Source organism: Abramis brama, assembly GCF_963993115.1.
Source record: "Abramis brama genome assembly, chromosome: 5".
Taxonomy (NCBI): Eukaryota; Metazoa; Chordata; class Actinopteri; order Cypriniformes; family Leuciscidae; genus Abramis; species Abramis brama.
Window position 1 is genome coordinate 28893963 of NC_139967.1, and position 121896 is coordinate 29015858.

Sequence of the window (121896 nt, forward strand, 5' to 3'; positions counted from 1 at the left end):
AACTAATAATGTACCTCTACCTTTTGGTTTTATTGGACCATTACAGGTCTGGGATAGGAATTGTTGATCTATACTATAGATTAAGTCCTTTCCATGGTGTGGCTTAGAATCTCTGCAGCCATAGTTACGAAGAAATGGATCTTCAGCGGTAAGCAGCACGAAGGTAGTTGGGGTCATTTGAGTAAAATTGAAATAGTCTGCCGAAAGGATCATTCTATTTCAGAAAGATGGAGAGAGGATTTAATATAATGGGTAAGTGTGAAAAATCCTGAGGTTGAAACCTCGGCAGAAGGTGCTAAATAAAATGATCGGCCCTAAAAATAAATGTGCTGCTTAAGTTGAAACAAACTTTAGTTTCTGAAAATGGAAAAATCATGAATTAAGCTCTCTGTTTCTCAAAGTCATGTACGTATAATTTAATCTACAAATTTTGGCTTCAGTATTGAAATTACTGGCCGCAATTGTTATGCTTACACTGAGTCTTGGGCAGCAAAATTCTTAGTTAGGAAAGCAGGAAAGATTATCTTGTAGTGAGTGTTATTTTTAACCTGTTAGTCTGCAACCCCGCTTTTGAAAAAATCCCAAGAAATGGCATACCCAAACTAAAACAGATACAGTTCATGAACCCTTTGCACTAAAAGCAAAGATTTGGTCTCATCTGAAAGCAGACACTTGGCAGTTTATTGTAAAGTCAGAATTAATGATAACACTTTCTATGAAGACCATGCTTATAATAAATTATAGCAATTAATCAATTATAGAATAATTGATTAAATTATATTTGTTAATTCTCCCTGCCCTCGTTTCCTTACAGGTGGGGATACACACGATATATGTGTGATTTGTGCACTTCTGATGCCACTGCCGAATGCGGTTTACAGGTTTCATAGAAAGAGAATGATGTAAGCGGCAATGAGCCTAATCAGTCGCGGTAGGAATACTGTCATGTTTGATTAAGTAGTGGAATAAATAATGGATAATGAGCACAGAACGGTAACAAAACTCTGACGACGGGAAAAATGGCGCGCTATTCTCTTAATGAGTAATGAGTGTGTTTTGGCCGTAACGTGCAATAAACCAATCAGAGTCTCATCTCCCATTCCCTTTAAAAGCCAGTTGCTTTTGCACCATGGCGGATTGCTATTTACATGGCGGAATTTGCAAGTGGATCGACTGAACGTATCTCCAGAGAGGAAACGGATTTGCTCGTGCGCGAGGTTAAAGCACACAAGCAGACCATCTACGGGACAAGCTGGATTCCACCATATCTTTATGTACACTATATTAATCTTTTACATTGTAATCCGTTTATTTTTAATATTTGGCTAGTTTGTGTGCTGCTGCGCATCCCTGTGTGTGTAATAAACACAGTGTACACACATTCTGCCCTACAAAGGCAAAATACCTTAACTCGCTAGAGTGTGGAACTGAGAAAAATAACTTTAAAGATTTTTAGTTGTCCCGCCAAATTAATTATAGGTAGGACACTGGAAATCTGGCAAAGTAATGTTTTAGTAATGAAAATTATATACATAAAAAAATCTTGAGCTTACTGTACTCTCCCTTTATATTGTCAGCAAAAAGTGAGAAGTCATGCCAAGGCAAAAGGCAGTAACTTCCACATTATCAATTTGGTTGCTGATCACCATTAACAAAATCATTATAGTAACACCTGTATAAAATCTAGTGATCATGGCATTTATTTTGTATGATTTACAATTATTTATAGCCATCTACTTATTGCTATCCTGTGCTTTGGTTGTATTCTGATGGCATTATTAATACATTTGACATGACAAAATACCTCCATAGATATATTAGTCCAGCGCTGGCTCGACCGTGTTTAGGGCACTCTGCCAGCTGGATGCATGAGTGTTTCAACCAGGTCCGGTACCCGAACTGGGTGACGCGGGGCTTTAGTTCATTGTTGTATTCATCTGTTACGGCATGTGTAACATTTTTCTGTCAACGCTGCATAATCCTTCGCGATCGATATTGCACGTTTGTCGATGGAACGGTTTCAGACCATACTAAATGTTCTGACCGCATTTGTGCAGGACAAAGCTCTGAGGACATCAGAAGTTAGAGGGACTGGTGGCAGCTGTACAAAGTACACAGGCTACACCGTCATTTTAATTTTAATGGACAGTAAAACAAAGGCAGATAACCGTACAATCTGGTAGATAGCATTATTTGATAGAACACCGGCACAGTAACTTCATATTGACGCGCGGCTAAACAAAGGCAGAGTACCGTAACTCAATTTGAGCGTTCCAAAACAAAGCCAAAGAGCGGTAATTGATGTTACGGTGTTCTGCCTTGGTTTCTCATGGGCTTTTGGAAGTTACTGTTAAGACAGCTCATTATTTTCTCGAAAAACAACGGAATTGATTCAAGATACTCATCCACATGATAAAGGAGGTCTTGAATGTGCCAAAAATATAAATAACTCATTTTCGACCAAAAACGAAGTTACGGTCTTTTGCCTTTGCACGGCAGCGTTATGGACCCGCCTATAGGCGCATATTACTAATGCGCCCTTTAAATAACAAAAAAATATATATACTCAATGGCGCAGTCTATTTCAGTTGCCTCAAAATAGCAACGCGCCAACAATGCGCCCGAACACACCTCATTTTCAGACCAGCACGCCCATGGGTACACAAATGGGCCCAAATGCATTTGCTATTTAAACAACAGGTAGGACGTGAAAAAGATAACTGCATCGGGCTGAAACTAGAAAAAAGCACTTGCGTCGTGCCTGGTACTGCATTGCACCGGGTGTGTGATAGGGCCCATAATGTCACAAGGGGATTGTTTAGGGCTCCTTGCCATTAAAAAGTTTGAAACCCCCTGATATAGAAAATCTTGGAAATTCATAAGCAATAAACATGCTGCCTGTAGCCAATTGTTGACTGTACAAAAACACATTATGGTTGTTATCTCAGTGTAAATGCTTAATTTTTTTTCATACTATATTATATTATAGTAAACAATTGAACTGTCCTGCGGGAGATTTTTAAGCAATTTTTTTATTTATTTAATTTCTTTGTAAAGACTATTACAGTTAACACAGCACTGTAAATAAAAAAAAAAATCTGGTCTGGTATAAAGAATGTTTTTGCTCACGTGGCCAAAATGTCCACCCAATAGAGAAAAGTTTTGCTCAGCAAGAAAAAAAATTTGAGGGAACATTGCTAGTCACATCTTTTCAGTCCTCAAGAACACATCTATTAGGGGGCTGAAAGAGTGTGGGTATGGGGCGATGCCTAAGATGGAACAGACAAGCTATCTGTCCCCAAGCACGGCATCGTCCCTGAAGGCCCCAACACTACCCACCAAACCACTCAAAACCTATTCAGCTTTGGTGGGTAAAGCGTACACAAAAAGAGAGTGTCGCTTCTTGTGCCCCTCCTCAAAAATAATGTGGAGTGGTGTACACCTCATTATACGGTGCCCATTCCTCCTCAATGTCCTCAGAAGGCCGTTCTGCCAAACCCGCCACCCTCTGTGCCTTGAGGTCCAGCAGCATCCAGCTAGTGTATTTTTCAGTGTCTGACAGAAGACGTTGTGTCACTGGAATGCTTGCACCCTATGAGGAAGTTATTAGAGCAGTCAAGTCAGTTGTTCCCTGTCAATTTGCTTCAGGGCACCAAAGTGGTTACTCTGAGTACATCAGAGGATGAGAGACTGGTACACCTCCGAGAGACTGGTTCCCTTAGTAGATTAACTGGTAGCATGGAAGCTTCTGTCAAACGTAACATAAGGACATGGTGTCAATGTCAACGACTGACACTAGGGTTCCCCCAGAGAAAGCACCAGAACAGCTGAACTGTGTTACGAGGTTTTGGTGGTGCATATGTTGGCAAGCCCTGCGTGTCGTGTAACAAACGCATGCGCAACATCGGAACCTATCCAACGTCCATGTAGTCCTCCGTACCATACGGGGACAGATAGGACAGTACTACATGTAGGAAAAGACAGAACTTAGCAGAAAGAACACAACGGAGACCACATTCTGCCCTAAGGGAGGTTAATATGTGGAGAATACATCACATGGACTTACCAACTGGGAAGTACCACACATGGAAAGTGATCCCTGCGGTAGGTCCAACCTAAAAAGGGAGGAACTACTACAAACGCAGTGACTGGCGGTAGAGACGGAGTTCTGCCTAGGGGAAGACAAGGGTTTACAGGTAGGGAACCGTATCGTGGACAATGCATCAATATAGGATTACCATCAGGGAATTACTACATATGGAGCACCTAGCCCTGAACTGAACCACATCTGCTCTGAACTGAAAAAGGCATGCATCATGAGTACTAGGCCTAGCATCGAATTCCTCCACCCAATTCGACTGTCAAGGGTGCTGGGGAAAAACTTACGTCCAGGGTTCGCTGGTCTAGGGAACTCACATGGATAAAAAAAAGCACACGTTATCATCTTAGGGAGGGGAAAGGTGCTGTGTGCAAGCAGTCCACCCAGCTCATTGTCTGCAACTTACCTGTTTGTACCCAGTAACACATGGGATAAAACTGGCTCAACCCGGAGATTATAATCATGCAAAGGTATTGTATATCGCCCAAGCTGCTACTTTACAGATGTCTATTAGAGAGGCGCCGTTTGCTAGAGCCTAGGAGGATGCAACACTTGTCTTGGAGTGTTCTCGCATTCCTAAGAGGCAAGCCAAGGCAATGGCATCCACAATCCAATGAGCCATATTTTGTTTGGAGACAGCCTTCCCTTTCTGCTGTCCACCAAAACAGACAAAGAGCTGCTCAGAGCTTCTGAAGCTCTGCTTGCAGTCCAAGTAAACACACAGGGCGCATACTGGGCACAGCAACGACAAGGCTGGGTCTGCCTCATCCCGAGGATCACGTGAGAGTATGCTGGACCAAACTCAAGGCACATTTCACTGGCCAGATTGCCTGTAGGTCCCCAACCCTCTTGATTGAAGTGAGCACGGTCAGAAGGGCTGAATTCAAAGAGAAAGCACTTAGCTCTATATGGCCAGCAGCCATATCACCCTGTAGCCCAAGGCTGGTTGCCCACTGAAGCTAAGCAGGGCTGAGCCTGGTTAGTACCTGGATGGGAGACTCCTGGAAAAAACAGGTTGCTGCTGGAAGAGGTGTTAGTGAGGCCAGCAGGGGGCGCTCACCCTGTGGTCTGTGTGGGTCCTAATGCCCCAGTGTAGATGAGACGTTAAACCGAGGTCCTGACTCTCTGTGGTCATTAAAAATCCCAGGATGTCCTTCGAAAAAGAGTAGGGGTGTAACCCCGGCATCCTGGCCAAATTTGCCCCTTGGCCTCTGTCTATCATGGCCTCCTAATCATCCTCATATAATGATTGGCTTCATCGCTCGGTCTCCTCTCCACCAGTAAGCTGGTGTGTGGTGGGCGTTCTGGCACAATATGGCTGCCGTCGCATCATCCAAGTGGATGCTGCACATTGGTGGTGGTTGAGGAGATTCCCCCCTTCTATGTAAAGCGCTTTGAGGTCTCAGAAAAAGCGCTATATAAATGTAACAAATTATTATTATTATTATTACTCCAAAGGCTCAAAATGAGGTCTCTGTAGGCTCAGCAAGACTACAGAGAAATCCCATGAGGAAATAAGGTATGGCCTAGGAGGATTTAACATACTGGCACCTCTGAGGAACCTGACTATCAGGTAATGCTTCCCTAAAGACTTACCATCCACTGCATTGTGATGTGCCGCTATAGCAGCCACATACACTTTCAAGGTGGAAGGGGACAGCCGGCCCTCCAACTTCTCCTGCAGGAAGGAAAGCACTAACCCAACTGCACATCTCTGTGGGTCTTTCCCTTGGGAAGCACACCAGTGCTCGGTGCTCAACAAAGCTTCAAGGGGCTCTATCCTGAGTGATTGTGTGTATCCATGTCTGATAGCCCACACAAGTCTTCCATGTCCTGTCCAGGGACCAGGCATGGATCACCAGGGAGGGGCTATGGCAAGGAGCATCGGCTCCGAGAACCAAGTCTGGGTGGGCCAGTACAGCACAAACATCAAGACTTGACTTCCGGTGAGCAGTGTAATGGAGTAGAAGTGTCTGTCTCTCTTCCCCATTCACTCTTATTTTATTTCTTTAACTACCCCACTGACTTTTCCTGACACTCTACAAAAACTAAGACAACTTTTGAATAACAGTATCTGTCTAAAATGGCAACTAAAACAGTGAAAACATCCAAGAAAGAAGCGAACATCAGAGCCAAGGTTAAATGTTCTAACTTCAATAGCAAACTTCAATTTATTTCAATAAATATAAAAAATCTAAAAGGTGCGCATTATGCCTGACACCTACATGAACACTTTACAGTTGGTTTTATGACTGTAAGTCATTCTCTTCAAATGTAATTGAAGTTAGAAATGTGTATACCAATGTCGTATGTAACTTTAGAGACGGTCCCTAAATGTGTGAATGCCCAATGTCAAGCCAACTTTATGCCAGTATATCACTGGGAAACGCTCAGCATTAATCTTTGCGCGTTAAGTTCATATTCTGAGTCCATCTGCTTGCCTTCGAGTTTGGTCTTTTATATCACTGTATTAGTCCATTAAGCTACGTTAAGCGTTTTAAATGTCCAGCAGGGAAATCCTGAAGTATTGAGGGAAACCCTTGTAGCCTACTGCATGCAGCACATCACCGCAATATAAAGTTAAGGCAACTAAACAACCAAGAGAAATATATGTCTACCTCAAATGTAACATTGGATCTGTACATCCGCATCGGGGGAATAACATTATAATCTTGTTTTTCGGTAGAGAAAGATGCATGTAGGCTACACAGGAAAAGTAACCGTGAAGACACTGAATTTAACATAAAACTTATGTTACTTACATTGCTGTAAATGTCATGATCCGGGTTCCTTCTTTCTCTGTCTCCCTCTTGTGGCCACATCTCACACTTTTTCACTACACCATCACCCTGGTCTCATCAGTACCAGCTGTTCCCATTTATCCTTAATCTCCGCTCATTCATCTCACCTGTTTCCCCTTTCCCCCTGATGTTTCCTGCTATTTCTAACACTCTCTTTCTCAGCCTCTTTGTCAGTTTATTCCAATCTATCTAATGCTGAAGACGCTTCTCTTACCTCTCTTGTCAACGAATCGAGTCCTGTCCTGTCCTGTCCTGTCCTGTCGTGTCGAGTCCTGTGTGGTTCGTGAGGAAGCTTGTCCTCGAGTCAGTGTTCTCATCCTTTCTCTTGCTGGCTCACTGTACTCTGCCCTGCCAATTCAGACGCTGAGTTCCTGATCAAGACGCGGTATCCAGCCTACGGTACCTTCTCTCTCGGCGGACTTCGCCTCTCACTACAGTCTCCACTCGGAGCTCTACTTCGCCTGACGCCTCGCTGCGCATCCTGAGTTCCAGTAATTTCTGCCACCAGCAGTTTATGTTGATTTCTACAAAGCGAAGTTTTCAGTTGACTGTTTCCTGAGAATCCTGAGAAGATTTATGTTCTTTACTGCTTCAGTGATTCGCTTCTCATTTCCATTAAAGACTGTATTATTGTCAATCTCGCTTTTTGGTCCTCTATCTCTCATTACAACAGAATAAACTGACCAGTTATGGACCAAGCGAGCAGCCATCCCTTTCAAGCGGCAGTCGAGCTTCAAGGTGCCATGTTGGGGAAACACGAGCAGGAGATATCCACCGCTCGCCAGGCTGTAGACTCCCTCGCTAGCCAGATGGCCGACCTCACACAGCGGGTTCATCAGATTCGGCACGAGCCGCCCGCCTCTGAGATCCGTGAAGTTTCCGAACTACGTGTCAACAATCCTCCTGTGTATTCCGGTGAGCCTACTCAGTGCCGTTCCTTCCTTACCCAGTGCGAGGTGGTTTTCTCGTTACAGCCTGCCACTTACGCTCGGGACCGAGCCAAGGTCGCCTACGTAATCTCCCTCCTTGCAGGACGAGCTCGGGAATGGGGAACGGCTCACTGGGAGGCAGAAGGTGAATGCGTCTTCGACTTCACAGTCTTCAAACAAGAGATGATCCGTGTCTTTGACCGGTCAGCCCACGGGGAGGAAGCTTCACGACTCCTTTCGTCTCTTCGCCAGGGAAGGCGTACTGTTACTGACTTTTCTATAGAGTTCCGCACCCTTTCCACGTCCTGCGGGTGGAACGAGCCGGCGCTGGTTGCGCACTTTCTAGAGGCGTTGAATCCTGATCTCAAGGACGAGATTTTCATGCGCGAGGTGCCTGCTCGACTCGATGCCCTCATCGATCTGGCGATCCGAATTGATAAGCGGTTTGACCTGCGCCACAGAGCACGTCGGACCGAAGCCTCTCGCTTTCCCACTTCTTCCTCTGCCGTTTCTCCTCATGCTTCTGACACGGACTCTGAGCCCATGCAACTTGGTGGTCTTCGAATTTCTCCCAAGGAATGCGAGCGACGCATCACCAACCGCCTCTGCATGTACTGCGCCTCAGCAAACCACTTTGTCACTCATTGTCCGGTAAAAGCCAGAGCTCGTCAGTAGGCGGAGGGTTACTGGCGAGCGCGATGTCAAGGAACTCTCCATCCAAGTCCTGTACAACCCTTCCTGCACTTCTTCGGTGGCCCGTCTCATCTGTCTCCTGCATGGCTCTGGTTGACTCGGGGGCGGAGGGGAATTTCCTCGATGAGTTGTGGGCTCGGAAGCAAGGTATTCCCCTCATAGACTTAAAAGACTCCACCCCTCTCTATGCCCTTGATGGTAGCGTCCTTCCTAGAATAAAGCAGAAGACTGTGCCTCTGACGCTTACCGTCTCAGGAAATCATAAAGAGACAATTTCTTTTTTTATTTTTCATTCCCCCTTTACCCCTGTGGTACTCGGTCATCCTTGGCTAGTACTACACAATCCCCAGATTAACTGGTCTGATGGTTCTATTTTGTCGTGGAAATTGTCTTATCATGTTGAGTGTTTAACCTCTGCTGTTCCACCTGTTTCCTCTGTATCTGTTTTTCAGGAAGAACCCGGTGATTTGTCTGGAGTCCCGGAGGTTTATCACGATCTGCGGGAGGTCTTTAGTCGAGCCCGGGCCACTTCTCTCCCCCCCCATCGTCCTTACGATTGTAGTATCGACCTTCTCCCGGGGACCACGCCCCCGCGCGGCAGATTATATTCTCTATCGTCTCCTGAACGGGAGGCGCTGGAGAATTATCTGTCAGATTCCCTCAACGCCGGTACCATTGTGCCCTCCTCGTCACCTGCCGGTGCAGGGTTCTTTTTTGTCAAAAAGAAAGACGGTTTGTTACGTCCCTGTATCGATTACCGAGGGCTGAACGAGATTACTGTCAAGAACCGTTATCCCTTGCCTTTAATGTCGTCAGCCTTTGAGATCCTACAGGGAGCTAAAGTCTTTACCAAACTCGATCTTCGTAACGCCTATCATTTAGTCCGCATCAAAGAGGGTGACGAATGGAAAACCGCCTTTAACACGCCCCTCGGTCACTTTGAATATAGGGTCCTCCCCTTCGGGCTGGTCAACGCCCCCGCCGTGTTCCAAGCTCTTATCAATGATGTCTTACGAGATATGCTAAATATTTTTGTCTTTGTCTATCTCGATGACATTCTCATTTTCTCTCCCTCACTCCAAGTCCATGTCCAACACGTTCGTCGTGTTCTCCAACGTCTGTTAGAAAATCGACTCTTTGTCAAAGCTGAGAAATGTTCGTTTCATGTTCCGTTGGTCACGTTTTTGGGCTCAGTCATTTCTGCAGAAGGAGTTAGTATGGACCCGGCTAAAGTCAGAGCGGTCACCGATTGGCCCGTTCCTGATTCTCGTGTTGCGCTTCAACGCTTTCTTGGCTTTGCCAACTTTTATCGTCATTTCATACGAAATTTTAGCCAAGTTGCCGCGCCCCTCACTGCACTGACATCTGTCAAGTCCCGCTTTAGATGGTCAGAGACAGCTCAAGCTGCTTTTGATCAGCTAAAGACTCTTTTCACTTCCGCTCCTGTCTTACTTTCTCCTGACGTCTCGAAACAATTTATTGTCGAAGTCGATGCCTCGGAGGTCGGGGTCGGGGCCGTACTTTCTCAACGCTCTTCTTCAGACGGAAAGGTACATCCCTGCGCCTTTTACTCTCTCTGTCTCGCGCCCGCCGAACGAAATTACGATGTAGGCAATCGTGAACTGCTCGCCATCCGGTTGGCGCTCGGCGAATGGAGACATTGGTTAGAAGGCGCTTCCGTTCCTTTTATCGCATGGACGGATCATCGAAATTTAAAATACATACGTTCGGCTAAAAGACTCAACGCCCGCCAAGCCCGTTGGGCTCTGTTTTTTTACACGTTTTGATTTTTCCATCTCTTTTCGCCCCGGTTCAAAGAATGTCAAGCCTGATGCTCTCTCTCGCCTCTTCGACTCCCCCACCACAGCCGTAACCCCTGAGGTTATTTTTCCTCCCGGTCGTGTTGTGGGTGCTACCGTGTGGGGAATCGAGAGGTTGGTCAGACGCGCATTATCTCAGGTTTCTGTGCCACGTAACTGCCCCAAGAGTCTCCTTTTTGTGCCCACGTCCGTTCGCCGCGCTGTCCTCCAGTGGGGACACTCGTCCAAATTGTCTGCCCATCCCGGCGTGCGGGGCTCTCTTGCTTTCATTCGTCAACGTTTCTGGTGGCCCACTATTGAGCGCGATACGCGTCGCTTTATCGCCTCGTGTGTTACTTGCGCACAAACCAAGACCGGCAACTCCCCTCCGGCTGGGTTGCTTCGACCATTGCCTGTGCCAGCTCGCCCCTGGTCTCATATCGCGCTTGATTTTATTACCGGGCTTCCTTCGTCGGCTGGCAATACGGTCATTCTAACAGTTGTCGATCATTTTTCTAAATCTGCTCGATTCATTCCTCTCACTAAACTTCCTTCTGCCAAAGAGACCGCCCAAATTATGGTAGATCATGTTTTTAAGATACATGGTCTTCCCACTGACGTGGTTTCTGATAGAGGTCCGCAATTCTCCGCCTTTTTTTGGAAAGAGTTTTGCCGTCTAATTGGAGCTACCGCCAGTCTCTCGTCGGGTTTTCACCCTCAAACCAACGGGCAAGCCGAGCGTGCCAATCAAATTGTCGCCCGCATTCTTCGCAGCCTTGCTCACCGTTGTCCCGCTTCGTGGTCTGAGCAACTGGCCTGGGCAGAGTATGCACACAATTCCCTCCCATCCTCTGCTACAGGTCTTTCGCCTTTCCACTGCTGTCTCGGCTATCAACCTCCTTTGTTTTCGTCTCAGGAGGCTGTATCAAATTCACCGTCAGTTCAAGCCTATATTGACCGTTGTAAGCGCACTTGGAGGAGGGTGAGAATTGCACTTCGCTGCTCGAACACTCGCATGAGCATCACTGCCAATAAGCGTCGAGTCAAGAGTCCGCGCTACCTTCGTGGGCAGCGCGTTTGGCTTTCCACCGCAAATTTACCCTTACATTCCGATTCCCGCAAGTTGGCACCTCGCTTTATCGGGCCATTTCGTATTATTAAGGTCATTAATCCTGTCGCGGTACGACTTTGCCTCCCATCCTATCTTCGTCGAGTCCATCCAGTTTTCCATGTTTCGCATATTAAGCCCGTCGTGCGTGCGCCTTCTCGTCCTGTCTGTCCGCCGGTTCGTGTTGATAATTCTTCTGTCTACAGGGTTCGTCGTATCCTTGACATGCGCCGCCGGGGTCGTGGTCACCAATACTTAGTCGATTGGGAGGGGTATGGGCCAGAGGAGAGAAGCTGGATTCCCTCCCGGGACGTCCTGGACCCCTCGCTCATTGATGATTTCCTCCGCTCTCGCCAGCTCTCCTCCTCGGGAGCACCAGGGGGCGCTCGTTGAGGGGGGGTACTGTCATGATCCGGGTTCTTTCTTTCTCTGTCTCCCTCTTGTGGCCACATCTCACACTTTTTCACTACACCATCACCCTGGTCTCATCAGTACCAGCTGTTCCCATTTATCCTTAATCTCCGCTCATTCATCTCACCTGTTTCCCCTTTCCCCCTGATGTTTCCTGCTATTTCTAACACTCTCTTTCTCTGCCTCTTTGTCAGTTTATTCCAATCTATCTAATGCTGAAGACGCTTCTCTTACCTCTCTTGTCAACGAATCGAGTCCTGTCCTGTCCTGTCCTGTGTGGTTCGTGAGGAAGCTTCTCCTCGAGTCAGTGTTCTCATCCTTTCTCTTGCTGGCTCACTGTACTCTGCCCTGCCAATTCAGACGCTGAGTTCCTGATCAAGACGCGGTATCCAGCCTATGGTACCTTCTCTCTCGGCGGACTTCGCCTCTCACTACAGTCTCCACTCGGAGCTCTACTTCGCCTGACGCCTCGCTGCGCATCCTGAGTTCCAGTAATTTCTGCCACCAGCAGTTTATGTTGATTTCTACAAAGCGAAGTTTTCAGTTGACTGTTTCCTGAGGATCCTGAGAAGATTTATGTTCTTTACTGCTTCAGTGATTCGCTTCTCATTTCCATTAAAGACTGTATTATTGTCAATCTCGCTTTTTGGTCCTCTATCTCTCATTACAACAGTAAATTAGTTTTTATGAATGAATGGCTTGCTCTAACTGTTGCTCTGGTCTTCGTCAACAACACATGCTTTTGCACCACCTGCTGGTGAGGTCGACTACAGCTCGGTAATCTACTGCTATTCCTACAGTTCCTGGATGTCAACGTTGAATTTATTCTTGAATTTGAACCACTGAATTTGTGGGAGAAAATTTGCAAAGCGAAATAAAATGGACCGAAAATTGCCTGTTGAAATATTATAGGTTGTATTTTTAAACGGTTTGAATATTTTGGAAGTGAAATATGAAAGGTGAATATGGATTATTGAATTTTTGATTATGAAAATGTGTTTTAAATGTTTTGAATTGAAATATTCACAGTTTAAATATTCAACCATGCTGAATTTCAGCCCATAAAAATTCAAGCCCTAAAAATACAATGCATTAAAATGCAAGTATGGTTAATGCAATCCATATTTTTTTCCAAGTAGTGCAATTCAACAGGCTTTTTTGTTTCAAAAACATTTGCCATTATTTTACTTCCATAGAAACTCATATTCGCACCTTGAATGTTTCTCGCATTAAGTGTACATGGGTTGGTCACTGTTTTCATTCCAAATTTTCTGTAAAGGCAAGAGGGACAGTTATTCTTATACAGAAGAACACTGCTTTTGAACCTGAAACAGTGGGCTCAGATCAAAACGGTTGTTATGTGATTGCATCTGGAATTTTACAAACCGTCCCAGTTGTTTTAGCATGCATATACTGTATGGTCCCAATTGGGACAACAGAACATATTTTGTTTTTCCATCACCAGCTGTAACACAGTAAATACTCTGGTTATCATTCTGTTCTCATTTTCATCTGTTAGATCAAATTGCTTATCTGTCTGTCCCGTTTCTACTACATTGCAAAATAAACCTGTTACTCTCACCATATTGCTGTCGTCATGCCTGGTCTTTCCTGACAACAATATTGGAAAGGTCTTCAAAACATACCACATTGCCCAACTCTGCCAGACTTTTAGAGTTCTATACTAAACAGATTGGCCTGTTAGATCCTTGGAGATCAAGGTTTCTAATTAGTAAAGTATTATTTCTTTTCACATGGTCATCGGTCATACTCGCAGATAGTTTATTTTATTTTTTTGGATAATAGAATGATGCAATCTGTCAATTCCTGTGACTATCATAGTAGTCATTTCCGATCATGCCCCCACCTCTTTGGATTTTTAGGTTTTCACAAGCCAAAACTTATTTAAAACAATGGACAGTTCACATTTACTTTCTGATAACATCTTCAAAGATTTCCTCACATCTCATAAATCTATATTTTAAAATAAATGACAATGTTTCTATTAGCAGCAACACACTGTGGGAGGCATTCAAAGCCTTCACGCGTAGACACATATTTGCATGTCTGTCAGTTACAGAGATTTGAGAATACCAGGATGGCAGAAATATCAGACCAACTTTCTAAACTGGACCTCCAATATTCTCTGACTCCTTCACCCACAACTTCATAAAATAAAAAATAAATAAAAAAATATATATATATATATTCTGAGTATAACTTACTTCTTACTCGCAAAGTTTAAAAGTTGAGTGCTGGGCAGCATTTACATTTTTTGAATTCGGGACAGTGAAAAAGTAAATGTTAAGCTTACTTGAATATCAAAGTGAAAACTAATATCTCTTTCCAAGAGATTTTTAGCCTACTTCTTAATGCCAAGCTCAAATCTGAAGTAAGATCTTGACTAATTTAGATTCGAATGTGAGGTTCTGAGTATAACCTTTAAAATGTTCACAAAAGCTGTTCCTGTAGATCACTGCAAGTTTGAATCACTGCTTTCAAAACTTTTTAGTGTTTTAGCTGTCAAGCTGTGTCATGGGGTCAAAGGGAAAGCCAGAGTCTTGTTTGCATTTAAACATTTACATAACTGTCTGTTTTTACTGAAGTTAATTTTTGACTATGCACACTTTTGTCTCTTGTAAATCTGCAATACAGAGGCAGTTCCTAATTTGATCTTGAAATTATCACATTATTACCTGTGGTAAAATATGAGGAACACAGCTCTCATTTTAATTATTGCTTTAATAGTTCCAGCTTTTCTTGCTGACAAAGGTAGGAAGATCAGACTTTATCTAATTTAAGGGTATTTTACATGCTGTATTTCCACAGTGGTAAAAGGTAAAATCATTTTTGGCTCATTGTCAATATATCTCAGTTTAAATGTTTAATATTGGCACTTACATGGTGAATTTGTGTTAATAATGTTAGATTAAATGTTAAAAGATTAAGTCAGCATATGCATTGAAATTATGTAATATCTGTTGTGTGCAGGAGGGGAGCTAGAGCTGATTAATAAATTAGCCATATAGGGACAATCAATAAATAGTAAATTATAGCTAATGACAGCTATGTTGATTAGTGCATTTGTCCTTATTTTTTATGCATTTATTCTTCATTGTATTTTTGTATCTCTACAGGGAAGAATTATACCAAAGAAAATGTTTGCCAAGAGCTCAAAGCCATTGGAATTGAAAAATTCAAAGAAATGCAAGTATAAAGTTATTTTAGGATTTACACAATTCTTAGTCTCAACCACAGTTTATGGACATATAAATTCACTGCTGCTTTATATGCTCAAAATATTTGGTTCTCACGTATAAGGTTATTAAAAAATAGTTTTAACAATTATTTCGTTAATTATAGCTTAATTCCATTCACTTTTGTCCGAATAGGCTATCCCTGCATTTCTGTTTGATGTAAAGAAAAAAGAAAAAAAGAGGAGATTCTTTGAACATGCTTGCATAAGTTATGTTTCTCGTCGATCCTTCTGCAGGTTCACTGTCCTCTACAGTCAAAAGTTCCCGAATGGCACATTCGAGGAGGTGAATTGTGTGGCAGATGAAATGACCAAGCTTGCAGAAAAATGCTGCAAAGATGATGCCAGTCCTGACTGCTATGATAAAGGAGTAAGTGGTTGTCCTTTACGATAATGACATATTTTGTGGCTAAATGCAATTTAGTGACAAACCAAACTCCATTCAAATGAGGTGTCAGGGAAAAGTTATGCAAATACAAATCTATTAGCCATTAGATAAAACACAAAAGAAGACTTTCATACTGTTCTCAACTTAACTGTGGGTTATCGTATTTTTATTAACCCCCAGTTAAGATCACATCTAAATCAAACATTTCACACTTGCCATTTTGAAAGAGCGGTTACCACTGCTTTCAATGAAAACCTGCTGGAGAGAGAAAGCAGTGCTAACCAGGTGTTGAGGAATTGGTTGATTAGCATCACCTCCTTATGCTAGTCAATGCTCCCAGCAGGCACAGGATGTAGACTCCAACGTCGGTCAGACGTTAGATTTTGGTTGAAAATGAAAATCGGGTTGACATCTAAATCAAACGTTTGTTTGTGAAGCTAGGTTGGGCAGACGTCGCATTTTGGTTGGAATAAAGACCCCAAAATAAAAACGGCAATGCATAAAAAATATAAAAATATAAAAAATCTATATTTATTTTATATAAATAAAAAAGGTGAAATGCATAGCAGGACACTTACAGTATTACTAACCTTACCAGATTGACTTTTTTTCTGTCAGACGTCTACAGAAGTTCTTAGTGAGATATAAGGCCCTATTTTACCGATCTAAGCGCATGGCACAAGTGCAGTTAGGGCGTGTCTGAATCCACTTTTGCTAGTTTAATGATGGGAAAAATGGTCGGCGCGCCTAGCGCATGGTCTAAAAGGGTTGTCTCTATTGTCTTACTGAGTAATGGGTGTGTTTTGGGTGTAAAAAAAACTAATCAGAGTGTAATTTCCCATTCCCTTTGAAAGCCAGTTGTGTCTCCAGAAAACAGATCTGCTCGTGCGCAAGGTTAAGCCATCTACGGGACAAGCCGGTTTCCACCATATCTTTATGTACACAGTATTAATCTTTTACATTGTACTCCTTTTATTTTTAATATTTGGCTAGTTTGTGTGCTGCTGCGGATCCTTGTGTGTGTAATAATCAGAGAGTACGCGCGTTGTGGACCCGCCTATAGGTAGCCTACACATTACTTGCGTGCTCTTTAAATAACAAAAAAATACTGCACCATTGACTTTAGACTAGGTTTCAGTTGGTCAATGGCACTGTCTAATTCAGTTGCCTCAAAATAGCAACGTGCCAACAATGCGCTTAAACACACCTCATTTTCAGACCAGCACAACCATGGGCGCTTGCGAAAACACTTGCGTCTTGCCGGGTGTATGATAGGGCCCTTAGATATTAATGTCTGGTTGAAAATGTTTCGTTTGAAGTCACCATCATTGTAACTTTTTTTTACAGTCTATGGGACTGACTTAAAGTAATTGGAAGTTGAGAGGTTGATATTGATATAATAAAATAATCAGTTAAAATGCTAAACAAAAGTTACATAAAAACGTTTCCTTTCATAATTTATAACAAACAATTTTTTATTATTTATAAAGTTTTATTAAAAGAGATTTTCAAATAATTATTTTGCCACAATGGCGCCCCCTCCCATCCGGCGCCCTTATGCACTGCATAACACTTACCCCGTTTTTGTGCCACTGGGTATGAGCTGTTGGCAGTGATTGCATCGTGTTTTGTTTGTTGGGTTGTCTCACAGGGTTTTATGGGTTTATTTAGTTAAAGAGTGGAGTGAGGAGCATTAGTGATGACACACTGAAGGAAAGAGAAACACATTTTTGAAGTCACCAGTGTGGTGATAATAATAGTAATAATAATAATAATAATACATTTTATTTATAATGCGCTTTTCTAAACCCAAAGCGCTACAGACAGTAAAAGCAAATAAAATACAAAAGTACAAGAGTAATACAGAAATAGTCATTACAGTACAACACAGTAAAATACTAATCATGACAGTCTATAAGCAATTTTAAACTGGCTAATGTGGGAGCATCTCTAACAGTAGAGGAAGTGCATTCCATAACCTGGGTGCAGCAATAGAGAAAGCTCTCTCCCCCAGATTTTAATCTACAGGGAGGCTGCTGAAGACTAAGTCAGTCAGTAGACCGAAGGGAACGTGAAGGTGCAAGGGTGACTAGTCACAGATATAAGAAGGGGCTATTTCGTGCATAGCTTTGTATGTTAGTGTGAGAGTTCACGTGAGAGTTTATAAGAGTTTAAAAGCAATAGCCTACGCGACTGAACAGGAAGCCAATACAGAGCGACCGCAAAAACGGAAGTTAAAAGACAATATTCTAAAGATGGCGGCGCCCTCGTTTCTCTGGCGCATAAGGTCTATAAAGCACGCCTGTAATGTGCTGACGTGGTGAAGTGTACTGTATGTAAGCACACGTGCTGCTGAATTCTGGATGTACTGCAGCCGTTTTATAGATTTAGCAGGTAAACCAACAAATAGTGCATTACAATAATCAATCCTGGAAGTAACAAACGCATGAATAAGCCTTTCAGCGTCAGGTAGAGTAAGATAGGGCCTAATTCTTGCAATGTTTCTGAGATGATGGAATGCAGATTTTGTAATACTCTTAATATGTGAGTCTAGGTGAGCGTCAAAAATCACACCAAAGTTACGAGCATAAGAAGATAGAAATAAAACACTATCATCCATAATCAAATAAAAATTTCTCCCTTTGTGAGTAGCCACAGGTGTGCCAATGAGTAGAATCTCTGTCTTGGAAGAATTACATTTTTAAAAATTATGGTGCATCCACGTTTTTATTTCCTGCACACACTTTTAGAGGTGACAGTAGGATCAGATTTGGAGCTGATGTAAATTTGAGTATCATCAGCATAAAAGTGATACCCCAAACCATATTTCCTAATAATTTGCCCCAAAGGAAGCATATAAACAATATGGGACCCAGGACAGATCCCTGAGGAACACCATGGCGGACTTGTCCAATTTCAGATTTGTTGTTTCTCAAGACAACAAACTGGAAACGATCAGTGAGGTAAGAATTGAACCAGTTAAGCACAGTACCTTATTTAGCAGGATAGAATGGCACATTGTGTCAAAAGCTGCACTGAGATCTAACAAGACCAAGATGGTAGAGGCTCCAGAGTCAGCTGAGACAAGCAGGTAATTCATAACACAAACCAAGGCTGTCTCTGTACTGTGTCCCTTTCTAAACCCAGACTGAAAAATGTTTGAAAAGCTTGTTGGATGAGAGTGGAGTTGTGCCACAACAACACGTTCCAAAACCTTAGCAAAAAAGGGCAGATTTGAGATAGGCCTGTAATTTGATAGGTCTGACCACATCCAGATCACATCCAGGCTTTTTAAGGACTGGTGTAATAGCTGCAACCTATAGGGCTTTTGGAACAATACCAGTTATAAGAGAGGTGTTCACAATGCTACAAATGAGGGGACTAATTGAAGAGAGACACCCTTTAAGAACAGATGTTGGGATTGGATCGAGGGTACAAGTAGTTGTATGCATTGCCATCACTAATTTTGATATACAATCAGTAGTGACTATGTTAAAACTGGAGAATGCAGTTTCAGGAAAACTAACTGGATAGGTCTCAGGAATTGCAGAGCAAGGTACCAAACTGATAGACTTATAGATACTTAATTTTATCCATGAAAAAACTAAGAAATTTGTTAGACTCCTGCACAGAAGAACAAATTGATGGCTTTGTTGGGATTTGCAGCACCAATCACTAATGATAGACGAGTAGTACTTTGTTCTTGCTGTCTTAATAGTAATCTAACTGTTGAATTCATGGAGGTATTAGACTGTTTTAACATGACTCTGTATGTGCAATTTCCCAGTCATAATAAAGGTCATACACTTGAATTTGATCTGGTGTGTTCTGTTGGGGTGGACATGGACCAGCTAGACAGCAGTGACTTGTGTATTAGTGATCATAAGCAGGGGTCATTAGTTTTTTGAGGGTAATTAATTACCCTCAAAAAAGGGTCATTAGTTTTAGAAATGTCAAGAATATTAATTTCGACAGTCTTTCATGTATGATCTCAGAGCACTCTACAGTTGAACCTGTTGATCACTATAATTATTTTGTCATCTGTTTTGAACATGTTGGCCCCTAGGAGAGAATGTGTTGTTTCATTTGTTAAATCATCTCCTTGGTATACCACTGAGCTTAGGGCTCTTAAGGTGAAAAGCAGACAGCTTGAACGCCAATATAAGAAATCAGGTTTAACTGTCCATAAGCTAATGTATGATGAACTTTTGAGTCAATACGCTGAAGCACTTAAGGTTATCCACATTGATATTAATGTCTCCAGTGAGAATCAATGATGGACAGACAGAGCTAACAGATGTAAGTAGTTCTGTGAGTTAATTGAAAAACAAAGAATTAGGTTTTGGAGGTCGATAGATGGGTACAATAAGAACAGGAGAAGTACCGTTCATTTTGAAGGCAACACACTCAAATGATGATACGCAGGGAATGGTAATTTCCGTAATAGATATATCATCTCTGTAGATAACAGCAAGACCGCCACCTTTACCACTTAGACATGGCCTCTGGGTATATTCCGGTGGAATACTCACATTTAAGTTTATGAAGTCATTTGGTTGGTGCCAAGTCTCACAGATACAAAATAAATCCAGTCTTATTGTTCAAAGAACGAGCATTTAGATATGCAAATCGCGCAGTGTCAAGTCGCATTTTCGGATGAGTCAGTTGTTGATAACGCAAGTTTGCATGGCAGACACCACGTAAAGAATGCTTTTTTGTTTCTGAGTCCATAGACCGAGAGCATAAAACTTAATGCGAGTAGTGTGAACGTTCCGCGACCCTCTGTTAAAGTATTTTGGCTGACATAGAAGTCAAGACGATTTCAGGGTCTTTTGAACACAGACGTCAGGAAGTAAATGATGTTCCAATGAGAGAATAAGTTCAGAAAAAGAGTACCTTATCATGATGAAATCCAAATGTTGAAGGACCCGCTCTCCACGAAGCCTAGACAGGGTAAAAAATGATGATGACAATAGATAGCAGGGAAATCCACATGATAGGAACATAAATATCCAATTTGATTTACTTGAGAGAGAATCCAGACACGTTGTTGTCACACAGCAGCAGAGATAGCAGTCACGCACCCAGCAACGTTCCCAGTTGACAGGATCAGCGATCCCACGGTGTAAGACCCGATCAAACAATATGCACGCACAGAAAGACTCCACAATTTAACTCCAGTATTTAGAAGAAAAAAAAACACCAACTAATAAAATGAATAGGCAATAAAATTCTACTGTTTAAGAATAAATAAATTAAAATAAAGAAAGCCGGACGGAGAAGCGACAGCCAACATGCGCCAGCGTTCTCTCCACCAGAAGTGATGAAAACATCGTAAAGGACACCTGTTTGATCATTGTTTCCTGTGGAAATAATAATAATAATAATAAAATAAAATAAAAACTCTTGAAAAAAAGATCATTGTTTCCTGGAGTTGGGCTCTTGATTCTTAATATTTTTGTTAGTTTTCTCTGGCTGCTTCAAACAGGTGCCCGTTTCAAGCTCTGTTTGTCTAATAAATTGAATTGACCTTGTGAATATGCAAATAAGGATGTTACCCGACAGTGCTAATGATAGCTGTAAGATACCAGAAGTTACCATAGCTAATTGTATACACTTGTCCAGACTGCTTTCAAAGGCATGAACATCGAAGAAAAACTGGAGAAAGACAAAATCACATGCTAGATGTAGCACAACATATCTTAAGACTATCTAAAATAGATTTGTGACTACATTCTAATTACTGTGGAAGTTCTGGAGGTATTTAACTTAATTACATCTCTAACTAACACAGCCCATCTTGTTAGAAGTCTTTCACCCTTGATGGTCTTCACAGTGACAGGCAGGTTGTGCGTTTTTAGGCCTATATATGACTATATAAAGCACATCTTGCTAAATCTCTCTGGCTGGATCTTCCTTATAAACTCATCTGTTTTTATGTGTTCCTGTCATCAAGCTCGTTTTAATTCTGTAAGTACATCAGTGGTTTGTTAGCCAGACCATTGCAGTGGCTGTCAACTCCAATAAGATAGATTTGACTAGTGATGGGATAGAGGCATTTTAGCCATTATTCAGAGTCTGTGATTTAGAGCATTCTGTTTTCATTTAAAAAAAGCTAATTATATTTTTGGAGAAAAATGTAATTCTAGTTGTTTGAATATGAGCGGTGACATGGCTGCTAGCACACATTCTGACATGGTTGTGGTACTTATGCAGATGACATGCGTTTAAATCTGCCTCATAACATTTCCCAATCTAATTCCACCCGCTCGTCCCTATTGATTCTTACCCTTTATCTCCAGCAACATCAAATAAAATAAGACGTGCCAAAAGGCCACTTACTTGCAGGGTTTGTTTCCAAAATAGCCTCTTACATTTCACATGCAAATAAAACTGTCCTTCAATTTGTGCACGGAGATAATAACATGAGTCCTGACTGGAGGCAACTCCAGCTCGACTCTAGAAACATTCCTGCAATCCAGTCAGTTATACAGGCCCTATCCTCTGCACACTTTAATGCAAATTAATTACAGTGCATGTTAGTTGGTGTGGGTGCGCAGTTACTCGCTGCTCTATTCAATGTATCAGTGTCATTCCCTAGGGACAGCTTACATCCATGTCATTAAAAAATAATTACTTGAACAAATGTCCTCATATGAACTGGCTGATTGCTCACATTGCATTTGCAATTCTAAATTCAAGGACTGTTTTAATGGGCTTCAAACACTGCACATACGAAAACAATTTATGATGTATCCGATTGTCTCCATACCAATGAAAATAATGGGCCTAGTTTATGAAACGAAAGTACGACAGAAATTCGTTTCCATGCAAACCTTGGCATTTATCAATATGTACATGAGCGGTGGCTACGATCAACTCTCACGTCAGGTCTTAGCTCGTGTATGCAAGTTTTTGAGTTAGTCTGAACTTGCGTGCAGCATAGTAAATCTGGTGGAGAATTGTAATGAGAGCATTTTGTTTATTTATTTCCTGACTGAGTCCGAAGCTCATTAATCGATCATTAACCGTTATACGACTAGATTAGAATGTCAAATTTAAATTAAATTAGAGAACATGGGTGTCTGTGACCCATTACAAATACCACAAATGTTTGTTTGTTTTTTAGGCTTTTTTAGTTTTTTATGTAGCTTTAGGCTACATGTCCAAATAGCAGCATAAACAACAGAGGTTTCACTTTATTTTGATGGTCCCTTTAACACATTCTGATGTCTAGAAGTAACATTGCACCTACATGTCTATACTAACTCTCATTATAGTATTAGTAGAGTATTAGTAGACTGGTAGGGTTAGGGTTAGAATAAGTTGACATGTAGTTGCAAAGTTACTTATAGTCAGTAGAGTGTTTGTTGGAGGACCTTCACAATAAAGAGTTATCAGATATTAAGCAGACAGTCTACTAATACTCTAATGAGAGTTAGTTGACATGTAGTTGCAAAGTTACTTATAGTCAACAGAATGTTCAAAAGGGACCATCAATATAAAGTGTTACCACAACAGAATATGAGGATTAACACATCGTCACATCACCTGCAGTGCTTCTGTGAACCGAAATTAAGTATATAGCCTATAAAAGGAATAAAATAAATGACTACACAAAATATATTTAGCTAAATTAACAGATTAACAAAAAAGAAAAACTGTGCAGGTCTAAGGTACAAGTAGTAGGTATAAGCTACGCTGGTTTTTGTGACACTCTAATTTGTATTTGTTTTCTTTATATATCTATATTTTATTAAATACACCTGACCGCACAGGTGCCTCACACACACACACACACACACACACACACAACATATCACTTCTAGTGTTGCTAACTTGACATTTCAGCCATTCATCATCAAACTAAAATCAAGCAAAAAAACAAAAAAATTACACTGCTCTATTTAAATGGTCATGAGATTACTTCCTCTTCTTGGCCAGGTTACTTTCTCAGTTTCGTAAACTCTAGGGGCAAGGCTTCTAAACCGTGGATTTTAGGGGCATGATATTTAAATGACGGTTGTTTTCAGCCACTACATTTATCAACGTCAGATCATTCGTACGATGGATTGGCAGCATACAAATGTTTCATGAATCACACGTGAACCCTCTTGTAAGATGATTTCTACGCTCAAATCTGCGCTCTTTTCTACGATAAATTGATAAACGAGGCCCAATGTCTCCACCATAGAAACGATGATAAGTGAACTTGTATTGAAACATCATTAAAGACATATTTTCTAGACAAATTTACTGAACAAAAATGGTAATTTTGTCAGCACTTTACACACTTTACGTATGTTTTGCGTGCCTTTTTTGTGTGTTGTGTTGCTTGCTTTTTATTCACATAGTAATCTCTATCTAAGGCTACAGAGATCTCTGAGAAGTCATGCGGAAAGGACTCTCCATTCCCCAAACATCCAGGCATTAAGCAGTGCTGCACACTTCAGGGTCATGAGAGGAAACTTTGTCTGGCCTCACTACGGTACTCTGCAGATGAGCTGCCATCCCTAATAGAGCCCACAAATGAGGAGATCTGCACTGAATACACTCAATACAAGAAGAACTATTCTGTCAGGTAAGATTTGTCCCACTGGACTACTTATGAAGGCCACAGTGATTTAGGGTTCATCAGTGGAAATAAAAACAGAAGGGATCAATGCAACATTCTTGCTTAACCACTGGTCACTTTCATCTCTCATTCTCTTTAGCATATAGACTACTACGCAAATCATTAAGTCCTCAGAAATCCTCGAAAGGCATTGCCCAGATATAGACAAACTTGCAGCCCTTTGAAATAACCTTAGTTTAAAAGTACTAATTATTCTGACTAACTAATCACAACTTAACACTGACTTGAAACAGTAGCCTATGTCAGAATATATGCCCCAATTAAAAGTCACAATATCGAAACCATCTTCTGAATCTTTTTATATCAGCAAATTAAGCATTTCCTTCTGAATACATTCATTAGTATGAAGTATCCCAATTATATTACCTTAGACAAAATCATTGACTATTTAGTCTCTCTGAATAGCCATATCTCTCTCTTTTTTCCCAAACTATTCTCCCAGGTATAGCATGATTAGAGAAAGAAACTCATTTCCCTATCAGTCAGTCACGTCTCAACGTTACGTCGAAAGACAGTTGTTGTGGGATCTCACTTGGGTGAGATCAAGAACAAGCACAGGTGATGTTGCGCCTTTTTAAAGATGGTATTCCACCCATGTATTTCTGGATGCGGTCGTTTCCTGGCCCTGTAAGATAGCCACGATCACTGCCTCACGTGTCTGGGCCGTGACGTTGAAGGTGACTGACTGATTGGAAGCGTCTCGGTTACTGTACTGTTGTAACCCTCGTTCCCTGAAGGAGGGAGCAGAGACGTTATGCCCCGCCTGCCACAACACTGTACCACCGCTGAATGGCCGGGACATTGTCTCAGCTCCTCAGCACAAACCTGATTGAGTGAGTTTCTTATATACTTATATACCCGTATGTCCATTGGCTTGTTTTGTTACCACTTGAAGGTGATTGGGCTCCCAAGTGAGATCCCACTATGTCTCTGAAAAAAAAAAAAAACTGTCTCTGAAGAAAGGAAGCCACTGCTTCAAGAAACCCAAAATTTATTATTATTTATCCACTGTGTTCCCTTCCTTAGAACATTCTGAGACCTCTTTTTCATTTTTTATCAAAGGAAACATCATATTATCAAATATCTATGTATACAAATTATTTATTTATAACCTATTATCGACCTGTCATTTCTGATCTGATATTCTCAATGTCTTTTATAGATGTTTTGGAAATTAAACCGTTATGAGGATTAATGGACTTTTCTTAGATTAAGTTTTGCAGTGCACTGATGTTTTAATATACAAGGTGATGTACATTTTTACATGTGAGGAATGGTTTTAATATGGGCATGAATGGGTATGAAAAGCATTCGGACAGAATATAAAGAAAATGTGGAATATTTGCTAACTGAGACCTGTAAGTTTACACAAAATACACAATTTTGACATCCAAATGTCCAGCATGAATTCCTAATCCTGATGCCGCAAGAGCAGTTCTTAAACCTTCTACTGGTGCTTTTATTGCTGCATTTAAAAGAAAATTGGCACAGCCTTCGCTGGTCCGCAGTGACACAGTTGGCTTTCGAAGGATGCATGCAGCCTTTCAATTGGGACGCTGCAAGTATTACCTGATTTGTAGAACATGCTTTGGCAAATCTAATCTCATTTTTTTACTCAGGAAAGATAAATGGGCTTAATAGACAGGTGGTAGTGATAATTGCTTGTTGGGCTGGTTTGCCTCAGGGGAGGCCTCTTGGTCAGAACTTCTATTTAAAGTCAATTTTAGTAATAATAGAGAATTAATTTGGCTTTAATGGCACTTAGAAATCCTCGGTTCTGAAATAAATAAATACGTAAGTGTGTTGATTGCTTTTTTGGCCATTATAGTCTCTGATTGTGGTTGCATTAATAGTGAGGTGCCTGCTGTTAATGCATTGAAGCAGATTTTTATATAGCAAATAATTCTATACATCAAAAGGTGCTTAAGTAAATCTGGCTTAACCTGATCTCTGTTTTTTTTTTATGGCATAAAAATGCTATAGAATGGTGTTTTGTACCCACAGTCCCATTTATCAGGCTCAAATACCGCTTCATCGACACAAGATCAGTAAAATATAAAGATTAATCAATTGTTTATTTTATCCTAATCTTTCACAGCTATAATATTATAGACATCATTTGTGTTTTATAATTTTAACAAGGAAAATGTAAATCTTTCCTATCTTTTCCTATTTTTCCATCTAAATCACTTATACAATATCATTATTTTCTCTCCCTCAGGTATGTGTATGAGTTTGCCCGGAGGCACAGAAACATCCCAGCAGGCTTTGTTCTTAATGCTACTCAGCACCATGTGAGAATGGCAAAGCGATGTTGCCACCCTGCTGTCAAGATCTCTTGTTTTCTCGAAGAGGTAGTATAAACCACACATTTCAGATTACATTAATTGGAAACCTTGGGGTGACATAACCCCTGTGAGGGGTATCATGTTGGGTGAATATATCTAATGCTGATTATGGCCTACAGCATGTTTTTGCATGTGAAGTAACGTGCTGTCAGTAGTAATACATTTTTTAGCGTACTTGACAGCAATTAATAGTAAGCATTTCGCGCTTGACAAATTCAAATTGTCTGTTGCAAGTTACAAATAGGATTCCAAGATATTATTGTCAACACAAAACCTGCGCCAGCAGACTCACATCTGCTGTTCATGGAGCTAAAATCTGCTTTCTGCGGCCCACACTGCTTTAAACAGCTACTAATTAAATGTCTGTTTTACTTGCTGTGTAGGAGGGAACTGTGCTATTTGTCTAGTTGTGTGTAGAAATTTGTCTAGGGGAAGCACAAAAATGAAATGGAATAAAAGGATTATGAGGATAAGGATGATTAATATGATGATATCATTCAGTTCAAATCAGTTTAATTTATATAGGTTGAAACCCCAATAATGATCAAAATTATGATGATGATCATTATGATGAATGGTGGTGGTTGATGTGGAATTATTAGTAAAGTACCTCATATAAATCCTGTCTGTTTACAGAGACTCCAAATGGGAAGCACCAACATTTTTCTGAGGTTTCTATCCAATGTTTGCAACAACCAAGTGAATTTGAAATCCTACAAAATTGGGTAAAAAAAACAACAACAACAAAAACATGGCTTGTACCGCATCATCACACCATTAGAGGAAAAGTTATTTACGCATCCTCTTGTTGTTTCAGACTAGTTTTAAACTCTTGCCAGCTCACAGGTAGCTTTTTTTCCCTCTGGGCTAAAGTTTTGACATATTGCATAAATCATATTTGATTGAAACGCTTGTATTGAAATATTTTAGTCATTAACATTAACTGTCACTGAATGGAAAAGAGTTTTTATTATTATTATTTAGGTTTTTTTCACTTTTATTATATTTTTTTAAAGTCCTATTGTTATGGAAGAAACAACAGAATATTGGTTTGGAATGACATGAGGATGAGAAAACTAAACTTCTTCCTAAACTTAGTTGCTTCTCCTCTCTACTTTTTTTATATTAAGATGTGTGTTAGTTAACTGTTTAGTTGCCTACACAGTCTAACGTGTAAATTAAGTGTGTCTTGCTTTTTACACAACATAGGCTTACATTGCTTTACATATTTATAGGTTGTCTGCATATTATGGAAATCTCCTAGGACTGTCCTTTGAAGATGCATCAGCCATATCCAGTCGTTTCCAGTCTGGGCTTGAAAAATGCTGTTTACAGCCCCAACCTGAATGTATAATTGAAGAAGTGAGTAGAACGGTCAGGCCGCTCCGATTCCACTCGATGTTGCATTCAAAAAACCACAATGAGGAGCACAAAGGTTCAAATCTCTCTTGGGACAATTATTTTTATCAGATTTCCTTCTGGCAGTGAATTTTCCTCTTCCGCTTCATAAGACATTTGATGATATGACAAATAAGAATATTTTTTGGGGTGACTGATGAAAAACGTCATCTATTGGAAGACACAATACTCACTGCTTCCTAATTGATAGAGATTTTCTGAATCTGGGTTTATTTTAATGACCATACTTGGTGGTTATTATACAAATTTCCTGGAGTCCTTTGACTGGAAGCAATTGAAAAAAACAGCCTTTCTCTCTGTACTTCGCAACAATACCTGCTGTTGTATAATGTTGTTTATCACATCTGCTGCCCCTCTTCTATTCAATTTTATCATTATTATGTGTCATCTAATTTTAGACTAAATAATATATTTGTGCAGCAGTTCAAATCAAAATACCAGGACAGGGAAATGATCAGAAGAGATTATAATTTCTATTCAAGAGAAAGTGTACATGGAACCGATATAGAGAAATTTGACAGAACCCTCTGATATCATTTATTTTGTCATGAAATTCAGCAGGAGGGCCCTGATTTATTGTATTTTTCCCTTCATAATAGTTGACAAGCTTTCAGAAAGTTCTCTGCAGTGAATCCAAACTTAATGCCATGTCTGAGGATTTCCGGAAGTGCTGCAGGAAACCTGCCCTGGATACACTTCCTTGCGTGGACGACTTGGAAAGACAACCCCGTCAGCATCCACATGTAGCCGATCCTGTTTCATCCCAGCTCTGCGAGAAAGTTCAACCACATGGGATTGACAGGTGCTTATTTAATATTCATTAAATATTCGGTGGTAGGGAAACCATGCGTGTCTTAAAGGAAAGGTCATCCGGAAAAGATATTTCCGATGTTAGCCAGCTTATTTCATTATGATGTTCCAAAGTCTATGCTATTTTGTTGAAGGAAGAATGACATCACTCACTACACTATGTTTTGATCTGTCTTGCCAAATGTGCTAATATGCTAATGTAATGTTGAGTGATATAATGGGTATATTGTGCTTTTACCGTGACCCACTCAGATTTAATACAGGTTCTCTGGGAAAAGCCACCAGGTACCTTTTTCCCAAACACAATAGAGTGCATTCCTCTTGATTTTGATCTTTAGCTAGTCTATTAAAGGGCAAAAGTGCAACTAGTCATGAATTATTCATACTGTGACTCTGAATATGATCATATGATCAAAACAACTCTCTTCAGACTTTTGCGTAGTCACCATGAAATCAAAATGGACAATTCTGTTCTTTTAATGGAATATTACAATAATTTATTTTAAATGATTTCTCTGATTATTTTTAAATTCATGTGCCCTCATAATCTCCAGCCATATCCCCTCTAGCAAACCACATTCATCCAACAATCCAATCAATTCTTTCTTCCCAACATTCTTTCTTGTTCGAGAAGCCATTTTACTTGGATATATGTCACAATAGGGGGAAAAGGACTATCGCAACTTCCATTTCATCAGATACTGAAGCTCAGAATGCCTCTTGTGATAAATTTTCCAGAGATCAAACCAAAGATCTATTTGGGCTGCAAGAACCACCTGAAATTCAGTCCTAACTGTGCATGAAAAGGTTTCACAAGTTCCCCTTCTCGTCTAAAATGAAGTCATCCCGTTATCAGAATGAAGGTAAAACAGGTTTTGTACCAGGAGAATCTTAGCCACAGCTGGATGTTAAATTTTTCCTCTGAACATGAACAAGAACATTATAGATTATTGGAGTTGAGATGATGGAGTTATTCCTAAATATTCTTTTAAAAACTGATGGGATCAGATTAAGTACATAATGCAGAACAGACCCATTTATCTTCTGTGTAACATTTCAGACAATTTTTCCTTTGCAGACTGACGATCATTGTCATGCAAATGATGCTTGCCTGGAGCACCAAAAATTAGAACAGGATGCCCTTAAGCAAAGATTTTGACCTTTTTTTCTCTCGCATCATGGTCGCTTCATTTGTTATAGTATGTAATGGCTGTTCTCTGATCAGCACCTTATGCTTCTCTCATTTAAAGAGAATGTAGCCGGTATGCACTGCATGCTGCGATGAATGAAGCTTGTGAAGTCACTCGTGTTCCTGGGTGGACAAGAAAGAATGAATTCTTGCTGAGGGGCAGACAGCCGTGCACAGAAGTCTATGTTTAATTTATCTTGGACTGTAATTATGAGCCACTCACCGTTGGTTCTGAATGTGTGCTAGCAAGTTCTACTGAGTTTACCTTGCGGCCTAGTGTCATTAAAGGTGACATTTTCAGAGTGCCTCGGGGGGCTAATACTAGGTCATTTATTGTGGCTTCTGAGTGTATGCAAGTGAAATTAATGTGAGATGGGGTGTTCTGACAGAAATTAGAGTATGTAAGTTTTCATTAATATTTATTTAAAACTAATAATAATTAAAAGCATAATAATAGATTCTCCTTCTTCGGTTATACTCTGTCCAACTGTACCCCCTAGTGGTGTTCTTCATTTTTGTATGACCAGAAAAATCAGCCTTTAAATGTATAAATACATTATTTTGAGCTCCACAATGTATGACATGGACTCATGCCACCAAAATTTAGTTTGTATAAAGCAAAAAAAAAAAAAACTGTGTTGTAAACCTTTCATTATCCCTATTCCCAACCAGTATTATAAATAATTTTTGCTTTGTTAAACATACAAAACTAAAATTACAACAAAGTATTTTATATGTATGGTAGTAGACCGGATTCTTGCAGAGATGTTTCAGCTGCTGATTTTTGCATTATTAGTAAACTGTCCGCTTAATATCCATAACACTTTATTTTGACGGTCCCCCAACAGATATTTTACTGACTACAGTGTTACCTACATGTCAACTTATTCTAATGACCCTAACCCTACCAGTCTACTAATACTCTAGTGAGATTAGTTGACATGTACTTGCAAATTAATGAGATTAGTTGACATGTACTTGCAAATTAATGAGATTAGTTGACATGCAGTTGCAAAGTTATAGTTAAAGGGATGGTTCACCCAAAAAGGAAAATTAGCCCATGATTTACTAACCCTCAAGTCATCCTAAGTGTATATGCCATTCTTCTTTCAGACGAATACAATCGGAGTTATATTAAAAAAATTTCCTGGCTCTTCCAAGCTTTATAATGGCAGTGAATGGCCTTAAAAGTCCATAAAAATGCATATATCCCTCATGAAAGTGCTCCACATTAAACACATTTTTAATATAACTCCGACTGTATTCATCTGAAAGAAGAATGTCATATATACCTAGGATGACTTGAGGGTGAGTAAATCATGGGCTAATTTTCATTTTTGACTATCGAAATAGTTAACCATTATTTCACACTTGTTAAGCTTCTATAATAATTCAATTCTACAAGATGCCATGTGCTCCATGTATTTTTAGCAATTGTTTTTTTTTACTGACTACACTAATAATATACTGTGCTCTTAGTGTTAACTAAAGCTAAAACTATTCAAAATCATTTTCGTAATTTCGTAAATAAAATAAAATAAAATAAAATAAAATAAAATAAAATAAAATAAAGTACTTGAAGATAATCTTATTAAAAATAATAATAAAAAAAAAAAACTTAAAATTAAATTAAATGAAAAGTACAGTTGTTGCCTTGGAAAGTTACTGAAATAAATAAGTTGAAGTTGAAGTACTAATTTACTAAAACTAAAATTGGAATAATAATAAAAAAAAGTCCAAACTAAAATGAAATGAAAACGGAAAATATAACAATAAAAGCAAATTCTCTCTCTCTCTCTCTCTCTCTCTCTCTCTCTCTCTCTCTCTCTCTCTCTCTCTCTCTCTATATATATATATATATATATATATATAAAATGCCAAAACAACACTGCTAATATTATATTAATAATTATTCTAAATGATAGCCAGTATCAAATGCGAATTGGGTGAAATGTGTGGATTAAAGAGTAAGAGAGTGAGCCTTACTTACTGACATACTTATTGCAGTAATTACAATAAGGCACTAACCCTGAACCTAACCTTAACCCATAAAAAAAATAAAAATAATCATGTATAACTTTGATGAAAGGTTTTGATCCACTTCCAATGTTGACTACTGTAGTTACCTTATATTAACCAGTACTTTCTTAGGTGAGTACACTGTAAGTACACTACACGTGAGTGCATGTACTGTAAAATAAAGTGCAACCAGAAATGCCCCCTTCCTATAAAGACCCATTTAAACTGTACGAGAAATAGTATGAAATTAAGACAGCATGTTGTCTGCAAATGACTTAATGCTTTTTCCAATAAATATGGTTCCAGGGCTATTTTACAGTGACTTTTGACAGCCCTAAAATGAGTTATATAAATGTGTGTGTCCATGGAGAGATGTGCACTCTTATGGACCCCAGTTTGAAAACCCCCATTGTGTTACAACATAAACCTACGGTGAAGAAATCAGAGCCTCCTATGGAGAGCATTGAGGTCTTGCAGCCTCCTGCTGGTTGGCTAAAGATTTGTGCTCCTGTTCTGCCCTCAGAACATACTGTACATAGTAGTGGCCACTGAAAAGGAGAAATGTCATGTTGTATGAAGCAGCAGGGGAAGAATGTTTCCTAAAGTCAGCGTATGAATGAGATCAAAAGCATGTATGTGTGCATGTTTCCAGATACTTGTTCCTGATTGGAGTAAAACATTCCTCCATTTCTCTGCCTGTGCTGACAACCGTCCTCAATCGAATCAAGAACACGGTAACAGCCTGCTGCTCATCTGCTGACGTCACAGCGTGCTTAACAGAGGAGGTGAGACGATGTTCATCCTGAAACTGACATGATTTACCAGTCTCTGCTTTACAACAGTTTTGTATCATTGATTTATGTTTTGTGCTTAGCAGCAGGTTTTCATTTTCTTTTTTTGGATTACACAACCAAGCCTTTCTTCAGATTTCAAGGTTGTTGTTTTTTATTTTTTTTTAAGACTAAGATTGCTAAAAAACACGGGTAAGATTGTGAGAGGCTTCGATCTTTTTTGAAGCATGTCTAGATGATTTGCCAGCACAATGCCACTCTCTGACTTGACAATGAAGTCTCATCTTGGTTTTGAGATTGGAGCTCTCATCAGGGCTGAGATGTTATGTTGATGGATGGTTCTCTTGGCAGTAAGGTGAACTCACATGAAAAATTGTGTTGAGGCAGCAGGCACCATTTCATAAGGATGCTCAAGTAATATAACCTTGAATAAATCATATTATAATGCTATAATTGGACTGGAGCTCAATAAGCACTTCTTTTCATGCTTAACAATGATGTGTCAATGTTTGGTTAATTTAGCCTTTCAGTTTTCTCTTGCAGTTCCTCCAATTATCTGCTCGCTCGCTGCTTTTCTACAGTAGATGTGAAAAGAGTTTCTGGTGTGAACATCAAATTGAAAGGTTTAAACTGCATCTGTAACCAGGGAATGAACGCACATCATTAACATGCACAAATGAAGTTCACTCTTGAACTGAGAGAGTCTTGCGAGATTTCAATTAATTTCAAGTGACAGGGTGCTTTTTGTACTCGCTGGGTGCTAACAAAGCCCGAACTGTCAAACAACGACACGTCTCATCTTCTCTCCCGCTGCTCGACTTTGAACACTGACAAGGAAAAAAACATACTAATTTTTTATTTTAAGGGTTGTGTTACTGGCCAAACAGTTCTTTAATTTCTCTCTCTCTCTCTCTCTCTCTCTCTCTCTCTCTCTCTCTCTCTCTCTCTCTCTCTTTTATCGAACAGGAAAGTAAATTGAAAAAGACTACAGCACTTCTGTCCAAGTTGGATGACACTTGCTCGCAGTACTCCAAGCTGTAAGTTATAGTCAGACTAGAAAAGAACATTATCAGTTGATGTTATTTAACAACAGGGGATTTGAAACGAAGGAGCTGGTTGCAGATCAGTACAAAACTCTTCATTAATGCTTTATTTCCTGCAGGAAACAGACTGAGCGAGGTGAGACTCAGGCACAAGCATGGGTTCACTTGACCGCATCCTGCTGTTCCAAGCGTTCCCCGGCACAACTGTGTCAAAAGCTGGTGAGAGCACTGACGAACCACTGTCCTTTGAACAGTTTCAATTGTTGCAGTGTAATTGTTGTTTATTTATTTATATATGAAAAGGGTAAAACTTTACAATAAGGTTCCATTAGTTAAAGGAATAGTTCACTTCAAAATGAACATTCTGTCATCATTTACTCACCCTCAAGTTGTTTCAAACCTCTATGAATTTCCTTTCTTCTGCTGAACACAAAAGAAGATATTTTGAAGAATGTCGGTAACCAGACAGTTGATGAATCCCATTAAATTCCATAGTATTTTTTCCCTTACTAAGTCAATGGGGTACATCAACTACCCCCCCCACCCCCCCATCCCCCCATTTTTAGCATAAACCAAATTAAACTGTTAAATTTATGCTTATGTTAAAACACGATAAATCCAACAGTGGGAAATGAAAATAAACTTAACTAGGTAGTTCATCACCATGCAGGGCAAGCAGATCAAATCAGGATTTAGGGTGTCTGTATAATTTAATACAGTTATTAAACTAAGGTTTGATTAAAGCTCATATTTTCTTTTTCAGACAGAGGATGTCCTTAAGTATGACGACGGCATTGGCGTTTAAAGACTCGCTCTTTTCAAAGACTCTTTTGAGCGCCAGCAATTATATTGGATGAAGAGATCTTCTAAATTCCCTCTCCAATGGAAAATGTCATGTCTCTCGTCACCTCAGATGTTTTATTCTTTAAATAAACTTTCCACTTGCTTCAAAGATTGTTTGTTTGTTGGTTGTCTCCTGTTCCGTTTGCTCTTTTAGCCCATGAGGCTTGTGGCATTTGCAGTGTAAATGTATTAGGCTTCTGTATGAATAACCTTTACCGGGAGCATAATAACATCCACGATGATTTCTGTTGTTGCCATGGTGTTTCATCACACACTGGAAGACTTCACATTATCTTTCATAGCAAAGTGATTAACAAATTATTCTTGAGATGTAATTTTAACTTTACTTGATTTCAATATATTTTTTAGCTTATATTTATTTACATTTTTTATTTAAAGGTGACCTAAATGCACCCTGCTTCAATACAATTCACACTGATTAACCACACTGATTAAGTTTCCAAATCCATATCACACATTGTTCTTCTGAACACCCCCATTCAGACTTTGCATTTATGGAGGGCTTGGATATTGAATTTCACCCACACCATCACCATTAGAGAGACATTTTAACATTTGGTTTTCTCAACAGGATTCTTACATAATCCTCATTCAGAATGGATATGGTTTGTATTGGTCATGAGGTTCCTGGAGCAATATAGAACCCAAACAGAGCTTGAGAAAGAAGCAGTCCACAGTGAAGTGCATCTCTATCTCGCATTGCTGATGAAGACTTCTCCCATTTTAGTTTGAATCTGAAACTTTTTCTTATCAAGCTGCTCCATTGGTACAGGAGTGGACTTCAGCTTTCTTTGCCAATTCAAACTGTGTTCAACTCTTCATGGCTGTTTATGTGTTCTGTTCTGGTGATTTTAATGGAGTTTTGTATTCAAAAGTAGTTTTTAAATTGAGTCCAATGATGTTATGCCTCACTTGAAAATGTTTCTGATGGTGATGCACTGTAAGGAGTGTGAACCACATGAATTAACTATAATGCAAGATGTTTTTAGGCCCTCAAACATGTTCTTCCTGAACTAAGATGGCAACATGTATTAAGAACAGAACAGAGACTCATTTCTGCTACAGCTGTCTGGATCACATCTAATCTGGCAGCATAACAGAATGATGAAAAAATAAGAATATGTTCTGAACGTTTCCTTAAAGTCTTGTGGTCAGCTGGACAAAAACACTATAGCTCATAAATACATAGTGAAGACCAAAGTTTTGCTTAACATGAAAAGAACTGAAAATGCTATGATTTAGCATTGATGTTTACTGGCTGTATAAGCTAGCCTGGTTCTACCAGACTCTCGTACATTTCATTTGTACAGAGAGTCTGGCCTCTCTCCATTGACAAGCGTTAACTTCCTTGCAGGCGGGTACTCTGTTGAAGTTTAAAACTATTGGATCTGCCCAGAGCCACTCTGGATCCGCCATAACCAATCGCTAACCTTTGGTCGTGACGTAACCCTACAACTCAAACTAGCGCACAACCTCAAGCCACTCCCTCTGTTCGCTGATTGGACCGCCAAAAAAATGATCAGATAAAACCAAAGAATACACCACAATCCCAGACGTAGTACTGAAGGGAAATAAAATTGAGCGGAAGTACGCAGGAGGGCGGAGCCCGGCTATGTATAAGCTACAGTAGTACATCTCTCTCTCTCTCTCTCTCTCTCTCTCTCTCTCTCTCTCTCTCTCTCTCTCTCTCTCTCTCTCTCTCTCTCTCTCTCTCTCTCTCTCTCTATATATATATATATATATATATATATATATATATATATATATATATATAAACAGCATGTTTTAGTGTGTGCATTTGCTTTGGAATGACTAAATTCATTAAATACATTGGCATTAATTAGTTCAACGTTGCATCATGGTGACGCTGTGGGAAAACTCCGTGTGAACTTGTGTCTGAAGCAGGTGTGAATACACGCCAAGTTTGATGATGTCACAGATGCACCGACAGGCTATAAAAGGGCACATGAAGAACACGTCATCAGCTCTTTGGTCTTCAGGAAGCCGCTTTGTTTGAAGTTTGTGCATGTGAAATGTGGGTTTGTAAAGAAATCAAGCAGTATGGAAAGAAAGTGTGGGTTTAGAAAATGTATCTCGCCCTGTTCTGTGTTGAATTACGAGCAATGATACAAACAAAATGTGCGTCATCTGTCTTGGAGCGGAGCATGCGATCGTTTCACAGTCAAGAAGCTTCACTGCCACTTGGCTCTCTGTAAAGGAGATGTTTCTCGCGGGTCTTAATAGCTCCCCCTCTGTGAGACGACTCTCACCGGCTATCTCTGGAGATGATAGTGCAGACATAATGGTAGAACTATTTTAGAGAACCGTTTGAGAGGAGTAATGGAATGACAGACCATTAAAAAAGTGGACATCATCGCCATTCGCGGACAGATCTCCTGAAGGTTTCATATTTCTCCTTGAGGCACTTGAGGGTAGAGCAGACTGTTGAGAGAAAGCACTGCTCTCTCCTGATGTCTCTTGTAGTCCTTAAAGACTGGCCGCTTAATTATATGCTCCAGTCGGTTTACGTTGCACATTAAAGCTTTGGCCGAGGGATCGTTATGGTTGGATTAGCAGTAGGCCTAATTTCACACTTAATTTCACAGCACAGTGAGCAGGCATTTGTTCAGTATGCCACCGTGGGTTTTAACATTCAGAACCATGACGCAGCATTTAAGTTCCACTTCAAATGGGAATGTCTTAGGTTACTCATGAAACTCGGCTTCCTGAGAAGGAGACGCTATGTCTTGTTGCCATACTTCAGACAATCTGGCGCTGATGACGTGTTCTTCAAACTCTTGTCGGCGCGCTGTGACGTCATCTGTCTGCCGTAGCCAATCAAAATTGGCGTGTATTCACATGTGTTTTAGACAACGATTCACATGGAGTCTTCCCATAGTGTCAAGACCATGACGCACTGACGCAGCGTCTCATTGCCCTTCTCAGGGAAATGGGTTACATACGTAACCTTTTCTCCTATATTAAATTGAAAAGTAACTGGCAAACATCTAATTATTCTGCACTCTGTTGTCATGCTGGCGTAGGAGGGTTTTCATGTCACATTATGTACTAATAATGCTAATGATTCTGAAAAGGCTTGGGAAGGGATATTAGTTCAAATGAGCATTAAGGAAAATATTTTTGTGACTTAAATGGCATTATCATATTTAATTATTCAATTAATGAATCTTTATTTCTCTTCTCTCCAACACCCTTCATCCTCTGAACACTAGATGGTGACATTGTGTCATATTCAGTGTGAACAGCTAAGGCAAGTAATAATCAGGTTGACAATTATAATGCAAGATTGTAAATTACTTGACCTTCACTTTTTGCCCACCCTATGCCTGACCATATGATATGTTTAACCTTGAACATGAATTAAGGTAAACTGTATACATCACTTATTTGTAAATGTTATAAAAATAAATCAAGCAGGGCCATAAACCCACATTAAGATTGCTTTGGTCCCCAAATGTACTACAAATATAGATGTATAATACAATTTTATTTTATTGGATATTGATGGAGCAGCATAAGTTTGATTAAAATGGGTTTGATAGTCTAGTGTAGAAATAGGGGCAACTGATATATCAAACTTGTTATGCAAATACTTTATTTTTTTAGTAAAATTTTAATAAATGGTTTTGACATTGTATGTACCCTGTATGTAGCAGATACAATTATACTGATGGGAAAAAGCAAAAATATAAAAAAACACAATGCACAAAAAATAAATGGAGACCATTTAATAAATTCTGTTCATTTTTAATATTCATTTCCTTTGAAAAATATAAATTCTAAAATAATTTCAGCTGTTTTGTTCTAAAAAGTCACAAAACTTGATTAAAAAATTTGATCAGTTACACACTCTACAATTAATATTTAGCATTGCTTAAAACGTTCAAGAATTTCCCCAGACATGCTTTCACAATAATTTCGTGTTTTATGTACCCCCAAAAATATATAAGTTAAAAATCTTATACTTACAAGGTTAAAATAAGTTGATTTTGACATTTTTTTTGTATGTTTTTTGAAAGAAAGAGGAAAAGTGATGGAAAGATGGGAGAATAATGACAAATTGGCAGGAATCAATATAGTATTTTGGGTTCTTGAAGAATCGAGGCTCAAGGAAAAAATGTTTCAGACATGCACTGTATGACATATGTCCCCGTCCTCTGAAAATCTTCATTCAAATGCATATACCACTTTGTTGACATTTTGTGACTTATTTTAACAAATCACACAATTGACATTCAATGCTAGACATCATGTAAATAGTGCACAAATAATAATAATAAAAAACCTTAAACCTAAAGGAATTTCATGTATTATTGCAATTCAGGTTTAAGCCACTTAGGTAAATAATTTGCAGGATGACAGAGTACATGTAGGTTTACACATGTAGACTTTTTATCGTTTCCAAAACCAGGTGAGGAAGCAAATGTCTAACAAGACTTGAAAATCAAAATGAATTAGGCTATCTTAATTAATCAAGCTTATTAGAAAATGTTTGGATAATTAGGCATATCGTTTGTTAAAGGAAACAAATAAAATTTAATACCACATTATATTAAATGAAACTATGAAAAACAGCTGGTTCAGTGCCAATCAATAACATTAATCATCATTTAAAAGTTAAATCAACAGTTAAATATTACAATATATTATGTCACAGTTGTTCGCTCTCATCATAACAGAAATCATTTGCTGAATAGTTTGCTCAAGATATACACTAAAAAAAGATCAACATTAAAATCTCATGCTGTGCAAAAAAAAAAAAATGGAAAAGTTTTTTTTTTTTTTTTTTTTACATAATGCCTACCATGCAAAATAGAGGTAGAGCAGCAAAAAATAAAAGGAAAATATTGGCATGGTAAGTGAATTTGGTGGAAGGATTCATATTGTATTGGATGAATAATGGAGGAAGTAATTCTGGAATTGTGGGAAACAGCTACAGCATTTCTCTACAGCTCAGTACATACAGTAAGTGAAACAATGAACTGAATTGCATAGTAGTTTAGGGATTACAATTTGCAAACCATAATGATTAAGTGAGTGAAAGACAAGTGTTCCTCAAGCCGTTCTTAAGTCTTCACAGAAAGGATCCGTGATGGGGAAGAGTTTTTACAAAATATCCCATGGTAAATGGCTTTCAGCAAATTGGATGAGCTTAATCAAATCTATGCTGCAGATTGGCTGGAGGAGTTATATGGACGTCTCAGACCCTCGACTTCTCCAGTAGAAGGCATTGCTGTCATCTGGGTCCATGTCTATTTTAATCTGAGGCACATTTAATGGCAGTCTCTCTGAACTGAAAAATACAGATGAGTACAGTCAACTTCCTAATAGGTATTCAAAATATTTCCCAGTAACCACCAATAATTTCTTTGAAACAATTTAACTTGTGGTTCAAATACCTAAGTGCGTTATTTGAACAACTTAATAGAGGTGATATTATGTAATCAAGAAACCTTGACAAATTATGATGTTGCTAGAAATTGAAGTGGCTTTCATTGTCAGCATCCTTATTGAATTATAGTAATGAAAACCCTGTTTTTTTATGCAAAATCTGAACATGGATCTAATAATTTTAATTAGATGTTCTTAAGGGAAAATTTTTCACTTATATCTTATCATCTGTTGTTATCCATCCATCCATACTATAAATACATATTACTAATGCACACAGATGCATACCTTGACATCGGGCTGTTCTGAAAGTAGTGCCGCTTTTCAGCACGATGAATATCGGTCGAGGAATGAAGGGGACTTTTCTCCTGCAAGAGGGACACACAGTCCATTATTAGCACATGCATGACTTCACGTTCTGCTGAACACCAGCACTGTACACCAACATCATGCATTCACACCATACAGGATGAACGGCACCAGCACAGGTTTCACAGTGGATACAAGCAACAACAAAAAAAGAAGCAGATTCACTCAATTCTAAAGGTGTCTAAGGATTCTATATCGAGTGAGTGCTGGGATTTCATGGGATTATTTTTGATTAGCATTTCCATTAGATAATTATTAATTCTAATACAACTACAACGTTTTAGTAAAAAATAAATCACAGAGGACATCTTGTTACATGCTAAGTGACTAATTTTAATCTTGATCATCAGTTTCACTGATGTAACAAGACAGATGGATGGGCACAAAATATTCAAGAGGATATAAGTGTTAAAATGATCCCTGAATCCATGTTAGCAGGACACAAAATCACAGTAAATGCAAACAGAAATGCAAAAGTAAAGCAAAATGATCACGACAGGCAAGAAGTAATGAAGCTGTCATTTGCCATAGAGGACTGACATAGTCCACAGGTATTATGTGACAGAGGAGCAAGTGGTAGCGTGAACCGCATGCGAAAGGAAGAGAAAGCAAAACGTTCGAACTGAATCATTAAAGAGGTACAAGTTGAGTTGAGGCCCCGGGTCCGGTCTACTCACTGTCAGAGGCCTTATCTCCTAAAAAAGGCTCCTGCTCCATCATGTCCATTGGGATTTTAATGCTGGGGACATTCTCATTGTAAGGATAGTCAGACTGCACAGGGAGAAACGGTCAAAAAGTGTTTTAGGAGCTGAACCTACATGTACCAGAATGGTTCACACCTACTCTTTCATGACCGCCCAAATATTCATAGTATAAAACTGAACTAAAAAAAAAAAAAAAAAAAAAAGCCTTCATTGAAAATTCATAGCTTTCTGACAATCATACAAAATTTCTTGGTGTCACTGAGGTGCTTAGTACTTTTTTAATTTCCAATCTTTTTGCTTTGTCATTGGCGCTATTTCAAGTTTAAAAAAATAATAAATTAATAAATAAACATCCATCATCAATTACTCAACCGTTAGAACTTAATGTGTATCATGCACAGGTAATAAAGCAATCAATTAAAGCTAAACTTGTTTCTCGAAGTCTAAAGTGTTCATAATAGTAATATAAAAACAAAAGCTTGTGGCATTTTTCAGGACACTCACATCTTCCATGTCGCTGTCTATGCTCCCTTGTTTCTTCTTTTTCTTTTTCTTCTCATCCTCCTTCTTTTTCTTGTCCTTCTCAGGTATGACATCATCCAGGAAGCTGAGGTCATGCTGGGAGAAGACATAGTCCATGGCCTTCCTCACAGCAACCAGAGCCAAGATCTGACCAATGAGAATACAGCAAATGGTGCCTTTTCAGTTAGCGCAAACACTACAGATGATGAAACAGAAGTGTTTTGCACAAATATTGCACTTGAGTGTCTGTTTCTAGTGGGCTGAAATAATTGACGAGTAATTTTTAGCCACTCTTCAAAGCCCTGAAGCTCTCAGTTTTGCAGCCACGTCTGCTTCTAGTATTAATGCGTGTTAAATCACAAATAGGTGAAAGAGGTGACTAACCATGACGGGAAAGATGATGGCTGCCACAGTGGACTTGAGGACCCAGAGGAGCGCCAGGCAGAGCACCTGGACAAAGGTGAAGAGATGGACCTTCCTCAGTGGGACATGCCGCAGGTAGATCAGGTCTGGCTGGTGTTTGGCAGGCATGAGGAGCAGCTTGAGTCGGTCCATAAACTGTGAACCAAAGAGCAATACTCTTCAAAAAAGACAGTTTCCCCAACTAAGTTACTATCAACTAGAGTCCGGACGGGTGACCAGCAAATTTTGCTCAAACGGGTGAAAAATATCCAACCGTGTCGGATACGGGTGCGGGTCGGGTCGGACACGGGGAAAACACGGGTTTAAAACAATCACATGCAAACGTAAAAATAATATATGCATATTTTTAGGAACACATCTACAAAAATATGCCTGTATTTCAAGTTAATAAAATAATTTAAAATCCACATCAGTTTATTTGTGCCCACACCCTCCCAGGATCTATAACGTTACCTAGGCTACTTTCACTTTTAAAAAATCATTATAACCGCGCACGAGCGATCTGCTTGAAGTCGTCGAGATGGATGCTGAGGAGTTGAAGAAAAGAATAGCTAGTGGAGATTGTAAAGTTGTCGACAGTACGTCATCAAAAATCAAGTCCAGTGTGTGGGAAAAAATTTGGAGTTATCTGAAGAAAATATTGTGAAAGGCTTGCTGCATTTTCGTGTTGGATAGCCGCAAATGTGGAACTTCATCGCCGAGGAAACACACAGATAACTGTGGTAACCAAGCAGTTCTATCGAACAGTATTTTTCAGATTTAACACTGTTAAGTATGTGTGGTGTGCAGGGCGTGTTTGAACCCAAAATTGTCTGATGTAGGCTAGACGAAATTGCGTGGCATATAGTGTGGTAGCCGCGTCTGTTCGATTGGTAAAATGTGATAAGGCTACTCAGTTTTGTGGTAACGTTAGCCATGTTCTTCATGTACCGGCCTTTTGACAGCTTCGGCTGAAGTTGTCCTTGTGTTAATTGTCGTGTAATAACTTCTGTATGACCTGGCGACTAACATTTTTGTAAGTGTGTCTAATGTGATTGGCTAAACTGATTTTATTTCGGGTGCGGGTCGGGTGTCGGTTCTATTTTAAGCGGGTCGGGTCGGGTACGGATTTTAATTAGTGCTGCTGTCGGAAAACGGGTCGGATGCGGTTTTAAGCACTGCGGGTACGGGCGGGTGCGGATTTACAAAATCGGACCCGTGCAGGACTCTGCTATCAACCGATTTCAAATAATGATTATTTAAATGATTTCATGCTTTTGGAAATACCCCACATGATAATGTGTATGGGTTTAATTCTACTTTGTTAGATTCAAATTTGAATTATAATTCTACATCCCAGAAATTGAATGTCATAGGCTTTCCCAATTCAGTTTTTAATGAACTCACCAGTGTTGGGAAAGTTCACTTTCTACATGAACTAGTTCAAAGTTCAGTTCACAAATTTTAAAATGAACTAGTTCAGTTCATAGTTCATACTAAAATTTTGAACTAAGTTCACAGTTCCAAAAATGAACTAGTTCATAGTTCTTTTTTTTCCATGTTGCTGCGAGATATTATTTTTCAAAATGATTGCCACAGCCCATATAGAACCACAGACAATTATTTTATCAGTTTTAACACTGAAGCTATGCGTCAGATTTTTCCCATCCTCACCGACCTTGTCATAAAACTCGTTTAAATGATCATACGACGCCCCCTTGCTGCTTTTTGTTTTGATTTTTAACGTAAGTGATGAGTCGTTCATGAACGATCCATTCATTGCGTCTGTCACGTGACAAATGAACGAAAGACTCGGAAGGTAAAGTAATTATTTATGTTCCCTGTAAACGATTTTTGACTGCATTATAATGATTTCTTAATTCAGAATATGATCAAGATTGCGTAGGTGGATGTGTTCTGGGAATTTGCCAGTTAGTATAACATTTAAAGCCCCTTAAAGGCAGGGTAGGTAGGATTTATTAAAAATTAAAGATCCAAATTTGTTAAAACTTTCTATATATATCAATACATAATTAAAATGTAAGAACTCTGAAAAAAAGAGTATAAAAATCAAGTGACTCTAGACCGTTTAATCTGTATTAAACACAGCTCATTATTTCGATTCGGGACGAATCAAAGGATTGGCTTAGGCGACTGTCACTCTCTCGCAACCATGGCAACCACCCTTTTGCCACACAGCACCTGCCCACTTGCGCGCGACCGTTTGATTTGAGGAGTGCGAGAGGCACGGAACCTGATCACACCTCCGTCCAGTAGATGGCGGTAATGCACTATGTTTGCAAGCTGCCAATAAAATCTATCGAAGAAGAAGAAGAAGGCACTGAACCTAGGAATACCAAAACAATGGCAGAGAAAGAGCAATCTAAATTTACAGTACCGGCATATGCAGTTAGTGAAGGCAAACCAGGCAAAAAAATGCCCCTTCCCCTCCGCTTGTCTCAGGTAAATAATGCGTCCTCTAGCTCAGCGGTCGGAGTCACGCGTTCATGTGTTTTGGGGGCGTGGCTTTGGAAGAAGCACAGAAATGAGGGGTTGGAGTGAATGGAAATAATGAGATGTCTTTAAAACAGTCGTGAGAGGTCTACAGACACTCGATTTTGATACTTTCTTTTTCAGAGTACTTACATTTTAATTATGTATTGATATGTACATAAAGTTTAAACAAATTTGAAAAATAAAATTTTTAGACCATTTCTACCTACCCTGCCTTTAAATGAACGAAATGACTCGAAAAAAGATTTGTTCATTTTGATGAACAAGATCGAACAAGAGAGTCAGTGGACACTGGTGGCTGGTGTTGCCAGATTGGGTGTTTTTTCCGCTACATATTAAGGCCGGTTTACGGTGTGTTTTAGCCGGGTTTTCGCCTGGAAGGCTCTATAGAAATCTGGCACTCTATTGAACGAAATTAAACTGAGAGAGCGTGGCGTTCACAGACACCAGAATGAACGAGTTCACAGTAACGTTCATCAAGCAGTAAGACAGTACGTTCAGTTCACGTTCGCCCAAAATATGAACGAGTTCATGAACTTTCGTTCAATGAACGCGTTCAGGCACAACACTGGAACTCACCTGCACTCCGTTGAGTGAAGCAACACCCATGTAGAGGAAGACTCCATACAGCACTGGCATGGGTATGAACTATGGGAAATAATTATTCAATTATTCAAAGCCATTGTGGGTTTGAGAAAATTAAAAGAAAAGAAAAAAAATGTAAACACACACGCAGCGGTGTGTTTAACGCTACTGGATGCACTGTATCGTTACCTTGAGGATAGGGGACATGAAGACAGACAGACCGGTGAGAAGGAAAACAAAGACACCAGTGACTCTCTGTTCCCTGAAGAGGAGACAATTACAAAAATTCAAATATAAAATAAAAGAAAGAAATATTACAGAAAAAAAAAAAGAGTTTTGCAGTCTATGGTCATTTCAGCTGATGACATGGCCAAAAGTACAATACTGTTTTGCAAGATTTTTTAATGCTCTTTTTTTTTTTTTTGCTCAGCAAGGCTGCATTTATTTGATAAAAAAAATACAGTAAACATGTAGTGAAATATTATAACAATTAAAATTACTGTTTTGTACATTAATATATTTTAAAATGTAATTTATTCCTGTGATGACAAAGCTGAGTTTTCAGCATCATTACTCCAGTCTTCAGTGTCACATGATCCTTCAGAAATCATTCTAATATACTGCTCAATAAACATTTATTATTATTTTCAATGTTGAAAACAGTTGTGCTGCTTTTTCTTTCTTTCTTTTTTTACAACCCATAATATATTTTTATAGGATTCTTTGATGAATACAAAGTTGAAAAGAACATTTGTTTGAATTTTTTTTAACATGTTTACATTAATGTTTTTTTTACATTAATTATTTTTACAAAAAAAAAATTACATTAATGTTAAAAATGTAACATTATACATGTCCTTAGAGACTTTTAATAAATTTGATGCATTCTTGCAGAATAAAAGTCTTGCTGACCCCAAAATTTTGAACGGTACTGTACTGTATGTGGGCACCACCTTATAATTACAGGGTAGAATTTTTCAGCTGCACCCATTACTAGTGTATATATACAGCAATAATCTCATATAGCCATACTATCATCTTAGACAAACAAACATGTAGTGTATTATTGTTTTAATTATAGGAAAAACTCAACAGGCAGACACGTTTATCCACAGTGACTTGCAGTACACTTATAACAGTGACAGTCCCCCTGGAGCAACTTTAAGTTTAGTTCCTTGGTCAGGGGCATAAAGGTGATAGTTTACGAGTTTAAACCTGCGACCTTGCAGTTACCAGCACATTTCCTTAACCATCAGACCCAACCTCCCCAATTATGAATGATTACTTCTAATGGAAATATTGATTATCATTACTATTTGAAATACTTAACCGAATGGTTAACCAAACCAGAGAAGTGTTAAAAATACGACCTAAATACTGCTAGTGTGTTTTCAGCAGACCTAGGCCTGTTCACGTTTGTACAGCTTACAGCTGCATCAATAAAGCCCCCTAGAGTTCAGTCCAACATGCAGACTTTTAAAAGGCGCCCCACTGAGCCCAAAACTGTAGTCAACGAGTGACGCAAAAGCTGTTATAGTCAGATCTATGACACTGTACAAATACACAAGAAATCATCTCATCTTTACATGCTTTACAACATACCTGACACCCAAAAATTTAGGCTGTTCGCCAGGGGCAGACGTCTCAGTCTCCATCTTCAAGCTGTCAATGTGGGCGATGGAAATAACTGTCGCGGCTACATACCATGGCAGACCCATGAAAGAGCACACCGCTAACAGCACAGCCACCCAGAACAGGTCCAGATGATAGCCTGCACCTTTCTGATCGAGACAAAGATGAAGGATGGTCACAAAATGTTGTTAGAGGAATCAAAAACATTTGATGACTGATGTCATTGACAGTAGGCAGGAACAGTTTGCCCAGTAATGATTATTTTTAGCAGCCTCTTGTAGTACTAAACCTGTATGCTGTTATTTATTTTTTAACTGAACATAATTTAAAGAGCTCTTTTAGCTTTTTCCAATGTCTTGATCATGTCTGTCAAGGTCCAAAACAAACAAAGCGTCATAAAAATAGTGGACTGTTGTCTTGTTAAAACCAACAAAAACATGGCAATTTCGAATTTACAATTTAGTAAGCGAGACAGTGGTGTGGATAATATGGTAGATTCAGCTTTTGATGTGTTAGGTCTCAAGTTAAAATCCACCGTTTCCCAGACCTATTCTTCTCCCTATTCCCATCGTGTATCAGCTTGGAGAGAGGCGATTAGGGTGGGTTTTAAGGATTGGAACGAGTAAGGTCCCAATAGGCAGCATCCATTTATGATTTTATAAATATAATCATAGACACAATTATGTTTTTATTGCATAAAACTACACTACATCACACAAATGTACAGTAAAATATGTCTCCAGGGCAGTGTAATTCTCACAGAGATGACAATAGGAGTTCTTCCGTGGGGAGGCATTATAGTGAGAGGACACAGATTAGTCTCACATTACAGGCCACAAGAGAATAAATGGTTTGCTTTTGTCTGATTCACAATTCCTCTTTGTTCCACTACTCAGAATATGTTACAATGTGGACCTAAAGTGTGATGGTGGGGTGAAATCGCTTATATAATATTATATAACAATATTATTATAGGATTAAGATCCTATTATTGATTTTATTAATATTTTTAATTAGTTTTTATTTGTTCTGTTTTATTAAGTTTTAGTATTTTTTTTGTTGTTGTAATTTTGTTTTTCATTTTATACATTTTTATTAATATGTCTATCTAGTTTTTATTCATTCTTTTCAGTTTAGTTATTTCATTACATAGTACATTTTAGCAAATTAAAATAAAATAAAAGTTCCCCTTGGCAACTAGCTGAAATGAAATAAGTTTTATGGTTTTAGTTTAGTTTCAGTTAAATACTGTATAATAACCCTGTCTTATAATTCATACTTTAATTCATATTTCTTGATTATCAACAAAGCCTATCTAGCTATTAAAATTATTATATTACAAAATCTAACTTCTTTTCTTTCAGTTTTCCATTCAAATTAAGAATTTAACAAATATTAATTCCTGGATTATTTATGGCAGCTTTTCCCCCTTTGGCTTGTATCAGTTTCTCAGACCATCTGTTTGAATAACTCCAAGTGCTGATTCACATCCTCCAGACAAAAGATTAAAAGGCTATATTTGTAAGAGACTTTCTATAAATATCCTGATAAAGTCCCCCCCCTCCGGCACTGTGAGTGTTTCCTGTGGTCTTGGGTGGCTCAAAGTGAGCGTGATAAACCATCTGGCTTGGGAGAGATTCACACAGCAGACTCAAGGCAGGCCTACCTTAAGTTTGTGCTCCTTGCGATTGACAATGACAGCGGTGATCTGCTGATCCATGAAGAGCAGGATGGTGACCAGCAGGGCAGGCAGAGCTGCTGCCAGGTACACCCACCAGGGGTTCCCTCCGAACGGTGGCACAAACCAGCCACGGTTTGGGCTTGTTGGCTGAGGACATGAAAGGAGTGCAGTTTGAGGATCACAGAAGTGGCACTTGGCAAATATTTACAGGATACAAACGGTAATGTCCTGAGTGGATTGGCAAGTAGCGTGCCAGCACAATGTACACTCTGATATTTGTTCTTCCTGAACAAAATCCATTGCTATTAAGCAGACCCTCAGGTAACCTGGGTAGAAACACCCCACTGTCCCCAATATATCTGATACAAATAAATAACATCCAATGCAGAACAATTAATCTCTTGATTAGGCTATTTATTCACGCTATTCTATTTAGAGAGTGACTAAAACGTATTGCTTGTTCGCTACTGATTTCATTTAGTTTGTTTTTCCAGATAATCACAAAAAAATTCTAAATAACTAATTATGTCAAGATAAGTCAATGTCATAATGACTTCCATGTTTGGAAGCAGTTCATAATTCCATACGACTTTTGCAAGGACGCATGTGAATCATTACTTTTATTCAACAACGATGCATTAAAAGACATTTATAATGTATAAAGGCATTTGGAATGTTACAAAAGATTGCTATTTTGAATAAATGTTGTTCTTTTGATACTCAAAGAATCCTGAAAAATTTGATCACAGTTTCCATAAAAGCATTAAGCAGCACAATTGTTTTTTGACTTAACAGGAACAAATTATATTTACAAAAATATTCAAATAGAAATATTATTTTAAATGGTAATATTTCACAATATTTATATTCAACTGTATTTTAATCAAATAAATGCAGGCTTGGTGCGCACAAGATACTTCTTTCAAAACATTTTTTTTTTTAAAATGTACCGACCCAAAACATTTGAACAGTCTATCCTGTAGCAGTTTTAGAAGTGCACCTCAAAAGGAACATCACTTTACAGTAACAGACAGACAATATGAACAGAAAGTTTACCTTAAATTCACTTGGCACTATGAGCTTTGGCGTCTCTACCCCAACCAGAGCGTCGACACCACAGAAGATCAAAATTGCCAGGATAATGGCAAAGTCACTTATAAGCTTCCTCACCTAAGATGACAAGAACAAACAAAAAAGCTTTTTTAGGAGCTATGTAGTGTGCATCACACATCAGTAGTCTCTTGCCTCAACAACTGCAGTATTGATTAGGATCAGAAACTGAATTGTCAAAACAATTGTCTACCTGCCCACAGTATATGAATTAGAGGCAGGGCTTGGCTTAATATCAATTGCCTCTACACATGCAGTATGATTAGAGCCACATATTGACAAATCCATCACAAACACGCTACAGATTGAGAGTGTGGCTACTTACAGTAGTAGGAAAGAATGGACTGGTCTTAAATTTCTTCAGACACATGGAGCAGGTGTAGGTGCCAAAGAAAAGGATGAAGGACATGAGGGTGATGTCGGGCACAAAGTCACAGGCTTTGCCCACTAGCTCCCCTCCGTATTTCAGGCATTCCTTCTTTGACAGGGAGGACCAGCTGGCATTCAAGCGCTATACAAATTACACAAAAATACAAGATCAGAATATCAAACCTACAGATGTCGACTTTTAAAATAAAATTTCAGTTCATTCACAGACACTTATGTTATGAAAAAAGACTGTTACAGAACATCAAATGATCTCTAGTTTCTGTTTTGTTGTCTTCAACCTCTCTGAAGTTGGACAATGACTCTGTTACCGTTCAAGTTTACACAAAATGTGCGAAACATGAGCCATGGCTCATTCAGTCACAAAGATGTTGGCATGGATTTGGGCATTATGCTTCATTGATCTCAAACTGAGGACTCCATCTGAATGGAACCATTGTCATAGAAATCTTTCTCTATTATTTGCAGCTGGGAGATTGGTTTGGCTATAGAAGAGGACAAAACGTCAGCCATGTCTAGAGAAAATGTTTTAGGAAACAGCCAACAATTTTAAGGATTAAAAAGCACTATGCATTTTCTGAACAAAACCAGAACAAGGAAGTTTTCTCCAATGTGTTGTGTAAGTTCTATTGGGTGACCTCAATGAATCTAACAAGTCTTAAGACTGGAATACAGTACACTACCACAAGTTTTGCAGTCTGGAAGAGTCAACGCTAGTTGCTGAAAGTCAGAGCCAGTCTGCAGATTTTGGACAGTTTTCACAGAAAATCGCAATGAGGTGCATGTTTTGTGATCCTCAGTCGTTTTACTCTGTAACCATTTACAAAGTCGACAAGCGTATAATGCAGAGGAGTCTGTAAAATCTGAAAAAATGTTCTGTAAAAATCTGTAAAAAAAAAGTTATTCCAGCCTTTACACATATTTCAGTGATGTTTTAGGGAAACACTTACTGTATCGCTGTAATTTACAGTCCAGATAAATGTTGAACCAATTGGATCAGTGTACAAATCTGAAGAATTGACTGAAAAACACAAAATGTCAAAGGTTTCAAACGCGGCCTTCAGAAAGAACCAAAAACATACAGTGGGGCTCAAACATCTGAATCCACTACTAAAGAAATAAAAATCCTATTAAAACCTGGAAATAAACTTTAGAATAGGATAGAATAGGATTTAGAAAAAATCTGAATGTTATAAATGTAAAAAAAAAAAAAAAAATGCAAATAAAAATACATTTGAAAAATGCAAAAGGAAAAAAAAAAGTTTTTGCTAGTGGTCTTATTTTTTTGGACCCAATTTACCTGTAGTAAATTAATAATATTTTTCATTTGTACTATTTAGCATTTTTGACTCAAGACTCAGATGATCTCATTTATTTATTTTTATCCTATAGCCACATTTAGCCTCTGAGACAAGTGACTAAATACCTATGACTCATATCATCAGTAGGATCAGTAGATAATGCTTTAATGAGTTTAATGGCCACTTAAACTTTAAACACACATGACAGATTTCACAAGCAGACGTTCACACAAGAAAAAACATTTTATCATGGTTGCGGTTAAGTTAAATAAAGCATACGTGCTGAACATCCCCGCAATGGCCACTTTAAACATTCACCACTTCTCATCGACTCAATCTTTAAACAGTCTCTTTGCTGGTTTCCCCTAACTGGAACTAATTTCCACACAGCTGTTGTTCCCTCTGTGCCATTGAATTGAAGAGAAGTCGAGGGAGGGCGAAGAGGAGCAAACAGCGGTTTAGAGGAAAGCAGCGTGAGTGGAAGAGAAAACCACCCGCCAGCCGGTCTCTGTGCAGTCTTAATTCACCACACGCACGGAGGAGATTAACCCCAAACCGCATCACGTCCACATCCGCCCCTAGATCGCTCCTTCATTCCTACTGAGGCCACCACACACACACAACCACTAGCACAATAAACAGATCTATCATCTGTGAACAACAAGTGAATGTCAACACCAGTGCCACAAAATATCACACCAATACAAAGAAATGAATTAATTATTACTTCAGAACATCAAAAACAAAGTTTGTAATTGTTCAGTGGTATGCATATCAAACGGCCCCAGTGGAGACATTGTTTAGAAGTGTGATAATTGACTAACACATTCTTTCACACCAATATTAAACCTGCATTCAAAAACAAATACATGTAAAGTGACAGACGACAGCAAGTAGTGTCAGAGATGGAAAATCAAGTTGCACTTAACCCTTGTGCTGCATTATATATTTGACTACGTTGAGTGCATTAATGACCAAAAATGGTCACATATTAAACACTGCCTAAAATATTATATATTATTATTATTTTCCACTTTTACTAACTTAAATCTTTTAACCAGCATCAGTCCTCATCATAACTACCAAATATTTATTTAATTTCAGGATTTTAACCCTTTAAATTCCAGTTTTGGTGGCGATACCATCACTTTGTATAAGAGGAAAAAACACAAAAATGTAATTATTTTCCATACACTAAATGCAAAGAGAAAACTTTAGCTTTGGATTATCACAGTCTTGAATATGTCAAAGATTAGCGGCAACATTATTTCTGGTGCATTTAAAGATTTTGTGTTATGTCAGGTTTTTTTTTTTTTTTTAAATCACACATAGAGCATTAAAGGGACACTGTGGAGAAATTGTGTTTTTGTCAAACAGCGACCCCTAGAGTCGCTGTGGAATACTTGCACTGTCGTGTTTGTTGTCTGTTAACAGCTCTGATAATCGAAAGCTAGCTAGACATATGTGGAAATTATTGGACTGGTCTAATTATCAGCAATGGATGAATGAACAGCATGTAAAAAAAATGACATAGCCTACTACAAGCAAGCGCAACAACATACAACATAGAATGCAAACAAGTTTACAAATAAGAGATTTATTTACTGGCCACTTCGTGTGTTTTCTCAGATCGGATAGCTATCAGATTTATCAAAACGATTATATTTACACCTGGTCACATAAATGTGTTTTTGCGAAACGGATTTAAATCCGATCTTCAATTCTCGCGCTATATGCAGATTTAATGGAGTGCACGTCACTGAAAGCAACAGATATGAGCTGCATTTTATTGATCATCAGCTAAAATTTCAAAATCAAAGACCGCAATAAGAGAGAGCAGCAGCAACAGCCCTGGTAAGATCATTTTGTTTCTTTACTTTTAATGATGATTGTGTGTTAAGCATCTGCGACTTACTTTCACTTTGATTTGCGATAGTTTGCACGTTGGCTTGATGATCTGATGCTCAGCTTCTCATCTGCGGTGATGCGTGTTCCAGCGCGTCGTCATATCTGGCAATAACATATAGCCTATAACACGCTCTCACACGTTTTTTTATTATCTATTTTTTAGCATTTTTGGGAGGAGTACAATTTACATATGTGGTTTAAACAACCAGATGCATTTACACTTGTTCAGTTTCGTCTGGAATGCGTCTCAGACCTCCTCCTGAAGTGGTTTTCAGCTATCCGATCTGAGAAAACGCATGAAGTGGTCAGGTCTAAACACAACAGCCCCCATGACAAAAACATACGCACGAAAGCCGAAAACAAACGCTGGTTGGCATCTCACATCCATAGACAGTATATAAACGCTCACGTCCGAATTTGAGGAAGTGGTGGGGGAAGTGACGTATGCCGTAAAGCAGTCGAATTTTGTAGTTCTTTTTGTGCTCTGGTTACTACCCGAACCCCGAAGTTACATAGTGCCAGTAAAAGCGATACAGACCCCGTCAGGCTATGGCAGACGTGTCATTCAACCTATTGTAAGTCGATGTACCATCACAAGGGTCTTGGAAATATATTATGAAGGTTGAAAAGTTACACGGTGTGGCTTTAAGGACCAAAAATGGTCACATATTAAACACTGCCTAAAACATTATATATTATTATTATTTTCCACTTTTACTAAGTTAAATCTTTTAACCAGCATCAGTCCTCATCATAACTACCAAATATTTATTTAATTTCAGGATTTTAACCCTTTAAATTCCAGTTTTGGTGACGATACCATCAATTTGTATAAGAGGAAAAAACACATAAATGTAATTATTTTCCATATACTAAATGCAAAGTGAAAACCTTGGCTTTGGATTATCACAGTCTTGAATATGTCAATGATTAGCAGCAACATTATATTTGGTGCATTTTTATTTTTTGTGTTAAAATATTTTTTTTAAATATCAATTTTTGAACCCATTGTCATAATATCATAAAATCATAATTTCTATTCAAATACCCTGTCATTACCAAGCCTTGGGGTAAAATATTTACTTTTTACTGTTTTCCACCAGTTGGTACCATTTTTCATATAATTGACATATTGCAAACATCTGCAGTATTGCAAACATTTTCCTGATTTCTACTAGGTGACTATAACCTATGCCTGTCTCCCTATACATCAAAATTTGCTCTAGAAACAAAGCAAAACTACAAGATCACCATGAACATGAATTTTTATTTTTCAAAATTCTATAAACATATCAAACATATCAAAAACTTCAAAACAAACAATACGAAATTGGCTCGTATGCAAGCGCCTGGTGGTCGGGCCTCCCCCCATGGGGTCCGGCCGGGCTCAGCCTGAAGGAGCGACGCGGGGCCGCCCTCCCGTGGACCCACCACCTGCAGGAGAGACCGTAAGGGGCCAGTGCTTTTCTGGAACCACACTCCTTGAGAGAGGATGGACTCTTCACCACTCTGGAGTTGCCCATGGTGAGAGACGGCGGGCTGGTGTGGGTTTGCTTTTAGCCCCCCAGCTCAGCCACCATGTGTTGGAGTTCACTCCGGTGAACGAGAGGGTCGTTTCCCTGCGCCTACGGGTCGGGGATAGGTCTCTAACTGTTGTGTGCGCCTATGGGCTAAACGGCAGTGTAGAGTACCCGGCCTTCTTGGGGACTCTGGGAGGGGTGCTGGAAAGTGCTCCAACTGGTGACTCCGTCGTTCTACTGGGGGACTTCAATGCCCACGTGGGCAGCGACAGTGACACCTGGAGGGGCGTGATTGGGAGGAACGGCCCCCCTGATCTGAACCCGAGTGGTGTTCTGTTATTGGACTTCTGTGCTAGTTACAGCTTGTCCATAACGAACACCATGTTCAAGCATAAGGGTGTCCATCAGTGCACATGGCACCAGGACACCCTAGGCTGGAGGTCGATGATCGACTTTGTGGTCGTTTCATCTGACCTCTGGCCATATGTCTTGGACACTCGGGTGAAGACAGGGGCGGAGCTGTCAACTGATTACCACCTGGTGGTGAGTTGGATCCGATGGCGGGGGAGGAAGCTGGACAGACTCGGCAGACCCAAACGTACTGTGAGGGTCTGTTGGGAATGTTTGGCCGAATCCCCTGTCAGAGAGATCTTCAACTTCCACCTCCGGCAGAGCTTCGACCAGATCCCGAGGGAGTCTGGAGATATTGAGTCCGAGTGGACCATGTTCTCCACCTTCATTGTCAACACGGCCACTCGGAGCTGTGGCCATAAGGTCTCCGGTGCCTGTCGAGGCGGCAATCCCTGAACCCGGTGGTGGACACCGGAAGTAAGGGATGCCGTAAAGCTGAAGAAGGAGTCCTATCGGGCCTGGCTGGCTTGTGGGACTCCTGAGGCAGCTGACGGATACCGACAGGCCAAGCGGACTGCAGCCCGGGTGGTTGTGGAGGCAAAAAATCGGGCTTGGAAGGAGTTCGGTGAGGCCATGGAGAAGGACTACCGGTCGGCCTCGAAGAGATTCTGGCAAACCGTCCGGCGCGAGAGGGAGGAGACCCCGGGGAAGACCTAGGACACGCTGGAGGGACTATGTCTCCCGGCTGGCCTGGGAACGCCTCGGAGTCCCCCCGGAAGAGCTGGAGGAAGTGTCAAGGGAGAAGGAAGTTTGGGCATCCCTGCTTAGACTGCTCCCCCCCCCACGACCCGGCCTGGATGGATGGATGGATGGATGGATGGATATTATGATTTGTCACTCGCCTAAACACCATGTATTATATTTAGGCCCTACACACATACACACACACTTTTGTCAACGCAGACATACATTGCTCTCAGACATCCACACATACTCAGAAACATCATTTTTACATTTCCACCCATAGGGAATACCTATGTAGTGACGTCATCTGGTGGAATACACTATATAATGCAAATATAATGCTTTGACTTCAAAATGAAAGGATGTTTCAACATAAATCATGATTCATGTATTAATGACGGCCCCGGCTTTAAACGGCGTTTTAATGGGTTTCAATGGACCATTTTTGGTCATTATGGTGCTGAATGGTGCTATTTGTTCTACACCGTGTGTGTTATACATATTTTGCAAAATGAGATCAAATATTTTAAATTTATCCAAAAAGTCACAATTTTGCCAAATTACATACCATTGGCATTAAAACAGCTAAAATGGTCAAAGAAAATTAAACTGAAAATGACCAAAAATGGTCAAATGCAGCACAAGGGTTAAATCACTAAAAAACTGACTTGACTGGAGCTGCGGTAACACTAGAATTTGAGCAAGCAAAATTTCTATGGACACAGCAATGGCCGTAATGACATCACTCTGACATGACATCACTTTTCTAAAAACAAAAAATCAATATGTAATACACCCAAAACATAAAAGTATTCAATCTACTCCACTTGACTGCAACACTGCAATCCTGCAGATTTAAAGGTACACTATGTAACTGTTAAAAAAAAATAAAAAATAAAAAATAATAATAATAATAATAAATATATTATATATATATATTATATATTATATATATATATATATATATATATATATATATATATATATATATATATATATATATATATATATATATATATATATATACAGTGAGGAAAATAAGTATTTGAACACCCTGCTATTTTGCAAGTTCTCCCACTTGGAAATCATGGAGGGGTCTGAAATTGTCATCGTAGGTGCATGTCCACTGTGAGAGACATAATCTTTTAAAAAAAATCCAGAAATCACAATGTATGATTTTTTAACTATTTATTTGTATGATACAGCTGCAAATAAGTATTTGAACACCTGTCTATCAGCTAGAATTCTGACCCTCAAAGGCCTGTTAGTCTGCCTTTAAAATGTCCACCTCCACTCCATTTATTATCCTAAATTAGATGCACCTGTTTGAGGTCGTTAGCTGCATAAAGACACCTGTCCACCCCATACAATCAGTAAGAATCCAACTACTAACATGGCCAAGACCAAAGAGCTGTCCAAAGACACTAGAGACAAAATTGTACACCTCCACAAGGCTGGAAAGGGCTACGGGGAAATTGCCATGCAGCTTGGTGAAAAAAGGTCCACTGTTGGAGCAATCATTAGAAAATGGAAGAAGCTAAACATGACTGTCAATCTCCCTCGGACTGGGGCTCCATGCAAGATCTCACCTCGTGGGGTGTCAATGATCCTAAGAAAGGTGAGAAATCAGCCCAGAACTACACGGGAGGAGCTGGTCAATGACCTGAAAAGAGCTGGGACCACCGTTTCCAAGGTTACTGTTGGTAATACACTAAGACGTCATGGTTTGAAATCATGCATGGCACGGAAGGTTCCCCTGCTTAAACCAGCACATGTCAAGGCCCGTCTTAAGTTTGCCAATGACCATTTGGATGATCCAGAGGAGTCATGGGAGAAAGTCATGTGGTCAGATGAGACCAAAATAGAACTTTTTGGTCATAATTCCACTAAACGTGTTTGGAGGAAGAAGAATGATGAGTACCATCCCAAGAACACCATCCCTACTGTGAAGCATGGGGGTGGTAGCATCATGCTTTGGGGGTGTTTTTCTGCACATGGGACAGGGCGACTGCACTGTATTAAGGAGAGGATGACCGGGGCCATGTATTGCGAGATTTTGGGGAACAACCTCCTTCCCTCAGTTAGAGCATTGAAGATGGGTCGAGGCTGGGTCTTCCAACATGACAATGACCCGAAGCACACAGCCAGGATAACCAAGGAGTGGCTCTGTAAGAAGCATATCAAGGTTCTGGCGTGGCCTAGCCAGTCTCCAGACCTAAACCCAATAGAGAATCTTTGGAGGGAGCTCAAACTCCGTGTTTCTCAGCGACAGCCCAGAAACCTGACTGATCTAGAGAAGATCTGTGTGGAGGAGTGGGCCAAAATCCCTCCTGCAGTGTGTGCAAACCTGGTGAAAAACTACAGGAAACGTTTGACCTCTGTAATTGCAAACAAAGGCTACTGTACCAAATATTAACATTGATTTTCTCAGGTGTTCAAATACTTATTTGCAGCTGTATCATACAAATAAATAGTTAAAAAATCATACATTGTGATTTCTGGATTTTTTTTTTTAGATTATGTCTCTCACAGTGGACATGCACCTACGATGACAATTTAAGACCCCTCCATGATTTCTAAGTGGGAGAACTTGCAAAATAGCAGGGTGTTCAAATACTTATTTTCCTCACTGTATATATATATATATATATGCCAAACAACAATAAATGTGACTATACCTTTAGACGTAAAAAAGTGACTTGTATACAACTGACTTGAGATTTGTGACTTTAATCAAAAACAAGTAACATGAGACCTGGGACTTGGCTTGTAAACAGTCGATTTGAGACTTGACACTCATAAAAAACTGACTTGAGACCTGAATTAGACTGTCTTCAAGACTCCGATTTTGAGACAAACCTGTAGTGTTTAGAAACTATTACCAAAAGACTTGGATTTGTGACAAAAGACTTGCGACTTGACTTTATATTAGACACCTGTGATTGTGTTTGGGCAGTGGAGTTGCAAAATTAAACCAAATGAAGCACTACTGTGTCATTCAAATTAAATGAATAGCACCACTATAATTATATCCAGGAATTTTTTTTTAATGTTGTTTATATCCATCAGTCAAAACCATTGCTGAGTATTTTCTCCTCAAAACCGCAGTTTACCAAAGATATCTGTTATCTACGTCGCAAACATGTTGTAACCAATCCCGTCACATGCTGGTGGGCTTGAGCTGCGAAGCAGGGGAGTCTCAAGAGAAGCCAGGTTTTCCCATTATATTTTTCTGTTGATTTGAAAAATCTGGTACATTTAGTAAAATAGTGGGTGAATTTTGTATGTGATGTATATTACGATGTTATGATGAACTATATGCCTTTCTCCACTGACGTTCTAAGTTGTTCAAAGCGTTTCTAAGGATGCTGGTTTTTAGAAGGCAGCTGTCTGACTCTGAGACAGTGAGAGACATAGAGAGAACATAGAGAGAAATACATAAAATGCATTACCAATCTGATACATCGACTTGTAGACGAGCCTGTATAATTCACTCTTCCTCTTATTCAGTTTCTGGTTCAAACATATGGCTGAATTAAACCAGTATTTCCATATACTAAATGAACCAAGGGTGTAGAGTTACATTCAAGCTATTTTAAGGAATGAAGAAATGATTTTCAGTGGGAGAAAAAAAAACTTTTAAATATGTCATTTTGGGGATCAAAGATGAATTTAAGGGATAAAATGAGGGACTTTAAGGCTACGTCTACATTAATCCGGATACATTTGAAAACGGCGTTTTCGTTTATAAACGCTCTCGGTCCACACTAGCGTTTTCAGGCGTTTTCGGACGTTTCAGTGTGGATGAGAAACTTTTGAAAAACGCCTGAAAACACTAAATTCACCTTACTGCGCATGCGTAAAACCCCACAAAAGATCACTGAGATTCAGATGGAAAAATAAATAATGAAGTTATCGCGCAATTCTTCTGACAGGATAATTTTATTTACTAAAATATCTCACCATTCACTGATGCGGTCCAGGTCGCACGCAGTCACCATATGTTTGGTCTAAACACGCGACTGCACTCATGTATTGCCGCAGGACAGCAAATGTGAGTAAATTCTGTCATCTTTGCAGGACTGTGATATGAAGAGTGTGCTATGTAGAATATTTTTAGCAACAGTGTGAAAGTGAATAGCACATAACAGGCACAATACTGGTATAAACATGAATATCTATTGGTACAATATGTGTCACGACTAAATTTACGTCATCGTTTTTAAATACCACCGGTTTCACAGTCCACACTACAACGTGAAAACGGCGTTTTCAAATGTATCCACTTTGGAGTGAAAATTATACGTTTTCAAACGAAAACGTATTAGTGTGGACATGGCCTAAGACAAAAACAACCCTGTGGGTCTAAACTATCACTTGAAGACCAGAAATAGTACAACAAAAGGAAAAGTTAAATATTTATGCTGGCCATATTTATAAAACATTTGCCAGATGTAGACCTGGACACCTTTCAAAAACAGCTGTTTTCAAAAACAGCTGGATCATAAGCCGGACATAAACATCCATCCCCATCAAACTATTGTGCTTCCATTTGTGTATCAGTAAAGATTATGCAATCTTCAATAAAATTTAAATTCATACTCAGGCAAAATTGTTTTTCAACTACTAGGTAGCCAAGCAGGGGAATGAAAATATGGTCACTGCATTTGAGCTCAAAGTAGCACCTTTTGGATCCCAACCAAGGGGAAAAAAGGTCACTTTGTGCTACATAATATATGCTTCACTGAGCAAAATAATGTTACATATGCATCAGTAATCTTTTTTTTCTTTTCTGTTTGGTCAGCACTCATCGTTTTTTGCATCTGGTGTGGACATATGGAAGGCGATTAATAATTTAAAATGAAAAATGTAGGTAAGTTTACAAACTTGCAAATGAATACAGGTTTAGTTGGTTCAACTTGCATCTAAACATCGAAAGAAGAAAACATCAGATAAAGAGAAGTACCAGGTCTTACCATCAGTGGGCGCCATACACATGCAGTCATACTGCGTGACATAATCGATTTTATAGTCTGGGTTGATTGGGTAATAATGGGTAAACTTCAGCATCTTCTTGAAAGCGTCATAGATGAAGATGAAGCTGATGAGTGACGAGAAGCCCTCCTCTGTAAATCGGGTGAAATACTGCACCAGGAAGCTGGCATCAGTGGCCACCAGGACCAGACAGTAGAAGGCCGACCACAGGCCAATCCAAAGACGGAACTCTAGGTAGTCAAAGTCATTTTCCCTGCAGAAAAAAGTATGAATAGAAAATTAACTCATGTCCCCCCACTTTCAAATCATACAGCAATGAAAAGTACACTACCATTTGAAAGTTTAGGGTCGGTAAGTCCCTTACCAAGGCTCCAATTATTTGATCAAAAATACAGTAAAAACAATAATATTGTAAAATATAAATACAATTAAAAATAACTTTTATTCTTAAATATATTTTAAAATGTAATTTATGCCTTTGGTGGCAAAGCGAAATTTTCATCAGCCATTACTCTTCAGTCTTCAGTCACATGATCCTTCAGAAATCATTCTGATTTGCTCGAGAATAATTTCTTATTATCAATGTGGAAAACAGTTGTGTTGCTTAATATTGTTGTGCAAACTGATATTTTTTTCAGGATTCTTAAAAGTTATACAGCATTTATTTTAAATAAAAATCTTTTGGAACATGGTAAATGTCTTTACTGTGATTTATGATCAATTTAATGCATCCTTGATAAATACAAGTATGTATTTCTTTTCTTTTTTTTATTCTGAATGACCCAAAACTTTTAAACAGTAGTGTATCTATGACCAGCAATGGAAATCATGATGCATTGAACACTTCTGCTTTATTTACAGAATATTAGTTTCAGTTAATTACAAAATGGTCGGTTAGTTTGTTTACATTTACTCTTTTATAACATTTACAGACTCTTTTTTCATAGCGACTTACAAATGAGGAATACAAGCGATTAATCTTAAGAGAGCAATAAACACGAGAAGTGCTAGTAATTTAAAGTATCAGTCAGTGTTCAGAATAGTGCAAGCTACAACATGGAGGGATTAAGGAATAGTGATTTTTTTTCAGATGCAGTTAAATGCTCATGTACAAATTTTCAGCTGTTTCTTGAATTTTGTCAGGGATTTGGCTGCCCGTAAAGGTTTGTGATTCTACATTGTGAACAAAGATGATCAAGCACCTGCTAAAGTTGAAGAGCAGCCTTTCAAACACCAGCACTGGCCCCGTACTGCTGAGAATGATCAGTGGTTGCCCAGCCAGGAGACAGAAGATGGCTCCAGTGACTGCTGTACCCAGAAAGCTCTCCAGCACACCCTTCACCCAACACACAATGAAGAAGAGTCAAAGGGTTATGGAAAAACCCAACTGAAGCTCAGTCACAATCACGTTCCCTGCAAGGAAAGTCTGTTTAAGCATGTTTAAATCCATATTTGGATGGGACAAGCTATCCCTGAGGAGGTTAAAGGAAATTCATCATCGTTCACAGACATACTTTGTGATTTTTACAGGGGATGTGTGAGAAGAAACAAGCTGCACATATTTGCAAGGGATAATTTCACAAAGGAAATTGCCTACTGCTTTTCAGCTAACTCAAAGTTACTCACAGAAATGGCAACAGACAACAGACACTCCCTCCTCAATAATAACTAGCCATGTCCAAATTAGTAAATGAATTCACATACGTCCTGTTTTATAACTGAAATCCAAATATTGTTTGGAAGACTAATCCTGCTGAAATAGTGCTTATGAGAACTGTTGTGATGAACTGCCATTGAAGAGATGTGACTTCATGTTACAGTTTGCTCTGCAATTTAAATCCCATCTGAATCAGTCATGTTTGTGTTTTTCTCACACAATCTAAGTAAAAATTACCAGATAATGGCTAACTCAGGCACCGCCTGAGAAATCTAATCCCATCCAAATGAGAATGTCTGTGATTGTGTTATATTATTACCACTTCATCTGTCTTTTGACCTTTATCAAAAACTGTGACTAAAGCCTGCTACACCTTCATTAAGTATTTAAGCCTTTTGTTGAGTAAAATGACAAACAACAGTTGGTGGTTAAAATAGTCCTGTCAACTCATTTGACGTAAATGTAATCAATAAGGGGAGTCTGATCTACTCAGAACAGACTACTCAGAACAGACACTGTAGTCCTCATCTTAATTAATTTCCTCATTTAATGTTATAATGTATTTAAAAATAAATCGATCCATCTAAATTGGACCACTTTGCTAGCTGACTTGCTGAGGTGTTTCCCTGAGCTTAAATATTGACTAGCCAACGACATGTGCAGTAGATCTCAGCATTTTTCTTTAAAGGGGTCATGAACTGAGAATTCAAATATTCCTTGATCATTTGACAGGTAATAGGTCGGTATACTATAAAAATATCCTGTTTCAAAACTTCCTTGTTATTCCAAAAATAGCTTTTATTGAAACCAAGGCCAGAAAACGACAGGCTCCGAAAAGTGTGGAATTATGACATCATATGGCAGCGAAAGACCGTCTTTGCAGAAGAATATCAACGCCTACGTCTACATCACAGTAGGGGTGGGCGGTATGACCAAAATTCTGTTTCACGGTATGACTAATTTTATTTCACGGTAACGATATATTTCACGATATAGTTATTTATATCTATAGTTATTTATACCTGTAGTTATTCTCTAAAAATCGACAAAAAGGGCTTTGTATAATAAATAAACCCAAATACTTTAGAAATGAAAAGTACTTCACTTTGTTTGAATTTTCTTTTTCTTTTATTTGGTAAATTATTTCTTTGGTAAACTATTTTTAATAGCTAAATATAGTAAACAAAACACTCTCATCAACTTTTAGATGAACTGCCCCCAACTGATTGATATTAAATACAACTCATATGTGCAATTAAATTTTAAATTAAAGTGTTGCTGAATAATTTTTCAATCTCATGTTATTGCTTTACTTCATCAATTAGTTTATAATATCTAAATATTTTATATTGAACTATTCTATTCATAATAAATTAGTTACTTCCTTTTAATTTGGTAGGATATTAGTAGATAGGCTACTAGTTATGTTTAAATGTTTTCCCGGTACATTTTTGCCATGTCTGCTTTTAAAGGGCTTGTTTTGTTCTTTTTGTAATATCTGGCAACCCGTCACCTAAAGCTTTAATCAAGAGATGTTCAGAAGCATCAAGTTCATCAAGTTCAGAACAGAAGTGACTAGGAGAACAGCAGTATGAAAACGTCTCAGGTTACTCATGTAACCATGGTTCCCTGAGAAGGGAACGAGACGCTGCGTCGCTATGGCAACACTTTGGGGAATCCCTTCAGCGTCAGCGCTCCTGAAGTCACATGTACAACTTAGTCCAATCCTGATTGGTGCAACGTCATCCCGTGACGTGTGCTGGCGGAATGCGGAAGCTATAAAGGGAGCCGGCGTCACAACAGCTGTCAGCCTTCTGATGACTGAAGCAAGCCGCTCTCAGGTGTACGGAAGCATGGCAGAGGGACGCAGCGTCTCGTTCCCTTCTCAGGGAAACATGAGTAACCTGAGACGTTCCCTTCCGAGGGAACTCGCGCTGCGTTGCTATGGCAACACTTTGGGGAACGATATGCCCACTTCGCCATGCTGACGGAAGTCTGTCCCGGTGTGAAATGAGGCACATCTCAGGACATAATTGCTTGAGACCCCGGAGTCGCCGGAAGGTCCAAGCTGTAAAATCTTACAAAGGTGTGTGGTGAGAACCACCCCGCCGCATCACATACATCTTGGAGTGATGCCCCCGACCACAAAGCCTTTGAAGAAGCCATGCTTCGGGTGGAATGAGCTCTAACTGACAGAGGTGAGGGCAGCCCGCTCACCTCATAAGCCATAGAGATGGCCTCAACAACCCATCTGCTTACGGTCTGTTTAGTAGCCGGGCAGCCCTTCTTAGGGGGCCCGAAGCATGCCAAGAGCTGGTCAGTTTTTCTCCACTGAGATGTCTTCCTAACATACATCTCAAGGGCCCTGACCGGGCAAAGCAACCTGAGCTTCTCTTGTTCCGCTGACACTTGAGGAGGATGGAAGGCCTGAAGGGACAACTGGCCGGACCACGTTAGTGGGCACCTTAGGTATATACCCGGGTCTTGGGTGAAGAATAGCTTTTATTCCCCCCGGAGCAAATTCTAGCCAGGAGGGAGCCACCGACAAAGCCTGTAAATCTCCTACTCTTCTGAGAGATAAAATAGCCATCTGAAACGCCATCTTTAAGGCTAGGCACTTGCCTGATGCCGTGTCCAAAGGTTCGAAGGGTGCCAAGGATAACCCTTCTAAAACAACGGCTAGATCACACATGGGGATTCTAACCTGAGCTGGACCTAACCTCTAACCTCATCCTCTGAGTACCACGAAGGAAACGAGTAATAAGATGATGCCTTCCCAGTGATCTGCCATCCAGAGGAACATGGAAAGCAGCCACTGCCGCCACGTACACCTTTAGTGTAGAGGGGGAAAGGCCGGCCGAGAAACGACCCTGCAGGAACTCCAGCACTGAAGCCACCGGGCAGTTAACTGGGTCCAGTTGGTGTTCTGTACACCATAAAGTAAATATTCTCCACTTCAGAGCATATAGTTTCCTCGTGGAGGGAGCTCTAGAGTTTAAGATGGTCTCCACTACCTCAGTAGAGAGACCAGCATTCAGGAACTGATCCCCCTCAGGGGCCAGACCCACAATTTCCACATCTCTGGCCGGGGGTGAAATATTGTGCACCCGGCCTGGGTTAGAAGGTCCCTCCTGACGGGAATCTCCCAGGGGGGGGGGCGTCCAGGAGGGCTATCAGGTCCGAAAACCAAACTCGGGCCGGCCAGCACGGGGCTACCAACAAGACTTGGACCCCGCCTTGGCGAATCCTCTCTAGAACTCCCGGGAGCAGGGCGATCGGGGGAAATGCGTACAGCCGAAGCCTCGGCCACGGCTGTACCATAGCATCCAGTCCCAAAGGAGCTGGATGAGTGAGGGAAAACCAGAGGGGACAATGTGAGTTCTCTTGAGATGCAAACAGGTCCATGTCCGCCCGGCCGAACTTCCTCCAAATTAACTGCACCGTCTCGGGGTGCAGCCTCCATTCCCCGGGCCTCAGCCCCTGCCTCGACAGGACGTCTGCTCCCATATTTAGATGGCCCGGAATATAAATTGCTCTCAGCGAGAGAATCTTCCCTTGGGCCCATAAGAGAATCTGATGCGCCAGTCTGCACAGAGGGCGCGATCTCAGACCCCCTTGACGGTTTATATACGAGACCACCGACGTATTGCCTGTTCTCACCAGAACATGATGACCTCTGAGGTCTGGGAGAAAATGCCTTAAGGCTAGCAGTACTGCTAACATCTCCAGACAATTTATATGCCAGGTTAGATGATGTTCCTTCCACAGACCCTGGGTTGAACGGCCCTCCATTACCGCTCCCCACCCTGTGCAGGATGCATCTGTCGACAATATCTTGCGCTGACATGGTGCTCCTAGCACAGGGCCTTGGGCTAAGAACCAAGCCTTCTTCCACATGACCAAGGCACGAAGGCACCTGCGCGTAACCTTGATCATGCGAAAAGGGTTGCCCCTCGGGGAGAACCCCTTGGTTCTGAGCCACCACTGTAGTTGTCTCATGTGCAGCAGGCCAAAAGGTATCAAGTTGGACGCTGCCGCCATGAGCCCTAACAGTCTCTGGAACTGTTTCACAGTGATGCGTTGGCCTAGCTTTATTCTGGACACCACAGCCAGAATTGATTCGATACGTGCAGGAGACAATTGTGCCCGCATCGTGATCGAATCCCACACTACTCCTAAATATATCGTCTTTTGAACAGGAGTAAGTACGCTCTTTTTCGCGTTGAACCTCAGCCCCAAACACCTCATGTGGTCGAGCACGACATCTCGATGCCGTGCCGCCATTTCCTGAGACCGAGCTAGTATTAACCAGTCGTCTATATAATTGAGAACTCTTATGCCCTGCAATCTTAGTGGCGCCAGGGCTGCGTCCATGCATTTTGTGAAGGTGCGTGGGGATAGTGCTAGGCCAAATGGAAGGACCCGATACTGGTACGTTTTGCCCCCAAAAGCGAACCTTAGGAACTTCCTGTGTTCCGGTAGGATGGAGATATGGAAATACGCATCCTTTAGATCTATTGTGACAAACCAGTCCTCGGACTTGATTTGGCTCACGATAATGGGAATTGTTAGCATCTTGAACTTGAATCTCCTCAGAGATTGGTTCAAGTGACGAAGATCTATAATGGGACGTAATCCTCCATCCTTTTTTGGAACTATAAAATACCGGCTGTAGAACCCGGTGTTTCTCTCTGCGGGAGGAATGAGATCTATGGCCTCCTTCGCCAGAAGAGACTGAACTTCCTGCTCCATGATCTGCACGCGTTCGGGGGCTACCACTGTTTCGAGAATTCCCTTGAATTTCGGTGGTCGAGACCCGAACTGAAGTCTGTAACCTTTGTGAATGGTACGCACTACTCACTGGGATATATTGGGTAGCGCTTCCCAGGCGTGCAGGAAATTTGCTAGCGAAACCAGCCTCTCGGGACTGGAATTCGGGGTATCTTGAAGAGCAGCCTCGGTGTCCTGAAGCGGATTCCCGGCAGGAACTAACCGAACTAATTTTTCTACAGGCCTCTGTGTAGAGAACGAACTCCCCGCGACCGCTATTTTCTTCTTGGCGAGCGGAAGCCGAGGATTGTGTTCGTCGGAAACCGTTGCGCCCCGAAGCGCAGAAGGCGGCAGGGTTAGCAAATCGATTTCCTGAGGGCTCCGCGGAGGAGCGGGTGTAATTCGCTCCACCCCCGGAGGGGGCGCCCTCAGAGGCCTGATCTGACCATCAGGACCTCTTTCCCGAAGCCCGTTTCGTCAGAATAACAGTCCTCAGATCCGTTTTCTGACTCGCGGGCTTCGGTTGAGAGTATTGCCTCGAGCTCTGAGGTCGTTGTGGAGGGGCTCGATTAGCAACACTCTCTTTTTGCCTCTGTCTGTACGAGGAGCCGGACGTACATGGCTGGGGCTGTTCCTTGGCAGCAGCCCCATGAGATTTCTGGCGGCGGGGGATGAATTTCTGAAACGCTGCTGCTTGTTTCTTTGCCTCCTGAAATCTCTCGACGACAGAGCTAACGGCGTCGCCGAAGAGACCAGGAGGCGCAAGCGGAGCATCAAGAAGGAAGACTTTGTCTCTTTCTTTTATGCCAGAGAGATTTAACCATAAATGTCTCTCCGTCGCTGCCAGGGCTGCCATAGGGCGGCCGATTGTGCGGGCCGTCTCTTTGGTAGCACGGAGAGATAAATCAGTAGCTCTTCTCAGTTCTTTAATATCTTCAATATCGATATTCTCCCCCTTATCTAAATCACCTAGCAGGTCGGCCTGATAAGCTTGTAAAATGGCCATAGTATGTAAACAGGCACCTGCCTGACCTGCTGCCATGTACACTTTGCCCACCAACGATGATGTTAAACGGCATGGTTTGGAGGGCAATACCGGGGCTTTAAATGAGGATGTAGCATCTGGTACTAAATAAGCTGCCAAAGTTTCCTCCATCTTGGGCATAGCGCCATAACCGTTTTGTTTATGTCCTATTATGGAGGCATAATGGTGAACAGTAGGACTGGAAAGCCTAGCTGAATATGGCTTGTTCCAGGATCTCGACACCTCAGTATGGAGATCCTGAAAAAACGGTAAACCCCGGCGTGGAGGTTGCGCTGCAGACTGCAGAAATCGCTCATCTAATTTACTTTTTGCTTGCGATTCCTGCTTCTCGGCCGGCCATTCAACATTTAATCTGGCCACAGCACGAGTTATAACCTCCAATAGCTCCTCATACTGTGTTGATTGGGCTGGCGAATCACCCAAATCACCACCTTCGACGCTGAGCACATCAACTTCCTCAGAAGAAGATAAGCCCAACGTCAAGCCCTCGTTCGAGGCGGAAGAAGCCACGGAGCGGACTTCCGGATCCCGAACGTGAGCACTAGAACTAGGGGATAAGGGCTGAGAAAGGGCCGAAGCCGTCTCAGACCCATCCCCTAGATCCATCTGTGAGCCCCACGAGTGAAGCCGCCGGGTTGCCTCGGCACTGCGGGACCCGCACCGCGTGGGGCACAGAGCTGGCCGCTTGAATCAAACAGCGCCAGCCGGGAGCGAAGCGTTCTAAGAGGCAAACGCTCGCAATGCTCGCACTCAACCCCCTCGAGGGCTGAGCGGGCATGCTCTACTCCCAAACAACCAACGCACATATCGTGTGAATCCCCGTCCGTAATGTAGCGAGGACAGGGATGAACACACTTTCTGAAACTGCGTTGTTCACTCGCCATTTTTATATATATATATACTACGGGACAGACAACACCAAATAGGACTGACAAACACAGAGCGCTTGCTGAAGATCAGAAAGCTGACAGCTGTTGTGACGCCGGCTCCCTTTATAGCTTCCGCATTCTGCCGGCACACGTCACGGGATGACGTTGCACCAATCAGGATTGGACTAAGTTGTACATGTGACTTCAGGAGCGCTGACGCTGAAGGAATTCCCCAAAGTGTTGCCATAGCGACGCAGCGCGAGTTCCCTCGAAAGGGAACCGAACAGCAGCTACTGTTAGTGTTGACTAAGTAGTGTAAATTATACACACCTTGTAACTGCGTCATTATTTTACATAGCTCGGTGAACACCGACACACCCTGCTCCCTCTCAGTGCGTGTGCAAAGCGTCTTTTGCATCAGTAAAATGCGATCGGAATTTGAGTGACACGTTGTAATCACGCATTGAGTCGAAGCAAGATTTTATCAGCTGTTTCAGTGGCCAATTGTTTGGAGTTAGAAATATATAACTCACGCTGCATATTTAGTCATTTTGCCTCAGATACAGGATTATACATTCGCTTTAACAAGCAGGTTGTTCATTACCACGGCAACCGCTCGCGTGTCATACTGAATGCTTTCGTGTTTAAAAAGTAACTATACATAAGAGACAGAAAGATGCAGATAACTATACATCATTTAAGGTTATTTCTATTTGTTACGATATTGATATATGAACTGTTGTTGTCAAGTAAGCTTTATGCTTTCCCCGTTGCGATCGTGCACTCATCTAAACTGTAGCCTACGGGTGCCGCACTGCTCTAGTTGACTGCTGCGCCTTTCCCCCCGAAAATATCACGTTAACAACAACCCTTTAGAAAACGTAATTCCTTTGTGGATCCTCTTGATCTGCTTTGTCCATGTTTCTTTGACAAATCTCAGTGTCTCAGTCTCTCGCACGCTGCACGTGAGTTAACCACGCCCACTTATTTACATGTCGCGGTATCACGGAATAAAAAAATCTGTTACGGTTGACATTTTCTACCGCGGTAACGATATATACCGTCATACCACCCAGCCCTACATCACAGCATCTTTTGCCCCGCCCACTGGCGCATTAGTGAATAGTGACATGAGAACGAGAAAAGATCGAAACAGGATCAATAACATTACCATCCAAATGATCCTAATGCTAGGAAAGTGTTTTTTCTCAACTATGTGAAAGTCTCAGAAGTGCAATATTTGTTTGTATTCGGTACATTTCACTGTGGATTATTTGGTAATTCAGTCACAATTTTGGCGCAGGCTTTGCAAACAGACTTTTACGATATGGATCCGTCAGCAACGCCACAAACATGTAAGTAACCATGTTTATTCTAATGCATGATCTGTGATCAGTGATTTCTGATGTGTAATTATTCAAGTTCAGACCGATTTTCTTTGTCTCAAAATCGTTATTTAAATTGTTAAATTGTGATTAAATTATACACAGAAAGCGATCAAAGAACACTCCCCTTACAATCGCTGAAGCTGTCAATCACACAGCGTGAGTTTATCTGGACACTTGCCATAACTCCATGTATGTCATCAATGATGCGGTTACACTGCACAACGAAGCTCTTACAGTATTTACATTGTGATTGCATTGTTATTTATAGTGAAAGCATTCATGAGAGTGCAGAAATAGCGCTACAATGATGAGATCACTGCGTTCACGCGTTCAACAGACAGTCTGTCATCACTCATCACTGAAACCTTTCATGTGTTGGGAATAGATCTAAATATAATACTATAAGCATATTCGACAGCTGTAATAGTAAAAACGTAGTAAAAGGATTCGAGAGGGTTCCACATGCATTACTTATTTCATATGCAAAGATGTCAACCAATCACAGCAGTGAGCGTTTCCACTGAAGTCTCACAGCAGACACGCCCCTTCAAACAGAGCATTCAAATCAGAGGCCAAAATCAGGATAGGAAATAGCCATTTATTTCTAAATTGTGACAATTTTTTGATGTAAACATCATATTAACATTATAATTATACCTCAGGAAACATTATAAAATAATCCAAAAAATCCAGTTCATGACCCCTTTAAAACAGCTAAATATATGAACTGTGAGACTTTAACTTACTAACATGACCTTTGAACTAGAGGTAACATTTCAAAAAAGAGGGCAGAGAAAAAGGTGCCCCCAGTATGTGTCAGTTAAAGATTGACCCACACTGAATTACACTGTAATCTCTGGCAAGGTTGGACTGATTCTTATTTAGGAAGGCTCAGGCACAAAGAGCATATGGCACATCCATGGCACACAATAGGAAACTAAATTTCCTATGATTTGCAGTAGTATCTTTACCTGCATGTTCTCTGTGGCGTCACCCAGCAATCCTCCGAATGTGATGGCATTGGTTACTGTTCCCAGGTAGATGAAAAGAATGGCAGACAAAGACTGGATGTGTAGTGCATCGTAGAAATCACTGAAGAAAAAGGGGGCTTTTCTTTTGATATCAAGAATAAGGCCTCCACAAAACCTGAAGAACAAAATATGATATGAGTTAATTCTTATACTAAATATCTACAGGTTATCTTATTCTGCCTTCCTCTATTCAAATATGTTTTTTTTTTTCACTTTGAACAGTGGGATTCAAAAATCTGAAAATCTGGGATCCAATTGAAATAAATCAAAAATAAATAAAACATGCAATAAATCACAAAAATATAATATTATAACATGCAATGAAGAAGAAATAATATAATATACTATTTCAAGGTCAGTAATCAAAAGCAATAGGGGAATACACCAAATACTAAAACAGTTTGAAATTAATTTTATTAATTATTATTAAAATAATATTTATTTTTTACACTAATTTTAATGCTGACAATATAATTTGCAAAGAACAATGCTCAATTAAATTAGAAAAATGCAAAATAGAAACATTTTCACTAGTGGACATTTAGACCATATATTATATGAACAAAGTACTATTTTAATATGTTTATTGGTATTATGAATTGGTAACAGAAAAAAAAAAAAAAAAAAAATCTATTTTGCGCAAAAGCAGTACTAATAGTACGAGGCAGTTATTTGTCAAAGTTCAAGGTGTTTCCAAAACCAACAGTGGGAATGTACTGTACTAGAAAAAACATATCTAATATTAATAGTCTGTTTCTCATAAACAGAGCACATGCTGACTTCAGTGTTTGCCTAATATTAAGATCTAGTCTAGTCATTTAGAAAGGAGGAAAACAAACCTTTATCTGAACTAAACCATGGTGTTCAGAGAACATAATCTGTTCCTTGAGAAGAATTTATACAAACATTAACTCACTTCCCCGTCTTCTTTAGCTCATCGCCTACTGCGTGCCCCCCGCCCCCGTCTCCACCGCTGTGAGGCGTGTCTCCATTCATCTGTGTGCTGTCCCCTCCAGCATACATGTTCTTTCTGGACAACATAATAAACAAATGGAGATTGTTGAACAAGACACTTCAATGTCATTAATGTCCTGAAATAACTTATAGAGGAGGAAAGAAAACAGAGAAGGAAGAAAGATGACACAAGACACACTTGTGGCCTCTTTAGAAGTCATTTTAAGGCCCCCAGCCTGAAGTTAAGTTAACTAAACATCCTGCAAGCTTGTACCCTGGTAGCCCACACAACTGTGCAATATGAAATAAAAATACAAGATAGACATGTTAATACCATGGTATTCTTCAAATTACAATCTAAATGCCATGATAAATGAATATGGTACTCATCCAATCATCCATATGGTATGATAATCATTTAAACCAAGAAATGATAGTGAACGAAAGGTAAACTGATAAAATGCTCAAACAATAGATAGAATGATAAAACAACAGATAAAAACGAGATAAAGACAGAGAACGATTGAACAATAGATAAAATGGTTGATCAACAGATAAAACAAAAAACAGACAGAAAAAAAGATAAAACATGAAATAAAATAAAACAATTTACAACAGACAGATTGATGAAAACGATAAAATGAAATAAAAAAATAAGGACTGAGCAATACATAAAATGATAGATGATAGACAGAACAAACTAAAGTGATGGATGGATGGATGTTTTATGAATGACAGACAGACAGACAGACAGACAGACAGTAAGTGAAGCAGTTCAGACTTGTTTACATTCAACAACCCGTGAATGCATGTACGAGGACTGCTGTGTGTAATGTGTTGTGTACACTGTGTGTGATGCTGGTGCGACTGCATTCTGCGGGCACACAGCTCTGCTTTTGGTATTCAGGTGGCAGGATAAAATGGCGGCCTGCTGTCACTTCACCTGAAGCCAAAGAGAGGTCACGTACTTCATCTAATTAACTGCTGCTCTGCTCTTTCACACTGAATGAATGAATGGCCTTTGTTCGCACAGACCTGGCTGGCTGGCCTTTGAAACTATTTCCTGACCATGTGTGACACCATATATAGCTTAAAATATATATATATATATATATATATATATATATATATATATATATATATATATATATATATATATATATATATTTGACATATAAAGGGACAGGCTCAGAAATTATATCTGACCATCATTTGAGTCAAAATAGGAACATTGACAGAGTTTGATGTGAGATATTGGTGGGGCTTCAGCAAAAGTTATATGCTGATAAACATCAATTACCTTTTATCTGAGGATGGCAGGGATTTTGGAGGCTCTATCCTGATGGCAGGGTCCCACTCTCCAGGAGGGAGGACGATGACCTCATCCAAGAACTCGTCAATGCCAGCGAGGAGATCTTGTCTGTCCTTGGCTTTGTACGCAATTTCATGGAAGACCTTGATAAGAGAATGGTGATTACTCACTAACTTTCCCTACACAATCCAATCCAACAAATCCAAGCACAAACGTTTTTTTCTTTTTCAGGCACAGCTACACAGTATCAGAACATGTAGGCTACGTTTACACAGTCAGTGTTTGGGATTGACAAATGTATAGGTGTGACTATTGAATTGGCCTGTTCAAATCGCAGTTTACTGTGCAGGAGTGGCTCAAATGCTTTTTTTTGGAGATGAACAACCGCCCTGAGTAACGCATACAATCTGTGTACCAACCTCTAAAAATGTGAGAAAAATTAAATGTTTAAGTTGAAATACTAAATTATTAAGACTAAAGCTGAAACAAAAATAAATCAAAGCTAAATAGAAATTTAAAAAAATAATTTAAAAAAAATGACAAAAACAACATAATTACTAAAACTTAAACTAAAACAAAAACGTAAAATATAGCAAAAGTAAAATAACAATAGTTCTGTTACAGAATGCAGTTGTTCATTAACAAAAGAAAGAATGAACGCAACAATATTTAGCACTCTAAAACAGGACTGACAACAGTTTTCGGCTAAGATTAGTCTCTCCATGTACCTCATCAGACATCAGGGTAGCGATTGCTCTACCAATTTCATGGTATGACTTGGCTTTGCCTTTGGGTCCAAGCAGAATGAACAGAAATCTGGGGACAAGAAGACAACAACAAATATTAACACACTTGATGTAAAACATACACATTTAATGAAAGCTTCGTTTTTAACTGAGCACCCCTTCACCACTACTTTTACTTCCCTCCTTGGCCTTGTGGGATGAAAGCAGGTCATACCTGGTGGGCACAGGCACTTCAGTCAGCGCCCCCAACATGACTGCCTGCTGCAGCCTCACAAAGGCCACAAAAGGACTGTCCAGGAAGTCCACTTCTCCAACGAGAACATTGGAAGCTTCAGCATCTCTGGGCAGCTTCTTCATAAACTTGTTCTTCAGCTGGAAACATGCAGGATGGTATTTTAATGAAGCTCGATAAGAAAGAAGAAACGGATAAACAAAGTGCACAAATCAAGCCCTAACACATGACCTCATTAAACATATTGTCCGGCTGGCATTTTGTGCCAAGAGTTGCCTGAGGCGAGATGTGATGAATCCAACAGCCGCAACTGTCCAACTAATGGAAACTACAAAGATTGGTGGTTGTACGTAGGATGGTTCATTCTAGGGTTCAGCAAAGGCCCACTGTGACTCCTGCATTCTTTTGCTCTAAACTCAGAGGAACCAGTGGTAACCAGTATAAAAAACTGTTAAATTAATTTTATTTATATGGGCTGTTGTTGTTCCTACCAGTGATAAAATGAAGGCCAACTTCAAAGCAGTGGCATCTGCCAGCTCAGTCTTTGAGGTCATGCCAAATGTGAAATTTACAAGCCAAAGATAATTAGCACACCCTGCTCACATAGCCATAAATTGTTAAGCAACTGTAACTGGTGCCTCGAAGGTCGTTATTGACCTCTCTATTATTATTTTAATAGCTAAATGAGTTATTTAACAATTACTCAGGGTTATTGCGTATATAAAGAACTTTTATTTGTTCATTACTTATTTAATAGTAAGACTAGCGCACATGGCAGAAATCCATTGATGTTAATTAGGAAGCTCATAAATCAGATTTGACAGTTCTGCTGATAAACTGAAGATGGGGTTCCAGTGTCAGTCATTCATAAACCAGTTCCCCAGTATACTGCCAATACATAAAAATATTCTCTCCTGGAAGTTTTATTTAACAGGCAGAGTAAGCAGTTTAGTTAACAATTGACAGAACAACACTTCTAGCAAGCACAATGGAAAACCTGGAGCACCTGAGCACATGACAAGACTCTCAATCATCAGAAGCAGCATATGAACTACTTCATGGTACTTTTGAGTGATTTTAATGGCTCCTTCCTGTGTAACACTAAAGAAAGATAGTCATACATGTTTGGAACACGAGGGTAAGTAAAATAAGACATTTTGGGTGAACTATACCAGACAGAGAACTAGACAGAGTTTGCTTGGTTAAAGAAAGAAGACTGAGACGAAAGAGGCAGCCCAATATGATTATCCCTGCTTCATGGGAATTACCCTTGTAGAAACTCAATTCAACTCATGCTTAATCATCTGGGAATTTAGAAAGCAAAGCCACCATGGAGTAATAAAAATGATCTTAACCATGAATGAAACAAAAACAAGTGAGGAAGCGATGGCCATAGCTGGAGATGAGTGACGTCACTGATGTTAACTGGAGGCCAGATTGTAGACAACATTACCAGACGAGCGTAAAGGGATGATTAAGGTATTAGAAGGACACACCTTAAACAACCCAAAGTGTTTTTCTCAGACTTATATGAATGTTTACTTCTGAGCTTCATTCAGTGTAATATGTAGGAGTCAAAGAAGGGTCGGCAGATGGTCACTTCAGCAGCACATTATGCTGAATACAACGCCATACAAAGCGGTAACAAAGTCTTGTGCATTTTTTACATTGTATGTATCACGATTTTATTAAAGGTAACTTCTGACCTTTCAATACGTCACATACCCCAATCAATTTCTATTAAAATCAAATATTACATCTCTACCCTATAAAAAAACCTATACCAAAATGTATTTAAATAAAGCAGTAAGCCCCGCGAAGCTGTGTTTTATAGTGAATTTAGAACAGCTAAGGGCCGCTGTTAGGCGCGACGCAGAGCGGAGAACCCCTTAGCTGTTCTAAATTCACTATAAAACACGGCTTCAAGGGGCTTATTGCTTTTATAAAACGGTTACTCCATAAAAACATTCATTTTAATATTTATTTTATTCATAAAATAAACACCAGCAACAACAAAAAAAGTATAACGTTATAGTTGCGCAATAATACTAATGTAATGCGGTCACAGGTGTATATTTGTTGAGTAATTTACAACGGCTGCAAACGCGGCTCAACCAATCAGAATCAAGGACCGGAACTATCCGTTTTTATAAATATATTTATTTAATGTATATTGCTTGAGACATAAGACATAATGCTTGAGGGTTACTGATAGAAATATTATAATTAAACTTTATTTGGAGTACTTCTGTATTGCACAATGCACATTTCTTAATATTAAGCCTAAAATGTGTTTTAATATCACTCTTAGTAAGGATAGAATGATCTCTGTATAAGGTCAGTCTTTAAATTCAAGATATTTAAACAGACCTAAAGAATACTTGCAATAGTTCCACTTTAGCACAATCAAATATAATTAAATGTATCTTTAGTTGGACTTCAGCACTATTTCCGGATAATTAAAGTGCATTAAGTACAAAATTAGTTGTTCCAATTTAGCAGATTTGAAGTATTTCAGTTTAGTATACCAAAAGTATATAGGGTATTTATATTAAGTACATAATATGTAAATGTATTTGTAGTATACTTAGCATAAAATAAATGCATTTCAAATATATTTTGGTATATTTATTTTTCACTAGGGTACCAAAGCTGTCCAGCTCTCTGGCAGGTAGTATGCGGCGTGGAAAGGCTTAGCATCATCTCTGATACTGGATTACTTCCCCAGCTAGAGCAAGCAATGCTTTACTACATCAGTCTGTCAACACAGTCTGACAGCCTGCATTTTATGTAGTCAAGCCATGGAACTGATGACTTCCTGTTGAAGCTAACGTAAATGGATTGCTGCAACCAAAATCTCGGCAAATATGTTTAAATGAATGCTTTACCATTTAAAAAATGTTGCTATTTTTTCATACTGTATTTGTCTTATTCCCATCACTCTTAATAAAATGTAATAAAACAAGTTTTGTCAAGGTTTGAAAGACTAATAAATTCATGGTCCTTCCTTAGGGGGGCGCTCTCTCTGAGGAAAAAAGTCAAGGTACTCTTGTCCTACATTACAGAGAGAAGCCATGGGATATGGATATTAAGTTAGCCCAATTTAGAAAAGCAAAATGATTCATTATACAAAGGGAAAAATAATTCATCACTCTAAACCACCATTCCAAATCACTCAAAAATACTTAATTTTCTTCATTTCCAGATTCTGTGAATGTCTAATCTCAGAAAGCAGGAATGACGTCATCAAAAAAATAAAAAGAAGCTAAAGTGTGACAAGCCACAAGGCTTTCATAGTGCACAACACAAAGCCGAGCCACCCCTCAATCTGTGCTTACAATCGCAATCTGTCCATGTCTCTGGCCCCCCTCACGCAAGCAGCCTCTCAATCCCCTATTCTGTCACAAGGAGCAAGGGCCATCTCCTAAGAGTCTGTCAACAGCGGAGGCCTTCCAGTAATCACATTCGCACTAGTATATTCTGCCCGAAGCACAGAAACACTGTCAAAAATTTGTCAGCTATTTCACATAATGCTGCGTTCAGCAAGAAGGGATGGATTCCCAAGTAAAAAAAGGAAAGATTCTACAAATCCTCTAAGGTGAACTTCTGTGAAGTGAGTTAATTTTTACGGTTTGTCACAGATTGACACCACCCTTATGACCTCTTGATGCTCCCTCAATGAGAGACCAACTTCCCATTAGCAATGCAAGTCTGTAATTCCCACCAGCTATGTCCTTGCGTTACAAAGTCCACTGCTTTTGGTCTACTGTGCATGTAACCGCAATGTCCTATTTTATCATTAGGAAAACAATTATAATAATAAAAAAAAGACTGTGTTTATGTGCAAAGGTTTCTGGCAATCCAAATTACAGTCAATTACAGATACCATACATTCACTCTTTATTTTTATATTTGAGTATAAAAAATATTTATTTATGCCGTTTAATGTTTAAAAGAAAACTCTTATGCTCAAGGCTGCATTTATTTGATCAAAAATAGTCAAAACCGTAATATTGTTTGTTAGTTAACATTAGTTAACTTTAGTTATTACACAGCTCTGTGGAATACTTGATTCTGATTAGTCAATTGGTCATCCAGCTATATGTTATTCCCAAAATAACACAGGCTCATCCGGGTTACTGAAGTCAGCAGCGCTACACGCTTGCTTGGAACGTTTTTACTTCGTGGAAGTTTAGTGTTTGGTGAGCTAATAAAATATTAAAACTCAGTCAAATCAATATTTTGTGTACAGTTATTTAATTATGTGGACTCGATCTCATTTGTTTCATACAAACGCAGCTGCTGCCATCTTGCGACTATTGTTTTGTACACTGTTGGATTAAGTACAAACAGGTACGATTTTAAAACAATTTAATCTCAAATCAATATCTCTTATCCCCATAATTATTTATGTGATTAAATGCTGTGTAATAAGTGGTATGACTGTACCGTATTTCTTAAATGTCCGTCCAGTTAGAACTTGCCACGCTATAGCAACTGCTCTCTCCACGGAAGCTTTACGTTTAAAGACCTAATTAAATATTTCGACTCATATTAATATTTTGTGTCTAATTATTTACTTATGTGGCAAGTAGCTGTGTGGCTGATGCATCGGGGTCCTGATCTAACTAGATTCGGGCAGATGGCCATACGCAAGTCGACCCATGCCAGAAGAGTAACACTTGATGATGTATGGCGTAGGAGTAGCGTAAGCTTTGACGCCTCTCGCGGTTCAAATAAACAGGGCTGGGCAACTGTGTTTGTCATTATGTTGTGCGTCAAGTTCAAGGCTTACTCTTGGCGTAAGTCGACTTGCGTAAGGCCGCCTGCCGGAAGCTAGTTATTTTAGACGATAAAGTTTTAAATATGGATATTTTTCTTACACGAACGCATCGCTTAAATTCAGAAGGCCTTTATTAAAGGTACACTGAGTAGGAATTTCTTCCCATCTAGCGGTGAAATTGTATTTTGCATTCAAACGAATAGTGCTCTCTAGCGCCTCGCTTTTTCAAATGCTGAAATGTCATATACACCTAGGATGGCTTCAGGGTGAGTAAATCATGGGCTAATTTTCATTTTAGGGTGAACGATCCCTTTAAGGAATTTGGTATATAAATGGGACTCACCTGGTCTTTCTCTGGCTTGTCTGAGATATCGTTCAAGCTGCTTGATGTCAAGTTGCGATGTGTAGTGGTTGGGCTACCTGAGAAAGACAATGGTTCAATAAAAAAGCCCCAAATTAAAAGGGCACCGTTCCATTATTCTAAAAACAAACTTTAAAAGAGGTCAACAGAGAAACCCAAATGCAGAAAAAGCAAGAGCACTTTGCATGTCAGAATAAACTAATGGGGAACTAATGGACTGACAACACTTTACAGAATATGAATGTTTTATAGGTTCTGAATTCCTTGAGTCCATAGAATAAAATAAATTAGGAAAGGTGATGTGCCAGGAGAGAAAGGAATCTACTGAAAGGTTAACTATTAACCTTTCAGAGCCCAAGTCATTGTCATCATGCTATGAAAAGCATGTGCAGGAAAACAGGACGAGCACAGTGAAGCAAAGTATTTTAAAATGTCACTGAAACCCTGTCAGCACTATTACTGACCAGGATTCTTGTGCTATAATGAATAAGATGTCAGTTTGATGCAGCCAAAAGAAGAAGAAAAAAGTAGCCAAAAGATGAAAAAAAAGCTTTACTTATGAATCACTTACAAAGAAAAAAATTGTAATTTGAAAAAAAAAAAAGAGAGATTTCACATCCACCTTCATAAATCCTACATTATCTGATCAGAACTGTTAAATAATACGGTTATAGTCATAATGATATGATGATCTCCAGTGGAAAGTTCCACATAAATGATTCCAATGTGATTATTAAAAGACTTTGGCATTGCAATCTATTAAGGGTGAAGATCACCATAATGAGAAATTCTAGATATGGCAATCCATTACATAACAATGATCACAGGACTGACTAGTTAAACACAGATAGCCACAACAACAACATAAAAAAATTGGTAACATGGTAAAAACTTTAGAAGGGTCATTTCATACAATCTTAAAAATGAATGTTCTTTATTGGCATTAACAGTTCCTTTAACGTCCATGTAACCTTTCCATTGTACAATAGGTTATTTATAGTGGTGGTGGTTGAGGAGATTCCCCCTTCCATATGTAAAGCGCTTTGAGTACATAGAAAAGCGCTATATAAATGTAACAAATTATAATTTTTATAGTGGGAAAAGGTTATTCAGATGTTAATATTCTTTAGACTTAAAAGGGTTCTTTAAAGAACCGTTGACTGAAATGTTCTTTGAGGAACCAAAAATGAATAATCTATGGCATCGCTGAGAAAACCCACTGTTGAATGAAGAGTTCAATGAACTCTTCAAAAGATCTAAGAAGATCTGACCCTTTTAAATCTACCATGCTATGCTATTCTATCACATCAGTGTTAAGCCCAAAGTATACTCCAGTTTATTACTGTGAAGGCTAGTGTATGAGAGTACAGCCATAAATCCTGATGTACTCGTTACATCATAAGAAGAATGGCATCTACGCTAATTTTAGTGTTTTTGTTTATCCCGAGGTTTTCCCGCAGCCTGCCGGATCCAGGCTGTATCCAGATCTGATGAAGGACCTGCACCTGGACCCGATGTCATAGCGGGGTGCTAAAGTGCCAACTAGTTTCTCCTTATGGAGGATCCCTTTACCACTCTACAGATAAAGCATTGTCGGGAAAATTCGGTTCGCGTATCTACCCCGAAGTGATACAATTCTGTATCAAAATGTTAAGGCCAGACAAGTAGTTTTTTAAGGCTTGGTTTGTAGGGAATTACAAACCTGTGCACATATATTCAAACGTGCATACCAATAGACTGAACTCGTAATACGCATGTGCACGCCATCAGTGTTCTCACAGGTTTCTCATTTAAAGTCTCCTGTTTCCTGTTAAAACGGTGTTTCCTGTTAAAACGGTGTCGTGTTAGCGGCCCCTAAGTTAATAACTAATGATCGTTGCGACGGAAGTGAATCAATCAAATTAACTTTAGCTGGAAAATAACTTTATTCAAGAACTGCTATAAAGACAAAACAATCCCTGTTACTTTAAACTATCCTTGTATCTCTGTAAAGCCGCTTTGGAACAATCTACATTGTTAAAAGCGCTATATAAATGAAGATGACTTGACTTGACTTGAAGTATACTGCATTTAATAGTGTAAGCGAACACAGGCGGTCAAACTCATGCGCACTAGAAAGTTTAATCCTTGTCCGGTGTCCGATAAAATGACTTTGTACTCATTTAAACTAAAGTTGTGGGTTTCTTTTAACCCCTTCACACAAGCAATTGTCAACGCGGTCATCTATTGTTGTTGCCATCTTGAGTAGTTTGTTGTTGTTCCGTCTCAGCCATTTATTTTTCAACTGTGAAACAACGGGCCAGGGTAGAGTTGCCACCTTGTGGATCATTTGTACAATGCTAATGATGAAATTCACACTATGTGAACTGTACGCATACCCTACACATTCAAACTTAAGTATACTTTGGACTTAACACACCAAGTGGGGTGAGATACATTCACACATTGGCAACTGGTAAGTTGGAACTTACTAGGCCATCCCATGCTTGGACTTCCAGGGACTCGCAACACCTCCTCAGAGGTGCGAGTCATTAGACAAGGCACTGAAGTCTCAAGTGGATTACGTGCTTTTAGTGACAAGTGCAGCAGAGCATCCAGAGGATAGAAAATGGTAAGAAGGGTGAAAAGAAAGATTGTTAAGGTGATAGAGGTCATACCAGTGGTTATAGGTATAAAGTTTAGCTAGTTTTGTAAAAGATTATGTGAGACTGAAGTAAAATCTCACACATTGCTCAGAAAAAGAGAAGGTAGAAAATAAACATTTGTTAAGAAGGTAGGGAAGTTAAGGGAATATAAAGTTCTAGTGAATAACATTTGTCACATTCAAAAAGTCCATTGGTCAATGAATCACAGGATTCATGGCATAAAACCTGTGCATTTGTAGCCTATGACCATCAATCGAATCATGATGTTTGTGTACATTTTTATCAATGCACTATTTGTCTTAACTGAAGTAATGTGAATATTACTGCCAAAAATCTAATGATCCTCTTGACCTTTATTTGAAGTGTTGTATCATCTTATCTTTCTCAGATTAGTTAATTAGTTCACCAGTTCATAACGGTTTAGACTCTCAACAATGTAACGCAACAGCATATTGTGTGCATCACTGAAAAACATGGAGACAGGACAGACTAAGACCGGCTACACACTGGCTGCGTGGCGTGTCCGTTTTTATTTCGGCACGAATACATATTAATACATTTTGACACGAATACATATTAATAAATGACATTTTGATGTTTGAAATTCTCTAGGTTTTGACATAAATGCAGATATAAATGTAATTTTAAAAAATAATAATAAATAATTATCGATTTTCAAATATTGCACCTGTCAATACAGAACGAAATATTCTGTAGCCTATTTTGCCGTCAATACTGCCGACGTTGTCTTTGCTGTATCAGTAGGCTATATATTTATGTTTAACATGAAGTATAGGCCTTCCACAACCCTCTCCCCATATGTCGAACAAGGGTGATCCAATCACGTGAGCAGCGCCGCATCAGACACGTTTCTGGTGTGCAAAGACATAGAAAACGCCACGCAGCTGACACGCAACAGAAACGCCACGCTCACACCACGCAGCCAGTGTGTAGCCGGCCTAAACAATAGGACTGACAAGGAACGAGTTACTATTTAAAGACCCCATGAACTCTTTCCATGTCTACTGGCTTTGTCTATAAGCGTTTGTTAACAGATATTGATGACTCATCCTTACCTGCACAGTTTTTTGTCCAATAAAATACTCTCCAGAATGAGAATGCCCCTCCCCCTAATTCGACCTGTACCTGACTAGCAAGTGGCAAATCCTGTTAATAGCTGTGACAACTAAAGCCTACTGGTTATTAAAAAATACAATCCCTTTAATATGTCATACCCAAACCTACTGTTATAACAGAAAATATACTACTGTTCAAAAGTTTGGCGTTGGTAAGATTTTTTATGTTTATGAAAGAAATATATTTTGCTCACTAAGACTGCATTTATTTTACCAAAAAAAAAAAAAAAAAACAGTAATATTGTGAACTATTATTATAATTATACTATTATTTAAAATAATTTAAATATATCAGAATTTTCAGCAGCTATTACTATACAGTCTTCAGTGTCACAGGATCCTTCAGAAATCACTATCAGTGTTGAAAACAGTTGTGCTGATTTGTGATTTTGTGAAAAACGTGATACTTTTTTTCAGGATTCTTTGATGAATATATCAATATAAGTTCAAAAGAACAGAATTTACTCAAAATAGAAATGATTTGTATCTTAAATCCTCTTACTGCCACTTTGAATCATATAAATGCATCCCTGCTAAATGAAAGTGTTAATTTCTTTCAAAATACAAAAAAAATAAAAAAACTTTTGAATGGTAGCATATGTCATCATAATTGCAAGTGATTTCATGGAGTCTTTAAAACATGGAGACAGCTACTTAATCAAATCAGCAAATTAGTAAACATTCATTAGAAACACATTTTTAATATTCGAAAACTATGTGACAGATGCTATCAAATCTGTAAAAGGTTTTGATGTAAATCTTCAAAATAAAGTAAAAACAAATAAAACAAAAAAATATTTGGTTTTATGATTCTTCAGTTATCTTTGTGAATAACACAATAAAATTCAAAACACAAAATCAAAAAAGGCAAAAATACTTTTTTAAGTGTGAAGAAAACAATCCACAAAATATTACATAAAAAAAAAAGAAACAAAAGAATAAAAAATATATTAATAGCTTAAAAAGAAAAAGGAGGAATAACTGCACCAAACTGGCACCCATATTACCATTATCCGGGGTGGAAAACAGCCTACTTGCACTGGAGACCGTCTTGCCAATGTCAGCCAAAGAGCGAAGATTGGACTTCTTGGTCTGGTGACGATGCTTCCTCAGCAAGGTGTACATGACCTTATCTTTCAGGTCAGCTTTCAAGAGACCATTCTCAATCTGACTGTCAGTGATCATTTCTGAAAGAAACAGAGTGAAAAGCAAACAGAGACAGGTTGACCGTGAGAAAGCAAAATGAGGGTTAGAAGAGACCTGCCTAATGGTTATTTCACTTCTACAGATTTTGAGGAGCTAATTGCACCCCATCACAACAGAGCAATTTTTTTTATTTAAATATCAACTTTACATAACTCTGTTCTTAAAACTTTTAACTAGAACTTGAAATTGAACTCTCTGAAGGAACTTGAAGTCAGTGTCAGTGAAGCGACACATTGCGTTCTATTCTTAGCCTTTAGAAGTGGACTTCTAATGAGGCAGTGGCTTGTGCATAAGATTGTCTGGTGGTTCCTGTAAGCATCTATTTTTATAAAAGAGGGTCAAAGACACGAGGCCTGGGCCCTCAGGCCATTTTTGTGAATGGTTTGGCCCTTAATGGCTGATCCTTCAATTCATTTTTATCTCAAAAGGCGCTCTATGAGGTTGACTGAGCTTAACTCAGCCAAACTTAAGATTTACTGCAAATTGATAATAGGACTTGACACATCATGCTCTGAGTAAGAGATTCGGGTATGAGATTCAAGAATGTGAATTAATAAATCTCACTTGATTGGTGGCAGTGGTTACAATCTCTAACCAGCCATCTTAAATCCAGACAGCTGCAGTAAATGACTAATTTTTTCAATCAATCCTCTAAGGAAGCTCTTATGAAAAAATTACCAGATTCACATACTTTGCTAACAGTGCACTAGCGTTGTTTAACGGCCACACAATTTTCAACCTGACCTTCCTCACGCTCTGTCTGAATTCAGTATAAAAGAAATGGCCGCCCTGAATGGATGCAACCACCCGTGCATCTGAACCCAGAGTTACAGCGGAGGTTGAGAGAGGAGTGTATTAAACAGAGCAATGAATGCATCCTGACATGTGAGCATTTGGAAAGCGAATAAATAGATGGGCTGTGCTGGCCGAGACAGTGAATGCATATCACACGTGCTATATCTCAGTCCGTACAGTACATTTGGAAAAGCTTTTTTTTTTCTCTGAGTCTGATCTGATCTCAAGTGTTATCTTTATGATCTTTCTTTTGCCCTGTCCACTGACAGGGTGCCAGTGCTGGTGCCAGAGATCATGCCTTACAAGAAACCATTCTGCATGCTTTCACTACAGAAAAGGCAGCTCAAAATGTTATCATGTTAAATTATTTTCTATAAACGTGTACTTTCAGCCTTATTTACCTTGTCTGTCTAAAATAAAATGATAGGCTTATACATAAACAACACTTGTGAAATGACTGCATTGAATCTAGGTTGAATCAAAAGCTGTTTGTGATGAAGAAACTGAAGTAAACTATTTTGGAAGTAATAAAAAGTTAAAGAAAATATTTGTTTTCAAAACTCGTTATAATGTAGTCAGTTACGTCATCGTTCTGCTCTTAAATCAGTGGGTCACTCAATTTGAGTTCACTTTGGTTCCATTTTGGTGAAAAAAGGGTATTTGAGTGCCATAGAGACTTTACATTTGTAATCAGAGCATCCACAACATTTTAAGTTAATTATCCTCTGAGTAAGCAGGACAGTCAAAGCCAAAAATGTCTGCAAAGGAAAAGCTTACCAACGACCCCTGGCAGTGTGGAGGCCTCTAGGTCCAGCATGATGGTGCCCTTCTCTATACACGTCCTAAGTTCAAAGAGACTATGTAGGGACAGAGTGGCCACATGTGGTTTACTCCATCGCTCCCCACCTTTTTCCACCTTCTCTTCAAACTTGATCCACCTTAGTAGAAGAAACAACAGAGACTTGAAGGTAATGAAGCTCAAATCAAGTCTCATGTGAACAGTTCTGTATGAAAGTGCAATGCGCAAGTAAACTGATCATTGATTGAAAATGTATTTGGTGCTCATCAAGTAACATTTCTTATTATTATTATTATCACAGTTGAAAACGGTTGTGCTTGTTAATATTTTTGTGGAAATTGAGATACAGATACATTTTTCAGGATTCTTTGATGAATAGAAAGTTTAAAACAACAGCATTCAATTTAATGCATCCTTGCTGAATAATAGTATTAATAAAAAAATAAAAAACATACTGAACCAAAACTATATACATATTCTTAAATCTACTGTATCAGAGACAAAATCCAGTCCCAGACATCAAACTAGAGTCTAAAACAGCCCTCATATTGAGCTCTAATCTTTCCTCCTGTAAAACTTTATTCAAATTGATGAGCCTGCTTGAAAGGATTAAATATGCAATCTCTAATCCTAAAATACACAAACAGGCTGTAATCTCATCTCTAAAACAATCTCACAAATAAAGTCTTGATTGAAAATGAAAAGATCAGCAGTAATAATTCCTGTATTCATTCGTAGTGATCTGTTAAATGGCCACTGTGGCATGTGATAATGGCCACTGATTGGGGACCACCTGGAGTGCTACTAATTTTAACATGAAACTGCCCCTCTCATTGAATGATCAAACCCATTCAAGAGCAGCACAGCTCCATAATTGATGTGTGCTGCATGCAAGACATGTCAATCTTCATCAGAGACCAAGTTTTCTGCTCAAATGAACTCACGATCACAGGGATTTAAAGCAACAGTGTCTGTTAAATGCTTGAGTGTCAGCTGAAAGCATCTATGTAATATTTCTAAACTGCTTCACACCATTCCCTAAAAAATAATCAGATGGGAAACATCCCTTTAGACACTGTCAGGCTTTTAAAATGTCTTCAGATACTGGCACCAAGCAGTCATTGGCAATGAGCCAGTACACTTGAATGTTCTTTTGATGAATTGTATGGAGCCTGTATAACAAGTCTGCAAGAGTAATTAAAGCGGTCTATAAAGCAAACAGAACATAAGTGTACTATTTTTCCCATCTTCTCAAAAAATGCACTATCATTTAAAAGTTTGGGATCTGAACAATTATGTTTTTGAAAGAAGATTCTTATGTTCACGAAGGCTGCATTTATTTGATCAAAAATACAACAAAAAAGGTAATATTGTAAAATACTGCCATTTATTCCTGTTATGGGAAAGCTGAATTGTCAGCAGCCATTACAACTCACTTCAGTGTCACATGATCCTTCAGAAATCATTCTAAAATGCTGAATAGAAATCTGAAAAAAACAGAATTATTCTTTTTTTAATATTATTATTATTCTTTTTTTTTTTTTTTTTTGCCTTTTATTGGGACAGGACGGTAGAGAGTTGACAGGAAATGAGGTGGGAGAGAGACGGGGGATGGGATCGGGAAAGGTCCACGAGCCGGGACTCGAACTCGGGCGCAACGAGGCCATCGGCGCCAACAAAAAAAAAAAACAGAATTTAAAATGGAAATCTTTTTAACGCATCCTTGCCGAATAAAAAGTATACATTTCTTTTTTTTTTTACTCTTAAATGACCCCAAACTTATAAATTAACGTAATTCCTCCAAAAAATGAGGACATTTTAGGAGGTCTGTTTGCAAATTTAAAATGAATAAAATGTGGGCAAAACATGAGATAAAATAATGCTATTAGAAACAAATAAATATTCAGGGAACCTTTGCTTTTTTCAACACCTAATACCTGCTAATAATACTGGCTCTAATAGCTCTGGTCCCTTTTTGAGTCCCAGCAAAGTCACAAGGCTCTTACCTGGCAGTTTCCTTCCACTCCATCTCCTGGCCATCAACAGACAGTAGCTCGTCCAGCTCTGTGAAGAGCTGAGGAGGCGCTGGACTGTCATCGTCCTCTCCCAGCATGAATCGGATGCGCTCCGCAGCAGGTGAAACTGCAACAGGAAAAATACTGCGGGTCAGAGGCACAGGTACAGTCCTGCATATTTCCAGCTTGCCATCACTTATGCCATTAGGCCAGATATCCAGTTTTTCTCCAGAGGGAGGTGGAGGAGGAATTTTGACCGCAGACAGGTCTGAATCTGGGTCCACAGCCTGATTGGACTCAAATTCCATCTTCACCTCCTCTCCAGCCTCACTCTTCTCCACATTATTGTTCTCAGACATGTTCTCCAGGTTATTATCTGATGGATCCATCCTAAAACCCTCTTTAAAAACACTTTTGTTCCCCAGAACACGATCAAAGCTGGTGAGGATGGCTGAGAGTGGGAGGTCAAAGACACGAGACCCCACGCAAACAAGCAGCACTCAGACCGTCATTAGAGATCCTCCGTGTTGTCTGCTATCCTGTACACCCCACTCTAACACAGTGACACCTAGGTAGTTAAAAGGGGGTCCCACTTGTCACCCCAGAGCAACAGCCCGCCCATCGGCTGCTCCGGCTGTACCCCCTCGCCATTGGCCCTCCGACTTTGGCACCTTGCCCTGAGCCCCTCATTAACAATTAGGAAATGTTTCACAAACTGTTCATTCTTCTCAAGAGGGCCTCGCTTTCCTTCTCTCTTGTTTTCTAATTTGAATATTTATTAGTTCTTGCGGAAAAGAGTAAACAGTCCCTAGTAAAAAAAGAATATATACCAAAATGTATTTAAAATACGTTTGTTTCATACTAAGTATACTACAAACGCATTGACATATTTACTGACAGACTTACTGGTATATACTATAAATATTATAATTAAAATTGATTTGGAGTACTTCTATATTGCACAATGCACATTTCTTAATATTAAGAATAAAATGTGTTTAAATATCAGTAAGGACAGAATGATCTCTGTATAAGATCTTTAAATGCAAGACATTTAAAGTGTACCTAAAGTATACTTGCAATAGTTCCACTTTAGCACAATCAAACAAGTATATCTTTAGTTGGACCTCAGCACTATTTCCGGATAACTAAAGGGTCAGTTCACTCAAAAATGAAATTTCTGTCATTAATTACTCACACTCAAGTCGTTCCAAACCCGTAAGACCTTCGCAAGACCGACGTTCATCTTCGGAAGACAAATGAAGATATTTTTGATGTAATCCAAGAGGTTTCTGAACCAGCCATAGCCATAGTAACGTTTTTGCAACTTTCAAGGCCCAGAAAGGTAGTAAAGACATTGTTAAAATAGTCCATGTGACTACAGTGGTTCAACCTTAATGTTATGAAGCGACGAGAATACTTTTTGTGCAAAAAAAAATAAAAAATAGCGACTTAATTCAACAATTTCTTCTCTTCAATGTCAGGTAAACACAGAGCAACGCTTCTGGGTTGTACGTCAGAACGCCAGCTCAGTATTGGCCAGCTCCTGTGTCAGCAGCACACGCATGCGTCGTGGTGCTCACATGAACAGCGCCAGCCAATAATGAGCCGGTGTTCTGATGTAGGACCTCGAAGCGTTGCACTGCGCTTTTTGCAGTGGGTGAACTTTTTTATAACTCATCCGTTTAAATTATATTAAGCCTTAAAGTTCAGCATAATTAAGGGCGTGGCCACTTGAGTGACAGGTGGATTGCCGCTGATGTCACTACTAGCCGTTTGTATGCTGTCTGTTAGCCGCCAGTCACCTCAGCTAATCCCGCCTCTTTGCCCCTCGGTTATCCGGGAGTGACGCGCGGTGACGTGCTGTCAAGATGGCGACGGCCAGCTCCGCCCACTTTGGGCTTCAAAAATGCTCTTCAGAAACCGGCAGGTGACATCACGGACACTACGTCCATTGTTTTATACAGTCTATGGAATAAACACTGTTTTTTATATAATTTGCATTATCAAACAAAATAGAACTGGACATTTTAATATTTTTCAGATATCTGTGTAAGGTGAAAGGTCATGGTGACTACTCTTCAATACCTTTCCCTATTATTCAATATATGCTCAGAAAAAAATTGGTACAAGTGATGTATGTAGCACTAGCTCAGTGTGAATAAACTGTCATAGGCATTTCGTATACTGTAATAAAAAGAGAAACTGTCCTCTGATTCAACGTCCATTGCTGATGTCATAGGCTTGAGTTGACATCTTCTAATGTTGATAACATCAAAATAAACATCATGGATACAATGCTGTTTGAGTAAATGAGTAATCTGATTGTACAGTTCAGCGCTGAGCCAGTCTGATTTCTGACGAAACCTCCAGACTCAATTACTATCCATAAAGCGCTTGTGTTTCTTTGAAAAGGTTATTAAACTACAGTATCTGAGTGGATAGAAGTACTGGATATAACACTAGCTTTCCAAAGCCAGTATTTCCCTCAACTTTTATTGCTTCTGATATTGTGAAAGGCAGGTCAGAGATGTTATCAGCAACTGGAAAAGTGATAACAGAATGAGAAGAAACTTTAAAACTACACCAGCCACAAAACATCAGTAATTCCAACATTTATATAATACCATAACCTACGACACCTTTGTTTATATTGAACACTATTATGAGTTAACAAATCAAAACACTGTAACTGAGACTATAAAAATGTGCCAACTAATATACAGAGATTTTGCCTTGATAGTCTGCCATGAGATCCTCTTATCTTTGGTGAATTTTAAGATATTTAAAGAATTTAATACACACTTTTTCAAATATACACTACCGTTCAAATGTTTGGGGTCAGTATTTTTAGGAAATTAATACTTTTATTCAGCAAGGATGCAATAAGCTAATCAACAGTATTAGTAAATACATTTATTATGTGACAAAAGATTTCTAATTCAAATAAATTCTGTCAAATAATAAAAAAAAATGTTTTATCAAAGTCTCCATAAAAATATTAAAATTCAATAAAAATACATAAAAATAAGCAGCACAACTGTTTTAAACATTGATAATAACAAGAAATGTTTCTTCAGCACCAATTCAGTATATTATAATGATTTCTGAAGGATTGTGAGACACTAAAGACTGGAAATTATGCTGCAAATCCAGCTTTGCCATCACAGGAATAAATTCAATTGTACAATATATTCAAAAATAAACAGTTATTTTAAGTTGTAATAATGTTTCTGTATTTTTTATCAAATAAATTAAGCTTTGGTGAGCATTAGAGACTTCTTTAAAAATCATTTAAAAAAATCTTACAGACCCTAAACCTTTGAAACGGTATGTATCGAGAAATTGCAATACATTATGTTCATTGTTTAAAGTAAAAAAGGAATAATCTCAAAGTTTAAAGTATACATTTATTGATTATTTTATTATTTTTAAGATATGTTCAGTTCACAGGAAATGACTAGGCAGTACTGTTTAACTCATTTGGGCCAATTCATTGTCCCAACTCTGTTCTTCAAAGTCCACACACAAAGTGACCCTGCGATGCATACAGACAACTCTGCTATGGATACCAAGCACTAAGCCTCAGCGGACACTCACTTCATGCTGTTGTTAAGCAGGGCCGGGACAGAGGGAACAAGTGAGGGAGGGAGAGAAAGAGGCAAGAGTTCAGTATGGGAGAGAGCGCAAAGGACAGATAGAAATGAAAATCGCATCGTTCAAACAAAGTTTCAAAGCTGTGGGCTCTCTCGCCAAGAGCTACGACCCACACAAAGGGGACTTTGTCCATGCACCAGGGGCTTATGGGAAAAGCGAGGGGGAAGTATGCCCAGGGTCCAAAAAGGGACTTAGCTGAGCGGCCACTTCATGCTAGAGAGTCCCAATCTCACTAGCAAAACTGTGCAACATCCCACATGCAAACAGCAGTATCCCAATCCACATTCCTCTCACTTCATCTGAGAGCAAGTATTCAATGGCATTCTTGTGCCATGCACAGACCAGAAAAACAATAATTCTCAATGCTCACGGGTCTGTGAATTGTGGTGTTGAGGCAGTTGCAAGCTTCCCACGTCTGTCTGTAGTAGAATTAATGGCCTTTGGAGCATTGCACGTCCTGTATACTCGCAGACATAGATTAAACTGCAGGCTTGGCAGCTTGTGGGCATTTCAAAGAGAATCATTCAGAATACACAATATTTTCATCAGAAGTCCTGCTCTCCTATTCTATTGCTGATGGTGACGGTGCTTTCCAGAAAGAAGCCAATATTAAAGAAATAGTTTAATTGAGAAAATTTGTAATTCTGTATTTACTTACCCTTATGTTGTTCCAGACCTGTATTAGTTTCTTTGTTCTGTTGAACACAAAAGAAGATGTTTTAAAGAATGTTGGTAACCAGACAGTTGACGGTAGCCATTGACTTCCATAGTATTTTTTCCTACTATGGAAGTCAATGGGGCCCATCAACTGTTTGATTGCCAACATTCTTCAAAATATCTTCTTTTGTGTTCAACAGAAGAAATAAATTCATACAGGTCTGGAACAACATAAGGGTGAGTAAATTATGACAGATTATTTGGGTGAACTAACCGTTCAAGGCATAAAATACAACCAACAGAAGCAGATTTGATAGTACAGGTTTTCCCAAAAGGGGGGTTCGTGAATTGATAAAAAGCAAATAATGAATTCAATCAAACGTAACATTAAAATTAAGAAATGGGGCTACACAATTCATTTAAATAAAACTGAAATAACGATCTATCTTTTCATATCACTATTATCAAATCAAACGCTGTGATTTAATGAGAACTACATAGTCAGTTTCAGAGTGAAGAGCGGCTGTGTTCATTTACACATGTGCAGCTTATAATACCGTGCAGCTCAGTTTACAGTTCACAGCTGCTTCTCTCAAACGAGTCTGGGCAGTAGTGAACTCTGAGCCTGAGTCTGCACAGTAGTGAGAGTCTGCGCAGTAGTGAACTCAGAGCCTGAGTCTGTACAGTAGTGAGAATCTGCGCAGTAGTGAACTCTGAGTCTGCACAGTAGTGAACTCAGAGCCTGAGTCTGTACAGTAGTGAGAATCTGCACAGTAGTGAACTCAGAGCCTGAGTCTGTACAGTAGTGAGAATCTGCGCAGTAGTGAACTCTGAGCCTGAGTCTGCACAGTAGTGAGAGTCTGCGCAGTAGTGAACTCTGAGTCTGCGCAGTAGTAAGAGTCTGCGCAGTAGTGAACTCAGAGCCTGAGTCTGTACAGTAGTGAGAATCTGCGCAGTAGTGAACTCTGAGCCTGAGTCTGCACAGTAGTGAGTCTGCGCAGTAGTGAACTCTGAGCCTGAGTCTGCACAGTAGTGAGAGTCTGCGCAGTAGTGAACTCTGAGCCTGAGTCTGCGCAGTAGTGAGAGTCTGCGCAGTAGTGAACTCTGAGTCTGCGCAGTAGTGAGAGTCTGCGCAGTAGTGAACTCGGAGCCTGAGTCTGCGCAGTAGTGAGAGTCTGCGCAGTAGTGAGAGTCTGCGCAGTAGTGAACTCGGAGCCTGAGTCTGCGCAGTAGTCAGAGTCTGCGCAGTAGTGAGAGTCTGCGCAGTAGTGAACTGAGTCTGCGCAGTAGTGAGAGTCTGCGCAGTAGTGAGAGTCTGCGCAGTAGTGAACTCGGAGCCTGAGTCTGCACAGTAGTGAGAGTCTGCGCAGTAGTGAACTCAGAGCCTGAGTCTGTACAGTAGTGAGAGTCTGCGCAGTAGTGAGAGTCTGCGCAGTAGTGAGAGTCTGCGCAGTAGTGAGAGTCTGCACAGTAGTGAACTCGGAGCCTGAGTCTGCACAGTAGTGACAGTCTGCGCAGTAGTGAACTCGGAGCCAGAGTCCGCACAGTAGTGACAGTCTGCGCAGTAGTGAACTCTGAGTCTGCGCAGTAGTGAGAGTCTGTGCAGTAGTGAACTCGGAGCCAGAGTCCGCACAGTAGTGAGAGTCTGCGCAGTAGTGAACTCTGAGCCTGAGTCTGCGCAGTAGTGAGAGTCTGCGCAGTAGTGAACTCGGAGCCTGAGTCTGCACAGTAGTGACAGTCTGCGCAGTAGTGAGAGTCTGCGCAGTAGTGAGAGTCTGTGCAGTAGTGAACTCGGAGCCTGAGTCTGCACAGTAGTGAGAGTCTGCGCAGTAGTGAACTCGGAGCCAGAGTCCGCACAGTAGTGAGCGTGAAGTGGAGGCCCCGCCCACACTCCCAAAGAAAAGGTTAGTACAGTTTACTGCAGAACAACTCATTATGTCGGTGCGAAATAAACAGCTATGGAAAGGTAGAAATTAAAGTTAAAACTCCAATCTTGAAGTTTAATTTGATTGTTTAGTTTGTCTCATGTCCCATTCAATTACAAGGAGAGGGCGGGGTTTATGAGCTATACTGCATCCAGCCACCTGGGGGCGATCTAAACATTTTGGCTTCACTTTTCAGGACTTGTGCGGCACACTTGGTATGAGCAATAGTAATCTTTGTTTTAGCAATCCATTTTCAAACAATCATATGTAACACTTTCACATAGTTTTTGGACTAATGAGTGCATTGCATATGAATAATGCAACATGTTTTTTTGTTTTTTTTTACATACAGTATATATATTTTAACATTTCTGTAAACCTGACAGCTGTGCTGTGTGAGTAGATTTACACTTCACTGGTTTACTGGCACAAAAAGGCATGATAAGAGTGTGTATTAAGAGGATGTCTTTTGTATTTTCTCCTAGCAACAGATGCTTGGCGGAAACACACGACTTGCCACATATCAAGACACAAAGAGGGTTTCAAGACAACTTCCATGGGAAGCACAAATGGGGCAACACTTAAACTAGCAATAACTCAAAATAGTTCAATATAGTTTATTATAGATTATCTAATAGTTCTCAAAACAAAAATATTTGTGCCTCTAATACTATGGTTTGTGCCTAGGTCTTACCCGTTATCAAGTTAATAACTACTATAAAAATGTATGACTCAACACTTTGGTTTACAACTAACAAATATTTCATTTGTAGCTTTCAGACTAACTCTTATGACAAAATGACGTGTCAAGAGTGATGTTTTCTGTCTTCTATGTCAGATGAAACATTTAGCCTGTAAGAAAGAAGTCAAATGCTGGTCATCACTGCTGTGTGTTTCACATCAGTCCAGCAGTGATGAGCACAACAGTGATTAAACACATTTGAGGCGTCACATGCCTGTGATGAGTGGCTCTTGTCTTTTGTTTGAGGCACAAAAGAGTTTTATTCAGAACAGCTATTGTTCTTTCACTTGACTGCCTCCCCTGCCATCTCCTACTGACTTCCTGACAGTAACTGATACCCTGAGCACACCAGAGCACAACTACCACTGTCTTCACAACAACTTTCCCACATCATGGAGAACGTCCACATCCTAATGATTCTTTGAATAGCTGTTTGGGACAGCTAACTGCCTTAGTTTCCATCTTCCTCTTTAGATTTAACTTTTCTACCCTATTAGTAATATTTTCTAGCACATATTATGTCAGATAAACATTTATTGTTATTCAGTATGTGATTATGCAACTGTTAGCGATAACAAGGGGACAGAATCGACGATGACCCGCTAATCAGAAAAGAATCCTCACATGCAGGACCCTTATGTCTGTTCTCCCACTCTCATCAGAAAGTGATTAGATTGAGCCACTTAACACTCTCTGATTACCCTACGTGCCTGTCACATACCTCATGAGAATTTTACCATGACGTTTGTGTTGCTCTCTATAGATACAATTCAAATTTTGTGAAATCACTATTTTGTTATCTGAAAATTAATTTCAACACTTGACCCTCCTCAGATGTCAGGATTAGAGCGGAGTCAACAAAAGACCAGGAATACATTTGGGTCTGACTTAAAACTGATGTTTTGAGAGGGATTCCATAATGGTAGCCCTGAGAGACTAATAATGAATAGAGAAATCTATCACCAGAGCAGGGATTGACGCTTACTTTTTTTTCCCCAAGGAGCACGTCTGCTCCCAATTTGAAAAATTTAGGAGCCCATAAAGAACTTTAGGGGCGCAAAGACTAATGTCTTAAAGGATTATGAGGAAACAAAGGATACAAAATTTACAAGCAAAATTATTTCATTTTAAGTTATTTAATAATTATGGAATTATGCATAATCTAAACATTAAATTAAATGCAAGATACAGTTTATTTTGTAACTGTCTAAAACAAGCAATTGCTTGGCAAAAAATCTGCAGTAATTATTGCGAAATTGCTCTGAAACCGTGAGCAATTTCAAAAAGCTTCAGGCAACAGTGCCACATTTTACTTTGAACGTGCAGCTCTAATATTAATTTAATGAAATCATCAACTCAAGGAAACTTAAAAAACTTAAGTTGTCTTTTGAAATGTAATAATCACATTAAAACCGTGTCAAGATTCCTGTTTTCCTGACTCGAATTTAAGACCTCCTAAAATTAAGAATTTGTTAAACCATTTAAGATATTTAAGATACTTATAACTGAATTTAAGACTTTTTAAAGACCCGCGGTGACCTACTTTTTATTCACATGTACTCCAAAATACATTTTACGGTTCACACACAGTTTCTTCCTTTCATGGAAAGAAAAGTTAAGTAATTAACTTTTTAAAACAGATAGTTAAAACAGATCTAAATTCAAAATTTTAGGTATGTTGAAATTCACAACAGCCTATAGCAATAGTTTGTTATGGTCGGTATGGTACTCACAACACAAACAGGCGTTTATAATAAGCGTTTAATATAGATTGCTGGAGATTAAAAGCTGGAGAAAAATACAATACAAATTTGTCAATTTAAATGTAAACAACACAGAATAAACCAAGAAGAACTGTGAGCCATGACAGACGACGAAACCTGGCGACCGACCACCGGAAGCGAAGACGGGATAGGTGGAGCCCCAGCCTGAGCCTAGGAGTCAACTATGAGACTGGGCGACACCGTAGATCCTGGAAGCCAAATCGGAGCCACAGTAATGAGCGGCCGAGATAGAGCGAGGGCGGTGGAGGACTGAGGTGCAGCCAGTGGGACAGAGGACCAAGGCGAAGCCGGAGGGATGGTGGAGCCCGAGTGAGTCGAAGGAGTGGAGGGACGAAGTGCAGCTGAAGGGCCGGAAGTCTATGCCACAGGCAAAGTGATACTGGGGGGCAAGAGGGAACAGACTGGTCGACGGGCCAAGGTGCAGTGACAGGCTTGGGAGCCTAAGGTGAAGACAGAGGATACACTTGCAAGGCGGAGCTGGCGACCGGAAGACCCAAGGAGGATCCACGCAGCAAAGTGGAGTAAACTGAGGAGATGCAGAGGAACTGAAGAGAGCCAGTGGAGACAGGGTCAAATAAATGAAAGATTTAGCATAAGTTCTGCTGGGAAGACTCAATTGTTATGTCACTTTACCTTCTCATCTATCCAATCACATTCTAATACTCGTGGTATAAAAGATTGGTACTTACACACGTTTGAGTTCGCAGATGCTGACGCTTCCATTCACCTCCATCCTCCCCACCACCTCCAAGATGGATCCTGCCCTCCATCCTCCCCACCACCACCACCAGGATGGTCCCTTCCTATACCTCACAGGGGGTCGGCTACGCCCCTGCCTTTGTCTTCAGGCAGGATATGCAGAGTCCGGACCCTCAGATTGCGAGCTACGGATGGGGCCTACGCCAAAGAACTTTATTGCTTGCTGGGCTGTTAATAAATGTATAATTGTCACAGTATTTATTCTCCCGAGTCTTTCTGGTAGAACTGGCTATCTTGGGTAGAGAAGGCGAGAGAGGGAGGCTGGGTGGGACCAGCAGCGACAGGAGACTTCTGGGAATTCTCTCTTCCAATTCCTCAAAACAAATAGGGACCTGGCACAACTCACCCTCAGCGATGGGCTCCATCCCATGATCTTGTAGTATACTCCACTAAAACACCTTCCTCACAGTACGTTGTTAGTGGCTCACACACCTGGTCAGACTCTCTGTGGGGCTCGGACTCCAGAGCGAAGATGGCCTCAGTTTACAGCTCCAGCGCTGGCTCGGTCTCCAAGTCTGCTGAGGGTTTAGGCTTTTGGTCCAATTAGGGAGGAGGCTAAAGACTGGCTGCGCTCTGGGTCTGGACTGGGGCTCCTCAGCTAGGCAGACAGTGAACGGTGGGCAGCAGCTCACCAGCATCTACTCCACAAATTCTATGAATGTCACTCGAGGACCATCGGCGGGCAGGCGTTCCATAGTTGGCTTGTTTAAACTAGCCCAAAACATACACAAAGAGAGCAAATGGACTGCAGGTAAGTCCATGATGTTATAAATTATAATCCTTATTTGCGGTTCGGTGTTCTGTTACGGTTGGTGTGGTAAGCAGCACATATGGACAGGAAAATACTAGAATAAGTTTTTAATATAGATTGCTGGAAATACAAACTCAAAAATGCTGGAGAATACACATAATTCAACATAAATGGAAACAACACCAAACAAAGAACTGTGAGAACTCAAGGCTTAAATACACATGGGAAGCTCATGCTAAATTAATAAACCATGGAGACAAACTAGGAACACAGACGAGCAGGCAGATAGGGAAAACAAAAACTAAAACACAAATTTGCACTATGGTTCAAAACTTTGGGGTCTGAACTAGGGATGTAATGGTGAGGAAAATCGACACACGACAACACCGGTAATACCAGTATTCACGGGGGGGACGTTGGAGTTTTTCCATTTTTTTTCACCTTGCTTTTAAATTGCTTAAGAATGCCGTGTGGCCGTTCGCATTTTACTTCATTTTACTTCGAATTAGCGGTAATTCGGGGGCGGCAATTGCTTGAATGGTGGGTTCATTATTATTCTTAATGAAAAAACACAACAACTAAACAGTACAATGACAAAAACGCTTATATTAAACAGAACATTTATTAACAAAACAAATAAGATGGCTTTATTAACAAAACAAATAAAATAAATGATATCTGACTCCTGCTGCTGATCTGTGCTGTGACTCTCCTTCAACCAAGCAGACGTGATTAGTTTTTAATTGTAGGGTCTGTTCTCTAACTGAACTGAAAATTATTTTTATTTGAACATCGGTTGAACATCGTGTAATACCGGTAACACTGACTATCGCAGCAAGCCTAGTCTGAAAATAAAAGTGTTTCATTTTCACCAAGCCTGCATTTATTTGATCAAAGTATACAGTAAAACATTAATATTGTGAAATATTATTAATATTTAAAATGACTTTTTTTATATATTTTTATATTTTGATGGTCAAAGTTGAATTTTAGGCATCATTCTTTTCAGTGTCACATGATCCTTCAGAAATCATTCTAAAACTGATTTGCTGCTTACTTTGGAAAGCGTGATACATTTCAGTATTCTTTGATGAATCGAAAGTCCAAAAGAATAGCGTTTATTTGAAATATAAATCTTTGTAGCATTCTAAAAGTCTTTACTGTCACTGTTGATCAATTTAATGTGGTTTTGCTGAATAAAAGTATTAATTTCTCCACACAAAAAAAAATGTCAGTGTACATGCCAGGAACTATATCTGGTGGAAAGATTGACAGAATAATAAATAAAATACATACAATTTTAATGAAATTTTAATGAAAACACTGTCCTTTTTTTATTATGTAGTGCTTAATAATATAAAACACTCAAGACGATGGTGTATTGTAAATATAGGCATTGGGCTTAATTATAGCAGATGAATAAAATAGAGAACCAAAACTTTCAGTGGAAGATAAATCACATGCAATTTTTAGACTACATAATAGACAGAGATCACTGTGCATCATAGTAGTGATAATACACAGTGTTGGTCTATTTGTATTCACACATATCCGAGTGTGATCTGGTCACTTCCTGGTCATTGGGAATAGTGTGTGGGTAGACATGTGGTCAGCTATAAGCACCTTTAATCCCAAACATCCCCCAAAGCAGTCAGAGGAAGCAGCATGTCCAGACACTCTCTGTGTTTCAATAATACATGTTCAACTGCTGCCCAATATTATCATACACAAAGCTGACAAACATGTATACACTAGAATGTGATAATCCATCCAAAACAACATTCGACTAAACAGTGTTTCCACATTCACTTGCAGACCAGATTATTCATTACTATCGTAATAGCAAGGAGACCATTATTTTGTTCATGTCCGATATTAACTAACTAGTCAAGAAAATAAAGATTTGTTATTGCTGGCAATCACATATGTGGGTCTGACTTAGGAAGGTAAGATTAACTAATTATAACCTGCAGTGGAAGAAGAGAATAACTATAGTTGAGAGGATTACAGTGCACCAGCCCTCCTGCCTCTGGGTTTAAGAGATCTCCTGTGGGACATCCTACTCAGCAGAGGGTCTGACTGGCTCCCATTGATGATGTTTAAAATTATCAAGAGACACAGAGAGAAGGGACAGAGCATCCGTTATAAATCAAGTCAAAACTAAAAATAATCTTTTAATCTTAAAATTTTGATGTAAAAAAAAAATAAAAATCAGTGGTGTAGTGAGAACGTCTCTGTGACATTTCTTAAATAAAGATTTTGCTTGGATCCTCTCAATGCAAAAAAAAAATAAAATAAATGCAAAACACACACATACCATGTCACTCATGCCGTTTTCATTGAAGCACGCACATGTCACTCTGAGATCACGCTGCACGCACACTCACAGAAGCATTCAGGAGCACACTGTCCCACAACTTTTATTAATAAAATAGCTTCGCCACTAAATCCCTATGTTATATTTCTCATTAACGAGGGGGTAAAATTGCTGGTTTTTAAGTAGTTATACTCACAGCTTCAATGACTACGTTTACATGCAGCCAATAACCCGTTCAAAACCGGAATATTAGCAATAACCCGGTCGCGCACGGCCATGTAAACACCGGCAAAAATCCGAATATGCTCATATCCCGGTTTTTAAAAACCCGGATATTATACCTGGGGTACCCCTTTTCTAACCCGAATATTTGGTCATGTAAACGCGTATCGGCATATCCCCATCAAAAGGAACATTGATTTGTGTTCTGCGCATGTTCTATTCGCAAGGAATCTTGGTCTTTTGAGTAGAGACGGTGCATACAAAACCCCGCGTACAGTATACCGGAAGTAAACAAGAATTAGAGGTAAACATGGCGAGACGCAGCATAGCACCACACTTTTGGAGCGAGGAGGAAAGCGCAAACAAAGGCGATCGCTATCTGCCCCGAACTATTCATTATCCAGACGCTAACCGTGCGTCGCCGTTTACATCGGGATATTGCCAATTGATTACAAATTCCATGTATACAGGAGTAACTCTCTCTGCTCACGCGGGTAAACGGGTTATTCCGAATGTTTCATAAACCCAAAAAGTGACCTTAACCCGACCATAACCCGAATATTGACAGCTTGTAAACGTAGTCATTGTTAATAGAGAGAGACGCTGAACAGACACAAGAAAATCACACGTGCATCTCTCATCTCTTGCTCTCTCTCTCTATATAATGATTTAAAAAAATGCTATAATTCATTCATTGAAATAAAGGCAATCTTACGCATTATTTTATCTCTTAGTGCATTTACATGCACCCTCATCATTGTGATTATAATGGGATTTTGGCAATATTACATTTAAACTTTATCTCATGTAAAAGCAAACTTCGATCAAACTAATGCGATCAATCTCATAATCATAGTAACCATATTCAAATTAATCTATCTTTGTGCGTTTTGTGTGGTTTGCTTATTAATTCCTAAATGAGCAATCATTACAGTTTAATCTAATGCCGGGGACACACTTAACGATAAGCTGAAACATTCTAAGACTGAACTGAACACACTTACAGACTTTTCAACGACTTTAGCAGATTTTAAAACCGACTGTGAACACCGACTGAACGCAACTGTGTCTGATGCGTTTAGGCATGCCGGCGCGTTTAGGCATGATCAGTCGTAAGTATCAAATTACATTTATAATCAGCCTTACAGTCGTTAAGTGTGTTCCCAGCTTAAGCGTTATGTTAACGGTCTTGTGGAGTGATTCACCAAGCGTATAAGCCGCAGCGCTTACACAATTGTGTTCATGCCACAGCAAGAGGTCTATTGTAATGCTGTCAGGGTACACTCTCTAAGCTACGGATATGAGAAAACGTTAAAGTTGAAACAAGCATTTGCGCTTTCAACAGGGATACCATGTGTAGCTGCATAACTCAAATTTATTTCCAGGGCAATGTTTTCATTAGCTATGCATATGTGTGTGGTTGATTCAGTTGATTCAGTTTATTTATCGTCTCAGGCATATATAGTCATAGGCCACTCGAGTTAAGCCAGTCGGGAAGGTAGCCCAGGCACACATAGATATTAAAACATGCGATGTCATGGCTCTTAAAAAAATGTTCTTGTCCTGGCGTGGTCCAATCTCGTTCTGTCTATTTTCATATGTACAAATGCATATCTGCATGCAGCAGCTTGTTTTCTCACTCAGCAGCACATGTATATATGTTTGTATTGTTTATGTCTTCCATTAACCTGTGCAACTGTGCAGGGTGAAACGTTGCTTCACAAATGTATAGCAATAGTCTCTTTCAGCTGTTTCACAACTGTGCTCCAAAGTCAAAAATCTAGAGCGACTAGGAAAAAGCTGCTCAACTGTGGCATTGGCTGTACAGCCTTTAACTATATCTGGAAAAAGATGTTTGTGTTGGGGAGGGCTCTGGACTTTGTTGGGGGGTTATTTAATGTATGACACATGTGCAGCAGCATGTCTTACATACTCACTGCAATGTCTGTGAATGTACTGCAAAAGAAAGTCTCAGTACTTGCTCAGTACAGCGGCTGCAGGGTAGCAATTTCTCAGAGAGTTGTCATTACAAAAATGCATCACAGTGAGCATAAGACAGACTTATTTTAAATAGCTTTGAATATAAAATTCTAAGAAAACAATGGGCAGTTGCCTCTAACTGTAAAGCTCAAATCAGATCATTAGCAATGATCTCACACAACACAGAGGAGAGTTTCCCGCCTATATCTGGACGCATGAAAATGAACCATAGTGCTGAATTGGAGGTACTAAGGCATGTTTTTAACTGGAGGAAAAGAGAACGGAATAAGACAGGGAGGTTTCTTCAGCACTAAAAAATACAGTTAAGGGTGACGGCAGCTCGAAAGACTGACTTCAGAGCACTGAAGCAGAATTCATCCTAAAAACAAGGCCAGTTTAAAGAGATACAATATTCTGGCTTTATTTACTCAACCTTATGTCATTCCAAATTTGTATGGCTTTTTGATTGCAATCAATGTGCTGGTCAATCTCTTTCATGCAATTACAAAAAAAACAAGGCCTGAGGCTTTCTAGCATCATCAAATTACCTTAAAAGTGGTCCATATGACTGGTGAGCTGCAATCAAAGTACTCAAGTCATTTGAAAGCTTTGAGAGATAAACACATTTAAATGTAATTTTTACTGACAAATAATCTTCCCCTCCAGGTTAACTGCTGCAACCAAATCTGTTGATTCAGTTTTGTGAATCAACAATTCATTGAAAAGACATGACTCCAAAAGAACGATATATACAGAAATCATGCATGCATCATGCATTCTCTCAAGAAAGTCATATAGACAGATTTTATGCTGCCTTTTTGTAATTTTGAAGATTGACTCACTTTTATTATACTGAAAGGGATATTCTTAAAAAAATAAAATTTAGTATTCCACAGAAAAAAATAATTTTTTTCATTCTAGGGTAAACTATTCCTTTAAGCAGCAGGGATATGAACACATTCAGAACATTTCGTGCTTGCAATTTATTTATTTATTTTACATTATACTGTTCACATTTAAAAAAGGTTCATGATGTTATTTGTTGCAGCCTATAAAGAGGAAGATTGATACTAACAAGCATCCGGATTAGAGATAACAATCAGGAAGTAATCCATCTACAGACAAAGGTCAGTACTCGCTCTGCTCAGGGTCAAAAGGCAAGGAGCCAGAACATTGTTACATGTGGGACTGCCCTAATCTTCTGCATTATATCAATTTCCATCAGAAAATCCATTGCATGGGAAAAGCGGACACTGACACACTTTACAACAATATATGTGTCGACAATTTTGCATGTACAAAACATATACGCATATAAAAATGAGGTTTGATTCTTTGTGTAAGAATGTATGAGAGCTCACTCTCACTTTCAGTTAACTTCTACTTAAATGCAAGAAGACCTAAACAGGAAATCCCGCCCCAAAATCACACCATTAGTTGAGCCAGAAGTTCATTTGTCCAAATGACCTACAAATAGCTTACTTATAGTTGTGTGCATATTGAAATAGAATAGGAGAAGGTATTTTAAAGGGATGGTTCAGAGTAAAATCAACCTAGGGTCCTTTGCACCATGACCTCGAGCCAAACACCCCCCCCAGACAGGCTTTTCCCAAATCATGGAAGTGACCTCGACGTCCGGGTTAGCAGTAGCATAAGCCGTTAGGCAAGTGTTATTTCAATTAACTCCTGATTTACTTACAAACTTTCCAATGCCTCGTTTTATGACTACAGAACCTATTTGTACTACTGTATAAGTTTGGTACCATTCTGGGCATTATTAGTGGGGTAATTTACGAGATACAACCTTGGATCCATTAGCGCCTGCACTAAGCCATTCGGCTGATATCTCTAAATAAGCTCTAACTTTAATAATGTTGGGGGGGGGGGGGGGGGGGGATTACTCCGAATCTTCCCTTTAACACTGAAAAAAATGACACACATCCCTTTTAAGGATAAGGAAGATGATTAATAGAATAAATTATTTAAAAAATCTTTGGGTTATGCGTTCCTATGGAGCTAAAAAGGTAACACATAGCAATACGGTTCAATTTGTTAACATTAGTTAACTACATTAGATAACATGAACCAACAATGAAAAATACTTCTGAAGCATTTAATTTAAATTTTAGTTAATGTTAATTTAATATATTATTAAAACCAAAAGTTGTGTCTGCTAATATAATTTTTTTTTTTTTTTTTTAATTAACTAACATTAACAAAGATTAATATATATTGCATAATGCATTAACTAATGTTAACTGATGGGACCACATTGTATTGTAAAACATGTTTTTTGATAAAGGGAATTCAGAGGATAAATTGAAAGCCCAGAAATGGTAAGTCAGGTGAGCTCTGGGTCGACATCACTGTCAAGTTCTTGATTCTGCTTGGTTGCACTTGAGTTTCCATTAGGAGCTGAATACGTTTCAGATTAAGGTCAATAACCGAGTTTGCGCAGAGTCAGCACAGTAAACTGCACTAAAACCTCAGCAGATTTATTTATAAGAATAATTCAGCCAAAACTGCGTCATTATTTACTCACCCTCATTTCGTTCCAAAGCCCTATGCTATTATGTCTTCACTGGCACACAGTCAAAATAAAATCAAACTGTCTTTCAAATCAAACACAGCATCGAACGTCATTAGTTCTCAAGTGTCAAGTAACCAGAAATAATTATGTCAAACCTGTACACAATAGGTGACATATTTAATTTGAAACCTGCAGTGGAGGTGAAGGTAAAGTTGTAAAGTAAAATATAGAGCACAAATCATAGGAACTACTTTTTGGAGATTGACAATCCTGTTTACTATAAGCCAGTGTCTTTGTATGGAAACATTCTGTGTGAAGACTCTTTTGAAGATCACTTTTGTGTGTCCCAGTGAAAAATAAATAAATAAAACCGAATGCAGGTTTAAATTGTCATAATGGTGAGTAAATGACAATAAAAAATTAAACCCACTTTTTTTATTTACTTTAAACAAGTCTATATGGCCACTGCATGGTTTTAAGGCAACATTTTCCTTATATGACCTTGGAATCATCATGTTCTTTCTCAGCCTCTCACTCGCTTATGTGATCCCTTTCACCTCCTCTCTTCCTCCTCATTCTCCCTTTCAGCTATCACATCATTAGAGAGCATTCAAAGTCCTGGCATCCAAATCAACAGAAACGCCTCCTAAGTGATCCTCCCTTGGGCGTATAATACCTCACCATTAGATATCTCAGAGACACACATACTTCCCTCCTTCAGCGGCTCACGTCAGGCAATCGTGACCCATTTGGATGGTTATTACTTACACGCAGGGGCCCTAGCCCTGTCTGTCCAAACACACTCATCCGCTGGCTAGGCAGCTCTGAATATCTGTTCTGACAAAGTAGAGTCAGCAGCAGCCTTGGCTTTTAGCTGTGAGTCTATGTGTGTGTGTGTGTGTGTGTGTGTGTGTGTGTGTGTGTGTGTGTGTGTTTGTTTGTGGTTCTGTGAAGGAGCCCTCAGCATTAATGTGAACTGATGGGTCTTTGGCAAGCGCTTACTGAGTGGTTTGAGGATGCTGTTGCTGGCCTCCTCATTGTTCTCTGCGTCTGACCTGTCCGAAGTGTTCTCAGTCACTTTCTCCTTTCTGTCCTTGTGACTGGTGCGCCGGCGATGACGTCTCCGTCGACGGTAGCTCTTAGGCACATGCACACCGATGTATATGGTGTGGTGACCTGAGAGAGTAAAATTGAGAAGATAAGTCAGGCTATTTAGATCACATGACATCACCCAAACCTAAGAAACACAAAAAGACTCCAAAAAACAATTGCTCTTCATCATTAGCACACTGCAAAAAAAAAAACCCAATAATTATTTTGGTCTTGTTTTCCAGTAAAAAAAAATATGGACCACAAACATGTGAACGTTAGTGTAAATTGCCTTGGAAATGTAAAAATATTTAATTGTTTAAAAACTTCTGCATTAACCTTTTTTGTTTTGTGATTTATGGTCAAAACAAGAAAAAGAAAAAATGTGGCAAAAACTACTTCATTCAAATTTATTCTTTATAAAAAAGTCTTTGTATTTCAGATATTTTACATACTTATTTTCAACAACTATGATATTAAAACAGCAGCAGTTATCAAATGATGATTGAACCACGAAGAAGTTGTTAACTGGGTTTAAATCCAGACACAGTGAGGTGAGAGCACTTTTGGTATTTTAAAGAAATAAGCAGGTGCCTGGATGATGGAATGATGCTGTGCATTTCCTTTAGAGAATCGCGGGCTAACGCATCCCAGGCAAAGTGTGCAAAAACAACGCTATCAGTGGCTGCAGCTCGTTCTGAGTGAATTCCCCTCAGTATATCAAAAAAGCCCTTGATGACGTAGATAAACACTTACAGAATTAACTGACTCAGCCAAGTCAAGTAAATACAATAATGCCAGTCCTAACATTGTTGTTGTCATGAGATAAACGGCTCCCTTCTGTCAAGATAGCACAAGCCACGTGACCATCCCACAGCTACACACTTCAACATCTGTAAGATAAATAATGTGTAGTGTCACTGAGGTCAGGAGCTGAATGCCGACTGTTTCCTTGCGGCCCATTGGTTACGGCATATGATGCAAACTGGGTAAAGACATAAATAAATGGCGTGACTTCCTCAACGCAATTTATGCAGGAAATTGTGGATTTCACCGGAGGGGTTTGCTTTGCAGCAGACTGTCAAACTAAATATTTTGGCTGGAACAGCTAGCAGGTAGAGCGGAACGTCCAATGTTTAGATCCATATCATACAGACACTTTCCATGTCTCTCCCCAAGTCACATGAAGTACATCTGTTAAAAATACATCCCACACTGTGTTGTAACTTATTGAAATATTCTTTAATGCATCTCTAACTAAACCAGTGACATCAGTGCAGATCTGCAAACCAGACCTGATACAATCTATCCCTGAATTCTAAACTTTTTCAGGCTAGTGCTACAACTAAACTGAGATGTTTAATTAACCAGGCCATAATCTAACATGGCATACGTTGTCAAAGAAGCAATTTATATTAAAGTGTGCTGTGCATCTATAATTAAACTAAAATGAAATGCATGTCATTAGTTAGAAAGGTCTTTCACAAAGCCAGTGTTCTGCAACCTCTGACTCGATAATAAACTGCTTTACTTAAAGATAAACACTTATTAGCTTTTGATGCACAACATTTTGACAACTAAAAATTTCAAGGTCAAAAATAATAAGTATTAGATTCTGCTCTGCAACATGGCAATCTGTGTCAAAAATGTTCAATTTAATACTTTCAGCCCAAGTATTAGAGACTCAGATCAGATAGATCAAAATTTTAGTATTTAAAGGGTTACAGTGCTAAAGCACGTCTCAAATTAAGGTTTTATACATGATAAAAAATTAGTACAGTAAAACTAAGTCGAAGTCATATTCATGTCATGTAGGATTTATTCAGGTGCATCTGTACTTGTTTATCCACAGCCAATTACAAGGCTGTCTTTACATCTTCAGCCCAGCTGTAGTGCCACAGGTCACATAGTGATCATGATTCACCCCATCAGAGAGACTAATAGACCACCACAGTGATTTATAAGCCTCATGACATAATCAAGCATGACGAGGTTAAACGCAGGACAATCACCGCCATTAGGCGACAGACGAAGCCACTGGAAGCAGTGGCAACATGTCCCACACTTCGTTCACACTACCAGCATTCTGCATGTTGCGAGTGGCCGGCTGTAAGGTCGCTAGTGGGCGTTCCCAAGTAAAGTTTGTGAATGACACTGAATTAACTCCTATTGGTTGTTGCTCCAGAAAGTCACTCTTCATTTGCATAAAGTTAAACATATCACAACTTTGTCGCTACGCTGGACATGCCAACATCATGTCGCCAACTGTTGCTCATGTCGCCGGAAATCGCCAGCTCTCCACTGTAATGAATCGGATCGTGTCGCTTTGTCGGTGGTAGTGTGAATGCATCTTTAAATGGCTAGATAGAACAAGTCCAGATGACTATAGATGATATGATGCGGGAACATTCTGTATTGTTTGTTTCTTGTTTTTATTTTCTGCATCGAAATTAGGTCTAAAACTACTTTCCGATGAGTCGAAACATTTTTTTTGCAAATAAAGGAACTACGGTCCTCTAAGGCCCTGACAAATATCAAACAAAGCAAAATGAAAATGATTATCCACAAGAACCTTAACACAAAGATCTGTTTGTATTTGTAAAACATCACCCATTCTTATAAATTATGCAGAGTGTGTTTAAATCTCTTTTCTTACAGGATAATACACTCTCACAGTCAGCGAGAGATCCCTGCATTTGGATGCAGTCCAAATTGTCTTTCCAAATGTGACATGCATTTGTAATTATTGAGTGTTAATCTCATGTTTTCATCTTACTCTTATCTTATCTCATTACCAATATGTGTAACTTCATTAGTACGTTCACAATAGATCATATTTAATGTTACAATATAATTTGTCACAATGTCATAGTATGAATTACTTTTTATGAATTACTGAGAATGTTTTTTAATAGTATGATTTACTAATCATTTTGCAAAATATGTCATCAATTATACAAAAAGCCTTTTGATAAGTAATTCTAACAGTATTTTATTGGGGGGGGGGGGGGGGAATCATGGATATAATTCATGTAGGTTGAGGAAGTGACTTAATTATGTGCCTGTTTGTCTTAAGTTAAGAATCAGTCAAAATGGTCCGCTCCAGGGCACATTCAGCATCTTTTCTGCAAACATTCTGGAAAATGATCGTAAATTGTAGACATTTAGCTTTTTTCTTTGCTTGTTTTAAACAAACAAACAAACAAATGGTGCAGAAAGATCATCGAGAACCATTTATGAATAGGGATCCCACCTATGCTGGGATGGGCGAGAGCAAATAAGGAAAAGGGAGTAAGAGCAAGGACTAAGAGAAGGAAAGGGAGAGGTAAGAGGGAGGGAGGAACCACACATTGTCGAGCCAGCTTTGTGCCAAGCTTCCTGTTCTTTCGGAGGGACCCTTTTCTATGCAACCATAGAAAGAGAGCTGAATTGGAGTGGCACGCAATTCGTCACCGGATAAAGCGTATTGCCTGATTCTGGCTGGGACATTATGGGCTTCAACATCTGAGCACCTTGTGTTACCGCAGTAACTGAGCAGTTGAGATGGAGGGTACAAGTACAGAAGATAGTGACACGCTACTGTGCATGCTAATATAGATGCTAATAAATCTAAAAGAACTGCGACATAGGCTCTTTGTCTAACAGGCACATGTTGTTATAGTTTACTTTGAGGGCAGGCCGACATTTTTTTGTTGTTGTTTTGGGGATTTCTAAGACTAATGTTTATTCTTTCAACAGTAAAGTTTGGGGTCAGTAAGATTTTTTAAATAAAATTTTAATAAAATGAATACTCCATCCAATTCCCATTTAAACAGCAGTAATAGTACTTCCATTTAAATAGTAGTAGTGTCCCTCAAATATATGAAAAATGCAATTGTAATACAAAGTTTATCTGGTTATGTTTAGAATAGCATACTGACATATACTAGTATGAAAATATTCAGTATGCACAGATGACCTACTACTTTTTAAAATGAACAGCGTACAACAGAACATACAGTGTGAAATACTGTATCCTAAAATCCAATATGCTTGACTTGACCTATTTCCATTGTGACAAAATAAATAATATTTTGTGTGTGTGTGCATGTGTATGTATATATATATATATATAAATTGTGTCTAAGTACCTTCCTAAACTACACTCTGATTAACAACGCACACTAACACTCATTTAAATCTATCTTTGGACCGGAAGGAAACTGACAGGGTAAACAAAAAAAATCACCTGGTATTTGTGCCCTACATCTTCATCACCTTAAAGTAAACACTAAACGTTCCACTCAAATCAAACTGTATCCAAGCAAAACCAAATGACTCTTTCACACTTACATATTCTTGGTTCCAAACTTTGAAAAACAACAAATTAAACAAAGACAATAAGTGACTTTAGACTAACAATGAGGTACTTACCTTCAACCTCTTCCTGATCACACAAGTGCTTGAGAAGCGAGGCCCCTCTGTCCAGCACGGCCTCATCCTCCACCCTATAGTAGTAAAAGAGGAAGAAAGACTGCTCACATTTATCTTCTAAAGACAGCGTGGAGCCGTAGCATCGCGGTTCATTCACTTGCAGTGTGTTTCTGCTAGTACTAGCCATTTTCCCAGGTTAGCAGGTACCGCTAACAAGGGGGAAGTTTTTGGTTCTGGATCCAGCCCTGGTTAGTAGATGTGTGGTGTAACTTACGAGACACAGTCCTGTTCTGAGGCTGCTGCCCTTGAGGGTACGCAGGAGCGGTCAGGTAGACATTGGGAGGGTAATCCCGTCTATGGGGGATGGGGCGGGCTGGGCAGCCTAGTAAGATGCTAATTGAGTCTGATGTCCAGGAGGTGTGAGCCAGGCTGCCACACACAGATTTCAGATCAGCTAAAGAGCGATACTAATGCTAATACAACAAGCTACACGTGGGTGGAATAAACACTGAGCATGAACACAAACACTGTTTATGACAATCAGATTTCTCCATCTGGTCTATTATACTCAAAAGTGATCCACGAAGCACACACACGCACATTAACAAAAGGCTGGAGTAGTATCACATGGTTATGGGGCATTATTATATGCCCTTGTGGCATTAAATCAATAATGAAATATCCTTATCAGTCCTGAGATGGGAAACTTTACAAACAATCAATGTTTACTGTATTTTTCTGGAAAATAAATTGACTGCACACTTGACTGTAAGTCACGCCAGGTCAAATTTGCATTGTTGAGAGAGGAAAACCACCCCAGATAATTCCATCGGTATACGTTACATTTTACTACATTTAAAAATAATGTAAAATTGTGAGTTATACTCAGAAAAATACAGTAGTATTTGTTACCAAATAAAAATAATAAAAATAAATTTAATGTGCTTTTATGCGTTTTATAAATAAAATAAAATAAAATAAAATAAAATAAATAAAATAAAATAATACAAATAATTTAAAATAAAATATATGCATGTCTAAGCATACCAAAAACATACAGCAAAAAAAAAAAAAAAAAAAATCTCTAACAAATTTGTCCAATATACTGGATGTTTGGAATAAGGAGGATGAATATCCATAACAGTGCCGAAATTTACTCATTTCCTGATTGACATGTTTCAATAAGAGTATGCTATTCCATTCAGATTTTTTTAATGAAGTGAAGTCAGTTATATCACTAGAAATGTTTTTGTTAATTTCAATAATTTGAGCTAAAACAATTTTAAACCAACAAATACACAAGATGTTCAAAATGTAGAATAACATTTACATCTTTCTATAATAAGATGATTCTTATTAGTCAGTTCTGAATGGACTGATGTAGGGCATGAAGCAGTTGTTAGCAAACTTTCATCTGACCTGATCTGGCTAAAACTAGTGGTACTTCTCATTTCTTATTTGTGCATTCTCTTTTTATTTAAAATAAATAAATAATTCTCTTTCCTTTTCCTTTAATCCTCCCTTATCGGGAGCTTACCCCCTATGATTCACAATTCTTCCATGCACAATAACACTAATTTGAATATTAACACAAAGGAATGTCTTTTTTGAGACGTCATTACACTCTGCATGTAAAAGGTAAAACTCTATGTGGTGTGCTTTACAATTGCATCTTGAGGACAATGTAGCCATTTGTCCACTATGGGACAAAGATTTTTGCTCCTAGCGAGGTGTGACTGCTATTTGTCACTTTAGGAAGAAGTCCAGACTGAAACAATTCAGGCACTGACATTTCTCTAAGGTAAGGTAAGACTAAAGGTGTGAAGAAAATGGATAGGATGTTATATGTTCTGATCACAATCATCTTTTCAGGTTTGAAAATGTGAATTTGACCTCTAAAATCCATTAAAACCTTCCTTTTTTTCTTTTCTTTTTTTGCCTGGAGAACACACTCAGATAATGATTTCCTCTGTGGGCTCCTTACAACATGAATTGTCACTGAATGTTTACAAAACCATAAAAACAAACCAAAATGTAAACAAACCGGAAGGATAGAGCTTATTCCTCTGATAAGAGCACAGAGCTCCCTGAGAGCCCAGTGTCACTGCATATCTCGACTAGATGCAATCAGGCATGCTGAAAAGATGCCAAGTTTAACCACTCAATTCAGTAACCCAGGCTCATTGAAAAAAGCGTGCCTGTGGTGACATTTCTGCACAATGATATCACATTGCTTCTTGCATGTTTCAGTGAAATGTCAAATGAGTGGCGCTAAAAGTGTGTTCAGTTTTATCTGAAACAGATTAACGTTTTATTTTGTTGGTTGTCTAATGAAATGAAATGTCCTGTGAGTGGTGGTCGAGAGGATTATGTGATACAAGCGCAAACGTGTATCAGTTTAGAAATCATGCACTATGGTAAAAGTCTTTGTTAATCGATAATCTGCCCCTGTATTCATAATTTGTTTTAAAGTCAAGATGGACGAATCTTATTTTTAATGGAATATTGTAGCGTTTATTATAAATGATTTATCCGTGCATATCATTATTTTTGACTAAATTCATGCCTTAATCTTTAATCAAAATAACTTCTCCTTCTTCATGCAGCGACATCTCTTCTAATCTTTGATGACTTGTTAACTGGTGCGGGGGGCGGGATCAACCTGGCACTCACATGACATCACAGCTATTGCAAACCACAACCATGCAACAATCTAATCAGTTCCCCATGGACAAAATCAAGTCCCACCCTAAATGTTTTTCTCATTCATGAAGCCATTTCACTGGGATATATGTCACAATAAGGAATAAAAGACTCTTCATGCTGATTTTAAAAGGAATTGTTAGTATGTTACTGCCTCTAGTGTTCATTTCAGCTAGAAACTGCAATGAATTGCATGTACACTCACCTAAAGGACTATTAGGAACACCTGTTCAATTTCTCATTAATGCAATTATCTAATCAACCAATCACATGGCAGTTGCTTCAATGCATTTAGGGGTGTGGTCTAGGGCTGGGACGGTTACCGCATTACCGCAATACCGCGGTCACGTGACGCCTACCGCGGTCTGAGCTCGTCACCGTCATCACCGCAAAAAATAAATAAATAAATAAATAAACACTGGCCTTCACATGTGTTCACGTTGTGTCTAATGACATGGATTCATTGATTCTAATGACATGGATTGTGTCTAATAACATTGTGTCTTACATGGATTCAAGGTTTTCTAAACAAAACTTTTCATCAAAAGATGGAGCAAATCCGACCTTTCGCAAGTTCGCAAGTTGTTTCATGACACATAATAACATTCCATTCGTAGGCTATTGACTATAACCCCTTATTTACACTCTGTGGCGCGTTACGGCTGCGACGCGGCTACCGGAGCTGATCGCGCCCACTCAAGTCAATGCTTGTGTTTACAACAGCCACGACGCGGCGCGTTTCAGAAGCGTCTCTCCGCGCCGCTTCGCTAAAGATAGGCGCCTAGTCTATTTTCGACGGACGCCGCGTCCAAGCTGCACCGTAAATAAATAAAAAAAGTAAAAGCAGGACCTCAGCTTTTAATTGCACGTGCTTATTTAACACAGTTCTCTCACGTGAAGACCGCATTTGTCAACCCTCGCGGAGTCGCGGCAAGTGCACACTCACAGCACCAGAGAGTAATCTTGACGGCACTTGCAAGAAAATGGATAAGTAGGCTACATAATCAAATTCACAAATATTACACCATTTAAACATTATTAAAAATACATAGGCTATAAGTTACTAAAACAATATTTGTCAAAGAATACACTTGTTCACAGTTTGAACGTTCTTGTTTCCATTTGTTTAATTTCAAGATCTGAGGTGAATTATCCATTGTTGCTTTTACAGCTACAAAGCTGGAGCACTAAACGATATTCAAAGTCACATTGCATGCTTTTAACATTAAATAAAGCACATAAACACTACCTGAGATTATCATTGACACACTTTGTTTGTTGTTCCAGCCGCAACGTCGCAGAAAAAAAAAAACTGGGGGAGGGTGGGGAGGGGGGTTGAGGTTTAAAGCGGTTTATCGCAATACCGCGGGAATTTCTTGCTTTTCAACCGCGGTAAGAAAAAATCCATACCGTCCCAGCCCTAGTGTGGTCCTGGTCAAGACAATCTCCTGAACTCCAAACTGAATGTCAGAATGGGAAAGAAAGGTGATTTAAGCAATTTTGAGCATGGCATGGTTGTTGGTGCCAGACGGGCCGGTCTGAGTATTTCACAATCTGCTCAGTTACTGGGATTTTCATGCACAACCATTTCTAGGGTTTACAAAGAATGGTGTGAAAAGGGAAAAACATCCAGTATGCGGCAGTCCTGTGGGCGAAAATGCCTTGTTGATGCTAGAGGTCAGAGGAGAATGGGCCGACTGATTCAAGCTGATAGAAGAGCAACTTTGACTGAAATAACTACTCGTTACAACCGAGGTATGCAGCAAAGCATTTGTGCAGCCACAACACACACAACCTTGAGGCGGATGGGCTACAACAGCAGAAGACCCCACCGGGTACCACTCATCTCCACTACAAATAGGAAAAAGAGGCTACAATTTGCACGAGCTCACCAAAATTGGACAGTTGAAGACTGGAAAAATGTTGCCTGGTCTGATGAGTCTCGATTTCTGTTGAGACATTCAGAGTCAGAATTTGGCGTAAACAGAATGAGAACATGGATCCATCATAGCTTGTTACCACTGTGCAGGCTGGTGGTGGTGGTGTAATGGTGTGGGGGATGTTTTCTTGGCACACTTTAGGCCCCTTAGTGCCAATTGGGCATCGTTTAAATGCCACGGCCTACCTGAGCATTGTTTCTGACCATGTCCATCCCTTTATGACCACCATGTACCCATCCTCTGATGGCTACTTCCAGCAGGATAATGCACCATGTCACAAAGCTCGAATCATTTCAAATTGGTTTCTTGAACATGACAATGAGTTCACTGTACTAAAATGGCCCCCACAGTCACCAGATCTCAACCCAATAGAGCATTTTTGGGATGTGGTGGAACGGGAGCTTCATGCCCTGGATGTGCATCCCACAAATCTCCATCAACTGCAATATGCTATCCTATCAATATGGGCCAACATTTCTAAAGAATGCTTTCAGCACCTTGTTGAATCAATGTCACGTAGAATTAAGGCAGTTCTGAAGGCGAAAGGGGGTCAAACACAGTATTAGTATGGTGTTCCTAATAATCCTTGAGGTGAGTGTATAGGTACATTTTTTTGGAGTTTTGCAAAAATGTAGATAGAGGCACGTTTCTCCAATGAGCCTAGGTGACAGTCTACAGCAGGTCAAGCTATAAGTCACCCAAAGGGCCATTTAACTTTTATAAAAGTTAAAAGCTAACAGTTAGTAATACACTAACGACCATTTAAAAAACTATATCACAAGGCCTGTGGGGGTTTTACAATTATACATGTTGTTAAACAATAACTATATACGGTAGGTTAACTGTGACCCAAACAAGGTGTAAATTATTGTATAGCACTTGGTTATCCGTGACGTGATATAATACTAGACGACTGGTTAAAAGGTCAATGAATATTGGCTAACACAGAGCTTGTGGACATGACTGTCTTTCTAACAGCTAGACTTTACACACAGCATGGTTAATACTGTTAATAGCAACCATCAACAATACCAGCTTTATAGACAGTGTCAAAAATGATAACCCGTATTATAAATCGCAGACTTCTATAAAACAATCCTGTTTATAGTAATCTTACTTGTACGGAATGTACAAATTGTAGGGAAAAAATTCTCTTAGAGGCAAAGGTAGGCTCTCGATTAACCCAGGGTTTGTTAAAAGGTACAAAAATGCAAAAAAGAGCTCCACTCTAATACTTTATTTGTTACAAACAGGAGATAAAGAATATATAAACCTTTTGATATGTTTGTATATTCTTTATCTCCTGTTCGTAACAAATAATTCTTAGAGTGCAGACCTGGGTTAATCGAGAGCCTACCTTTGCCTCTAAGAGAATTTTTTATGTATTTTTTACATGTACTTTTGTCTCAGCACCTAATTAGCTGGGAGAGCACGGTGAATGTTTTGATTTGTTAAAAGGTAAAATATTTCTTGGAAAATACTTTTGTCGACCATTATGGGAAGTAGGCACACACAAAAAAAAAGGAAAAATGAAAGATCCGCATTGAAGCTGCTTTTTGAACATCACACTCTGTCCCATCAGATTAAAACTGTCCCTCTTCCTCCCCCAATCTTCATTGCCACCTATGGAACAGATATTGACACAGCAGGCACACGGTGCTCCTTCACATGAGATGAGTTCACCTCACGTTTCCTTAAAAACACTTTAGTGTCAATTGGGTAAAGTATCATTTCAGCATTGCTGTCTTGGGCAACTGACGACTGTCCAGAATTAAGAACATAATTTAAAAGTCATTGAAGGTAAATACATGGGAAATATTATAGCATAATAAACTACACCCACACTTAACAATACAAGCAAGACTGGTAAGTGGTAACAGAATATTTTCAACTATTTATAAATAAATAAAATCTACACGGCCAATATTCCCATAAAGGCAAATGAAATCAATTAGTTCTCCTTTTTTTAAAAGTGATTTCTTTAGTGTTTAATGGATAACAGTTTGGATTACATATCTGGCCTCAACTAAGAGAATAATTATCCAATATTGTTAGCTTCTGTGTAATATTGTTTCGCTGATTTTTGAGAACTGGGACATAGCAGAGTACAAAGGAGAAAAAATATAGGTATAAAAACATTTAGGCCTACATTAACAAATTATTTTGGATGTATCTGCTGAACATGAAAAGCATTGACCTGAGTTTGGTTGTAGGGCTATTGCATGGCTATAGGTTATATGCTTCATTCACATGAATCAATCAATCAATCAAGCTGACTTTAGTTCCAATCGAACTGTTATTAGTTAATAAGACAATCTTATGGTTTTGACAGCTGAAGGTGTTGATAAATTAGCCACGTTTTGCATAACATATATTAAATGTAGTAGCCAACTTGTTCTGATAAAGTTAGTTACTAATAACTTAAAATGAGGGACATTACTAAAAAAATATCCAACAGAATGTCTTCATAATTTGTATGATTGAGTTGACCTATAGAGACAATGGCAGAAATCATTAATGCAATTACTTAAAACTGCAAAACTGCAACAACAACAAAAACACTATAAAGCAAAACAGAGCTTGTGATGTTGAACTTACAGCAGATTAGATATGGAAAGAGGACCTTCAGAATGACTTAGCTATATTCATTTTAGAAAGGTTTTCGTGCATTGCCTATGACGGTGCTGGAAAAAAGTAGGGACGTAAAAACGTATAATGATAAAGTTGTGTGGTTTGTTTTGTCCCATGTGTGGAGACTCATTCATAAACAGTTTACAGTGCTATATATGGGGCTTTCAGATGCTATTCTTCTGCTATGAATTGGATGAGACTTGTTAACTGAACTGTAACCCGAATCACAGAACCGGTTAATATAGAAACAGTTTTCGGGGTTTCTTACCTCTTCCCGGCGCTCATTTTGTGAGTTGAATAGCTGATAGTTTATCCCAGTGGTTTGGTGTTTCAGTCCAGCGCGATCAATAGAAACACTGCAACGGCAAACGTGTCAACTGTCCGGTTACTGGGCGCTCTCAAAACATTGACAACACTGGTTTTAATTACTCCTTAGAAGAACTTTTTCTAATAGCAAGAAGAAGAAAAAAAGTGACAAAGAAAAGAACATTAAAAATACCTCCAGTTCTGTCTGAATGTGCCCCGCCGCATGTGACAGACGCGCGTCTGCTGAAGCAGCAGAACAACTGGACGCTTCAAAATGCGCGTTTCATTTATTACTAGCCGCTGCTAGTCACGTCACAGCACGAGTGGGGTGGGAGGTCAAGAAGTTTACCTTGAGTAAGATGAGACTAACACATATTTCTCGGAGAAGACGGCAATTCACTACCGTAAGAAGACGACTGAATATGATACAACGCCTCAGCGTAGACATAAGAAACCCGCGTGTCTAGTTTAATGTGCGCTCAAGTGATCAAAGGATTCAAAGTGGACCCGAAGTTTGGCGGAGGGATGAAAGAAAGCAGGTACTTCGCGCGCGCGCGCGCACCTTGTGGCTACTTCACGTTCACGTGAGACACAGCGACACCTTCTGAAGAAATCTCACACAGACTACATTGTTACTCAGGTAAAATACACGTTAGGTAAAACGAGTGAAATGTTTTCATGTTAAACTTAGAATGTAGGCTTATTTGAATGCACTTTTTTGAATAAGATTTATTGAAAGATGGGAATTTTATTTTATTTTATTTTGTTATAGCCTATAGCCTATTAATCATTATGTTATGTTATGTTATGTTATGTTATGTTATGTTATGTTATGTTATGTTATGTTATGTTATATGTTTTGTTGGGTTAGGTTTCATTTCAATTGGATGAAACAGAAACCAAACAGAATTGCTACTTAGACACATACACATTTACACACAAACACTAGTACATGATACATTATTAAATGCTCAGTCGGAGAGCCTCTCTCTGAAGGTCAGCCATTCTTTTGCTCTCCCCGGTAGGAATAAAAGCCATATGTGCAAAGGGAGTGGTCTCAAGTCCAGATATGTTAGAGGATGGTAGGCAAAAATAATGGTTGAAAATAAATATTTTATAACAGTTATATTTAAATGTATGCACATTATTGTCTTTAGTTTCTTTACACACACTCTACTCTTGTTTGTTTTTTGTCTGAATCACATTAGGCAGAACACTTCATTAAATACTGCGGTGAATGAAACTTTGATGTGGTGGAAAGTAGCCTAACTGATAACTATTAATAATAGCTGTTTTTTTATATTTGCGCTTTTGAGTTTTGAACTGTAGCTGAACTTTTAGCTGAAATAATAATTTAGAAATATCAATAGTTTTCTTTTAGAATAAATTTGATTTAATAATTCAAAGGTCTTCTACATAAGCTGCATGGAGAATAGATGGATGAATTCAAAGATCTTATTTTCAGAGCGTAATGAGCGTCAGAGTGTTTTTGAATTAGAATAATTTATGTTGCTTTCATAGAGATGCTCATAGTCCTATAAAAGTCAGAAGAGATTTAGCATTTACTAGCCTTGAGTTCCCTTGGAAATTTCGTATGGGTTTTCATTTTAAAAGGATCTGTTAACATTACTTTAAAAAGATATCCCCTTTTTGTTCAACAACATAAATTACACATTCTAATTAATGAACTAATTAGAGGTTAAATGATGACTACAATGATTGACCAATCAAACGGTTGCAGTTTTTGTTATGTAACATAAAGTTGGCACAAAACGGAAGTTGCGATGGTCTTTTCTTCCATATTGTGACGTATATCCGAGTGAAAAGGCATGTCATCAGAGAAGAGAGGAGATGTTGCTGCAAGGGGGAGGTGAAGTTGTTTTGATTAAAGATTACAAGGGCAAATTAATTAATGGTTTATTTCACATGAATTTATGGTGACTTCAAATCAGACTAAATTCAATGCTTACTTGATTCTCTGTTTATTTGCCTTGTTTTCAAACACACTATTCATTGTAAAGTAAAATATTCTTTAAATGTTTCCCATATGTATGCAGAAAAGAATGAAGACATTATGAGTTGCCTTCAATCTGTTTCAGACAGGCTGTAGGTTGCTATAGTTATGTGAATAGACAAGGACAGAAGTAGGCTATGTGTATGGTGTTATCTGCAGATTTTAAATGAGCAAAATAAACCACTGAAGGGATTTTGAAGGCCTTGTTGCTCTATTGACTTTTTTTCTTGGCAGACAATCTTAATCCATTCTCTTGAACTAAAACATCACTCTGAGAGCTTTCTGAAGCATTTATGATGGCATGCAACAGTTTTGAAGTTTCAACTGTCTAAACATTTTTGATCCAGACAGTCTTATTATGATGCTTCTTCTTGATGTTTGGAGACTCCTGGAATCTATGCAGTCCATCCCCTTTCTTTCCCTCTTGTTTTCCTTCTCATAAATACTATACTTACAAGACAAGTACACCGACCTTCTCACCTTGAGGCAAGAGGAAAATACACACACACAGACACTCAGATCAAGAGAGGATCTTGTCATTGACTCCAGGGAGATCATGTCACGTAAAGACTGCTGTGTATTGCCTTCAAGTTATATAATTGGTTTTTGGGAGACTTCCAGTAAGAGCTCTCAAAATACAAATCTATATCCATCAGCATACTATTAACTAAACACTTGACCATTTGTGAACTCAAAAACTATCATCACAAAATCTATAATGATTTTTTTTTTTTTTAAATACTGTGTTTTTAAAGGGCTGAAATCTTTAAAGTGGTTTTAATCCATCATGTAGCTACATAACTCATTGGTATCATCATCAAGATAAATAGGCTACTCTTAAGACTCTTTTAGGGGCATGATAAATAATTTTACACCCAATACTGTTATCATCATCATAGTTCATCTTGATCAATTTGAGTATGTGGGTGTCATGGGGCTGAAAACGAAGATGAAGATGAAGGCAATAAGGTAATATTTAATAAATCCAACGGG

The 121896-nt window shown here is 39.2% G+C and overlaps 2 protein-coding genes across 12 annotated transcripts; one reads left to right on the plus strand and one right to left on the minus strand.

Annotated features, from left to right (window-relative positions):
* Window positions 1-14429: 14429 nt before the first annotated feature.
* On the plus strand, window positions 14430-34690 carry gc (GC vitamin D binding protein). The gene is made up of 12 exons (XM_084113389.1): window positions 14430-14612; window positions 14978-15047; window positions 15334-15466; window positions 23854-24065; window positions 26341-26473; window positions 27104-27192; window positions 27703-27829; window positions 28486-28688; window positions 32557-32689; window positions 33662-33732; window positions 33858-33957; window positions 34502-34690. Exons 1-12 carry the CDS (start codon window positions 14549-14551, stop codon window positions 34541-34543), a joined length of 1377 nt encoding a protein of 458 aa, XP_083969515.1. The 5' UTR covers window positions 14430-14548; the 3' UTR covers window positions 34544-34690.
* Window positions 34691-38201: 3511 nt separating this feature from the next.
* Window positions 38202-119392, minus strand: slc4a4a (solute carrier family 4 member 4a). Of its 11 annotated transcripts, none has more exons than XM_084114153.1 (27): window positions 119083-119392; window positions 118852-118939; window positions 111310-111383; window positions 106810-106983; window positions 88475-88610; window positions 86447-86607; window positions 84676-84855; window positions 79870-79946; window positions 74726-74883; window positions 74494-74581; window positions 73754-73908; window positions 72416-72529; window positions 71440-71614; window positions 61942-62075; window positions 60721-60992; window positions 50871-50941; window positions 49859-50044; window positions 49480-49593; window positions 48409-48570; window positions 46713-46891; window positions 45300-45372; window positions 45105-45173; window positions 41994-42167; window positions 41592-41756; window positions 41061-41154; window positions 40303-40382; window positions 38338-39916 (listed from the first exon to the last, which is right to left on the minus strand). In XM_084114153.1, exons 2-26 carry the CDS (start codon window positions 118866-118868, stop codon window positions 40339-40341), a joined length of 3246 nt encoding a protein of 1081 aa, XP_083970279.1. In that variant the 5' UTR covers window positions 118869-118939; window positions 119083-119392; the 3' UTR covers window positions 38338-39916; window positions 40303-40338. The 11 variants fall into 11 exon arrangements, with proteins under 11 accessions (XP_083970274.1, XP_083970269.1, XP_083970273.1 ...); XM_084114145.1 differs by having other exon boundaries at window positions 84703-84855; window positions 119083-119178; XM_084114151.1 differs by adding an exon at window positions 82359-82454 and having other exon boundaries at window positions 118852-119169.
* Window positions 119393-121896: the final 2504 nt, after the last annotated feature.

What these genes read in the sequence shown, in the direction of transcription:
- gc (XM_084113389.1), top strand. Translation starts at nt 14,549, where the DNA reads ATGAGGAACACAGCTCTCATTTTAATTATTGCTTTAATAGTTCCAGCT. An exon ending in AAGAAGAACTATTCTGTCAG is followed by an intron (nt 24,066 to 26,340) that starts GTAAGATTTGTC and finishes TCTCTCCCTCAG; the next exon opens with GTATGTGTATGAGTTTGCCC. An exon ending in TCTCTTGTTTTCTCGAAGAG is followed by an intron (nt 26,474 to 27,103) that starts GTAGTATAAACC and finishes GTCTGTTTACAG; the next exon opens with AGACTCCAAATGGGAAGCAC.
- slc4a4a (XM_084114143.1), bottom strand. Translation starts at nt 111,496, where the DNA reads ATGGCTAGTACTAGCAGAAACACACTGCAAGTGAATGAACCGCGATGC. An exon ending in GAGCTAAAGAAGACGGGGAA is followed by an intron (nt 71,615 to 72,415) that starts GTGAGTTAATGT and finishes TTTGTTCTTCAG; the next exon opens with GTTTTGTGGAGGCCTTATTC. An exon ending in CTGTAAATTACAGCGATACA is followed by an intron (nt 50,045 to 50,870) that starts GTAAGTGTTTCC and finishes TAATTTGTATAG; the next exon opens with CGCTTGAATGCCAGCTGGTC.